General features: G+C 42.2%; 1 long non-coding RNA gene across 1 annotated transcript; it reads left to right on the plus strand.

Moving 5' to 3' along the window:
* Positions 1–34,672: 34,672 nt before the first annotated feature.
* LOC116592376 lies at positions 34,673–74,836 on the plus strand. Its single transcript, XR_004286469.1, has 4 exons — positions 34,673–34,752; positions 56,846–56,930; positions 72,889–72,968; positions 74,566–74,836. It is a non-coding gene; the product is annotated as an uncharacterized LOC116592376 (long non-coding RNA).
* Positions 74,837–144,179: the final 69,343 nt, after the last annotated feature.

Genomic DNA, 144,179 nt, shown 5'->3' on the forward strand with positions numbered 1-144,179 from the left:
GGGCTTTGCTCCTGGAAAGTTGGCTGACCTCTAAACCCTTGGAATTTCCTGAGCGATGGGAGTATCTGAGGAGTGGCCCTCAGACCCCACCTGATACTCTAGGCTAACAAGGTGGGTCGTGGTGGGCCCCTTGGGCTACGTGATATCAGCACCACCCCTGGGGAGGTGGTGAGGCACAGACTGAGTTCGGCTATGTGGGCAGTAATTGAATAATGAAGACCCAACACAGCTCTGGACATTGAGGCCCATGAAAGTCTTCTTGGTTGACAATTCTTTCTGTGTAATGTCACACTTTGCTCGTTCTAATTTGTATCCTTTCCCTATAATAAATGTGGCTGTGAGTGTAATAGTTTTCTGTGAGTTCTGAGTGGTTTGGGGAAGCCCCTGAAGTTGCAGTTGGCATCAGGAGTCTTGGGCAGACCTGGCACGTGGAAGACTATATCCTAAACCCTGCAGTTTGGTGAGCTTCAGGTACTAGACACACAAACTATTATAAAAAAAACCCAATACATGGAAGAGTTACCTTCAGATAGTGACAAGTGTCTGAAGAGAATAAAATATGGTGATGTGTAAAAGAGTGACAGGGTGTGGGTCTGTGCCGACTGGGTGGTTGAGGTCTGGAGCTGAATCTTCAGTGACAGGGAAGAACATTCCAGACAAAGCCAACCAGGGGCACACATGGTTTGTAAGGTGGGAACAAGCTGGGCGTTTTCAGAAAAAGGAAAATCAGTTGAGTGTGGATGGAGCGAGTGAGGCAGAAAGACACAGAGGCGGGTGGGGTGGCATTCCACAAGGCTTTGTGTTTTGTAGCCAAGTATGAATGGAAATTCACCAGAAGATTTAGATAAGTGAGTAGCATGACCCTCTAGTGGTTTTTTTTCTTTTACTTATTTATTCATTTTTAAATTCTGGGATAACTAACATATAGGTGTTATATTAGTGTTAGGTATACAATGTAGTGATTCAAAACTCTATACATTATTCAGTCTTCATTATGTTAAGTGAGTTGTTTAATCCCCATCACCTCTCCATCCACTTTCCCTCTGGTAACCACCGGACTGTCCTCTATATTTAAGAGTCTGGTTTTTTTTTTTTTTGTCTCTCTCTCTCTCTTTTTTTGGTTCATTTGCTTTTTTCTTAAATTCTACACATGAGTAAAATCATATGGTATTTGTTTTTCTCTGACTGACTTATTTCATTTAGCATTATACTCTCTAGATCCACCCATGTTGTTGCAAATGACAAGATTTCGTTCTTTTTTTATGGCTGAATAATATTTTATTATATATAATATAATATATAATTATATATATACATATACATATATATATATATATATATATATATATATATATAAAACTGCTTTATCCATTTATCTGTCAATGGACACTTGGGTTGCTTCCATATTTTGGCTATTGTAAATAATGCTGCAATAAACTTAGGGATGCATATATCTTTTTGAATAAGAGTTTTCATATTCTTTGGGTATAAACTTTTGGGACTACATCAAAATATAAAGCTTTTGCACGTCAAAGGAAGCAATCAACAAAACTAAAAGACAACCTACTGAATGTGAGAAGGTATTTGCAAGTGATACATCCAATAAGGGGTTAATACACAAAATATATAAAGAAATGATTCAACTCAACACAAAAAATGCAAATAGTCTAATTAAAAGTGGGTAGAAGACATGAATAGACATTTCTTTAAAGAAGACATACAGATGGGCAACAGACACATGGAAAAGATGCTCCACATCACACATCATCAGGGAAATGCAAATCAAAACCACAATGAGATACCACCTCACACCTGTCAGAATGGCTAAAATAAAAAACATAAGAAATAAAAAGTCCTGGCGAGGATGTGGAGAAAAAGAAGCATTCATGAACTGTTGGCAGGAAGGCAAACTGGTACAGCCATTGTGGAAAACAGCATGGAGTTTCCTCAAAAAATTAAAAATAGAATTACCATATGACTTACTTATGTTTTCTAAACACGCATACAGAATTTTATATAAAAGGGGTTACACTACTCTATTTGGTAGCTTGCCATGTTTGCTCAGTAGTATGTCATATTCAATCATACTTGTTTTGTGTGAGAAGTGCAATGATGTATATTTGCAGTGGAGCCTATGGGAGCACAGAGAAGGGGCATTTTCAGGCGTAAGGAATCGAAGTTTTCCTGGAAGAGCACTCTTGAGCCAGGTCATAGAAGATGAGAGGTATTCAGCCTAATGGAGGACATAGTGAAGGGAATCTTGGGCAATAGGGAGACCACATATGGGTACACAGGAAAGAAGCACAAGAGGGTAGTATAGGTCTCCTGTACTGAATGCTGCAAGGCATTAGGACCACATCAAAATAAAAAGTTTCTGCACAGCAAAGGAAACAATCAGCTAAACTAAAAGACAACCTGAATGGTTGGTTGGGGCACTGGACAAAGAGGCCAGTGGAGTTGATTTTTTTTTTAAATTGAGATAAAACATTATATTAATTTAAATTGAGATAAAACATTATATTAATTTTAAATTGAGATAAAACATTATATTAATTTTTTGGGTGTATGACACAATGATTTAATATTTATGTATGGGACAAAATGATCATCACAATAAGTCTAGTTAACATTCATCTAAGCATAGTTGCAATTTTTAAAAAAGATTTTATTTATTTATTTGACAGAGAGAGATCACAAGTAGGCAGAGAGAGAAAGAGGAGGAAACAGGTTCCCTGCTGAGGAGAGAGCCTGATGCGGGGCTCCATCTCAGGACCCTGGGATCATGACCTGAGCTGAAGGCAGACGCTTTAACCCACTGAGCCACCCAGGCACCCCATAATTTTTTTTTCTTATGGTGAGAACTTTTAAGATTTACCGGAGTCAATTTTTAAGAGGAGATAACCAGGAGTGTTAAAAGATCAGCTTCAGAGATGTTGTAAAGATGTGATTTAAACAGGCATTATTGGATTACAGACCCAGAAACCACTTGACTAAGGGCAGCTGGTAATTTTAATGATATCACACACAGTCTAGTGGCTATCCAAGAAACACTAGTATTGTAACTGGAAAGTCAGGAACCAAAGCAGCTCCCTCCATTTTTCATGTTGAGAATCGGATTATCTGAGCACAAGACATTACGGGACCTGTCCACTCCAGGTCCAATTAGCGTGGGCAGGTAGCAATCGCAAAGAAAACATGCGTTGGGCAGGCTTCCTAAATGTCTTCTGCAGCTGTCCCAATGACTGAGAGTGCGTAGAGCCAGAGTGCTCCCATCAGCTGTCCCACTTACCAGCCCTGTGATCTTGGGCTCACAGCTTAAATACTCTGTGCTCAGTTTCCTTCACTAAAACATGATAGTGTTTATCGAGCAATATTGTTATTTTAAGGGTTAAATGAGTTAATATATAATACGTAAGCACTGGCGGTTATTGTCAGGGATTGATGAGAGAATGAGAAAAATAAGAAAGAAGATTATACCAGAAGAAGTTCAGCAGTGAAGGAAAGGAGAGAAATATGGTAGTAATTTCATGGGAAATCAGTAGGGATGGGCGCATGTACCTGACAGGAAGTATGAATACCTTTATTGGTTCAAGGAGCTGGGAATGATGCAATTGGTGAGAACAAGGACAGAAAACTAATGGGGCATGATTGTGGAGAATGTGGGAAGGTGTGGCATGAACAGTAGAAGTGGAGAAAGAGTGAAGTGATGGGGACACCGAGGGTCATTGGGAAGGGGAAAATTCACCTCTGCGGGCCCTGCTTACTGCTGTGAAGGAGTTGGAAGAGTCTCTAAGAATAAAGGTCAACAGCATGATTGAGGGCTTAAGGGAATCGAGACAGCTTCAAAATAATTTAGATGCTCCTCTTCTATAAGAAAAAACCCACAGGAACAAAACCACTTCATAAGAATCATCACTTCCTCTCTTTTGTGGTCTCTAATAATATGCTAGACATACCTCTCTGATGGCACCTGTCATATTTTATAATAATGAATTGTCTGTCTGACCCACTTTCTTAAATACTATCTCCATGGGTTGATAAACCTTAGTAGGTCAGCAAATTTTCCTTAGCTCAGGCTGTGAGTGAGAAAGAGGTACCCAGGGACGCCAGGGTGGCTCAGTGGGTTAAAGCCTCTGCCTTTGGCTCAGATCATGATCTCAGGGTCTGGGATCGAGCCCCGCATTGGGCTCTGCTCAGCCGGGAGACTGCTTCCTCCTCTTTCTCTGCCTGTCTCTCTGCCTACTTGTGATCTCTATCAAATAAATAAATAAATAAAAATCTTTAAAGAAAGAGGTACCCTCTATGGACGAAGACAACTCAGAAGAAGGGGTACAGAAGTACTCTCTGTTTGTCAAGCCATCCTTTTGTGAAATAAATTAAAAATCACAGGCAAACACTGGCTTGGGTCAGAGTCAAGGACGGATGAAAATATCAGCCCTTTCAAAGAACACAAATAAATTGTGTTGATGTGGTGAATTTCATATAAATCTATTAGAGATGCGAAAAAAGTAATTGCTGGGAACATTCTAAGCACTTGAAATATGTTTGTCGAACGAATGGATGAGTACATGAGTAACACGGAAGACAGCTGGGATGAGGAAGAAGGTACTCAAGTCTTCTTGGTTTATGATTTTCATGGGCAAGACAGAATCAGCTGGTGTAAAGAGGCCGCAAAACTCAGTAGTTAGATTTATCCAGGATTATGACTTGGTAGAGAAATATGGAGGAGGATCCAGCAAACAGATTTTGTTTTTCTAGTGGTCCTCAGAACCTCTGGAGTTGATCCCAGAAAGATGTCTTAAGGAGGCTTCCTCATAACCATGCAAAGCCTGAAACCAAGCATCTTCTTGTGGATAGCCCATTAGTTCCTGAAGTGCCCTTGGATTATTCTGGGTACAGGGTGTGTGTGGGTGGGGGGGAGTGCCTATGCCTTGTGACCACCATCTTCTGCTGGTTTGCATGAGGGTCACAGAGCACCGATTCTTCCCTGCGCTAGCCCACGCCAATTCTTCCGCAGTCCCAGTCCCAGGACCTGACCATCCTTCAGTGTGTGATGGTTTAGGGCAAAAGTTCTCAAACTTTTAGTGGATCGGAATCACTTGGAGGGCTTCTTAAAATGTAGATTACTGGATTTACCCCTAGAATGTTTGACTGAGTCAGCCTGAGGAGGGGCCAGAGGATTTGCATTTCTAACAATTCCCCAGCGGATGCTAATGCTGTTTCTGGACTACACTTTGTTTAGAGTCCTCTTTCTTCACATTTTCTACCCGCTTTGATTTAACCCAGCAAAGCACACATCCTTTGTTCTCTGTGTCCCAATTCCTCCACTCCTTCTTCAACGGCAGCCCAGCAGCTGTGGACTCTACAGTGGGAGAAAATTTGGAAGTTAGCCACAAAAGGAGATTTAAAGTGTCTTTTCACTTCGCTGGGTCAACTTAGCTCAGGAGACGCAGAGTGCTCTCCCCACTGTGGCTGGTAAAGGCTGAGGTACAACTTTAGTCCTCTTTAAAGAACATTTCTGTGTGGCTTGGGTCACTCTTGGTAGCAGAACTCTTATTTTCAGAAGACCCTGACTCTGACTGAGGAAATGACCTGAACTTCATTCACTCTTGAAATTGCCCCACATGTCTCTTGGCTCAGCTCTGAGGTCTTGCCCTAGCCCTTCTGCCCAGCTGGTCCCACCCTTTACTTTCGTCTTGTGCACCAAGGCAGACCTTGCCACGTTCCTTCTGGAAGGAAGTGCACCTAGAGGACCCGCATTACCTCCTTCTGGAAATTGTTAGTTTCCTAGTTATATATAGACTCCTTCTTTCAGTTGGAATATACCCCAAGGGCAAGGCCCATGGCTTCTTTGACTTTGACTTTGAATGTCCCCCTATACTCCCTCATTATAATAGGTAGTCTAGTGCTATAGGGTACACAGTGGGTGCTCCATAAATACAAGTTTTCCAAATGTAGACACAAAAACCTCAGTCTCATTCCACTTAGATCCAGTTCACCTGATCTCCATCTGTTAATGTCCTTGTCACAGCACATGCTTGTATTTTCAGAGACCACTTAACTTGCAAAATACTTCTGTTCTTGAAGTCATACTAGAAAAGATCCAACTGCAGCTTCCAGTCAGAGGTTTACCCCCAAGGATTACTACCACCAGGGAAATTCTTTTACTCGTGTTTGGAATGAGATGGGCCTGTTTTTTCACTCTAGGTGCTCTGCAGGCACATGGATGTTGAAGACTGTGTGGGAAGAAGGAGGTTTATGATTATTGGCAATGAAGTAAATACTGCTGCGAGCCAGGAAAATTCAGTTCTACATCTTTGTATTTCATCTAATTGAATAATGACATCTGCAGAACACATAACTTTACTTATGCTTTTAAAATATCTAAGACTATGAGAATGCTTTGAAAAGTGTAAGGGGAGAGGTAGATACAAAGTACGTATTCTGTTTCTGCCTGCACACAGATTTGAAGGTTTCAGTTCTGACATGATATGTCTTCATCATTGGCAAATATCTCTGGGCCATTCTGTGTGTGAAATATACAGACTCAGACACACAGACACCCCCCTTCCCCCAAACTGCAGTAGGATTTATTTTAAAGTAAATGTTACAGATACAGTTAAAACCCACTAGATACTCCTCCTCAATCTCGTTTCTCTCTTTCCTTTCTTAGAATTAGCCAACAGCCTGGATTAGGTTTTTGTCCTTCCCACACATTTAAAAAACTTTCTACTATATATATGGTCATAAATAATATATAGAATTGGCTCTCATGTCCTTGTCACATGTCTTAGCCTCATGTATGCCGTACTTACCATTCTGCAACTTTCCTTTGTTTGCTCAGCGTTTATATATGTGTATACTTTTATTGAAGTGTGATTGAGATACAAAAAGTTGTACACATTTAGTGTATACATGTTGATGAGTGTGGACATATGCATACACTTGGCATACCATCACCACGATCAAGATTCTAAACAGATTCATCAACTCATGGATACTTTTAAATAGTCTTGCCTGTCTGTGTCTGCCTATTTTTATACTAGCAAGGATTGCTTTAAAGATCTGTCCATAAGCAAGGGTATGCCAGGGATATCATGATTATATATTTATATGTCCAGGAGGGAGGTGAACCTGAAGCTTGTCTTTGAACATACCCAGGCGAGTTGACACGTTTGTCAAATTTATACTTATAGAGTCAGATATAACATAGGTCATCTTCTGTCCCTTCTGAATATAATAGGGACATATTGCCAAAGTCTGATTTAATAGTTAGCTTCCTAGGGAGGTGTTAATGCTCTGCTCCCATTCCCAACATTTTAGAAGAAATTCTTCTGTGCTTTAGTCTTTGATTTTTGGTTTACTATCCATAAATTGGCACTAACTATTGCAAACCTATTTCTTAGAGAGCTGTTTACATATCCTCTTATTAAAGATAATAACTCACAAGCCTGAGAAAGATCCTGTGCCTTGGTGGGAACTGTCATTCCAGGAAAAGGTCACTGAGACTGGGTCTTCCCAGTAGGAGTAAGACTTTGCATTTCAAACATTCTTGGTAAGCTCGAGCACACTGCTTCTGACTTACAAGCAGTACAGGCTCATGATAAATGAAGATCTTATTTCACATAACTGATTGCATTTGACATGAGAAGGATAGACTAGACCTTGACCCCAATTAATGAAATTGCCAATTGCTATTTACAAGGGTTAGCCCAGTGTCTGTGATATGTTTGCAAAATCTCATTAATTTGGATTTTGGGTTCTTTTAGAGAGGGCTGTCCTTTGCATTAATCTGTAGATTCTGCTCCAGGAATGGTCAATATGGAAAGTTACATTGGGGCTACATTTAACACACATAAGCATCATTTAAGCAAACGGAGCCCTCTCAGTGATGTTCTGCCAGTCTGTATTTGAGTTGTTGCCAGACAAAATGGGTGCAGAGTGGATATAGCAGCATTGCATGAAGACTGTGACTAAGTGCTGTCAGACCCAAGGCTCTTTCTTCTCTCCTACACCAATATATTTCTTCCTTATGGCCCCTCTTCTTTTTTCTGAGATCTGCTCCATTATTTTTACTAACCAGTTTCTCTGTATGCTTGGGGATTGACAACTCTAGTTTGCACCTGGCCATTGTGCTCTTCCTGGGTCCAAACACCAAATGCCCTGTCTTCTAGTGTTGCCTATTCCAAATTCCCTATGTAACAACTTTCTTTAATGCAAAGCTTCAAGGGCCGTAGCTGAGGGCCAGACCACATATTACAGCCCTTGTTCTAAGCAGTGTTCCGCAGTTGGGAAACAGTCAAGTGTTACAAGTCTTGGCCACCTGAGCAGGACAATATCACTTAGATTTGGGCCATTGGCCGTCAAGCATTTGGCAGTAGCCTCCTTCGGTCCACATGTGTCAAGGGAAAGAAACAGGGTCCACAGAAGAGGAGACTTCAGTCCTAGGCACAGTCACACATTCACGTAGATCTTGATCTTCCTCCATTTTTGTTTTGATGTTATATAAAATCAAGAATTTTGACTTGGAGTTCAGTTTAGTAGTGAGGCACAGGACCCCAGAGGCCCATGTTGCCTTCCATTATTCTTATTTATTGCACTGGCCCAGGAATGGGTCTTCACGCTCTTCGCTTCCTCAGACTCTCCCTGAGAAAACTTCTGAGCCTGGGGCTTCAGCCATCCTTATGAGGACTTCAAATCTATGTCTCCCACTCAGCTCCTCTCCAAGTCCCAGACCCTCGTGTCCAGTTTCCTCTTGGGCAACTTATCTGTATCTGAAGTTCACAAGTGTAAGTCAAAACTGATAGTCCCCAATGACCTAAATTTCCCATTTACTGACTATCGGAGCTTTTCCTCACTTGTCCAAGTCTGAAAAGTCCTAACAGTTTTCAATCTTCTCTACCAGTTATACTCATTCAGCATCACCCCTTTGTCATAATACCTATTGCTGCTGCTTTTGTGCACATTCCTTCCATTTCATTAGATTTGTATAATAACCTCCTCACTAGCAGGTCTGACCCATTTTTTCCTCTTCTAATCTTTCTGCCACACTGCGATCAGAATTCTCTTTCTAAAAATGACCTAATGTCAATTTCCTAATTAAAAAACTTCAATAGCTCCTCATTGCCTATAGGACAGATTCTGAACTCCCTAGCTTAGTTTATTATGCCCTTGACAGTCTGCTCCTAACTGCCTATCCCTCCTTACACCCTTCTGTTCCCCATCCATTTCCAGTTCTCAGTCATACCAGCTACCCATTATCGCCACATGTGCCAAGTTCTTCTGCAACTTCATGTGTCTTTATAATGGCTCTCTGCCTGGAATATTATTGCTCTACTGATTCATAAGGGTCAGCTCAAAATCTCATAACTCAAATCCTTTGGTCCACTTGTCTTAAGGCAACTGCTTCCTCCTTCCCACTCCCAAAGTTCTTTATCCATTCTTCCATTAAAATCCTAGAATTGTTTTCTAGTGGTTAGCAGACATGGCCCACTTAGGGTCCAGAGATATAACACTGATGGTTGGTAGGACCGAGTACGTACAACTGATACTGTGGCAACATGGAGAGTACAAGGACTGACCAAGGCCTCTTGAGTGGACACTTTTCCTGCAATCGTCTTTTTCCCTTACCAAATTTGAGTACTTTTCCTATATTTCCATAATTTCCATAAATCATGAGTCTTGCCAAAAACTCTTCTTCCGTGAGGGGTGCAGGTATGAGACCTTGGTTCCACCAACAGGAGTAACTGCATGAAACATGGGTCTGGAAGTGAGCAGTGCGAGGGGCCAGGTGATGCCAGGGCACTGATCTGGCTAGCCTGGTGATGAAGGCATCTGGTTCTGTGGATGGCCGTGCTGAGCTTCAGGAAGCAGGTTCTCAGCAGTAAGGGCAGCAGCACAAGCAAGGGAGGTCTTCGTGATACCACTGGGCTTGTTTCTGGCTGCAAATTTTCAGACTCAACCTCTGCAGCTCTCCTATGGAGTCTACGACCCACCTAATATCTTGTAATGCATTTATTTTATGTTATAACTAGCTAGAGTGGATCGTATTATTCGCCACGAAAAACCCCTTATTGATAGATAAATAGAATATATATATTACTACACTAACAAATAACCACAGATTTAGGGTCTTAAAACAAATTTATTATGTTATAGTTCTATAGGTCCTAAGTCTGATACAGGTGTCACTGAGCTAAAGTCAGGGCAGTAACAGGGCTGTATTCTTTTTTGGAGACTCTAGGAAGAATCTATTTCCTATCTGTTTTTGGTTTCTAGAAGCCACACATACTCCTTGGCTCTTGGAGCTCTCCTTCCATCTTCAAAGCCAGTAACAGTCGGTCAAGTATATTTTATGATTCAAATTTCTCCTGCTTCTTTTTTTGTCCTCTCTCCATCCTGAGGCTGGAAAGGTTCTCTGCTTTTAAGTACTCGTGACTAGATTGGGCCCACCTGCATGGTCCAGGATAGTCTCTCCATCTCAAGGTCCATAAACTTAATCCCATCTGCAAAGCCCCTTTTCCCATTAAGATGATTTATTCACAGGCTGCAGGGATTGGGATGCAGACATTTTTGGAGGGCCAGAATTCTGATTAATATAATAGTCACTCCACCTAATAGTCACTATTATAATACACTCCACCTCAGGGAAGAAATCCCCTCTTACTCATCTTCATGAGCCCAGTATATAGTTCTACTTACCGAATAGATTGTTGACTGTAACCTCAACCAGAGGAACTCAACCAGAGAGCTGCGCCACCTTCCCACTCCTCCCTGCAGGTGTGGCTGAGGCTGTATCAGTGTAGATGAGGCCCTGGCTGGTAGGCAGCCCCTCTGGGCTCTGCTGCGGCCCTGCTGGGTGCTTTTCTGTGGCATTATCTTCTATTTCCATGTGTCAGGTGTTATGTTCAGTACCTAAGAACATCATACTTCATTTCTGTAATTATTTTTCCAGCATCCCAGAGAGGTGAGGCAGACTCAAGTGTGGAGTACAACAAAGGAGATACAGGATCTTGGACTTCACCACAATCCCTGAACCAGAGTCCAGAGAGGTCAGAAGAAGGGCAGACCTATTGACTTGCTGACTTCCCTCCACTGGGCCTCATGGCTTTCCTCCTGCCACTTGCAATCTGTCACATGGTACCTGGGTTCAGTGGCAGAAAGACAGACTGTGAGGGAGAAAGTAAAAAATGTCTTCTAGAAGCCCAAGGGAGCTTTTCAGAAGACAGCACATCTGGCAATATTTCAAACTAACACTGGCCTAGATTCTGTGATGAAATAATAATAATAATAATAATAATAATAATAATAATAATAAAAATACATGGTAGATCCTTTTAACCCATGGAAACCTGGTTAGGAATCTTGAATGACCTCCCACTGCTCTTTGGAAAAGTCCTAAATCCTTAACAAAGGCTCACAGTGCTCTCCATGGCATGGTTCTTGCCTACCTTTCTTGTTTCCTCTTTTACCAGTATTTTCCTGGCTCTCAACAGCCCAGCTAAGCCAGCTGTCTTCCAATTCTTCAAAGTGGTCATGCCCTGTACTTATACTATTTCCCCTCCCTTGATCAATTTCCCATTCCTTTCGCTACTTTGTCACCTAGCTAACTCACTTAATTTTAGATCTCTGCTTAAATTTGCTTATTCATGGAAGGCTTTCCTGATACCTTAGGCTAGTATCAGTCAGTGTTCTTTAGAGAAACCCAATCAGTAGGATATATATATACAAATCAAGGTACTTATTTTAAGGAATTGGCTCACATGATTATGGAGGCTGAGGAATCCCACACTCTGCTGTCTGCAAGCTGCAGGCTCAGGAAAGCTGGTGGTGGAGTTCCACTCTGAGTTTGCAGGCCCAAGAGCCAGGAGCTTTAATGGTCTAAGTCCCCACCCAAGGGTAGAAGACCAATGTCCCAACTCAGCAGTCAGACAGAGAGTGAACACTCCCTTCCTTCTCTGTTTTGTTCTCTTTAGGCTCTCAAGGGATTGGATGATGTCTATCCATGCTGGAGAGGACAATCTACTTTACTCAGTCTAATCTCAAATATTAATCTCATCCAGAATCACTTTTACAGACACACGCAGAAATAATATTTAACCAAATATCTGGGTACCCCGTGACCTAATCAGGTTGACACACGAACCGCCAAAGTCCCCCTGTTATGCATAACAGCATATCACAATTGTAATTAAGTAATTAATTATCTGTAGTGATGTGATTGAGACCTTAAGGTCTGTCTTCCTTTTTTTAGACTATGAACTCCACAAGGAACTTATTTTATTCACCACTTTATCCTCAGAGTATAACACAGTGACAGAATAGAGTTGGCACTTAAGAATTTATTGAATTAATAGCTTTCTAGTAAAGTCCCACCAATTGCTAAGGAAGATATTACTGAAGAGATTGTGAGGTAGAGAGTTTCCAACTCTACTGCAATTTCAGAGGCGAAGCACTTCATACTACATTACTTTATCTCTCAAAAAGGCATCGCCCTTATTCCTAAGTCCCAGCAACTATTGAATAAATACTCAGTGATGGAAGGAAGAGAACTAGTGGCTTGGCATTGGGAGTGGGGGTGGGAGAAACCGCTAAGAGCAGGCCTGAGTCTTGGACTGGTTTGTGAGAAGACTCTGTGCGGGTGCTTAATTTTCCCCTGCTTCACCTCCAAGTTTGTTCTGTGCCTCAGCACTGCTGCTCTCTGGGCCAGGAGCAGAAGGGCCTTTCCATCTCAGCTTAGCAGGGAAGGAATGTCTTCCTGTGAGTCCCCATTAAGAAATGTTAAAATTGCTCCCCAACTTTGTAAAAAAAAGCAAGGAGAAGGGGAGTCTGGGTGGCTCAGTCATTAAGCGTCTGCCTTCGGCTCAGGTCATGATTCCAAGGTCCTGGGATCAAGCCCCGCATCGGGCTCCCTACTTGTCAGGAAGTCTGCTTCTCCTTCTCCCTCTGCCTGCTGCTCTGCTTACTTGTGCTCTCTGTCTCTCTGTCAAATAAATAAATAAAATCTAAAAAAAAAAAGGCAAGGAGAAGTCAGCTAATTAAGGGAGGGTAAACTCAAATGGTCATGGCAAAGTGGAAAGGCAGAATGAGCCCCCTGAAAACCTGGAGCTGGGAGGGACGGTAGAATTTATCTATCCAGATCTATCTTTTATGGGTGAGGCAGCTGAGGACCACATAAGCTCACTGGTTCACCCAAGGTTAGTGACCAAGCCAGACCTCAGATTTATCTCTTTAGACCTCTAACTCAGGGCTCTTTTCCTCTCAACATTTCCCCCGTCCACTGTAATGACTTGTGTACACACCTGAATGCAGATACACATAATCAACCCATATAACCCTGGTGCTAGATGGGGTCTCCTTTCTTTGGAAATGCAAATAATACTAGTTTGAGACCCTCCTTCCATGGGTAATGGAGATCCACCTTTTCTCCAATCTTTCCAGAGATACTTCCAGAAACCTACTCTTCTGCTGGTCACCTCCAGCTCTGGGTTCTGCTTCAGCTGAATTAACTAAATTTACAGATCACGTGGGCAAACTCTGCATGATTTGCCTTTTCCTCTCTAAGTTACCCCTTGCTGGGCATGACTCGTCACCTCTCCCAGGTGACACCATCACCAAGCCGATGGACGCTTGTGTGTAGCAGACTCAGATGAAGGTTTGGGGCCATGGAGGGAGTTTACCTTGCAACATCACAAAAAACTTCACTGGACCATAGACACACTGTTCTCAAACATTCTTGGGCATTCCTCTTGACCACTGTTCTCAGTAAGGGTCCACTTCAAGCCACATTACACAGGCCCCTCTTCCTCCTTTCTCTCTTATCTTACCCCAAGTACTATTATATTTTTGTGCAAAAAAAGTTTTAATTATGTCACAGATTATCTCCTTTCTCATTGACCAAGCTCTTGGGGTCCATCTTCTGTACTTTAGTATGCGTATCAAGGTGTTTCCCTAACAAAAGGCTTTTCTCTTCCTGAGATGAACTTTCTCTGGCGCCATCTCTGTGTGTGTGTGTGTGTGTGTTGTGTGTGTGTGTGTGTATGTGTTGGTGTGAAATATAATGTGGCTCATTTGTTCTTAATTTTCTACTTGTGACATTAGTTTACTATTCCAAGATACCTTTTACAGAAAGATGAGAGCTCAAAGAGAAATCAGGAAGAGAAGAATGTAAATGGCCAGATTAGGCAGATGAATGTGCTACAGAGAGGTGGGAAACCTCTGAGAACCACAGAGCTAGGACAAGGTCAAGGCCCAGGTTCGGCGTAGCCTCTGGAAATGGGTATGTCAATGGAGGGGCACATAAGGTAAGGTTTGTGGGAGGTGGAGTAGTTGAGGCTGCTCAGATGGGCAGGATGTCTGATGGAGATTGGGCAGAGATGAGAGGACTCTTTGAACCAATTGTCCAAAGCTCCAACTCCTGTCAATGCAGCTATTGTTGCAGTCCCAGAGTCTGGCAGTCAGTTATCATGAAAACAGCATCTTGGAGGTACTTCACCGAGGACAGGGAGTCAGGGGCCAAGGCAGAGTCCAGAAAGGGATTTTAGGAGGCCATTCTCATCAGCCAGAGGGAACGGTGCCAGAGGCAGCTGCAGTATTCGTGATTAGGAGGAGGGATCTGGGAGAGCTGGTGGTGGAGGTTTTTAGAGGAGCATAACTTCAGGGTCTTACCGCTTCTTCTTAAAACATGGGTCTAGTCCAAATGAATAGACTCTCATTTGCTTCCAGAAGCTCCTCCTTGCTCTGTTTACAGCTGCCCCAGACCTGGCACGGGATACGGCTTAGATGACCATAGAGCAGGTGCGGCTTTCACGTTAACAATTATAACAATAGCTGATACTTACACATGATTTACCTGAATTTACTCATAACAAGCTCATGAAAGTTGGCATTATCTGTATTTTACAAGGGAGGAAACTGAGCCAGAGAAGTTGAGGACCTTTTCCAAGGTCACACAATCAGCAAGGGGCTGAGAATGTCTCCCAGGCTGTTTAGCATAAGAGACACTCTACCAGCTGCCTTTTCATAGACATTTGAACTGTGTAAAGACACTCCAAATATATGGTCAATCCAAAAATGTGATGTATTTCTCAATCAGAAAAATGACAAAAGAGATAGTTTGACCACTTTGAATATGCAAACTTGTATATAATCACAAATTAATTATTTATATAAAAATTAGGTAGGGTTGTGCTAGGCAGTGTTCTGCATTCCAAGGAGTAGAAACTGATTCTGGCTACCATAAAGGATGTTGGCTGTCACATAATCATCTGAGCCAGTTCCTCCTCCTGAAGGGGAAGGGAGAGAACCAGGAATGAGAACAGAGCCCCTGTCTGGCCAAGCCTGGCTATGAGGACACTGCTCACATGACTTCCTTTGCTGCTGTGGTGGTCCTGACAGCAATGAAGTTACATGTTAAAACATGTATTCAGAAAAGTACATTCTCATAAGCATACAGCTCCAAGAACTGACAGAGACAACATACCCATGTGTGTACCCGGCTCCCACCAATATGCAGAATATTACAGCATCCTATATGAAAAGATTCAGTGTCCATAAATATTTGAAGCAATTTTCTACAGTGGATGCCCATTTGTATTCCTACCAGCAAGGCGTGAGATTTCTAGCTGCTCCACATCCCCCACAATCGGGTCCTGCAGGCTTCATTGTAGCCTTTCTGGAGGATTTGTAATGGTATCTCACTGTGGTTTTAATTTGAATTCTCTGATAATTAGTGAGGCTGGACACCTTTTCACATCATATTGACCATTTGGTATTCCCTTTGGTCCTTTTATCCCCCCCCATTCAGTTGTCTGCCCTTTTCTTATTGATTTGTAGGAGTTCTTTATGTATTCTGGATACAAGTCCTTTATTGATGCCTATTGCAAATGCCTTCTTCTACTCTGTGGCTTGTGTTTTCACTCCTCTTATAATATCTTTGAACAAAAGTTCTCAATTTTAATGTAGTCCAATTTATTGATTTTTCTTCCCTCTATCATTAGAGCTGTTTGTATCCTATTTAGGAACTCTTCGCCTACTCCAAGGTCAAGAAAATATTCCCCTATCTTTCCTTCTAAAGACTTTATCATTTAACCAGGGTATTGCTTTTTTAAAACGACCTTTAAGTGTTTCAATTATGACAATAGACAGTTGCAAGTCCCCTGAGAAGAGCTGCTAAATCTGTGTTAAAATATTTAGTCCTCTCTTTTAAACAGACCATGTCAGATTTATGTCAGATAACCTCTGAAAGCGCCAAATATAAGGAATGATTAAGATCATCATAAGGCTAATGGGTTTCCCCAAACAATTTTTATTGTTCCAAATAAAATAATTAAGCAGGAGTTCTATTGGTAAAGAAGAAACTCTCACTTTATATCTCAGCAAAAGTGGTATATTTCAGGCCTGTTCTGATTGCAAATGACAGGAATTCAAGTACAAGTAGTTAAAAAAAAAAGATAAAAAGGAAGATAGGAAGGAAAGAGAAGGGATTTAACTGGCCCTACGTCCTAATAGCCAAGAAGAACAAGATGGTGCTGACTTCAGGCACAGCTGGATCCAGGCACTAAAACAACATATTAGGGCTCTACCTGTATCTCTCTCTATATATACCTTTACATCTCCTTCTCTATGAATTTTTGCTTCATAATCAAGAGGAAGAAAAGATGGCCATGAATAGCTTTAAGTCTATATTTTTATAATTTATAAACCAGGAAGAGAGACCCTTTCCCCGGAATTTATTCTACCTACATTCTACCTTAGGGAAGGCCCTGACTGGACTTACTTGTGTCATGTGCCCACTCCTCAACATACTGCTGTGGTCAGGGAGTTGGAATACTCCCAATAGTCAGGCTGAGTCACATGTTTACCCTATGACAGGGGAGGAGAGCTGGGTCACCAGGAATGACAGCACACTTGGCACACAGGGTGGGTAGCTGGTTCTCCAGTAGGAAAGTGAGGCAGTATTTTCAAACATTCACCAGCACATATTTCTGTTAAATTAAAGTGGCAAGAAAAGGAAGAATCTTTCGGTGTCAAGGGGTTTCCCTAGCCTTTCTGCTTTTTATAAAATTCTATATGACAAGAGCTGTGCTAGGTGCTGAGGATACAGACATAAAAAAGCCATTTTCTGTGCCTTAAGGCCCACATAATCTTTTAGTGGAATAGAAACCTCAAAAGACAAATACAAGACAGTGTGAGGTTTGCGAAATGGACCTGCAGAAGTTTCAGTGGGGGCCTCTAATGGTGTCTGGAGTACCAGATGGGGAGCCGACTGAGCTAACTCTGGAAGAGGGGAAGTTCTCTGGCAGGTGAAAAGAGGAAGTGCAAGGATGCCTTCCAGGCAAAGACAGCAGGTTGACAAAGGCAGAGAGGTAAGGTGACATAAGAGTGTGTTCAGTGGAAATCCAAAGTAGGTTACCAGCGCAGCCCAGACCTTTTTTGCACTGCTGGCTCCATGCAAATAAGGCAGGGAGAGGGCATTAAAGGGGCAGGGGGGAGACAGTATCTTTGGTAGGCAACCTTAAAACTAGTAGAGGCTTTTGCCTCTAGGGCTGGTTACATTTCCGCCACACCAGAATGGAGTCCTGTCCAAAGAGTCTGTTAAGGGCTTTTGGGAAGTGTGCGTGAAGAGGCTCAACCTTCTGACGCCTTCTTACCAAAACAAAAAGTGTACTGCTGAGCTGTTGCTACTTTTGCTACTTTGAGGCAGGTTTACATTTGAATTAAATTCAGCCAAAAAAAAAAAAAAATTGGAAGGGGAGGTGAACCATGAAAGACTATGGACTCTGAAAAACAATCTGAGGGTTTTGAAGGGGTGGGGGGTGGGAGGTTGGGGGAACCAGGCGGTGGGTATTAGAGAGGGCACGGATTGCATGGAGCACTGGACGTGGTGCAAAAACGATGAATACTGTTACGCTGAAAAAAAATAAATTAATTAAAAAAAAAATTCAGTGCTGCCCTTCCACCAAGTCCTCCTCTCTCCCTCTGTGTGCATGCGTGTGCGTGCATGGCCGAGTGCGCATGCTCCTGCCTGCTGCAGCGTCTCTCACTTTGAAAGACCGCCCGTCCTGTATCATGTTGACAAGGAGAAGATATGCTGGGAAAATGTCACAGCTGAATGGCCCCAAGGGAGACAGCTTTGTCAAATGCCAAGCGTGTGAGAAAGATAAGGCCCACTGGGGTCTGGGGAGGAGGTGACTAAGGGATAGTAGGCTAGGGGTTGGCAACGTCGGTGCCCCCAACATGGTTGTAGTGCCTGTTTCAGAGCAAGCCGGGGGCAAGGGCTTGTCATTAGGGAAGGGGTGAAGTGAAGCTGCGTTTAAAATTCAGGGCCCAGCCCTGCCAGTCTGGGCTCTGGGGATGATGAGGGAGCCTGACAGATGAGTTTGGACGTGGAAGATCTGCAGCCCCTTGTGGGGTTTGGAGGGAGAAACTTCTCAAGCAAGGACACATTTGAATCCTCCAAAGGGCTCTTGAGCGGACTTGGTAGGAGGAGACACGGAAGTCAGTAGGAAGATGTCAGTTAGACATCAGGACTTGTACTTTGGTTCCAATACACATTCCCAGGGCACCTTTTCCGGGACCTTGAAATTTTCCAGTCGCAAATGAAGACGGCAGTGGGAACTGCTGTGAAAGTACCGCATCTGCGGTCTTTGGCCAGGAATTGATTAGGTTCTGGACGTTCCCTGAGCTGTATTAAAACCAAATCCATGTCATCAGCATGCAACAGGTTGGAGTCTGTAAGAAGCAAAGCTCATGCTTTGGGGAAATAGAAAGGCTGTTTTTCTCCCTCCCATGTACTAAAGGGTCATCTCATCAGGAGAGTGTCAAATACTGTTTATTTGACAAAAGCTACATCTGTCCATATCTCTGTACTCCAGCTTGGCACAGGCATATAGAAGGGAAGAGTCAGGGAGAACTCAGGTACCGGTTAGAAAACTGTACCATCATGCTCTAAAACACTGACTTAGGCAGCAATTACTTCCTTTTATTCACAGGTATTCCCCAAATTCATGAAGTGCCTAATCATGGGAATTGTACAATGGATATTTTCTATTCATCCATTCATTTAATGAACATATTGTAAGAACTTATTATCTTCCATGATTGGGGCGTTGGGAGAAACCAGAAAGCACTAATTCATGATCTCTCTCTTTAGGAATCTCATAGAATCATAAGAGAAAGAAGACTTGCGGACAAAAACGGGTAATTCAATTTAAGAAGTAATTAGCCTCATAACAAAGGTCTAAATAAAGCCTTGTGCATGCCACTTCTTATGGGTTACAAGCAAACTAGGACCACCCTAAGCAAAAAGATTTCTTAAGATCCTGAGATAATTCATAAACTAAGCTTCAGAAGGAGAAATGAGGACAACTCCTGGGAATCCCAGACGTGGACTCAGTTTTTAGGAAACTACTCTAGGCTCCAACTACATTTCTTCTTGTTACTTCTTTTCTGTTCCACTCAGGCCAGCTTGTGGCAGTCTCTTGCACTGTCTCATACAGTGTCCAATCAGAGGCTGTCAGAAGTAGCTGGACACAGTAACATCGAAGCCCAGAAGGAAGTGGCTCATATTGCCATCCATCCCTCATCAGCGCAGACTAGCAGATATTTTAGGGAGCTGTCACTTTCATCTTCCTATTTCCAGGTGAGGTGGGGGAGGTTCTGTGCTTGGCTTACCCTGGATCAAGGGCCTAGGGGTTAAGGAGGTATCCTCAGAGGAAGAAAAGATGCTTAGCAGAAAGGGTATCAAGCATCACTTATAAGGGATATATAGATACTCAGAGGAGAGGTTATGTTTAGATGGTGGAATCAGAGAAAATCTTGAGAAAAGCTTGGAATTTGCATTTTTGATGTAGGATTTAGGATTGACGTAGGATTTTTGATGTAGGTCAACTATTAGTGAGTCTGCCTAAGTCACGCCCTGCTTCTATGAGAATGCCCCTCCCAATACAGATCTACCCCCATAGAGGCACAACCAAGTCATAACTGATGACTTTCATTCCTTGGCCATGGCTGAGCAGAATGGGTTGAATAGCTGAGCGTCAGTCCAGTGGGTAAGTTGATCCAATGAAAGCTCCTTCCCCATACACTGGGAATTGGTATACCCTACAGGATGCTAGTCATTTGGTTAGTGGGCTTAGAGTTGAGAAAACATGTAAAAGCCTGAGGTGCCTATGTTTGGTCAGTATATATGGGAAGGTAAGAAAACAGAATGTGAAAGCACCAGATCAGACTCAGAGGGAGGAAGTAGAGATAGAGCGTATTTAACTAGTGAGGAAGTGTGGCCAGAAGTGTGGTCAGAAGAAAGAAAGAGAGGAAAGAGTCATTGCTCCCTATGGTTTTCCAATTTATTCTAATGCCTTATAAGGTCCAGTTGTACTGGTACTTTTGGTTTTCATGAGATATACTTCTATCTTTCCACTTAATTGCTTTAGTGTCAATTTCTGTTTCTTGCTACCCATGAAGGACAGTGGTTATGGACCTGTCATGACAGACCCGAGAGGTGAGGAACAACATGACAGGCAGCTTGAGCAAAGCTTAAAGGTGGGAGAGTTTGGGCGTTAATAGGAATAGTTTGTTTTGTAAACAAAAGCTAGGAAGTGAGATGGGGAACCGGGTAAGCCTAGACTGTGAAGACTAAAGGCTTCAGAAGTTAACAGAAGTGTAGGATTGGGCCACTGAGTTTTTGAGCTGGAAAGAGTTAATCAGATCTGGTCTTTGGGAAGATCACAGTGAGTGGACATCACTTTTGTAAAGAGAATGCAAAACTCCTGCTTTCCAAAGAGAGGGAGAGAAATTTCATCTGTGCCTCTCTTCCCTATCTGGCCTGGGATAGCTTATTTCATACTGGGTGTGCACCCTTTTCCCTCTCTTTAGAATGGGCAGCACGCCAAAGAGAATCTGAGACTCTTCTGCTCTGTTTCCCAGATTAGTCATGTCTAAGCTGGGTGTAGGGAATGGGAATAGAAATTTAAAAAACTCTGAATGGTTAAACTCCTTGAAATATCTATTGTCAGGGCAAATTTCTCACCTACAAGAAGCAGATTGTATAAATCAGTTCATTCTGACATATTCTGCTTTTGAGAACATTATTTGGACAGCTCTAAAAAGGCAGAGAAAAGTTGCCTAATGATGGAGGTTGCTAATGACTTTTTAAATTACCAATGGTACAAAAAAACATCTTCATGCCCACACCCCAGCTCATCCAGCCATGGACAATAAGTAAAGTACGGATCTACAGTCTCAAATTTATAAGTACTTTGCTTGTCACTGTGTGCATTCCCTTTTATGAGCCCTCTGTGACAGGAGGAGAAACATAAGGACTATAGGAACAGTGAGTACCAACTAATTTAGCAGGCAGCCTATTCTCAGCGGTGATAGCTAATAACCAGGTGAGAAAGCAGGGGTGATTTTAAATAAAAATGATTGCCAGCAGTAAGTTGAAAGAGTCCAGGAATGGCTTAGTTAGTCAGGTACATCCTGGGGAAACTCAGGGCCCAGAGGAAACTCCTTTGGTGTGAGGTGGGGGATTCCACATGGACAGGATATGAAGAAATAAGCCAGAGTCATAGTAACCATGCTCAGCCCTATCATGGCTTCCTGCTGACAGCAATTCCAGCCAATTAGCCGGGATTTATTTATTTATTTATTTATTTATTTATTTATGTCACTTCTTATGCTTTCCGGGGCTGCTAATGGTGGTGAGGTCAAGAGTGTATCCTCACTTCAACATCACCTCATCACTGCCTGGCAGTACTTACTAACAGGTAATTATGCAGGCAACAGTTCTTGGTGGTACAGGTTGAGGTGCTAGTGGGAATAATCCCAAGAGGGAAATGGAGAGAGGTCTAAAAAGGGAAATGCTGACAAGAAGCAGAGTTGTCCATGTATTTTTGCCCATGTTGTGTGGAAAAAGGGTGTTGCTGTGGCACAAGGGATGGTATTCCTTTCAGGGTCTCAGTCCCACGTCCTTTAAAATATGGAGCTGGGAACAGAAGACCTTCAGGGCTTGTCCCTTCTAATGCTTACATGGCGGATATGATGCTTCTGTTCAATCCTGTGGATGACCGCCCTCACAGGGGTCTGTCCCCATCACTTGTGGAGGAAGTGGGAGGGACATCATGGCTGCGGGTGAGGTCTGTAGTTGGAAGAGGAAAACAGGCATGATGAAACCTGACTGGTTTCTTGGGGGATTTTGGTGGCATTCTGGATAAACTGACAGAAACCAAAATCTTCCTCTGCCTAACTTTTTCAAGTAGAAGTCAACAGCCAGCACTCTTCCCTGCTATTTGGGTGGGCAGAAGTGGAACTCTGTATAACCGAAGCATGTGGAACAGGAAGAGTGCGCCACCCTCCCTTGACATTTGAAAATTTTTGTGTTTTTTTTCTTTTTTAAAGAGTGGATTCCATATCTCCTTGGTCAATATGATTTAAATGAACAGCACTTCGGTTAATCCAATCATCTTACCAGTCAGAAATCCTGTCTATAATTTATTCCTCCCTTCTTCTGTTCTCCCTTCCAAGAGAGAGTTCTGAAGCATGAGCTCCGGACAAGGCAATAAGAATGGATAAACTTTCAAGGGCTTTGTATGTCCAGTGGGGACAATAGCCATGTAGATGCAGCACAGTGAACTAGCACATGGTGGGTATCTTCAGTACATTTTTGTCTAAAAATAAAAATAAAGGAAGGATCACACCCTCAGTAATTTTGCTCTCTACTTTTTGAGGTAATCCTTTTCCAGTAATTCTCCCCTTCTTGAACTGATTTATGTGTCCCCGTGTCTTTGCTGGCTGGCCCTTGTTCAGTCTTCTTCTTCTCTTCCTTTCAAAATCCCCTTCATCCTGTAGGAACCATCTCAATGATGGTCTTTATTTGCCTTTCCCATCCCATAGTTCTCCTGCATTGTTGGCCAGGGAAGAGAAGGAACCCCCATGAGATGCTTCAGAGAAGGAAAGTTTTGGGTTTGCTTGTCTATCTTTGTGAATCTCCTATACCTGGTTTAATTTTGTGGAGGCAAAGATACAAAGACTGATTGGGCTTCCCGTGCTGTGGCCAGTGCACCCTGGACCTGTAGCCCTGCAGCCCAGCTACCATGTATCTACCTAGACAGCCCTTAACTCTCTCGGTAATACCAGAAATACTAAGCCACCCAGATGCCTTGGTTTCACTCTTTGCTGCGCTGTACCTTTAAGGATTCTGTCATCATTTAGGGGTGGTAAAATGCCACAGCCTATGAGCCCAGCTATGAAATTTTAAGGCTATTTGTCCCAAACTGAAAGGGAAGTGGACACACCTTCTAGTGTATAACAGCAGTAAGGTTTGTGAAGAGGATACTCAGCTGTGATTCCCAGTCTGGCTTGAGCATCTTTCTCTCCCTACCCTTCAATGTGACACAGACTTTTCTTTTCTGAGTCAGTCCCCTTGGTGGCTTATATCACGTTAGTGGACTTTAGGTCCTTCGTCTTCCTTCTGAGCCCAAGCTTCAAGCTTGCTTTAGATCATCTAAATTTGAGTTTTTGCTCCCAGCAGACCTTGTTAGTTTACTAGGTCACAAAGGTTCTTTAAAACGAAATCAGACATTTTTAAATTTATGAGGCTGAAGTTTCTTGGCTATGTAGTGGAAGCAAAAGGGAGTCAGGTTTTAAAACTTGCTTTAAGGTACTGAGCAATTGTATTTGTAGTGATTTTACAATCCCGTGGGCATTTATTTTGAACTTATCATTTGATGCCATAGGTTGGCCACTTCTCTTTTCTCTGTCAGTTTTTCCTCTAAGTTTTGTGCCTCAGCTCAGCACAGGATGTCACTCCTTGAGACAGGACAGTGTTGCTTTATGTATCGGTTTTCTGCACTCTGTTCCATTATAGGATTTTAACAGGTGAAGTTAGAGCCTGCTGCACCCGGACACTGAGGAGGCAACACGTGTTCAGGGTGGGCTACACAGTCATAGAACCCACTATCCTCCCCAGCTCTAGACATGCTGAGGCAGTGTTTTCCTTTTTCTCAATATAATTCCACACTCCCAGTGTATCAGCCCTAACTAATAAGGCTGGGGAAGTCAGAATAGTGCATGTGTCTCACTCACCAGCACACAGAGCACTCAGAGCTTTGGGTTTTGCCCAGCTGACCAGGTGGAAACTCATCAAGGTATAGCAGAGGAGAGGCACCCACATCAGTGCGGAGCCAGGGGAAGAGGGAGCAAAACTGAGCATCATTTTAACTGTTTACCATGTGGCCTGGAGAAGAGTCTGCAGAAATAGGAGTGATTTAGCTCTCAGAGATTCAGTTTTCCATTTTGGTCTCTTCTTCCTTATAAAAGATATCTTAGGTCTTTACTGACATGAGAAAAAAAAACTTAATATCTCCATACAGATATCCACTTGTCTTCATGACATCGCATCGGCTGACTAATGGATACTTCACATTTAATGTGACCAACCCAAGGTGCTGAGATCCTTCTTCCAAACTTTCTTCTTTGACAGTCTTCCCCTCTTAGTAAATGCTAACTCCAGCCTTCTGTTTGCTGAGGACTCATACCTTGGAGTCACCCCCGGAATCTGTCTCTCACTTTCCATATTATTTACAACTGTAATCTCACTGGATTTGCATTCACACCATATCCCAAACCTGATCACTTGCCACTGCCTCCATTTCTCCTGTCCTCATTCAAACCACTGCAATTTCCTCCTTGGGTTGTTGTAATAGTTCCCAACCAATTCCCAGCTTCCATCTGACTCCCTAACACCCTGTTCACAGCACAGGACATGGAATGATCCTTTCCAAATTAAGTCAGACATTGCCACTCCTTTGCTTCAAATCTACCTATGTGACCTATAGGGTCCCACTTCTCCTTGACTTTACCTCCTACTTCTGTGCCTTACACTTACTCCTCCTGGCTACTCTGCCTTTCTTGCTTCTTATGAACTTGCAGGGCACACTCCTGCTTCAAGTGTTCTCCTAGGGAAATCTGAGTGGCTCATTTCTTCATTTCCTTCAGATCTTACTCCCATCTTACCTTCCCAATGAGACCAATTCTGATGGTCCTCGATAAATCGTGTCCCCACTGAATACTTTCTGCTATGGTTCTTTCTTTTGCTTTATGTCTTAGGACTCATCACCACCATGCCAGTGTCTGGCATACTGTTAAGAGTTGGCTAGTACTGAGTAGCAAACCTTTCCCACCCCCAAAACCCAGTGACAAGAATCATTTATTTTTCCTACTAGCACATCTGTGCATTGGCTGAGATTTAGGCGGTCCAGGCTGAGTTTGCCTTCATGGTCCGGTCTGGCTTCCACCTTACCTTGCAGGTAAGACTCAAGTGGCCTCCATGGATTTCATTCAGGGACCCATGTAGGAGGGGCAGAAAGTTCTTCTCTTAGTGATGCAGGGGTATCAGATGAGACCAATCTCCAAAACATTTTGAAGACATTTCTAGCTGACTTTGGTAATGATAGCATATTGAGGGTCAGTTTTTATGTGTGTGATGTGTTCATTATCTCTGTTTCATTTTGAGATGCAATGTTTCTGTTTGTCAGATACAACCCCAACACATGGCTCACTGTCATTTCTTTTGTTCAAATATAACCTTTTCAGAGTGACTCTTCCAGACAACTCTTTCAGAGATAACACTCCTTATTCTACTTCCTTGCTCTGCTATATTTTAAAATGGCATTTATCTCTATATAACGTTATAGCAAACATATGTTTGCATGTTTCTTTTGTCTCTCCTATAGCATTATAAGCTTCATGAGGGTAGACTGTCTTGTGCACTGAGGAATTCTCAACACCTGGAACAGTGCTTGGAGCCTCAAAGCCTTTCAATAAATATTGCTGAATGAATGATGAGAAACCATTACCAAAAGGGTCTAAGACTGTGTTAGAAGAGAGGGCTTTGTCCCTGAATTATGTGGTGTTACTCTGCAATAGTCATTTATTCCGGGAAAAGCTCTTTTTGACACAACATCAATATTTTTGGCATTTGTGTGTTTTTTTTAATTTGCTCATAAAACACTGCACCCCTGCGAGAGCATCTCTAAATTGTTCTCGATACTGCATGTGATGCTTTGATTATTTCTGAAGACATTCTCTGAGTCTGTAATGTATCTGTACCTCTTGTCTGCAGATACTTTGAAAATGGAAGAGCTGAGCTAAAAATATTCAGATGTAGCTCAGCAGTCAGCATTGCTTCAACCTTGCACACTGACTGCTTCTGTGTCTTATCCTTGCATCTGGTATCAAAACAAAAATCTTTAACACAGGAAGATATTCTAGTCCTAAAGCAATCTATTATTGTCACAGATAATGAACAAGGCAGCTTCTGAAAACACCCAAACAATGTTCCCTAACCTGTCTCTCTAGGCACCCACCTTGCTCCTACAGTGAGAATGTTACAGTCAGATTGGGTCTAAATAGCTTAACTTTTATATAATTTAGGACTATAATGATTTTAAAATCTCACATATTTGTATAGCACTTTTCCTTTTTTGGAGCAGTTTCAGATCACATGTATTCCCCTCCCCCTGACCCGCCCTTTACATCAAAATAGCCCCATTTGACACAGGACAAATGAGGTCCAGAAAACTTCATTGACATCTTTAAGGTCACTTGGCTAACTAGTGACCAAGTCAAAATCTCCAGCCTTCTGTGCTGTATAGATTGTGAATACTGAAATATTAAAGTAACCCCTTCTGATACCCAGTATTGACTTTATTTTTTCTAGATTTGAAAATATATCAGTACGGTTAAAAAGTAAACTTAAATAAAAGTGTGTTTTGGCAAAGTCATAGGGCCAGGTGATCAGTTATGATCTCTCTCCCTATAGCCCCATCACCATATTTATGAGGACAAAACCAGGGTGGTTTTAATGGAGTGGGATGAGCACAACAAGGTAATATGAAATGTCAAAGAAATGTGTTTAAGGGGAGGGGGGTTTTGCCCAAATCATATATAAAATGAGAACATGTGTATTAATGTACTAGAGATTTCCTTGCCAACCATATCTCTCTCAAACCCTCTCATATGGAGGCTTAGTCCTGGTCAGTACTTGAACCATTCCTGACCAGGGGATCAAACCTCCATATGATGTGATCTAGGGTTTTCTGTCATGGAGCAACTGTCTGGTATGTGCTATCGGCACCCATATCCCCATCAAGTCCATATCTCCTTTTGGCTGCTGCAGGGGTCAGTTCCAATGATGGGGTTTCTGTTTGGAACCCTGTCCTGATTATTGGACCATTTTTCTGGGGCCTCAATGCACTACCTAGCTCCTACTAACTAACTCATATCCTAAGGGGGTGTCTGGGTTTTGGTTTCTGTGGATTCAGGTACTGTTTGGGAATATGAATAGATTAATTGTTGGTAATGCTGCTACAACTGCCTACCTGAGTTTAGGTATAATTTGTAGTATTCATTGCTAAAACCGCAATGCCTGACATCCTACCTGGAATGTGGTAGATAGTCAATGAACACGTGTGTGAAAAAACAAACACACTCCCTGGCTTCCTATGCCCACTCACAGGAGGGATAGGACAGCTCTCTGGACAAAACCTGAATTACATCATCCTTTTGGACTTTATGAGTCTTGGGCTTTCCATCTGCACTCATGGGGCTGTTTACAGCTAATTCAACACTCCCACTTCCAGTATCAAGAGCAAATACGTGCCTTGCAAAGGTCTATGATTCACTCACCCTTTTATCCAAGATGGCTGCCCCAGCCCCTTACCACCACTGCTTGAAAGTGAGTGGAAAGAGCCCTCCTTTCACTTTTGGGGACTGTGAAAGCCATTTCTGAAACCAGCAAGTGTGCCCTTACTAAATGAATTCTAAAAATGCTTTTTGAGGAGAAGGAAGGAGAAATCTCTGGCTCATGCTCAGGATTTTGAAGGCAGAATTAGATCTGGCAGTAGGAAAAATTCAATTCCATTTAACAGAGATTTATTTATTTTAAAAGAACTTTTATATGCCTGAAACCACAAAGTTGAAAAAAAAGGAGTTGGTCATGGACTCTGCTCTCTAGGGATTAACAATCTAGTGACTGAGGAAGACCTAGTAGTAATTGAAGTGGGTGCAGTAATTCTAGCACCAGGCAGATTTAACTAATGCTATGGTCGGGCAAGGGTGGAATGCCTGTAAGGCTTAGTGGTTATCAAATATTTTTGGAGGACTGCGGAAGGAAGAAGTCTGAGAGTGCTTGGTGTCTTGGTGTCTAAAGTCCTTGGTGTCTTCCATTTGTGGTGTCCTTGGTGTCTTCCTATTTCCTTTCTAGAGTCTTCTCTTTAAATTAAATTACATTAAATTAAAATTTTGATTAGTTAATACATTCCAATTTTCAAAAACCAGAACAATTTCAGTAGATGTACATTAAGAAGTCTTGCTCCCACGATGTCCCAGAAATTTTGTTTTCACCAGGTCCCATTTAGATCATTCCCTCCATTCCTGTTTCCTGTCAGTAAGCTTTCATATTGGTTTCTTTAGTATTCTTCTAGGGCTGTTTTATGTAAACAAAGTGGATAAGAATATTCATTTTTCTTACTTCCTTTTCTTCCACAAAATTACATTATATACAGTGTCCATCTTGCTTTTCTCCCTTCACAATTGCCCCAGAGATGATTCTATTTCAAAAAATAAAGAGCTTCTTGATTTTTGCTTTAAGAATCTTGCTTTAAATCTCTTGTTTTATAAATGCATAGAAATCCTTGCAGTTGGCTAACAACTCCCGATAGAGGGACACTTGGAGTGCTTCCAACTCTTTGCTGTTAAAAAAATTGCTGCACAAGCCATGTACATATATCATTTCACATGTGAGCACGTGTATCTACAGGGCAAACACCCAGAAGTAGAATTGCTCAGAGATCCACTCTCTTTTCTTTTTTAATTTTTTAAAAAATCAAGTTCATCATTATTCTACAGTCTCCGGGATAATTTACTTTGCCATATAGACTCTCAAAGACCAAAGGAATGGATCTCATAGGGTTGAATTCTAGTTCTATGGGAAAATATTAAGTGGGATCCTAAGACACTTTCTACATCTTAAGATACGTCGGAAGCCACGTATTTCTACATAATCCTCTTATGTGATCGACACTATTATCAGCTCCTGATTTCCAATTCCATCAATATTTGTTGTGGCCTGGTTAGTGGCTTGTTCTGTCTTCATTCACCTGTTCAACCAACAAATGGTTTTGGGGCACTTACTAGACCTTAAGGTCTAGTAGACATGGGAGTTAAAGTGGACTCTTATCTTACTTGGTCCCGTTTCCTAGATCATAGTCTAGATAGAGATATAAATATCTAAGTACACATTTAGTACAGTAGTTGTTACAGTACACACACATGTATGGATGGAGCTTTGCTCCCAGTAGCCCCACCTTCTCTGTGTATGTTCTTGGCAACCTATCAATAGGCAGCTCTCATAGCCACTGGCCATATGCTTTTCCTAATGTCCAGCAATGGGGGTCAGAAAACTTGGATTTTGGCTTAATCTATGTTACTAATAAATATTGTAACATAAGTACATCAGTAATATTATAAGCTTGTAGTTTTTAGAATATCAAAATTCTTCAACTAAGATGTATTAAATGATATCAAAGCTTAAAAGCACTGTGCAAATTATTGTTTACATCCTTCTTCCCCTAGGAAACAGAACTGTGAGTGAGAACAACCAGAGATTTGGGTAATAATTGCAGTGGTAATGATAATATTTGTTTCTGGACTGACAGAGCCTCTCAAATTCCTTCCGTTTCCCAGCTAGATTTGTCCAGGTCACATGCAGCGAGAGGCAGACTTTAAAGTTCTCTTGCAACAAAGTCATTAATGAGATTTCTCTGTTCCACCAGGTGGGCTTGATGTGTCACTTATGGAAGGCACCAACATTGGCCCACATGTCCTTGTCACTGTCAGTGTTGACTTTATCACCACTGAGCCACTTGAACGGACCATCTTGCTCTTACTAAGGTGGGGAGAGCTTTTTGAGACAATGTCCTTGGAACTGCAGTATTAGAGTTGTACCCAAAGTATCCCTACACACGGGCAGTACACCAATGCACACGGTCAGAATCAAGTATCTGCACTAGGGTGAGGATGAGAAAGCCAGGTCAATCAATCCAACAGAAGAACTGTAATATGGGGGAGCACCTATCAAAAGTGCTAGAAGAACTGAAAGTCAATGTGGAAAGAGTGAGACAACTCAAGAGGTTAGCAACATTAGCAACCTGCAACCATTCCTAGGGGAGTAAGTAGCACTGGTAAAGCCCAAGAGTCAGACCCGCCATGGGAGCGTGGATCACTGAACAGTCCCAGTCCTTGATGAGGCTGTGCCCCAACCCAGAAGTAGACAGGGGAGAAATCCCCTGTCTTCTTTCTTCCTCCTATTCTCCACTCTCCTCTTGGTGTCTTCCATGAGCTGAGCCTGGTAAGAAGACACGTGGCAAGGGAGCCTGGGAAATCCATTTCGCTGGAGAAAGTCAGGGGATGGATCTGAGAGCTAAATAGGCAAATAACCACCCTAGGAGCTCAACTGATTCTTAGAAAGTGTTCCCACTATGAGGGGAAGGTTGGCTCTAACTTTCCTCTTGTTTCTGAGGCTGGATATTGTGTCAGTGTTTGTTTATTATTTATTTATTTTTGGGATTTAAAAAAAAAAATTCCTTTCAGTGTTCCAGAATTCATTGTTTATGCAACACATTCTTTGTTATTCTCTTTTTCCAGCAGGCCCACTGTGTCCTGTGCAAAGAGTGCTCCTGGGAGTCTCCACCTGGGGCCACTGATACGTGCTATTCTACCTGTTCTCTTTGATGCCTACAATTGTCTAGCTAGCTCTTTCTTCAGTGTCTTGATTGGATTCCAAGGCAGGAAAGGGGAAAGCCAGAATGAACAGGTCACCTACAAGCCCAAGTGCATTAACTCCTTGAATCATAGAGAAGCCAGAAAATTCTGAGAAGGAGCAAGACAATCGCTGAGGTTTCATTTTGATAATTACCTATCACTCCTCAAGTGGGTTATAGGGAAAACCTCTCTAAATAGCTTTAGCTTTAGCCACAATCTTCCAGTCTTGATTAGAATGGTCAATTTTTGATCTATAAGTGTTAGAAATCAGCAATCTCAACATTTTCTTCTTTATTTTTATAAATAGTGAAAATGAGGTCCAGCAGTGTTAAGTGACAAGGTCCAGATCACGTTAACAAGTTAGTAGTGTGAACCGATTTCCAAACATTCCTTTTCCATCTGCATGTATCAATTTCACTTATGTTCCAGACTGATTCCCATCTTTTTTTTCCCTTTACCTTATTTTTTTTTCAATTAACATAAAATGTATTATGTGTTTCAGGGGTACAGGTCTGTGATTCATCAGTCTTACATAATTCACAGCACTCACCATAACACAAACCCTCCCCAATGTCCATCACCCAGCCAGCCCATCCCTCCCACCCTCTCCCCTCTGGCAACCCTCAGTTTGTTTCCTGAGATTAAGTTGACTCCCATCTTAATACATTGTTTAAGGGGTCTAAACAGTTCCTCTCCTCCCACTTGGGAGTTTCTCCTGTCGAAGACCACTTCAGGGGGTCTCCTGGGTTTTGAAGAACACGTTCAGCAGACTTTTATTTTCCTTTCTGCCTCTACCTCACCCAATACAAATTATTCTGAGCCTAGGAATATCTAGAATGAGCTCAGGTTCAAACTGGTCTGTGGTTTCTGTTGTTCCAGGGAAGGGTATGGCTTTCCTTTCTCCAATGTTGTTTGTGGCCCGAGCATGCCAGGGCTCTTTCTGTGAGAAGAAGGTCTGTGATCTTATTACCAGTGAAGTAAAACAGAAAACCAATACTATCATTTTCACTGTAAGTTTTATTTCCCTGGTGACATATGAAGAAATTGGTTCAGTGAGGAGGCCAGCTATAAGGGTGGAAATCTACAGATGGCCGGTCCAATGGAGCCTTGAAAGAGTGTGGAGTCAAGTGAAGGAGGAAAATCTGATCCTTTGTGGGAGAGCTGATCTCACTAGCTTCAGACAGTGGCTTTCTGTAGTTTAGTTTTTCTCTGAATAGCGAAGGAGAAAAAGGCAGAGACTCCAAAAGAATAAAGAAGGAAAGAAAGAAGGAGAGAGGATACAAAAGAGACGGAGACCACATGAAAGGACATCGAAGAAAATACTCCTGTAGGAATGAAGAAGCCATGAGAGAAAAAGAATCGAAGGAAAGAAGGCCATGTGTCACTCAGTAGTGTATTTAGTGTAAATATGACTTTTAAAAAAGATTAATTATCTTTTTTTTTTTTCTATGAGTGTGAGGTAATTAGACTCAGGCCATATTTCTTTGCAGAGGAATCAGAATGATCAGAAGACTAGGTCAGACCAGTGTTTGTCTACAGGGACTAACATGCTAAGATCCTACCTGGGATGAAAGGTGAGAGTGAGGAGGTTAGGGAGGAGGGTCAAAGGGGAAATACCTTAGTCCAGTGAGAATAGAGGCTCCCATATCCTGGGTGCTCAGCATATACTTGCTAAACTTACTTCCTCCCTTGGCCACTTCCTCTGATGCAGTCATGGTGACGCTAACTCAGAAAGAGTACAAAGATCGATTCATATATTTTTTAAAATTGTTGTGGCCAATACTTGGTTAGAAATTGGGCCTCATCCAGTTTGGAAGGTAGAGGAGTGGATGGAAGGAAAGACTTCATGGGTTAACAGAGGTAGAAAAGAACCTCTTCTGGGTGGTAGTATAGAAGGAATCTTCTACAGTGGACTGTGGCCCTAGGGCTGCATAAAATGGAAAACTACTGGAGGTTAATTACCTGGAAGGATAAGGGGATAGCTGTTTGGATATTCTCCAAGTGCTTCTGCATTACGTTTGTTGGTGGGACTATCAGTCATGATACTTCAACTGGTCTCTCTCCTGAAACTTGGAATCATTGGTAGATGGAAAAAACAGTTGGAGCTAAATTATCCTGACAAGACCATCAGTTGGCTCCTCTTACCTGGATTCCCAGGGCTGCCCTGGCCCCTACCCTTCTTGATTCTGTTTGGCCTCATTATGCATTTCTTCAGTTTTGAGAGCTACCACCCATTCTTCCAGAACCTTTTCTTTTTTAACTTGAAGCAGGAGGAATCTGTTTCTCTTGCTTGAAGTCAAAGGACCCTAACACAACTAATAGATGTTCTACTCTACTGCCAAACCATTGACTCCCCCGACTGGACCTTTTAAAGCTCTAGCTTTTCTAGTAATCAATACTCCCTATACACGAAATAGACTGATGTCTCCTCAATTGAATGGTAAATCTAATAATCCCTGGCTTCTCTCTCAAATGCCTGAATGAGCCATTTAACCCTTAGAGGCTCCAACAGAAGGTTTATAAACATCCACAGATAAGCATATGGATCAGACTAAGAAAGACAGCACATTTTGGAAGGTGAATTCTAATTCTGAAACTAGTAAGTCTCTTACTCTCTCAGGGCACAATGATTTTCTTTTTCTATGACATGGACTTCACAGGATTGATAAGAAAAAGGATTGAATTCACTTATGTAAGGAGTCACATGGCACCTGACACATAAGGGAATGAGTCTCCACTGTCCCCTATTGGAATAGAAGGGCCAAACACTTGGTGCCTGGGGGAGTGCATTTAGCAATGTCCATAATGAATCCAAACTAGGGGCTTCATAATCCTTGGAAATGTGGGCACTTGACCAGAGTCACTGATCTCAAACCTTCTGACCAAAGGACACAGAAAAACACTCAGGAACTTAAAGACAGGAGGAGGGCCAAGCGATAGTGCTGCAGGGATTAAAACAACAAAAGGATGGCCTCACAGAGAGGGAGGTGGATGGGTCAAGAGAAAGCACGCTCAAAGCAGAGCACGGGACAGAGGTACAGAAACTTATAGCCAGAGATCAAATGCGTCTTGAATTTTTTCTGGTCTTGAGCTTCCAGGTCGTTTTGTAACCCGATGCCTATAGGACCAGAGCACTAGAGCACTAGGCTCGAAAGACTGAAGATGGCAAGAAGCTGCCTGAGCTACAATTTCTGCAAACGACCCAGGCTTTCATTAAGCAAACTTTAATTTGTGTGTGTTCTCTCCACTGTACCTTAAAATAAATGTATTCTTTATGATCTGGAGAGATGCCTACTCTTCTAATTTGGAAGAAATATAAATGCTGGTAGGATCGTCTCCGGGGAATGTTACTACCTATCGTCATTAAGGGAGAAAGTAATGAGAGAGCAGGAGATTAACTAGTTAGTTGGGGAATCTACTAGCAGAAAGGAATTGACACCTCAGGGCCTAATCTTGAAAATTGCTCTGGTACAGACAGCAACATGCTGAGCAGAGGAGGAATGGGATAGGGAATGTGGAAAAAAAGAAAAGAAAAGGAAAAAAGTAATTATTAGAAATGGTAATCAAAATATAATGAATATAAAGTGCTAAACTATTTTAAATCACAACAGTTTTGTTATGATATCCTTATCTATTCAGTCATATATTACATTTATTAAAAATGCTTCCATTTCTCAAGCTGTTTCAGCACCTGGGCCAGGTAGAGAAAGCCCAGAATTAAGTTGGCCAAGGCTACAGCTGAGCTCCTCCTGTCTCTGTCGGTGTTGTGTGGGATTCTATGCTTGATGACAGCAACAATCGCTAAACACATCTCTGAATTGTAACTGTCATAAGGCTCTTTCCTGGGCTCATCTACCTTGCTTTGCATTTTAAGTCTCTCCTGCCTAATGAAATGTCATCTTTTCAGAGCTGGTGACCAAATAATTGTTTAAAGTGAGTCAGAATGTGAAAGGTGGAGGTTTTTATAACTTGGAGTTTAATTCACTGTGATACTTAGACTCCTATCTCAAGCTAACTAAAGGATGTCATACTGCCGGCCATGTGACCTTTTGTCACTCCACGTTTCACCAATTTCAGCAGATTTCCCTTTGGCCAGAGTTGCTGAGATGGGTGGATTCCATTTCCAGGATTCTGATTAACTGGGCATTGCCATATAATCCAATCATCATGGAATGAAAATTTGTCTTCTGTGGATGATGGGCTCAGACTTTTTTTTTAATCCTTCTGTTCCTTCTAGTCTCTCTTTAAGTTCTCATGAAGAGTAACTCGTTTCTCCCCAGTTCAAAACCTTCAGTGACTCTCATAACCGATGGGATAAAGCTGTCATTCAAGGTTGTTCATGGTCATTCCCACATAGCTATTTTCACCCCTGTTTCTCTGCCCTTTGTGCCGCTCACATTCTTCTTCATAAACACTTTGACTTTGCCATTCTTGATGTTCCCTCCATAGAGGATACCCTTCTAGCCTGTTTCTGCATATTCACATCCTGCCCATTCTTAAAAGACTCAGGTCAATTCCCTCTTCTTAGGAAAGTCTTCCTTCTCCACCTCCTTTTTTTACTTACATATTTTTCTCTTCTGAAATTGTGTATCCTTGATCTCTGCCTCTCTTGGGAAATGACTTTCTCCTTTCAATCATTGTCATATACATCTACTTAATCTTAAAAATTAATCACAAGTTTCTTGAATATATTATCTATGACAGACACATCTCTGTCACCCCCCAAGATGCTACCACATGCCTTGCACACAGTAGGCATTCATTAAATGAATGAGCCATCAGGACCATAATTTCATCACTAAAATGGGTCAGAAAGTGCTTTTATCTTTCTTAGATGATTCATAGAACACCTCAGGATCTCAAAGTTCTTTTGATTTATTATGATTAACATCAACCATCATTAGAGAGGCTGCAAATAAGTCTGGGTATTTGAATTTTCTGGTTTGGATTTCTGAACAAAACTGGAAGCAGGTGCATTTGGCAACCAGGGGACTGACAGAACTTAAAGGAAAAATGTAAGTGTTCATTGACCTCACATAAGACGTGGTAAATGGCACAGGGAATTAGGAGAAAATTAAGTATCTAGACATGGAGTGATTCTGTCTGAGAGAATCTAATTAGTCATGTCAGAATGTGATCTGAATCTCAGTGTTGATATTGCTCACCCATACTCACTCCCTGAGAACAATGACTTTAGGAAGGATAGCCATACCAAGAGACAGTACCAAGCAGTAGGCAGAAGCTAGGCAGATTCCTTCACGATTACCAGAGACACAACTGGGAATTGAAAATTCATGGCAAGTTTCCTGCTCCAAGGGCTGCAGGGGATGGCAGTTAATTTCAGAATGGGCACAGTTACTGTCCATGATGCCACTTGCAGATAAAAACAGAAAACAGTGGATGAAGGACCTCAATGTGCGAAAGGAATCCATCAAAATCCTTGAGGAGAACACAGGCAGCAACCTCTTCGACCTCAGCCGCAGCAACATCTTCCTAGGAACAACGCCAAAGGCAAGGGAAGCAAGGGCAAAAATGAACTATTGGGATTTCATCAAGATCAAAAGCTTTTGCACAGCAAAGGAAACAGTTAACAAAATCAAAAGACAACTGGCAGAATGGGAGAAGATATTTGCAAACGACATATCAGATAAAGGACTAGTGTCCAGAATCTATAAAGAACTTAGCAAACTCAACACCCAAAGAACAAATAATCCAATCAAGAAATGGGCAGAGGACATGAACAGACATTTCTGCAAAGAAGACATCCAGATGGCCACAGACACTTGAAAAAGTGCTCCATATCACTCGGCATCAGGGAAATACAAATCAAAACCACAATGAGATATCACCTCACACCAGTCAGAATGGCTAAAATCAACAAGTCAGGAAATGACAGATGCTGGCGAGGATGCGGAGAAAGGGGAACCCTCCTACACTGTTGGTGGGAATGCAAGCTGGTGCAGCCACTCTGGAAAACAGCATGGAGGTTCCTCAAAATGTTGAAAATAGAACTGCCCTATGACCCAGCAATTGCACTATTGGGCATTTACCCTAAAGATACAAACGTAGTGATCCAAAGGGGCACGTGCACCCGAATGTTTATAGCAGCAATGTCCACAATAGCCAAACTATGGAAAGCACCTAGATGTCCATCAACAGATGAATGGATCAAGAAGATGTGGTATATATACACAATGGAATACTATGCAGCCATCAAAAGAAATGAAATCTTGCCATTTGCGACAACATGGATGGAACTAGAGCGTATCATGCTTAGCGAAATAAGTCAAGCGGAGAAAGACAACTATCATATGATCTCCCTGATATGAGGAAGTGGTGATGCAACATGGGGGCTTAAGTGTGTAGGAGAAGAATTAATGAAACAAGATGGGATTGGGAGGGAGACAAACCATAAGTGACTCTTAATCTCACAAAACAAACTGAGGGTTGCTGGGGGAAGGGGGTTTGGGAGAAGGGGGTGGGATTATGGACATTGGGGAGGGTATGTGCTTTGGTGAGTGCTGTGAAGTGTGTAAACCAGGTGATTCACAGACCTGTACCCCTGGGGATAAAAATATATGTTTATAAAGAACAAAAAATTAAAAAAAAAAACAAAAAAAACACCAAACTTCTCTCAAAATAAAAAGGACATTTTAAAATAAAAAAAAAAATCTTAAAAAAAAAAAAAGATGTACTGGTATGGTGAGTAACATAATAAAAAAAAAAAAGAGGAAAGATAAGAAAAAAAAAAAACAAAAAAAAAAACAAAAACAGAAAACAGGGTGGTCACCAAGCATGGGTCAGAGGGCACTATTCTTGATGTCAGGTCATGCCGGGAGCAGGGCTCAGGTCAAGGGATGTGAGACAGGGAAAGCAGGAGCTCATGAAAGGATATGGTCAGCGTAGCAATGGGATTACTGCTAAATAAGCTAATAGAAATCAATCAAAGAGACGTAGATTTCAGGAAAAGAATAGGAGACCAGCCCAGGCAAATAGTCGTCTCTGAAATCGACAGAATTGAAGGAACAAAGAAAGATGGGTCATCAGTATGGAGCACCCTGCAACATTCTGGAGTGTCCTCTCCAGAAATCAGCTCTCTGGTCCCGGCATCGAGGAAAGAAACCAGATGCTAGGGGAACTTGCTATTCAAGCCCAAGCTGTGCTGACATGCTCTCTCACTCCAGTGAAACCCATTCTGAGGTCTTCTGCTTTTGAATTGAGAGCAGGGGCTCACTGAGAGCTGGTGACAGGAAGTTGAAGGGGTGATCTCTGGAGATGATTCCCTAGACAGATGATTTTCCCAGCACAGGGACACCCAGTTGTTTGGAAATGGACCCCGTCTGGAGTGTTAAGCTTATCGGGATAGCTAGTAGGGGTTCTCTTTCTTAGACTTTTGTATGATCTTTTTTCAGAGGCTGTGGGAACCCAGAGTTCACTTAGAATCCTCTCCAAGCTCTCTGTTTTGGCTTTTGACACTGGCCAGTGCTAACTGCGTTTCTTCCCACAACTTGTTATGTGTTTTGACAACAATAGGTGGCAATGGGAGCCATGTCCGCATGCCCTTCCAGAGCAGCCCCCGCCCGTTCCGGACTAATATCCAGGTGGACAACCAAGTGTAGTTTGTTACATAATGGAATCTGCTAAATTATAGATTCTGTAATGTTAAAGCTTGGATTCCTGTCTATTAAATCATATTCACGTGGCCTTCAGGGATCACACCAATTTGAAGTCAGGCTTTTATGTTCCCATCCAAAGGGAAGAGGAAATTCTGTTCCATCTTCCACGAGGAGGGAACTGATTCTTGGAAATGATTACTGTGAGTGTAGGTAAAGATGGGTGAAGACGTGACCTTGAGAAATTTAACAAGCCACTCCAAACCCCAGTTTTCTTTGGAAAATGGAGACCCATCACTCCATTCAAAGGATTATTGTGTGGATTAAATGTGTAGAAATGTAGACAGAACACTGGGTACATGATGGGCCCCTACATTATCAACAGAAAGATTCAAGAATGTTCCATTTTGGTGCCATGTTTCCTTGTATTAGGATTCTTGGAGCTCAGTTTACTTCTACAGGTTTCTCTCTCTCTCTCTCTCTCTCTCTCTTTTCTTTTTTAATGTTCCATTGACCAGAAAGAAGCACAGTGTATGAGAGGACTATGTATTTACTAACTAGACCAAGAATCAAGACATCTAGGTTCTGATTCTTGCTCTGTTACCTGCTAGTTGGGTAATCCTGTGTAAACTATATAGAGTCTGCGAACACCAATTTCCTTCCTTCTAAAATTCAATAATAGACATGGCTTCCACGTCTGTCTCATAGGACTACTGTGAAGATCAAATAAAGTAATAAATGAGCTATTGTTTTCACCATTAACACGGGCCGTGTATTGACTGAATGTTTCCACTGGTCCTTTAATCTCCACTGTGACCCCATACAGCAGATATAGCTTGTCCCATCTGAAAACCTGAGCTCAGAGAGACATTCCATGACTTGCTAAAGCCTAGAAGTCACAGAGCAGGAGGGTCAGTGTTCAGAACCAAACCTCTTGGTGCCAAGTCTTTTCTTTTTTCTTTTCTTTTTTTTTTTTTTTTGGTGCCAAGTCTTTTCTCACTATTATTTTGGGTCATGTAAAATGGCTATTTTTGTAGGTTAGTAAAAATCAAATGTCAGCCATTTCATATGTTTTAACCTGATATGACACCTCTGTATAAAGAACTAATATTTATTTATTTAATTTATTTTTAAATAACATTAATTCAATTTTTATCTTATTTTTTATTTTTTAAAAATTTATTTTATTTTTTCAGAGATCCAAGATTCATTGTTTATGCACCACACTCACTGCTCCATGCAATCCGTGCTAATATTTATTTTTTTATTTTTTATTTTTTAAAAATATTTTATTTTATTTTATTTTATTGACAGACAGAGATCACAATTAGGCAGAGAGTCCGGCAGAGAGAGAGGAGGAAGCAGGCTCCCGGTGGAGCAGAGAGCCCGATGCGGGGCTGGATCCCAGGACCCTGAGATCACAACCTGAGCCAAAAGCAGACGCTTAACCAACTGAGCCACCTGGGTGTCCCAAGATTAGTTTTTTAAATGTGGACTTAAAGTGGTCTGTTTATGAAAATTTCTATATTTTGGGGGAAAATCCTCAAGTACTTGCTCACAGGAGCCTTGGAATCCCATGAAGAATGCTGATTTGAGTTTCTCTGAACTTGTGTTTAAAAAAGAACTGTGAACTGGTTCTGGAATGGGCTTGGCCTAGGGTTATGTGGACTGGAGGTCCTTGCTATACCCCAAATGATATAATACAAGATTGGACAGCTGAACTCTAGGGAAATGTATAAAGAACATCATGAATACCTTGTCCGAATCACTAAGGCCAGATTATACTGTACGGATAAAATTGGGGGATTTTTCCCTAAAAATAATAAATATTCCTACTCTTGGTCATCCTGAAGCAGGGCAAGAGGTCAAACTGGAGCAGGGCTTTGGACCAGGGAAAAGGCAATTTTCTCACTGTGAGTTTAAGGGCAACTGGGGTCCAGGATTTTAAGGTAGGGAGAAATCTGGATATTCCTGTAGGGTTTAATTCATCTGTCTACTACCAGATAGTGGCCCTGCATTATAGAATGAATTTCTGAGGTGTTCAAGATTGTGCTTTTCAGAATAGATACTCAGGCTGTTGTTATGCAAAGATTAAGAAGGGAACCCATGAAGGGTTGAAAACGTGTACATCTGAGTTACATGCCTATGCAACGAATATCACCTGACATCTAATTACATTATGAATTTACACAACATATTACATACCATGCTGCCTTACAATGTACCATATGGCCCATCTAAAATGATTGTGTATATTCTGTATACAAATATGTGTGATCTTTTGTATGCAAATCCTCATTTTCCTGCTAACAGTGCATCTAGGCCACTCAGCCCTGCGTAGATATTGATAAATTTCCTCATCGATAAACAGGAGCTTTGGATTGTTCATTAATTAGTACTCAAGGAAGAGTGTGTCTATTTTATGTAAATGTTATTTAAATCACAATCAACTCTTCTACTTCAGCATGGAGTTATTTATGCCGTAATGCTAAAATGCTACAGGGCAGGGGTCCGTCCTGGGGATGCCGGGCCAATCTACTTAGCCTGGGAAAAGTGTGAGTTATATATCCTTGGAAATAAAGCCCCAGGGGTTCGTTGCCTGATGGGATTGTAGCCAGGCTTCAACCTTCACCAGTACTTCATTGGAGAGTAAGGCAGAAACCTGTTTGGTGGGTGAGTTAAAAAGCAGCACTCCCACCCCCCACCAATCCGTAGTTCTAACAAGAACAAGAAAATCAAACACCACGAAAATACAGAGCAATGCATCAAAGTACTATTTCTTTAATGCACTTATTTTCATACCCATGACATCATTGATTCTCAGATTCCTTTTACTAACAGCACTGGAACTCCAGACTGGGCTTTAGGAGACTAGATTTTGTTTCCAGTTCTGTCATTAGCTTGCTGAGTCAGAGAACAATAAGCTGGAAGGTATCTGTGAAATTCCGTGAGCTCTGCTGATTATCTCATTTAAATCTCACCAATTTTACTTAGAAGTTAAAAGACTTGCTCAGGATCACACAGTTAAGAGATGAGAGATAGAGTGGCAGAGCAGATGCAACAGCCAAGGGTTTCTGATGACAGAACTCTTCTCATGGCACCAATAACCTACAGAGAAGGAAAGGTAATCCAAAGACACACTGCCTGTGTTCTCTATCTCCTTATGCCTTACTCAAGGACTCACTGTAATCCATATAAAAGACATAGTGTGCAAGGGTGGGAGGAGAGGACTTCATTCATTCATTCATTCATTCATTCATTCAAAATGTATTCATTGAAAAGGTAGATATTGGCTACCTATTACAATTTGGATATCATAGCAGGCCTATACCTGGGCTTACATAGTCTGGGCTTACATAGTCTAGACAAACTATGTAACAATGACTATGATAGAAGGAGGCACAGGCCGCTGGAAGCACTAGATTTCTGGACATCTCCCTTAGGGGATGCCTTAAGATGGAAAGTTAACTGCTCAAAGACAACTTTGCTGGGGAAACCCATAAGTGGTGAGCACAAAAGAGGAGAGATGCAAATCTCCTTTTGTGACCCATCACTATTATAGGGGATATCATCTGATCTAGCTCAAGAGGTTTTCCAGGTGTTTCTCAAATAATAGATTGGTCGTATCTTGAAAAAGGTTCTTAGTTCACAGAAGACTGGAAAAATTTCATTCTCCAGGGCTGGTATGTATCAGTCATGATAGGCTAGATTATGCTATAGTATTAAATAACCCTCAAATCTCAGTAGTCTAACACAACAGAAGTTTATCTTTTTGTGTGTTCGCCGGAAGCTATGCTCACTAGTCACTCAAAAATTGGGACTGGTAGGGGTGCCTGGGTGGTTCAGTGGGTTAAAGCCTCTGCCTTCGGCTCAGGTCATGATCCCAGAGTCCTGGCATCGAGCCCCACATCGGGCTCTCTGCTCAGCGGGGAGCCTGCTTCCCTTCCTCTCTCTCTGTCTGCCTCTCTGCCTACTTGTGATCTCTGTCAAATAAATAAATAAAATCTTGAAAAAAAAATTGGGACTGGTAAATACTCTATCTTTACATATTTTTCCACATTCCCAAAGTAGGGAAAATAGGATATAGAAACATAAGTTGTCTCTTAAAAACTTTCACCTGTAAATGATACATTGCACTTCTGCTTACAGATCATTGACCAAAGCAAGTCATATGGTCATGTCTAACTTCTCAGGAAGCAAGGAAATGCAACACTCCCTTATTTTGGGAAAGTGAGGAGAACTGGAATATTTCTGACCTAAAACTAGCAGTGTTTTAAGAGCCTGCAGCAGAGTCCTAACCTTTCAGAATTCCCCATCAGCCTGTGAGCTCCTAAACCCTGTTAGTCTCTGTATTCCAAGGACCTAACACAATGCCAGGGCATGGGATAGGCTCTCAATAGATACTTGCTGAATGATTAATGAGTGAATAGAAAAAGTCTCTTTCCTAAAAGAAAAATCCTTCCCATGGGTGGCCAGGAAAATCTACATCACCTTTCATATTTTAAAATTAAGCTTCAGGGACTGAGTTTCATCCTTGTTTGTGCTCTTCTAACACATCTAGAAGGACACCTTGAGGGCCTATGCAGCCCTGCCAGGAGGACCAAGCTTGGGTAACTGTATTTTGAGCCTCATTGATGACATTAGGGAATTACAGCCACAGCAGTCTCTTGTATGCAAGTCTAAAGGAGATGTTTAGGAGAAAGGTGGGCAAGCAACCGAGCAACTTCCAAATGTGAGAAATGATGATCAAAGCATGGCCCTTGGGGAACAGCAAAGGATGTGGATTATCTTCCCTAAACAATGAAGGTGGTAACAGTCTGCTGAGACCAGAGCTCTGGATCTTCTTGAATAGACACGCTTAGCAAGGCTCCCAGGACAGATTCTCTGTTTTCCAAAGTAACAATGCCAGTGCCAAGTTTCTGGGATTGGAGTAAAGGCCACAAAACCAAATAACGTGGCTACATTCAGAGGACAGTTAAGGTGCTGGATGATGGCTAGAGCCTGTGTATGGAGGCCACAGAAGTCGACAGACAAGGATGGGTAACAGTCAGGACATAATCTGATACACTCCTCATCCATCACTCCCTTTCACGTACCACAGTGTTGAAGCTCAGGCAGTGATCTCTGTCTTTGTTGGCGTTGCTATAAACAAAAAGCACGACCATGCTCGTGTATGCGATGGAACTGACAAGAGGCTTGGGAGAAAGAACCGCATTGGCCCAGTGCTGTACGCAGAGTATGAACCTGAAAACAAGGCCCCAAAGCCCCAGTGGAATGTCTTCCCTTGGGGCTGTGAAACTGGGTAGCGAGGACAAACAAAGCAGACCTTTTCTTGAAGAGGAATTTGGTGCCATTCCAGTCCTTGAAGGGTGGCATAGTTTATGGTCATCTTTTACTGGTCTCAAGATCTTCAAGCTTCCCCAGTGTAGACTGCCCTGGTACTACTCACCTTGCCGAGCTTCCGTGTTTGAACACAGACCTGTTGTGCCCTCCTGAGGGGCTGACCAATTGTGCATGTGTATCTGAAGTGTTCTGGAATTACATTGAAGTGGAAAGAGGATTAAGGTGGTCCACCCAGATGTATGTAATGACTGGACCTTTTCTGTTTCTTCCAACCATTCTTCTTAAGCTGGAAGCGAGGGTGCTGTGATTCTCTGTAACCTGAAGCTGGTGAGACATCTTCTCCCATCCTTCTTCCAATAAGCTTAGCTGGAGTTGCCTGGACAGATGTCTGGATGGCTGGCCTTCCCTCTGCCTGGCACTCAGGGGGTGAAGGCATGAATTTGACACTGGATTACTGAAGAACATCACTGTGACTGAGGGGTTACCTACAAAACTCTACCTGATGCTACAAAGGCAAGAGTACCTCCTTAACTTTATGATCCATCAGAGTCTTAGAAAATAAGGTGAGTCTCAACTTCATCTGGAGAAGGATAATCTGGTTAAACTGACCTGATCTGAGTGAGCCTTTCGAGATAATAGAGACTCTCATTCCAAATTATCTTATGATCTTGGTATAAGAGTTTCTTGCTTACATTTTCTGAAAAGGGTTAAATAGTAAATATTTTAGACTTTGCTGGCCACATATGGTCTCTGTATTCCTCTTCCCCTCCCCTTACCTCTTTCTCCTCTCCCTCCTCCTCCTCTCCTTAAAAAACCTGAGAACCATTCCTAGCTCAAGGACCATATAGAAATTGGCCTTGGTCTAGATTTAGCCCACAGGCCTAAGGTTCCTGATTCATGTTCTAGAGTATAAATGGAAAAAAAAAATCTAGTCTCACACAAGACGTGACGGTACTCACCAAGGACAAACTTGAGTTGGACCACAACTCTAAGTTTGTGGTTCTTGACTGGATCAGTCACACATGTACATAGGTCAAGATTTGAGCGGACCTGGGAATCAAAAGTACTTCTCCATCAATCTAATAAATCGTACCAGTGAAATGTTCTTATAGCTCAAGGTTCACACGTCAAGGGTGTCCAGTTAAAAGATAAATAGCCTGAGGGGTAGGGCAACTGGGATTCATTTCTCTGGTGGTTTCATAGATTAAGAAGTAAATTAAAAGGGAATGAAATGCAAGACCGGTAGGTTGTGATACTTTCTTGACAAGAGTAAATATTGCTAATCTCTGTGGTTTAAATAGGAAGAGCTAGGAAAATAAGTCAATCACAATTTTCTGTCCCTGCCACCCCTCGGCTGAATCTTGGATTAAGTATGTGGTAAAAACACAGAGATAGGATTGGGAAAATCTGAGACTTTTGTGGATGGAACTTCCCCAGAAGTAGCCTACTGAGGCTGAATGCCGGCCAGAGAAGCCCCATAGTAAGCCACGCACAGCAGGAGGAATGGAGAACACCGGTGGCCTGTATGGGCCTGGCCAGGTACTCCTTTGGTTCATATGACTTGTGTGTGACATATAGGGGACCCAGGAGTTCTTAGGATCCCCAACTGGGAGATAGAAAGTCTTGGAACTAGGTGAAGAGCTTGAGGGAGGTATGTATTAGTTTCCTAGGGAGGTTGTCATGAAGTACTAAAAACTGGGTGGCTTTAAACAAAAGAAGTTTATTTTCTCACAGTTCTGGAGGATGTAGGTTCAAAATCAAGGTGCCAGCCAGGCCATGCTCTCCGTTCCTTACCTTGCCCCAGCTTCTGGTGGTGGCACTAGATCTTGATGCTCCTTGGCTTATGGCTATATCACTCTAGTCTCTGCCTCTGTGGTCATGTGGCATTCTCCCTGTGTGTCTCCATCTTTATATGCTGGTTTCCTCTTCTTACAAGGACACCAGGCATATTGGGTTAGTGTTCATCCTAATGACCTCATCTTAACCTGATTACTTCTGCTAAAACCTTATTTCCAAATGTGGTCACATTCACAGGTACCGGGGGTAAGGACTTCAGCATATCTTTTGGGGAAACACAGTTCAACAGGTAACAGAATGTGATGGTAGTCAGGTGCAAAGAGTTTCTTAACTGTTGTTACCCAAGCAAGGGACACAGCTGGGTCTCAAAAGATCTGCATGTTCAGCAGGAGCCAAAGAGAATGACCAGCCAGCAAACAGATTGCAGCAGCTTCCGCTGAGCTAAGAGACGAGGACATGAGCATATCACAGTGAACTCTAGCAATGCAACCAGCAAGAGATAGAAGGAGGTGTAGGGGTGGATGTGTCCGCTTTTCCCTGACCACTGGCACCACAAAGCTTCTTAACACCTGGGGCCTTAGATCCCTCCTTGGGTAAAAAGAAGGAGAAGAGAAGAGGGGGGAAATAGTGACTGTCAGATGACCCTCACTTTAAAGTGATTAAGCTTGGGGCGCCTGGGTGGCTCAGTGGGTTAAGCCTCTGCCTTCAGCTCAGGTCATGATCTCAGGGTCCTGGGATCGAGCCCTGCATCGGGCTCTCTGCTCAGCGGGGAGTCTGCTTCTCCCTCTCTCTCTGCTGCCTCTCTGCCTACTTGTGATCTCTCTCTCTCTGTCAAATAAATAAAACCTTAAAAAAAAAAAGTGATCAAGCTCAACCTGAGAAAGACTTTCAAGACAGAGGACACTGAATTACTGTTAGTTGGTAAGCTTAAAGTTCTCCCCTTACCTCCGTTATGAAGAAGAGAGTATACTTATCATGATTAGCTCTGAGTAATGTGTGGAATTATTGAGTGCTTATATTGTACACCTGAAGCTAATATAACACTGCATGTTAATGATACCTCAAAAAAATAAAATAAGTAAAATAAAACTCCAAAAGAATAAAAGAATAGAGGCTTTGAAGTGGAAAATAAAGCTCTGTCCATATATTTCTACCCCAATCTGAATCACACTTTGATGTCCCTCTAAATATTGAACCAGTTATCGCCAACCATGTGTAAGACCCTGCTACTGCACAGACAAAGATGAATATGACCTTCACCCTCACAGAGCCGATGCTTCTCTCTCATTGCAAATGCACTGGCCACCCCCTTTCCCCTGTAAGTGGGCCTTGGGGTGACGCACATTCTCCCCCGGCTGCTACCATGCAGCTCCAGCTGTCAGAGGCAAGCTCTTAATTTTCTTTCTCACTCTTGGCTCAGCTGAGTTTCAGTAATAAACGCAGATGTCACAAGCTTAGATCATTTGAACCATCGCCTGTTGGCCACTGAGTGGCCGCTTGATTTTTCTCTCATCTCTTCAGTATTCAGTATGGCTCTCAGAAGACAGTTTCCTCCTGTCAGTCTAAACACCCTCCCTCTAGAAAAGTCACCAATCTAGTACTACCTACTCAAACCAGATTTTTGAGTGCTTCCATAACTACTCTAGATTACACCAATGGGTCATCCCTGATTCTGGCTTCAAAACCTCCTCTCCATGTCCTTCCATCATCCCCAGTGACACTGCCCTCAAAGCCTCCCACTGCTCCTGTGCCAGCATTTTCTCTGCTGAAACCCATTGTCCTTTTATGCTTTTAGATACTGTTTCTAAAAACTGCAAATCTAATCTTATTCCTCTTTTGCAAAGCATTTAATATATATAATACATAAGCATTAGTAATTATGCCATATCCCTGAAACTAATATAATATTGCATGTCAATGATATCTCAATAATTTTTTAAAAAATAACATAGTATTGAGAAATAGCAAAAAGAGACTATGACAAAAAAGGGTTAGTGTATGTTATATAACTGACAATTTGCGGGGTAGTTTCATTTACCAAATTTTAAAAGTGAGATGTAAGAATAATAAAAGTAAATAAAGGTGCAAAAATAGAAGTTGTTATCACTTTTTAAAAGGGCAGAGTTAATAAGAGTTAAGAGAGTAAAAAAAAAAAAAAAGCCTGATATTGATGTGACCCTCAGTTATACAGAGGAGCAAGATACTGATTAGCTGATCTCTGCAATTAATCTACAAGAGAACATGGGCTTAAATATGAAAACAAGATGCATTTTCCCAGGAAGTAACAGCGCATCACCCAACACATACTTTTTACAAGAAGGAAGAGGAGGAGGAGGAAGGAGAGGGTGAAGAAGGAACATTTAATGGTCCTTTTTTGCCTACAGCGTATAATCCTAACTTCTCATGTGTAGACCATCTCCACACTAATCCCACCCTAAACATATGGAATTCTCAAAATTCCCCAAACAGATCAAGCTTCTTTGAGTCCTTAGAGTTCTGTTCTTGGTTCACTGTGTCCTGCTGTGTCCTGGAAACTTCTATTCATTCTTCAAGCCTCACTTTAGGTCAATCTGCTTGAGCTTTGCTAAGAATGCCCTTTTGTCAACCTCCCACAACACCTTGTGTTACCAGAGCACTTACCCTGCTGAAGGGGCATTGTTTATTTGTTTATGTCCCCCATTTGATATCCCTTCCTTGACTTGTTCATTCAGTTAATACTTGCTGAGGACCTCCTATGTGCTAGATATTGAGAAAGCATGGTCCTAGCCTTTAAAGAGCTAATATTTTTGGGAAAGGGACACTGGATAAGTTTGGAATGCACAATAGACAGTGAGCATTGTGGGGTCAAGAGTAGGAACTTATTCATCTTTATGTCCCTGGTGATTAGCGCATGATTGGCATGTACGTGTCCCTCAGTAATGCTTGTGAATGAATGAGTGAGTGAGAAAAAGGGACAGAATGTTATAGTATTGGCTGCATAAGTATCCTGAGAAATGGTGTTTGGATATTATTCTGGGTCCTCTGAAATTCTCCCCTTTCCTTGAAATGTTCTTCTGTCTTCCCCACTAGAACTCTCACTTATATTCTCTAGAAGGCTTTTTACTAGATTCCCCTGATTTCCCCTTCCTTTTCATCTCTTTCTGTTATCATTGTCATTCCTTCGCAACATTCACTGCTGGGCAGATTTCTCATTCTTCTCCAGACAAAGTGAACCGTCAGCCTTTCTGGGAAAAAGAGAAGCACCTCCTGATGTTCTTTCCCTTCCTATTTCATGAGACGGAATATTCTCATTATCATACATGATAGTGTACTCACAACAAAGAATGATGGAGCAGAGTCAACCTACACTTATATAACTGAATCTCACTAATTTCTATTTCTCCAAAGGCTTGGAGAAGGCAAACATGCTACACACAGAAATGCATGTGTCTCCCCAGGTGGGGAAATTCGTAGGTACCCAAGCATGACAGCACATAGCTATGCCCAGTCACCTAACGTGGCACCTCCAGCTCCTGAGATGTTTGTCTGAGACCCTTTCTACATTCCTACAGACTTCTCTTCAACTGCTGGTGGTTCCTAGTCCTCCTCCACTTCAGAACTGTTTCAAGCCCTGTCCTTGTTTTTTTTTTTTTTCCCTATTCTCTTGGGTCAATAACCCCTCTTCTTCTGCAACACCCATACAGTGATAAAATTCACATTTACTGATACTTCTAACTGTGCTGTCACTCCCAATTTATTGAAAGTTAACTATACACACCACTCATTGACACAGTGCTTTTCCATGGGGCCTTTTTTTTTTTTTTTTTTTTTTGCCATAGTCACCATGCTGCAAAGATCCCACACTGATAACAGGATAAATTGTACAGCCTGGTCCTCTTAGGGAGGCCCACAGTATGAACTGATGACACTAAAGTGAGCTTAAGACATAGCCTAATAAATAGTGATCCTAGAAGCTTCCAAATAGGGCTAGACAAAGATGGTTAGTCTTTTCAAATGGCCTCTAATTAAACCTCATGTAAATACAACGCCCCCTCAGGCATCTTGAACCAGTCAAGATGAGCTAGATTATGCTATGTTAATGAACACTCTTCAAATCTAAGTAATCACAATAGTAAGGGTTTCTTTCTCACTCATTCTACTTGCCCACAACTTGTTGATCACTCTCTCTGCTCCATAAAATGGAGACTCTAGGGGCCAGGGCAGCAGGGCAGACTCTAAGTGGAACACAAATCTTATGGCAGAGGAAAATGAGATCAAAGAAAAGGTGCTTCTCAAAACATCCATCACACACTCGCTCACATTTCATCAGCCAAAACAAAGTCACATGACCAAGACTGATGGGCATCCTGGGTGATGGCCAACAAATAATTTGGTTGGCCGGTAATACAATCTATCACATGTTGGAAGCTTAAACTATCCTCTGAATAACTCCTCCTCTTTCTCATCCTAGCTACGTCTTCCTTCATTCAAATTTGGGTGAGTGTACTGACATACACTCTCCATGTCGCTGTCAGATTTATTGCTTCAGTTCATAACATGAATCATATCACATCTCTGTCTAAAATCCCTCAGTGTGTGTCCATTCATTGCTCATGGGATAAAGTCCCAGCTCCTCAGGGTGGTGATGAAGAACTTCACAATATGGCTCCTGCAAACTTTGTAATCTTTAGCTATGCCTTCCTCTTAACATCCTGCTCTGCATCGAATTCTCAATAACCTAAGGTTACTTTAAAAAAAAAAAATCCCATTTGCATGACATGTCCATTTTTATGGTCCTCCTTCCCCCAAATCTGGTATACTCTTTCTGTCATTGGCCTAGAGAAGTCCTAACTATTTTTCAGTAATCAACACACATTTTACCTTCACTATAAAGTTTGGACACCCAAAACTACCCAGGTAAAACTAGCAACTGTTTGCTTTATACATCCACTACACCTTATAGAATTGAAGCTTTTACATTTTTTTGGTTGTACCTCTCTAAGAAATATATTTGATATCACAATGCAGAACACACATACCTATACAGATAGGTAATACACATATATATGAGTGTGTGTATGTATACACACACACATACACATTAAAGTGAAACAAGACTCTTAGGAAACAGTATCTGCCTTTAAAACTTGTGATAAATTTTTTTTAATTTATTTTTTATTTTCAGCATAACAGTATTCATTATTTTTGCACCACACCCAGTGCTCCATGCAATCCATGCCCTCTATAATACCCACCACCTGGTACCCACCCCCCGCCCCTTCAAAACCCTCAGATTGTTTTTCAGAGTCCGTAGTCTCTCATGGTTTACCTCCCCTTCCAATTTCCCCCAAAACTTGTGATAAATTTTTAAATTTTCTGTTCTTCCTATTTCATTTAACCAAACACATCTAGGTCCCACTGGAATTGGCTCTGTGACTCACTAATGGGTCACTGCCCACACTTTGAAAAATACTGCTGTATAACATAGATAGATCTTCAGAACATAGTGCTTGGCCAAAAAGAACTTAGAAATAGATGGTGAAGTGTGATTCAGCACCATTTATTTGAATTAACAATACATGCACACAGAGAAACAATATGCATTTTGCAAGAACATATACAAAGAAAAAGGATATACTTTGAAAAGGTTGTTGGTGAGGCAGGGAGGAAAATGAGAGTGTGGTACAGATATATTAAAGATAAATAAGTGAATAAATGAATTGATCAATAACTGGAGAGGCCTTGTGAGGACAATGATAATAATAGGTATTGACTTTGCCTCTAAGGTCCAGAAGAAACTAAAACAAGGATTCACTATAATGGAAACTTTTATAATAATATCTAAGATCTTTTCCTTTATCTTTGGTGTTCTGCAGTTTTATTATGATTAATGAAGAGTGTGTATTTATTTTTATTTATCATGTTTAGGGTGCATTGTACTTTATGAATCTGTAGATTCATGCCTTTTCTGAGGAAAATCCTCAGAAATTAGCTCATCAAATATTGTTCTCTTTCGTTCTCTACATTCTTTCCCTTTGGAACTCTGAGTAAACATAGATTAAATGTTCTCTTTTCTCTTCCATATCACTGAACCTCTCATAGTTTCCATCTCCTCATCTGTCCATGTATTTTATGGCTATTTTTTTCAACTTCAGTTTACGGTTTACTGATTCTGTGTTTAGATGTGTATCAGTTGCTGTATAACTAAGGTTCTATTTGATTCTTCTTTCTCGATAGTTTCTTATAGCATACTCAACTTTGTGATTCCATCCTTTATTTCTACAAACATTTCATACCTAGCTATTCTACACTCAGTTACTGACAATTTTATATCAGAAGCCCTTAAGGTCTAAATTTATTATCTGTCATTTCAGCTAAAAGTAAATGACAAACAGGAGTGCCTTTGGATGATCCTGAATTTTCTGAGCTCTCTAACAATGTCCTATGGTGTACGAGGGACCAATGACTCATATTCTCATAGCCAGAAGGGCTATAGAAGCCTAGGGAATCAGGCGTTATTTTATTCCTTACCCAAAATAAAGATGGTTCAGTAGAACCCAACTTCTATAGAATGGCGGGCCCCAGGATTTGCAGTACCAGATAGCTGCTGGCATTTCCATGCACTGCCTTAAACAGATGGCCCCTTACATAGGCCCTTTGGCAGTCAAATCCAAAATTCTGATGAAGTGCGGTTTTCTGTTTGTTTTGTTTTTTAAGTACTCCTCATCTACAAAAGAAAAGAGGGTAGCAAGTGGCATTGTCTAGCCCCACAGTGAATCCAGCTTTGCCCTTGCACAAGCACATCTCCCTCTGGAATGTTAAGAGTCTGGAGGACTCATTTGCTTACTCATCTTCTGCTGATAGTTTCTGCCTGCATGGATATCAGCAAAAGGGTATGCTGGACCCTTATTCTATAAGGGTCCGTTTGTTGTGGTGGCTTTTGGTTGTGAGCTCATTTTTGCTTGCTTTTAATCTGTGGGAATACAGAGGGCCTAAAATCAGGGCTATTTTCCTCCAGAAAGGATCTGCATACTTTTGCTAACAGGTGGCATCTTCTACTGATGTGTGACTATGTGAGCTCCCTTCAAAAACCTGCAAGTATTATAGGTTTAATTTCCCCATTTGACTGCTGGCCCAGTGCTAATATCCTGATAGTACTACTATTGGGATTTTCCCTTAAGGCGATTCTGTCTTTCCCATTTGCTTATAGCTTTTCCCTCCCATCAGCTCATTTTGGGGGGGGGCAATAGGGAGGGTTGGTGTGAATAATTCATGGAGATTTCTTGTGAGTCCAATAAGGAATTACAAAGTGTGCTGTATCTGGGATCTAGTTGTTTGGTAATTAAAGAGTCCTTCCATTGCCCAAAGGAGAAGGGTTTTAAAACACATATTTGTCTCCCTCTATTGGACTATGAGCTTTCTTAGAAAAGAAAATATGCTTATATACAGCACCTAGCACAGTGCCTGGGTTATGATAGCCCTCAAAAATCTTTTGTTCAAAGAATTTAAGACATAACAACACTTTTTTTTTCTCAAAACATTACCAAACACAACTGTTGTTTACGAATACCCCCACCCAAACATATAGTATATACTCCTTAGTCAGAATGTTTTTTTTTTTTTAAATTTGTTTTCTGAATTTCTGCTTTTCTGGGGGAGAGAGAAGGAAGAAGTTTGTATTAGGTCTAAACTGCCACTCCTATCCTGTCACCCAACTTCTCACCCCTCTCTTAGGAATAATAGATGGTGATTATTACTGCAAATTTAAGAGGCGGCAGAGAACTTTATAATAAATTTCAGTCAGCGCAGCTGCTTGGGAATCCTTAGGAATGCCATTAGTGTATGCATTTTAAATACTTCTAATATTCACATTTATCACTATTGGTATCCAGAGTCCCCTGCAGCATCCTAGTTCAGACATTCTGATTTGTCCTGCATTTCCTGATCCCCAGCAAAGTAAGGATTATTCCCTGTAACTAACTCAAAGTGATTGGCAGAATTCCAATGTGGGTATTATTGCCAGGCTAATAGTGCTTAATAATCAATTAGCCTTATTCATTAGTATTAACCCTCTCTCCCCAGCACCACCTGCAGTCAGTTCCATGATGGTAGACAGATGCTTTCCAGATGTTCACTAGGCCACTTCTGTGGATTTTCTTCACTCTAATCAGGCAGTCTGTGAAGATGCCTGAGGTGGAGGAAGGACTGGGGTTGGGGATGGAGAGATGGTTAGAGCAATGAATAAGCAGACATTTTCAAAAGTTAAGTCACGTAAGCCACGTCTGCTGTTAATTAACGTTGGGCTTTTGAGAACATGGTGTCCAGGCTGTGGCAGACAGAATGTGCACCCCATCTGTGATAGGTCTGGCCAGGGAAGGGCTGATGACAGAAAGCCACTGTTCCCTCCCTGGGGCCCCCCTCCCACTTCCTGGTGAGCATACTCTACCTCCATGTCATGGAATGGTGGTGTGTTTCATGGCGCCTCCAAACACCGCTCAGTTGTCTGAGAACTGGGGATTGTGAGCATCTGAGTGAGTCACCATTGCAACCGTAGTTTATAGACCTAGGGACAGCTTTTCTAGAATGCGAAAACTGAAGACTTTTGCCGTAGCAGCTTGGATGATTAAAACTGCTCTGTAGCAGTGAAGGGATCTGGTCTGGTGAGGCCGATTCTGCAGGATGGATTTGTGCCCTGCTCGTGCCTTTGCGCTGGTGGAGACTATGCGTCATCAGGGGCAGACGGGGCAGAGTTGCACCCTTACCATGCCCTACTCGGAAGTCAGAGCCTGCAGGCTGCCTTTCTGGAAGCTCCCCTTCCTGCTTCCGGCAGCAGATGGAGAGAGGGAGTGAACAAACAGTTCAAGCAGCCACTGAGCCCAGGTGTTGGACGGTTGTAGTAATTATAATAATAAAAATAAAATTGTCACTAGTTAGTGAAGGTTTGCCAGGCATGTGCTTAACCCTCACAACTATCCAGTTAGTGTTGTGGTATCATTGTTCCCATTTTTTGGAAGCAAAACCATTCCATGCGCATCATTGTAAGTGATAAGTGTTGTAAGTCCACAGCCATATATATTGCTAAAGATTTCATGGTCAGAATTCAAATGAATATTGTCTGATTTCTAAATGTGCTTTTTAAAAAATAAGATTTATTTTTCAGAGAGAGAGAGAACACAAAGAGGGGGAACAACAGGCAGAGGGAGAAGCTAGCTTCCCACTGAGCAAGAAGCCCAGTTCCGGGCTCGATCCCAGGACCCTGAGATCATGACATGAGCCAAAGGCAGATGCTTAACTGACTGACTTAGCCAGGCACCCCATCCTAGTTGTGCTTTTCTATAAAAACCATTCTTGACCCTAGGATTGTTTATTAGTTTGAAGTTGGCAGGAGGTTTAATGCAATCTTATTTTTGGTAGGGATGTTTAGAATGAAAATATTGTGCAGCCAATGGACAAAATACGTTTAAGCTAAGAACATGCGACTCTATGCAGTGTCAAAAGAAAATTCAGAGAGCCTTACTTACTATGAATATTTTATTGAGCAAGGAACAAATGGTTTGTGAACAGGGAGACTTCAAACTTGAACCTGGTATGAAGCTCCGAGGTATGGTGTAACAGGATGGCTTATAAAGTGAAATGAGAAAGTTGTTTAACCTTTATAATGATTGGCTATCCCAGTGGGGGTTTCCAGATGGCAGGGGGTTGGTTAAAAGTGATTATCTTACATCATTTTAGGAAGATGACTTAAGTTTTTATGATTATCGAGGCATTTACAAGAATAACCTGTTAAGTTTTGCTTAATTTTGCTTATGTTCATGAAGTAAGCTAGATTGTTTTGCTTGTATTGCTTAACTGGTTTCTCTGCTTGGAGGATTTTCAAGATAAGTCTCCATTTTATTTTATTTTAGCAGAAGGTAGATTTAGGTAAAAAAAAATTGGGGGAAATATGTAGATGGCACATATATACATATCTTTTTTAGGATTTAGATGAGAGAAAACACACACACACACACACACACACACACACACACACACTCCTTTGTAACTGAATAACCAATCTGGCTTCCTGTATTGTTTGCCTTGGCTGCTTGGGAATAAGATGGCCTTGGGGACAGAGAACAAGCACAAGAAAAGCAACAGTCATGGAGAAGCACAGCCAGTTGTACGGTTTGGAGGCAAAGCCTCTGCTTCCACGGCTGCCCCTCAGACTTTTCAACCTGGGGGTTTACCCATCAGTTTTCTGGATGAGGTCCACTGCGCCTCCGGGCTGTTTTCCTACTGGAAAATCCCTTAGATCTGTAACAAAGACTCTTCAGTGTCCGTGGGAAGTACCAGGGCCACAAGGGATGTGAATTCATACACATGGAATTGCTTGATGCACTTACACACATGGAAGGGTCTGAACACTGAACACTGAACTCCTAGCACACCTCCAGCCTCCTGGCCAGAGGTACTCCTGAAGACTGAGATGTTTGCTGGGAACGCTTGGCTTGCTCATTTCTCTATCATGACATATAATGGGGCTAACACATACCAGGCACGGATAAATGTTGCTAGAATGAATTAATAAATAGCTAACTCATTCCCTGAACAAGAAGACAGAGATCAAATGATGGGAAAACATTTCACATCATATTTAATAACATTATTCTTTATCCATTGAGCTCCTTTTAACATAGATCTTTGTAAAACATCGTGAGAGATATAAAAATAAAACATATGGTTCCTGTCTCTAAGAAGTGGAAACTGTAGTTGAAGATGAATGATAATTATATATTCTTCCCTTTACCTGGATTCTTTTCCCTTAATCTGATGCCTACATTCTTCTCATCCTTCAAGACCCCATTCCCCTGCTCACGTGATGCTTTCTCTATGGCACTTCTGCCTCCTCTGCATTCCCGGGGTATAATTGTTTCTATATATGCATAATCTATTATTTTAGACTGTAAGTTTCTACAGAATATCATTAGCATTTGAACCATTGCTTTATTTTCATACTAGAGCCTAGTGTAAACATAGAACATAGCAAAATCTCAATGGTTTTTAAGTGAATAAACTATTGAACCAATGAAAATACACAAACAGAGAACGTAAATTTTGAGGATGATACAGGAATGGGATAGGTGAAGAGGAAAGGAGGACATTCAGAATGCTAGAAAAGGATTCTCCACTCCACGGGAAAAGAACCATGAAGTCTACCTAACGTGGTGTTGGAGCAGGTCATGGAAAGGATGTGACTGTTTGTTGCCACGCTTGACCCTGGCAATCAGAGGTTTCCCGTTCCCTCTCATCTTTAGAATGTGCATTCTGCTGGCCTTCCCGGATTCCAGAAGCTGCCCCAAGGACATAGTCTTGAGGTAATGATGTGGTGTATGGATCCAGGTAAGACCCCTATTTCCACTTTTAAGACTCTGGTGGTGGGAATGGGGATGTACCCGTCTTGCAGTCACCAAAGACAAGGTTGATATGTAAGTTCCCCTGCTTATTAAATCTGTCAGCTGCCAATATGGAGTGGTCTGACTCTTTCTTCAGTCTCTCTCTGCCCTGCAAGTATGGAGGCTACCTTGAAATTTTATCTAGGAAGCTCCTGAAGTTGTGAACCATCAGGTGGGGATGAAACAGAGAGTCAAGGATGAAACAGAGCTTTTTCTGTGATGTTAATCGAGAAGGAGAACCTTAAAGTCAAGATTCTAAAAGAGCTTCAACACGAATTTTCAGGCCATCAGGAATGTAGAACAGATTAGAGAAGAAAAAAATCTCAGATGCTGTAGTGACGTAGGAAGGCGTGACTATGCCATGGTAGAGCTGGGAATTAGGATGGGAAAGGAATACCGAAAGAGCAATGGTTTCACAAGTGGAACGACTTATTTCATGTGTAGGACTACTGTAAAGTGAGGAGAGGCTAGAATCTTCCTGGTCTGGAAGGAATAGTGGGAAATGTTAGCTGTTCCCCTGGGCCCACAGAATCCAGAAGAGTGGAAAAATATCCAGGTATTCAGAAAGAAATAAATGGGAGGGTTTAACATACACTGAAAGACTAATTATATTTTATTTTGGACAATAAGATCCAAGGCAAAGTTGATAGGTAGGTTTAGGCTATAAAAGAGTTCAAGAAATTTCTGGGTAAGATGTCATGGGAAGGCCACTCTTTGAAGTTTTTCAATGACTTTCTACATATGGAATTTTTTTTAAAGGGAGACTATTTCAAAGTCAAAAGTATATTCAAACACAAACATCTCTGTGCAACATAAGAATAATCTACAGTTTCCACCTCACAAATGAGGGGAAGCAGTACTATAGACAACTTTATTAATTTAACATGAGGCAGGCAAAGAGAGGCAATGAAAGAAAAAAACACAGAAAAGAAAACACAAAATAAGGTTGAAATAAGTTTAAAAAATATATTAGTAGATGAAAAAATGAAAAGGATTTTCCTTACTTATGATGGACCTCAAAAGCACAATATTAGGTTGAAAAACCAAGTTGTATAATGATATATAAAGGAGGGTGGTACTATTTGCGTAAAGTTTATATTTTTAAATGAATAGATGAATGCTTGCGGAGTAAATATTTAAAAACATGAATGGAAAAGATACATACTACCTTCACGCCAGTGGTTTGTTTTGGGGTGGGAAAGGGAGCAATAAGACTGGAAGAAGAGAATGTGGAAACGTTAGCCTCTTCTGAAATATTTTATTTCCAAAAAAAGAGGAAAAATTTGAAGTAAATATGGTGAAAATGTTAACATTTGGGTAGTGGGTATGAAAATGTTCATTATATTAGCCTTCATACTTCTCTGAATAGTTAAAATATTTAAAAAAAATCATTGGAAATGAATTGAAAATAGAACAAAGCAGTCCCAAGAGGAGATGATAAAAGATGGCATTTTGATAGAACTTTTAGAAGTAAACCTGCATTTTTAATGATGATGTTTCTTTGAAAATTTAGTTTCATTACTTGTTAAAGATGTCTAGTAATTATTGTAGACCGCTGTATTTAATTGTATATTATTCCATTTCTATCAGATAGTCGTATAACAAATAGTATAATAATTTATATAAAATCAACCAACACATCGACAAATAAATACATTCATAAATCAGTAAATACGTAAATAAAACATCTCAAATTATCTCATAAGAGAATGCAGTGTCTGCAGGACATAGTGGAAGGAAGTCATAGACATGACATGTATAAAGAGGAGATTGCTGTCCCAGATTGGCCATGTGGAACTGTGGCTAAGTCGTGTAAACACCAGAACAGATTCCTTGTAAAAAATAAAAGACGTTAATACTTGCCTGGTATATGGTTGAAATGATGAGGAGGAAAGCACTATGTAGATTTTAACAAGTAGATTTAAATATCTGAAATAGGAGAACTGAGCTGAAATGAGTTGTCTGTGAAAATTCAGGTAGGGGAAAGGAGAGTAGAATGTGAAAGCCCTAAATGGTGGCGTACAGGGAGGGGAGATGCTTGCAACATAGGGGAACATTTCTACTCCCTGTTGAACGTGTACCTTAAGCTAAAGCAGACTAAAACTAATTGCAAGCATTCTATCCCAGAAGGCATTTCCTTACCTGCTGTGAGAATTGGGTAAAAGGCAGTGATGCATGATGGGTCAGTAGGAAATCGACACTCATTGGAGCAGTTGGCTGATGAATACAAAGAGGCCATGTGTTTTATATATATATACTATATTTATAATATTGTATATTAATTATATACACACACGTGTGTGTGTGTGTGTGCGTGTGTGTGTGTGTGTGTACTGACAAATATATCAGTGGAAAGTATACTGAGAAGGGTAATTGTTTTAGAGGCTACATCTCCAAATACTGACCCAATCCAGAAGTGTTAGTCTCCTAAGTGTATTGTCTCCTGATCCCTGAGGAGGTGGAAGGCATGCTTGCCATAGGCTAAATGAGTTCCCTCCCAAATTCTCTGGTCACCATCATTCTAGCAGTTACTGCCATGCTGGTCCCTCTGGCAGTTGGGCAGCAAGTTATATTGGTTTAATATAGTTCGGAAATCTATAACACTTCATTTTCCTATGCATCCCAAAGCATTTAGTGCTGAAAGAAATGAAGTCAGAATTTTCTCCGGACTATAATTGGAGCAGCAGAGAAGAAAAAGAACTCTGATAGCTGCAGTGCATATGGAAAGAGGACTCACAGAAGTCCCTAGTGGTCCATAAAAAAGATGTCGAGTTAAAAGCTTCTGTCATTCCCCAAAACAACGACCTCAGCAATAACAACAGCAAATAGCATTTTTGAGTGATTACTATGTGATCTGCACTTTGCTTAGTGCTTGAGATGGATTATCTCATTTATACTTCACAAAAGGGAGAAGCAGACTTCCCCTCTGAGCAGGGAACCTGAGGTGGGACTCCATCCCAGGACCCTGAGATCATGACCTGAAGTGAAGGAGACACTTAGCCAACTGAGCCACCCAGGCGCCCTTTAATCTCTTTTTAAAAGTGTCTTCCCTATGACTCTGCAATTGCACTCCTGGGTATTTACCCCAAAGATACAGATGTCATGAAAAGAAGGGCCATCTGTACCCCAATGTTTATAGCAGCAATGGCCACGGTCGCCAAACTATGGAAAGAACCAAGATGCCCTTCAGCAGACGAATGGATAAGGAAGATGTGGTCCATATACACTATGGAGTATTATGCCTCCATCAAAAAGGATGAATACCCAACTTTTGTAGCAACATGGACGGGACTGGAAGAGATTATGCTGAGTGAAATAAGTCAAGCAGAGAGAGTCAATTATCATATGGTTTCACTTATTTGTGGAGCATAACAAATATCATGGAGGACAAGGGGTGTTAGAGAGGAGAAGGGAGTTGGGGTAAATTGGAAGGGGAAGTGAATCATGAGAGACTATGGACTCTGAAAAACAATCTGAGGGGTTTGAAGTGGCGGGGGGTGGAAGGTTGGGGTACCAGGTGGTGGGTATTATAGAGGGCACGGATTGCATGGAGCACTGGGTGTGGTGCAAAAATAATGAATACTGTTTTTCTGAAATAAATCAATTTAATAAAAAAGTGTCTTTTAAAAAAATTTATTTAAAGATTTTTATTTATTTTATTTATTTGACAGAGAGAGATCACAAGTAGGCAGAGAGGTAGGCAGAGAGGCAGGCAGAGAGAGAGAGGGGAGAAGCAGGCTCCCTGCTGAGCAGAGAGCCCGATGCGGGGCTTGATCCCAGAACCCTGGGATCATGACCCTAGTCGAAGGTAGAGGCTTTAACCCACTGAGCCACCCAAGTGCCCTAAAAGTGTCTTTTTAGTCTTGAAATCGTAGATTACAGTTTTGATCTCTCTGAGGGCAATTATTTTTTCTTGGAAGGGATGTTATTCTGCTCCACATCCTTTTTCCCCCCCTACATTAAACATTTCTCTTTTTTTAGTGAAATACAGTTGATACACAATGTTACATTAGTTTCAGGTGTACAACAGAATAATTTGATGACTTGTTACTTACATCATGCTGTGATCACCCCAAGTGTAGCCACCATACATTCATTATATTCTGTATGTTGTATGTTCCATCCCTGGGACTTACTCATCCCATAACCGGAAGCCTTTATCTTCCACTCCCCTTCACCCATTTTGCCCATCACTCCCCCACCATGGGTCTGTTTCTGCTTTTTGTTTCTTTGCTTGTTCATCTGTCTTGTTCAGATTTCCTATATACATTCCTTATTCTAACTTATTCTAGTTTTTAAAAATTACAGTTATTTTGTTTGGGATTTAACCTCAATGTTTTTCTCATGCTCCTATTTACATAAAATTGTTTTCCTGAAATTTTAGAAAAAAAAAATCTGTGTTCAGGTCAAGATAGACTTTCTAACTTTACAGCACTCTTTCTTCTGTGGTTTTGTGTAGTGTTAAAAAAAAAACCAAACAAACCCAAAAACAATTTGTTGCCTGAGGTCTCCTGGCCATGTTATTCTTCCCTAATTTCATCTATTTTTAAAATTCTTTATCTTATTTTCCTCATCCTGTTCAATTTTTATTCCATTCCATCCGTTTCCAGCACTTTCTTGGAGGAGATCGTTAACTAGTCAATTTTCAGAGTTTACAGAAGGCTGATTTCTCCATTCTCTTTGAAGTGTGCTGCAGCTCACTTGTACTCACCCACAATGAAGGGCAAAATATCCTGTTCCAGCTACATTTGTCAAATTGGCCTTCCAAGCTTTCCAGTCAACGCCTGTTACTTATTTTGGGCTTCTCCTCATGTTGTCTATGAGCTTTTGGTTTTGCTCTCTAGTTACATTCTTTGTTTTAGTGTGAATATTCAAGAAGACTAAAAAACTGGGTTCTTGTTGCCTTCTGATTTTACCAGGATCTTCTACTAACTTTTTTATTTTGAGTTCTGTTTTTTTAAAAAATTAGATTTATTGAGGTGCAACTTACAAGTAAAAATTCACCATTTTATGTTTCTTGAGTTCTTGGAAATGTTGTTTCACTGTTGAGTTGCTTTGTATATTTTTTTTGAGAAGCTGGAGCCTGGCATGGTATGTATTCATTCATTACAAATGACTTGGTCTTTATGTCCAGAGTCCTAGAAACGTTTTTTCATTAAATTTATTATTTGGGGGGTACCTGGGTGACTCAGTCGTTAAGCATCTGCCTTTGGTTCAGGTCATGATCCTGGGGTCCTGGGATCAAGCCCTGCATCTGGCTCCCTGCTCAACGAGAAGCCTGTTTTTCCCTCTCCCACTCCCCCTGTTTGTGTTCCCTCTCTCACTCTCTCTCTCACTATCAAATAAATAGGTAAAATCTTTAAAAACGTTCATTATTTGAATAATTTTACTAGGCCATATTCTGGTGTTAACCATTTAGAATCAAGTTTTTTGAAGTATACTGTAGACTCTTCTGATATGTAGATTCAGTTCTTTTTTATTTTTAAAAAGTTTTCTTGCATTATTCAGAAATCTTTATTTTGTCCTTCTGTCTTACTTTTTTTTGTTTTGGGATCTCCAATTATATATGTTGGATATCCCTTGCTTGTTTTCATATATATCACTTTGTCTCTAGTACTTTGTACATACTTCTTTCTTTTTTTCTTTCTTTCTTTTCTCTTTCTTTTCCTTCTTTGGGCTGTTTTCATTTCTCCTATCAATTGTATTTAATATATTTTCAATCAAATCTATTTTCGCCCAAGTACTTCATAATCTAGTGTTCCCTTCTGAGATTGTCTTTTTCCTCAGTTTTTTTTCTGAGTTCAGCCAATTCTCATTTTATGTCCTTTTTTGTCCCCCCCCATTTCTGTAATGAGTTTTAATCCCTAGTTGAAATAAATCTTTCTTTAGCAAATGCTCTTTAAATTAATTCCTGTTGGACTACTGTGTTACAGTTTTCCTCTACTTCATGATTAACTGGGGGCAGGGAGGGAATTTTTCATCAGTCGAAGAGTTGATTCACAGTTTCCATTTTCTTCTTAGAGTAGCTTTGCTTGATGCTTTCTGATATTTACTTTAAAATATGTTGAAAATTTCCAGATTAAAAATATGGAGGACGTTTGTATGGAGAAGTGAGAAGAGTTGCTTGGCTTGCTAAGTCTCTTTACATTTCTTTTGTATAGTGAAGTCCACTCTCTTTAACTAATGGTGTCTATTCGGGGAGAAAATTGCTCTGGTTTTCTGAGGCGTTTCTTCCATTATTTCTGCGGAGCTCTGATTTCAACTGCTTGGTTCCTCCTTTCCCTTTACCACCAAGCCAAGCCAAGGAACACTGTATCAGTCCGGGTCCAGGCAGGAGTTAAAAAAGCATCAATAATTGGAAGTTGAAAACGTTAGCTTAATGTAAAGAAATGTTAACTAGTAATAGGTAATTGACTACTAAAAGAGATAAAAAAGAGGATCCTAAGTGTTCTGGAAGGGCAAGTTAAAGAAACCAACTGCTACTTCTAGGCTGAAAGAGAATGGCAATAATGAAACTAAGGACTTAGAAGAACACATCATACCCATGAATATGAGATTCAGATTTGTTTAAAGGGGGACGGACAGCCTGACTCTAATGACGAAATTGCCAGATGACATGGGTCCAGTGGAAGTACAATTGCCTGATAGTGTAGCTGAAGCTGTTGCGGACATGGTCCCCTGGAAGCCTCCAGGGTTAGCCGCTGGGTGCGGAGAGCATGGCTTAGGGATGCAATGGGAGTGACCAAGGAGTAGCTCCCTGGAGTGGGTGAGAGGTGGTTGCTAGATAGAGACAGAGTGGCCAAATATCCAGAATGGGTCCAAGAAGGCCACTAAGGCTGTAAATGCTGAATTTAAAAGATGGTGAATTAGAATCTAGGAGAGAAGTATCTTCATGTGGCTCTCACCTTGAAGTGTTACTCCAGCACTTGCTGTTGATAAAGCTTTACGTTGTGCCAGCTGGCAAAGGAAACGTGTTTACAGGGCTTGGCTTCAGTGTTACGAAGCAGGGCAAGGAGTTGAGAGACAATAAATTGAAAACTGGCACAGAGACCTTCTTTTCCAAGTTGTCCTCTCTCCCAGAGCTTCACTTTCCCCATATTGCCACATCAGAAACCATACCTTTTCAAGCCCCTTTTAATTGTCAGTTGCCAATATTCTTATCTACCATTTCAGGGCTTTTCTCGGTATTTGTCATCTTAGGATGGGATTCTCTCTTTCTGGAGGTAAATATATATATATATATATATATATATATATATATATACACACACACACACACACATATATACATGTATATACATATATATTTTGCAAATTGCCTTGCACTTTTCTTTTCTTTATAGTCTCCCCCTGAATCTCTGTATATATCTGTATAATTCTGTGGCTCTGCTAGTTTTGGATGTTTATTTCCCTTTTGTTTGTAGTTTGTAGTTTGTAAAGTTTGTAGTTTTCTCCTGGTTCCAGATGTTTAGTTTTATATTTCTTTGTAAAATAAAATTTGTAGCTTTCTTTTAATATCAGTAAGCTATTACTGTATCAGGAATCACTTAAATGGTATATAACCACAAGCTTTCATGTTGTTGTTTCTCCATCTTTGGGTCTGTTGAGATAGGGCTGATCGAAGCTGGGTTTGGCTGGGCTTAGTTGCAACTGCAGATTGGGTTCTGGTCTATTCTACATGGTTTTTATTCTCCTTGAACTAGTAGCTATGCACGTCATGCTATCTATCATGACAAAAGGCAGGAGTGCAAGAAACCAAGGTCCTCTATGAGAATACATTTCAGTTCTCTATTTGCAATGTATCCCATTGACCAATGAAGGCACTTGAATGGGGCCAAAAAATTCGTTTTCTCCAAAAAGCTAAGAGAGATGGGAAGTGAATAGTTGTTGAACAATAATCTAATTTGCCATAAGCCTTCCCACAAATAAATATCTATATCCTTCCTATACTCAAAATACACTCAGTCTTATTCCAAGGGCCCCAAACTTTTGTCAAATTGTGGCCTAAGGTGTGCAGACCAGGATTTCATGATCTGTGTCAAAGCTGCTGTGGCTTCTCTTGATCCACTGTTATACACCACTGTTCCTCACATATCCAACAGACAGTTGTGGACCAGAAGAGATTCTGATGGACCAGAAACATATCCAACAGACAGTTGTGGACCAGAAGAGATTCTGATGGACCTAATTAATTAACTTCATTCTAAATACTCTAACATGAAACTGGCAAGAATAGTAGTCACAGAGCACATAATCACATGTCCACAGAAATGCTAAATCCTGCAGGGCAAATGTCAGATTCTACTACAGTGAGGATAAAAATATTCTTCCAACAGGCTCTAGAGATCCCCTGTAGGAGTAGTTCTCTGTCCAGTCTTCCTCATTACTGTTGGCTCCAACTTTTGGGAGTTCCTTCTTGTTTTATTATTTGATGTCTATTAACACAAGTTCCCAGAGTCACACACTTTTTTTTTTTTCCTTTTTTTCTTTCTGATACACATCTCTCTCTCTTTCTGGGCTTAAATTGCAGTAAAGGTTTGAACACAACATGCTTCTTTGGGATCATGTTATCAGGCTTCCTAGTTATCTTTTGTTTAGTTGTTTCAAACTAAACTGAGGTCTACTAGACTACCTTCACCTCTTCAGTGATATAAGCAAGCATTGTAGCCACACCCTTGATTTGATTTCATGTTTTACTGAAAAACCTTTGGTTTGGCCTTTCCTCTGAGGTTCCGTCATAATGGCAATGCCTGTGGTTTACTAATAAACACTGCAATTTTCCTCTAAATACTGTTTGCTCACTGGTTAGTATTTTTCTGACCTAATCACATTCATGGAGTACCTTATCAAATGCAACTAGTAGTAATCAGCTCACACATTTTCTGCCCTCTAAGATACAACAGCTGATATTTTACCAAATTATTTGCCACTGTATAATACAGATCACTATTTTCCATCTTCCTGTGATTTTCTTCCTTGCCTACTTCTTAGTCCCCAAATCAATACCAAATATTTCAAATTTTTGTTAAAGCAGTATTTTACTTCTAATTTCTGTCTAATTTCGGTACTAATTTCGGTCTGTCTCATATTGCTGCAAAACAAACAGCCCTAAATCTCAAGAGCATAAAACAACAAACATTCATTTTTCACTTACGTTTTTGTAAGGTGATAGATTCAGCTGATCTAGGCTGGATTCAGCCAAGCTCTGTTGCAAGCTACACGCCGTAACCAGGTCTCCTTTAAGTGTCTCTCATCTTTCTTGGACTAGCTGTTATATAAGGCATAGTCTTTTCATGGCAAAAGACAGGCATGCAAAAGACCAAACCCCACCATGTAAGCACGTATCAGCTCTCTGCCTACACATGTCCCTGCCATGTAATTGGTCAAAGCAGATCCTGCCACCAAGCTCAATGTCAGGGGATGGTGGTAGTGATTCTTAGGTGGGAAATAGAGAGTAAGTATTTTCTGAACAATAACTAAGTCACCTAATCTACTGTATTCCCGGTGCTGTCTCCTAACGATGTTATCAGAGGCACAAGTTCAACTATATTTGCTCTATTTGTTTTTTTTTTTTTTTTTGAGGATATGTAAGAAGTTTAAATTTAAGTAGCTGCTATTATTCTATGGGAACCTAGAAGTCCTCTGTTTAGATCAACCTAAGTATTTCTTTTTTATTTATTCCTAAGCAATAATATGCATAAAATAAAAAATTTAATGTGTTAGTTACATTTTTCTTAATACATGAATTTACATATACTTTAAAATCTTAAGAAAATTCTTTTTCCTTATACTACACACATCCCTCTGGCTTACCAATTGGGGTACAACTGGGATGAACACTGTTTTACACTACAGAGCTTTCCTAAACCTCTGATGTATGTGTCCCTTGTCCTTTCTATCCAAATGAGAAACCCAATCCATTCAGTGTCTCTTCATCCCATAGGTCTTAATAGCTTGAGTGAAAGCTTTGGCTCCTGCACATGGTATGCAATACTAAACCTTCCACGTGTCACAGAGATGTTTCAAGTGCTTTATGTATTCGCTAATTTAATCCGCGCGCAACCTTCCAAAATTGGCACTATTATCATCCCCATTTTACAGATAAGGTAACTGAGGCACAGAGAACTTAAGCAATTTGCCACAATAAACACATGTAATAAGTGGCTAAACCAGGATTCAGACCAGGCAATATGGTTCCAGGGCCTGGGTTCTTAATTATTCTGATGTTTTACCTCTCATGACAGGCACTCATTAAGGATTTATTGAGTAAATGGATACACAAAATCTACTGCAGAGTTAAGCAGAAAAAGCCAATCAAAGTTTAGGGTCCTTACATGGTGTTTTAGGAATACTGGGCACCTTCTCACACAGCCTACCTCTCTCGAGTGTTAGGATCTGTTGTTTGTTTCATAAATGGATATCAAACAGCCTCATCTTCCAACCAGCTATTAAAGCAGTACTCTATTTAGAAAGAAGTAAATGTAATGCGCTATTTTTTGGGTGCTTTGCCTGCAGACAGGCATTAACTCACTACTAGACAGAAATGAACGTCCTTCTCACTGCTCCCCTCCACTCCTTGCTAAAACAATATCAAATGCTCCCTTGAGAGATTTATATGGATCTTGAATGGGTTAAGAGCTTCGGGCACAATCCTAAGGCACCCTCAGGAACAGATGATCTCCTTTCTTTTTCCTTTCTCCCCTGAGGCAAGTGTTAACTCAGCTGGCCCCAAGAATTTATTTGTGCTTAAGATAAATTAACTAGAACCAAAGAGCCTTCCTTAGGTATTGGTACAAGGCTCGTGTGCCCTGAAGACAGTAATCCATTTCAATTCCTATATCTCTGCCGGTTGGGCCCCATGATGGGAGCCCACAGTGTCTGCCATCCTCAGCCCAAGCACCTTGCTGGCTTCTGGAGCCGGAAGCCCCTCATGCTTTGAGGCTTCAGTATGGATTTCTTGTCTGCTCCCCTGTACATAATTGTGAGGGGCACTAGAGCAAGAAAGAATAATGTGACCTTCCGACGCTGGAAAAACAATTGTGTCCTCTGTGAATGTGTAGGTTGAGTAATGATGCAAATTAGGACTTCAGCTTATTCTTCAGGGTGAAGTACGTGAGACCTTGAGTTACCTTGAGAATATTCATCATTATTTCTTCATACCCGGTAAGAGTTCTGCCCTGCCCTCTTCTTAATTAAAGAATTCCTACACCCTGGTAATAAAATTGCTCCCTGTGCTCTCATGGCCTATCCCACATCTCAACTCCATCCCCTTCTCACCTCAGTAAAGATAAGGATCAAAGGCACATCCAAGGATGACCAAAAGCCAAACGGGAAGCTTTATTTCACATCCATTAAATGAGTCTTTATTGAGCATCTTCTAGATATTAGGGAAATTTGAGCAGAGCCTTGCTGCTCCGTGTAGGTCCTGGGACAGTAGACAAAGAAGGGAAACCTGGATTTCACTTCTGGTCTAACTCTGTGAGCTGGGGACATTAATTTCTCAGTTGCATTGCTGGCAGATTTGGGATTATAATGATTGTATTTTTTTTAAAAAAAGAGATTGTACTTAAAAGCAATACTTTATGTAGATATATGGCACGAGGTTGTACTTAACAGAGCTCAACAAATGTTGGTGGTACCCCCATCCCTTTCCTCCTCTTCTTTCCTCTGTTTTTCCCCAGCGCAGAGGAAACAAAATAATGAGGAGACAGTCCTTGTTCTTGAGGGGCTCACAGTCCAGTGGGGAAATGTTTGTAAAGAGACAAATTCTAATAACATGTCTACAGAGAAGAATGAACAATGTGCCATGGGAGCTCAGAGGAGGAAGCAACTTATTTCTGATAAAATTAAAGCTGGAGAGACTGTCATGGTATTCTACCTTTGTTTCCTTATTTTGTAAGTGAGAAAACGCAGGCCCAGAGAGATCACATGACTTATCCAAGGTCTTGGCACATTCATGGCAGATCTGGGAGTAAAACTCAGGACTCTAGATTCCCAGCTTGGTGTTTATGCCATACAGAGTATGAGATAGTCACTGACCCAGGGAAGAATAAATATCTCTCATTAAACAGGAAGGCACAAGCTGGAATGAGAGCAGATGGGTCCAGGGGCTCGGAAAGGGCTCTAGAGCTGAGGGAACCAGGGAATTATCTTTTGGGCTGGACAGAGCTCATGCCTGCTCTGTAACTGGAAACTTGGGTACTCTTCCTGCTCTGATGATCCTCACATCTTCTTAGAAAGTAGGTTTATTGTCCCAGAAGCCAGACCTAAGAGTAAATTCTATAGGACAGCTCATTCTAAGGGGTGGTGTGGTGAAGGGAGAGCATTAGGAGAAGGAGGTGGCAGAGGTATGTCCTTGACATTGAAGATCACCAGGAGGGACGTCAAGAACTTTCGCAGTGTTTATTCCCAGGTATCTTATGGTTCTTGGTGTCATAGTAAATGGAATCGATTCTCTAATTTCCCTTTCTGTATTTTCATTGTTAGTGTATAAGAAAACCAATGATTTCTGCACATTGACTTTGTATCCTGCCACGTTACTGAATTGCTTTATGAGTTCTAGTAGTTTGGGGGTGGAGTCTTTTGGGTTTTCCACATAAAGAATCATGTCATCTACGAAGAGAGAGAGCTTGACTTCTTCATTGTCAATTTGGATACCTTTTATTTCTCTTTGTTGTTTGATTGCTGTTGCTAGGACTTCTAATACTATGCCGAACAAGAGTGGTGAGAGTGGGCATCCTTGTCGTGTTCCTGATCTCAACAGGAAGGCTGCAAGCTTTTTCCCATTGAGGATGATATTTGCTGTGGGTCTTGCATCATCACTAGCCATCAGGGAGATTAAAATTAAAACCACATTGAGATACCACCTTATACCAGTTACAAGGGCCAAAATTAGCAAGACAGGAAACAACATGTGTTGGAGAGGATGTGGAGAAAGGGGAACCCTCTTACACTGTTGGTGGGAATGCAAGTTGGTGCAGTCTCTTAGGAGAACAGTGTGGAGATTCCTCAAGAAATTAAAAATAGAGCTTCCCTATGACCCTGCCATTGCACTACTGGGTATTTACCCCAAAGATACAGATGTCATGAAAAGAAGGGCCATCTGTACCCCAATGTTTATAGCAGCAATGGCCACGGTCGCCAAACTGTGGAAAGAACCAAGATGCCCTTCAACGGATGAATGGATAGGGAAGATGTGGTCCATATACACTATGGAGTATTATGCCTCCATCAGAAAGGATGAATACCCAACTTTTGTAGCAACATGGACGGGACTGGAAGAGATTATGCTGAGTGAAATAAGTCAAGCAGAGAGAGTCAATTATCATATGGTTTCACTTATTTGTGGAGCATAACAAATAGCATGAAGGACATGGGGAGTTAGAGAGGAGAAGGGAGTTGGGGGAAATTGGAAGGGGAGGTGAACCATGAGAGACTATGGGCTCTGAAAAACAATCTGAGGGGTTTGAAGTGGCGGGAGGTGGGAGGTTGGGGGAACCAAGTGGTGGATATTAGTGGTGGGCACAGATTGCATGGAGCACTGGGTGTGGTGCAAAAATAATGAATACTGTTATGCTGAAAATAAATAAAAGAAAAAAAAAAAGAACTTTCACAGTGACAGGAACCTATAGTCTGAAACTAAACAATGTTTGAATCTGGAGTCTGAGCTTTGTTTCATCTGGATCCAAACTAAGGCTTTGGGTTATGCTGGTTTTTAACAATGTCTAAGCATTTTTCATGCCTAAAGAATGGTCTTCAGAGACCCTGACTGGGGACCTAAAATTGCTCTTCCACTGTACCCCTGTCCCTCATGGGGATTGCTGAGGAATTCTAAGGTCAGTCTGTAGGAGGGGAGGGAGAAGATAAGGGGTCTGTCTTCATTTGGTTACAAGTGGCTTCAGGATTAGCCACTTTCCTTTTAAAGACCAGTTTCCTTAAATCTTTTCTAGCCTGCCAATGTTTCATTGCATTGCATGTTTTAAACTCCAGACCAAAGGAAGAGAATCAGCCTAATTATTTGGGTGTTGGAAAAGGCAGGAAGAAACAGCAATAATCACCCACCTTGCTCCTAAACTCCTACCACTGGTTCTGATATTGGAGCACACTGATCTTTCGGGTGTTCTAAGGAGATGTAGTTTCCATTCTTTGTGTTGTAGAGAAAATTATCAGAATTGAGTTGAGTGTTAAAACAGCAACTAAATGAAGATATATTCCATGACATCCTAAGTCCATGATGGGAGTGCCATGATTTCACGGTCACTTCCTCTCCCACGGTGTCCTTTTTCCCTTCTGCCCTCCCTACCCCCAACCAATCAGGAGAGGGCATCATCAGAATGGGGGAATACTGTAAGTCTAGTTTCTTCTTAAAACGAGGTCAGAGTCTAATCATTATTATTGGCCAAGCTATTTATCTTATTTTAGAAGTCAATGTTTAACTAATAGCAGAAATAAAAATACTTCTCTGGCTAGGTTTTGCTGACCCCTACAATATTGTCTCTTATTTTTGGTATATTTTAAGTTAAAACAGGCTCATTTTCTTAGTCCTGACTACAGTATTAATATGATTTCTGTTTCTTTTTTTCTGAGGGGAGAAAGAAACAAAACAATTATCTTTTTGGGAAAATGTCCAATGTTTAGGCCAACATCTACTTTATAATTCCTCATCTCCTAAGGCTATATAATTACAGTAAGAACTTTAAGGAATCTCCAATGTATCCATTTATTCTTTTGGCTTAAATTCCCTTCCTCAGCAAGAAGGCAAAGAGAGCAGGGCTGTCTGCCTTCAGCACCATCCTTCTCTTGGTGTGGCCTCCAGACTGCACTTTGGATGGACTGTTTATGGCTTTTAAAATTCTTTTCTCCTCCCAGGCTGCTCCTATATTCCTAGCATCCTGACTGTTGTACAGAAAAATGTGGAAGGGTCCCATGCTTTTGCTATTCCAAAGCTCTTAGGAGACCCACAGGGCAAAGGCCGTGGAAATCCCCCGTATTCTGCTTTCCTTGGGCTTTATCAAACATGACAGCTAAAGGGAGAGCCTTTTGGCCTTTCTTCAAACTCCCAGGAGGCTGGCAGCCTGTGCTGTCCATGGAGATTGTAAATGAACCCAAGGAGTTGGCACACCCCTAATTTGTCATCATCTTGGAAAAATCAGAACAGGTAGGTGATGCGAGCACAGCATGTGCAAAAGCAGATTCTAGAATTCAGGCAACCGCCCTCTGTCTCTGAGGACTTCTGCAGGCATCGACCCCTCCTAGCAGAGCTCTTCAACTACACAACAAGGTTGAGAATCCTCCCCTGATTTTCCCATTCTGAGAATGGAAGCTAGATAGGTAAGAGTGTTTTAAGAGGTCAAGAAAGTCTGTGTTTTAAAGCTGGCTGATGCTAAATTACGGAGGAAATCTGTGGAAATTCTTTTTGATTTATATAAATGACAGAAGTGTCGTGTGATCCATGTAAGGAACACCAGTCACAGGTCACCTGCTGACACTAACTTCCCTTAGTTTCTGCACCCCCCCCCACCCCCCCATTTACAGCCTTCTCGGCAGTCGCAGACCCTTGTGCCCTTCTAGTGTTTCTCCCTTCTAGCCTTGGTGGATTTTATGGGTGAGGAGCTTATGATATGAACTGGAATGCCTCTGAGATCACGTACACGGTCTCAGGGAAGACTCTTAATTTTCGTGCCGACTGCCAGTGATAACCAGGAAGTGGTACTTCCCCGAGGTCTGAACATTACTTGAACATGCAGGGGAAAGCCGAGGGCAGCAGCTGCACATTATATCTGCGTCAGGCAAGAGGGGAGAGCACTGAGAAAATGCTGCCCTTCCATTCCGTGGAGAAAGACGCACAATCAATACGAGAATGGCACTAGGAGGCAGAGGCTTTTCACGTTGTCTTCTTGTTTTAGTTGCTACAAAGAAGATCGAAGGCACTCGGATATTTGGAGGTGGCCCCTCTCAGATGAGAAGAGGATCCCAGGTGGCAGAGGTAATGCGTAGTCTCTGCTGACCGGATGAGCTCCCCAGTGAGGGGGCTTTCAACATCGTAGCTCCTCTGTTTCCTCATCTGGAATGAGATGGGAGCATTTCAACTCCATTCCCACTGGGAGCGGAGAGCTTCTCCAAACCCAAACACTTCCCTTCCACCCCTCGACTTGTATGTTTTCACTGGTTACTTTTTGTCTTTGTCACTTTGTCTCCTCAACACTCCCTGCCACCCTAAGATGATTTATTCCAACCTGCCCGTCCCATGGAAGGAGCCCTGAGATTAGATAAAGCAGATGACCACCTCAACTTTGGGCTTGCAGGGTGTGTGTGTTGGGAGACACTGAAACAGTTTCCTTCCCCAAATGTCCCACCAACACTAAAATTTTGCCATTAGCTTTTCATTCTTTCCTCTTCAAAATAATTTGTTAAAATATCAGAAACCTTGAGAACAATCAGCCACTGACACTTTAAAGATATGAATCTTTCCTGATAGCAGGTTTGAGACGGTTAGGGAGAGATGGGCTAAGGAAGGGAAACATCCTTTCATATTTTAGTTCAAAGCTGGTGTTTGTTGGCTGTTTGCCTAGTGGTCTGGGGGCTTACACTGTGACACGCCCCTGCACCCAGTGCTAAGGCTCTGTTGCATCCATGTGGAAACTGTAAGCCTGTTGTTATCCCAGAATTGGTCACATCCAGTGCTCCATGAGTAAAATCTCAACCCAGAGTAGCAGAACTCAGCTCACAGCGCTGTTTTTTGGGCTTGGGATTCAAAGAATGTTAATGTAAGTGTGTGCTACAAGTACTTGCTTGATGCAAAGGGGAAAAAAATCCCAGAAAATTTTCTTTAATGATCCCGAGGGCAGCTCTGATCTAATGAAAGTGGGAGCCTCTAAAAGCTCAAGAGGATAGGTAATAGGGTCTGCCTTTCCTTATCTGTGAGTGTGTGAGAAGAACATCATTTTCATTGGCCCATGTCCCTGTCGTTGCTCTTGTATTTGAATCCCCAGTAGCATGATAAGGAGCAAAGGAACTAATTTTCAAATATTAACAAAGATATTCAAGGGAGCTGCATTTTCTGTTGCTGCAGTTGGCACTTCTTTTCCAGAAAGCTTGCCTTTAACTGACAACCTGCTTGGCACACTCCCGCTGAAGTCCTTTGGTGTCGGAGAACAGGGCTGATGAGATTCAAATGGCCAGATTGTAGACAGTCCAGTGAGGGCAAGTCCTCAAACCAAGGGAGACTGAAGCCTTAGAGGGGGGCATCAGCTGACTGCTATATCCAATCAAGGAAAAGGGAGATGTAGAAAAGAGAATTATTTAGGGGAAATAGACTGAAAGCAGCTATGGAAAATTCTAATATGAGCATAAGGAATGATACTGCTCACCTCCATATACCCCACATAGAAACTGACTTAATTGGAAGATGTGGGCCCGTGGGGAGATGCTGAGCACTAGCCCCCTAGATATTAGGTACTTTTCTGTGTATAATATGATGGAAATCATGGCTAATTTTCCAGCAAACCAAGGATAATAGAATTTAAGCTGAGAAGCAATAATTATCCAGCCAAAGACTAATTTCTGGCTCCTTTTGGAACTAGGTATGTCCACACGACTAAGTTCTCACCGACAGAAGGCTGGTGGAAGTGATGTGACCTACTTCCAGATCTGACCATGAAACCTTGTCCGTGAACTCCTGCATGGACCACAACCCACTCCTCCCCACCCCAAATGGCTGGAATGGCAATCCTGAGTACTCCTGGGAGTCATGAGTTGAGGGTAATAGAATCACCATCTGCCTGGATTTCTGGATCCTGAAAGAATGCTTAGAACAGACAGCCCACCAACTGGCCTGCTCTAGATTATTAACATGAAAACAAAACAAAAAACTATTATTCTTGAGACTTTGCATTTTGGGGCCTAGCCACTGTAGCAATTTAGACCATACTCTCTAATCCATTTGGGCTGCTATACCAAAATACTATATGTGGGACGGTTTGGAAACAACAGAATCTTAACTTCTCATAGCTCTGGAAGCTGGGAAGTCCAAGGTCAAGGTGCCAGATGACTCAGTGTCTGGTGAGAGCCCTCTTCCTGATCCAAGGATGGCCATGTTCTTGTGTTTTCACACAGCAGAAAGGGCTGGGGAGCTACATGGTGCCTTCTTAGGAACACTAATCCCTATTGACCTAAGCACCATCTAAAGCCTCACATCTTAATGCCATCACCTTGCGGGGTAAGATTGCACCGTGAGTTTTAGGGGAACACAAATATTCCATCTATAACACTGATTACTCTGAACAATACCCAAGCGAAGTTCGTGATGTCACCCACTTTATAGTTAAGGAATTTGCAGTTCTGAGAATTTCAGAAATGTATTTACCCAATGTCAGGATTTGAACTGAAATCTGTCTGGGTTAAGCCTCTAGGTCCCAGGCCTCCAGAGAAAAAGAAGTGGAAGGAGGTGTTTCTAGGAAAGGGAACATCTGATTCAGCTAGTTTGTCCTCTAGCTTAAGCCCAAGTTCACACCACCTTCCCACAGCCCCAGCTGGGACTGCCCCCCGAACTTTATTTTCAAGAACATGAATGCTGGAAGAGGTCCTAGTCATCACCCAGCTCAGTGGTTTTCAAATTTCACCTTGGCAAGAGATACCCTTCTTCTAATGAAATCTGACTTGGAAGACCTGTGCATGGAATAGTTCAAAGCAGAGCTTGTCTCTTTGTTGTGGGGTCTGGGGCCTGGCTGGCAGAGCCCCTGAGGGCTGTGAGCACTGATGGGGACAGCACCATGCGTCTTCTTCAGGGTCACAAGCATCACAGGGACAGCAACCCAGGCTCCCGACTTTCAAATTTGGAGAGCTTTCCATTGCACTGCTCTTCTTTGAGATAGGAGCTCTCGAAACAGCCCCAGACCCAAGATGCCCAGTCTCTTTATTCAGCAAGGGTGGAAGGACATAGGGTCAGAGTTAATTATTGAGGTTGTTTTATTTTTGTGTAACAAATGACCACAAACCTCACGGTTTAAATAACACCCTTTATCATTTCAGGGCTCTGTGGTTCCCGTGGGCTCACCTGGGTTCTCTGCTAGGGTCTCACAGGGCTGAAATCGAGGTGTTGGCTGATGCCTGGAAGCTCTGGAGAAGAATCCACTTTAAAGCTCAGTTAGGTTGTTGGTGAAATTCACTTCCTTGCCATTGTGGGACTTAAATGTCTGTCTTCATGACTGCTATTGGCCACTCACAGCTTTTAGAGAAGACGCTCCTCAGCATTCTCTGTGGCCTCCTCGCACTTCCTATCTCCAACTTTCTGCTTTCACAGAGGCTATGTTACTAGGTTTCATTAACTTGGGTAACCTCCAGATTTCATAGTCAACGAATCAGTAACCTTGATTACATCTGCAATCCCCTTTGTCATGTAATGTAGCCTAATCTTGAGGGGGACGCCCCCGGGGGGGGGGGGGGGTGAAGGTCATGGGGCCAACTTAGAACTCTGCTTAACCCCGTAGATCACATCGCCCTCTCTTGGGACATCTGGAAACAATGGTAACAGTTCATTCCCGTGACCTCCTGGCAACTTTTTGCCAAATCCTCTCTGCCAGCTTCCTACAGAGATGATAAACACCAGTCTTTCCTTAACATGGTATGTAGGGTCAGGGCAGGTGTTCAGATCTGCAGAGTGTGTTCCCAGCACAGGCAGCTCGGACAGGTGAGCCTGGGCCTGAACTTTCTCTACATAGAATGCCATAGGATCATGAGCACAACAATCCCTTCCTTTTATAAATGACTCCACAGGGGAGACGGGCTTAGCCAAAGCTTACAGGATGAGTTAGAGCCCCTAGTGCAATGTTTCTGCTACTCTAGGTCAATACTAGGGTTAGCTGTTGTCTTTGCTGGTTCTCTGGCCTGGCCTAGTAGCGATCTCAGAAAAGCCTTCCATGGTATGATCAGTGTATTTCCTGTCCTATGGTCCAGCAGGAAGGATTGCACTAGCGAGCCCTAAGAAGCATGGGAAATTGTCTATTCTTTTTTTTTTTTTTTTTTTTTTTTAAGATTTTTACTGATTTATTTGACACAGAGAGAGAGAGTAAACACAAGCAGGAGGCATGGCAGACAGGGGAGAAGCAGGCTCCCCTCTCAGCATGGAGCCTGATGAGGGGCTCGATCCCAGGACTCTGGGATCATGACCTGAGCTGAAGGCAGACGCTTAACCGACTGAGCCACCCAGACGCCCTGGAAGCTGCTTATTCTAAGCATCATGGTGGCGGACTCTGACAGAGCGTCCCAGAGAAGCTGTCTCCCGCCAGCTGTAGAAGAAAACTGAGATGAAAAAGACAGGCAGGGCTAGGGAAAAAGATGCCAAGAACAGTACACAGCACAGTGAAGCCCCTTGGTTTCTAATTTTTCTGCAATAATAGATTTGTGCTGTGAACCCTGAGGGCCAGCCCAAGGACTGGAGATAAGCCTGGAAGCTCCAAGACTCCTGGGGGGGGAGGAGAGGGCTGGGTGTAGGAACTGAAAAGTCTGGTGGGTATGAGTGAGGATAGTTCATGCTTTAGGAAACATCTACATATATGTTACCTGATTCTTTTTTTTTTTTTTTTTTTTTTTTTTCAGAATTGAGTGTTAAAGGAATGAAAGAGGAAATGAAGTGAAAAATCAAACAGTTAGAGGTGGTGATCTTGAAGTCTGAGCCTGAACCAGTTTTTTGAGAAAATTGCATCTGCCTGCATTGCCAACCAAAGGGCTGATGCAAAAAGTCGGGGACTACTTCTCTTCCAGTCACCCATGTAAAATACACACACCAAACCACCTCTAGTAAGGGACACCTGCTACCAGTGATATTCAAGGTTTGTTGCTGAGACATTTGGCCCTAATACGTCAGATCATAAGGAATTCACACCCAGGCTTTCCTCTGGGCCTCTTGAACTGTGTGAGGCCCCAGGGTTGGCAACATCCTTACCCCCACCAAACATCTCTGCATATTTCAAATCTCAAACTGTGTCTTGTCTGGAACAAAAGTCTTGAAGGAAAAAGATGGCAGAGAAATGGAGCTGGACCAGGAGCAGGACTCCAGAGGGGATCGTAATCTTCCAATCCTCCCAGGTTCTGTGAATATGCCTTTGAGTTGGGGCTGCAGGGTGGGGTTGGGTAAAGACATAATTCGTAGTTACTGCCTTGGAAGAGGGCAAGCCACAACCAAAGTTCAGAGATGGATCTTTAGACTTGGAAGGACCCTCTTTTTGTAGCAGAGAAAGTCTCCAGATTCCTGGCGGGAAGCCCTGGTAGGCTCGCTTCCGTCCCTCTGCAATACAGTGTCCTAGAAGCAGATGGGCCTTCTGGAGAGCCCTAATCCTGACCACCCCCCCCCCAAGAGCCCCAGTCAGGGACAGTGGGGCAGGGCTCCGATGCTGTCAGGGACCTTTGCTGCTGGCTGCAGTCATCTCTCATGGCTCCTCTCTTCTCTTTGAAGGGATGCGGTTACAATTGGCCTATTAGAGTCCTAATTGAATCGTTAACACACCAGCCATTAGCAACTGCTAATGAGGGAATCCAGGGGATTACAGCATCAATTACCAAGTTTGACTTCTGAATGTGGCTCTGCCAACTAGGGGCTCTTGTGAGAGTCCTTAGAAGATGTGACAGAATAAGAGAGGAGAGCCACGTGCCCGTTGTGTGGCTGTGGGCTGTCTATACCCAAGAGAAGCTCTCACGGGGGATCTGCTCTCATGGGGCTGCGCAATCTAGGTCCTGGGGCAGCCCCTACATCTGAAGACAGAAAGAGCATTCCAGGCCAGCTGTTTTCTCCATCTCCACTCATTTGCCCCCTGTAAATCTTCCGCCATCTTATCTGCGGTCTTCTCTAATCCCTTGGGCCAAAACGGTCTCCAAGTTTCCCATTATCCACATCTTATCAGTCACCAAATCCTTGGAATTTCAACTTTTAAGTATGTTCTGTCTTCATCCCTTCCTTTCTTCACCTCTATTATTTCATTAGTTCAAAAGCTTATCCTCCCCTTGGAAATGGTCCCAGACCAGTAAAGAAATGGCTCTTTCCACCTCTAGTTCATCTCCTCTCCTGTGTCCAAATCAATCTCGCTCTAAAAGGTAAATTTGATGGTCACTCCTTAAGACCCCTCATGGATCATTATTGCTTATAAAATAAAGCATATTTTCCCGGCAGGACATGTTAGGACCTCCAAGAGCTTGGTGTTCCCCATGTCTTCACCTCATATGTCACCATTCTCTGCTTTTCCAGTCTAGCTGGAGCCGTAGTGAACTGCCTGCCCTTGCCCCAAAGTGCCAAAACTTTGGCATCATCCCCTTACTTTGCACGTGGAGATATATCTACCCGGCATCTTGGCCTCTAGGCAACCTGAGGAACTTGTAACTGACTTTTAAGCCTCACATATGAAGTCATCCTCACTCACTCACACCCTCTTGCTTGAGATCCCTGTACATTTCTCTTTCCTAGTGCCTACTTATGCTAAAATTAGCATAGTTTCCTTGTCTCCCCTGATGGACTATGAGACAAGTGCATCAGTTCCGATATTTATTTCTTTTCTTTTTAAAAGATTTTATTTAGGGACACCTGGGTGACTCAGTGGGTTAAAGCCTCTGCCTTCAGCTCAGGTCATGGTCTCAGGGTCCTGGGATTGAGCCCCACATCAGGCTCTCTGCTCAGACAGGAGCCTGCTTCTTCCTCTCTCTCTCTCTCTGCCTGCCTCTCTGCCTACTTGTGATCTCTGTCTGTCAAATAAATAAAATCTTTAAAAAAAAAGATTTTTACTTATTTAGTTGAGAGAGACAGAAACAGCAAGAGGGAGAGCAGGAGCAGGGAGGAGCGGGAGAAGCAGGCTCCCTGCTGAGCTCAGAGCCTGATGTGGGACTCGATCCCAGGACCCTGGGATCATGACCTGAGCAGAAGGAAGATGCTTAACCTTCTGAGCCACCCAGGTGCCCCCAATATTTATTTCTGGAAGCCTAGGGTTCAGTACATAGTATCTGGTAAGTCACAGACTACAACAGTGTGTGCTTAATGAATGAATTAAAAAGTTGGTAACGTTTTCCACAGTTCATTTCATGGATTTATATTGTCATGCATTTTATTTATATTCTATGTGGGGCTCTTCGTTGTTCACAGTTTAATTCTTTCGAGCACAAAGAGAAATGCCTTAGTCACCAGGGTTAGCCACCCTCTACCCCAACAGCTCAGTTCTCAGCCTTGGGATCCATGAATATTTATTGACATGAATTAAAATCTGCAAGTGTTTATTGAGCCTCTTGTTCTCTTTAGGCCCTAGAAGGAGGTGCTTGAGAGAAATATCAAAGACTTGAGAGTCGTACTTGCTTTCAAAGCCTTTCCAATTATGACACTAACAGACTGTCTGTGCATAATCACTGGCAGATTACACAGTCTCTGTCCCCAAATTGCGCCAGGATATCATTTGTGAAAAAGGTGTTTTGCAACCTTGTAGGGTGTCAGTGTCTCTTGAAAGCAGGTCTGGTTCTTTCGCTGCCTACCACGTGGCCAGCACTATACTGAAGGCTGTGGTCTATGATTCACCCCTCCACGGTACTCAACGCTCACAGCCGTCTCGGATGGTGTGTAGCCTTGTGAATCCCATGGAAATGAGGAAGAAGCAGAGCCAGGGCTCACACCAAAGTTGCCCACTGCCAAGGCTCCAGGCTCCCACCCACGGTGACTACGGCCCCTACAGCCGTGTGGGGTTTAATATGAATCAATCACTCAGCCTGCAAGGGAGGCTCTTTCTGCCTCCTTCCTCTCCCTCCATCTGTTAACACTTTGCAATGCCGTTGATAGTCAGCACATCAAAACCTGTCAAATAGGACAAAACGAGATAACAACACAGAGATTAAACAGTTGCCCCAAGTCAGTCGCCTTCTTTCAGCTTAGAATTTGCTTTGAGTGGGAACTTCTCAAATTGGATCATAGGGTCTCAAAATGAGGAAATCTAAGCTCCAAGAGGGAAGAGACGGGTGCTCAGAGCAGTCTTCTGAATCTAGAAAAATGCCTGCCTCCTAGCAGGCACTTTATAAATGCTTACAGGGATGGCTGGGTGGCTCAGTCTGTTAAGCATCTGCTTTGGCTCAGGTCATGATCACAGGGTCCTTGGATCGAGCCCCGCATTGGGCTCTCTGCTTAGTGGGAAGCCCGCTTCTCCCTCTCCCACTGCCCCCTGCTTGTGTTCCCTCTCTCACTGTGTCTCTCTCTGTCAAATAAATAAATAGGAGCCTAAAAAAATTTTACAAAAAATACCACAAATGGTAGAAATAATATCTCAGTGGCGTTTGAAAGGCCATAGCCATTTTTCTCTCTGAGTAAGCCTACACCAAGAACACCTGAAACCACGCTGATTCGCGTAGACTCAGCTCTGTTTCTCCTCTCTCAGCTCCACAAAGGCAGTAAGAAAACCCAGAGCAGAGCCCACAGGCCCTATAGGAGGCCCACTTCCTTGAGCGATCTCTTCACCCAAAAGGGAAATTTCAGAACAGACAGGACTATGATGCCGCAAGAGAGGCAGAGAGGGACAAGGCGCACTGGAGGCGTTCACTCTCAGGGCCCATAGGTGCCTTGCTCACCTTACTGGCTCACCTTACTGTGGGCCTTGCTCCCAGGGAATCCTTTCTGTCAGCCGCAGACAAATGGGAATCTAATTGCCTGTACAAATGCAAACCTTCCCAAGGAAACGTAAGATGCTAAATCCTTTGTTTTTACCTCCCTGCGGGTGAGTTTATCCAATTCTTTCCTGAATTGAAGGAATGACATCCATACAATGATATTTAAACCATGCCCTGTTGGTCCAAATGTGTATTTTTTTTTCTAAAGATTTTATTTATTTATTTGACAGAGATCACAGTAGGCAGAGAGGCAGGCAGAGCAAGAGGAGGAAGCAGGCTTCCCGCTGAGCAAAGAGCCCAATATAGGGTCGAGCCCAGGACCCTGGGATCATGACCTGAGCTGAAGGCAGAGGCTTTAACCCACTGAGCCACACAGGTGCCCCCAAATGTGTATTTTAAGCGAAATTTTTATCGAGCTAACTATAGACATATACATAGTTTTATAATGTGTAATGTGGGGGACCTTATTGTCTGGATCCAGCTTCCCTCAATGGTAACACCTTTCAGAGCTACACCACAGCCGGAACACGGACGTTAACGCAATCCATCGATTTTGTTCAGATCGTCATAGTTTTACTTGTACGCATTTGTGTCTATTTAGTTCAATACGATGTTGTCAGGAGTGGGCTCACATCCGCCACCACGGTCAGATGGTGAGCCCTTCTGTACGTTTCCTTTTACAACCACACCCTCCATCCTCCCCACAACTTCCCTCCACGACCTCCATGGCCTCATGGGATCTTTCACAATTTGAGGGCGACAACTGTTCCTTTACATGAATTGACAATATACTATTCCGGAAATCCACTTCACTTCAACTTTTCACACATCCAGGATTATTTTTGTAGGATAAATTCCTAGAGCTCACATCTCATTTTTTGAATTCTTGATTGGATCACTCAGAGCCTATCTCATTTAGCAGCTTAACTCCAAAGGAAATCAAGGCCTTCTTCAAAACACTAAATCCGTGAACAGTGGACAAAGACTGGCCAGGGCTAGGATATTCAAAGGAGGCCCTGCAATTCTTGAAGGCAACTTAAAAAAGGAAAGATGCAGTTACATTTGGGGCAATGGGAATATTACTGAAATTAAGTGTGGGTCGCTAGTTTGAAGACAGCAGTTATCTGGAAGTGTGAGCTCTGCTTTTGTTTATCAGACACCCTGCCTGGCAGCCTCTGCTCTTATGATGGAGTAAAAGTAAGGAGAGGAGGTCAAGGGAGGGCATATGAGGCCAGGATGCCAGCCAGAGGTGATAGAACCTTGAGGCACATAGCTCCCTTTGAGATGCAAAAAGCACTTTCAGTCAGGAAGAGGTCTGCCTCAGGACACAACCAAGGGCGGCAGGGTTGGGGGTGGGTGGTGGTGGGGTGGGTGGGGGTGGTGGTGTGTTGGGGGAGTGGGGGTGCGGGGGCAGGTGGGCAATTTCCAGAGGAAACCAGGTGAGGCATGACCGTAGTCTGGATCAGGGACACAGGAGGGGTATGGAAGCTTCCAGAAGATATTGTCAAAAGAATTAGAGGAGGAAAACCCATTTAGAGTGAGAAAACTTGATTGTCTCAGAAGAAGTAGAGGTGTACGAATGGGCAGGGAGAGGATGACGAGGAAGTGGGTCTCACACGGACCTCCCGCAGAGAATGAGGTCTACCAGGAAGAAGGTGGAATATGTGCTGGAGGTTTTGCCCACTCTGGGAGAATAGATTGAGTCATTGGGCACAAAGAATTCCCTTTTTTGTGTGCATGGGCGGTGCTACATTGAGACCTGGGCAAGGGGCCCCTGTCCTGGGCCCTGGGATTCTGAAGGTCCTCTCTACAAGTTCTGTCTTTCCCTATGGAGCCATGAGTCAGCTGGGCCAAAAGATGTACCCATTCAGAGCCTACATCCACTGCCATGCTCTAGACCATCGTGCTCTGTCATGTCGTAGACCAGAAGCCCAGAATTCCCTGTCCAAAAGGTCTCAGACCCAATCAAGAGCTCTTGTGAGCCTCCCAGCAGGGGAGAGGGGGCCTGTCCTACCAAGGGTGAACCATGCTGCTGGGTGTGCATCTGGGCCTGAGGCATGACTGTTTAGGGCTATGGATGAAATTCCATTCTGGGGCCTGGGGTGCCCACAGGCAGGTACATGGGGCCCTGCACGGTGAAGGTTGGGGCCTGTGGTAGGAAAAGAGATGGTGCAGGCTGTGGGCCTTGAGCCTTCACTCATACTTTCCCCCCAGCCTGCAATAGTTAGGGGCAACCTCTGGGTGAGACCTGAAATGGCTCTAACTGTGCTGCTTGCTGCCTTGTCCTGTTGCCTGGAAATGCCTCTGATCTCATCTGGATTTTCTGTTGGAAATGGAAATTGCTTCATTTGTCAATTTGTCAGGCTCCCGAGTAATTACCGTCCAGAGTTCCCGAGGTCTGCCCTGCACCACAGTCTTCGCCGGCCGTCCCAGCGTGCTGAGTGAGGCACTCCTCCCTGCCCACCTCTAATTCCTGACAAATGAAGCACGGTTTAAAGTAGGAGTGTTAGGGACTGCTTTCAAAGGACAAAAGGTCTCAACAGGGCAGCATTGCCCAGCTTATTATAATGCAATGGCTAATGTGTAGCCGAAGTCCAGAAACGCCCCTCACAACTCTGTTTATAACGCAGGCCCCAAAGGACTCCTCTGACCAGGAAAGGGTAGATATTCTGCAGGTGGTCCTGTGAAGGAAGTTGGGGAGGGGAAGAAGAGTGACAAATTTTCCTACCGCCAGGCGGCCCTATTTTGATTTTTGATTTTCTTTTTTGTTTTTCTCAGAAGTAGCTGGCAAGCTCTTCTGTCTTCTGCCCCTTTCTCTCCAAGCGGTTTCCCAAAAACAATAAGATAATTGTCCCATGGCTTGAAATTTCTAACAGCGATCCTCCCCCATTCTCCCTCTCTTTTGGCCACTCCCCACTGATCCACTAATAACGCTCACTTTTTAGTGTCTCCTTTCCTTAGGAGGCAGGTGGAACAGGCGTCTTTGCGAACTATCTCCAAGTCCTGATGTAAATTTCAAATGCTGTTTTTCTTTGGGGTGTGTGGTTCCCTTCATCCTTTTCCCCTTAATTTCATGGGCTTTGCCCCATCTCAGTTCTTCTTTAAGGACTCACATTCCCAGCACGTGACCTGGATAAGCAAGGGTCTCGCTGAAGACCTTGACTCAAGGCCTCAGGGGATGGACTGAGTTAGCCTTGGCTCAAGACAGGAAAGAGGGCACAGCATCTGATAAGGAATGGCAACTGCTAGACTCTGGGCTTCTTCTGGGATTTCACGTGGCCCTATACTCATCCATTGCACCAGGGAAACCAAAATCCAGTGGTCAGCCCCAGGACTCACCAGGACGACTCGGAGACATAGCATCACATGCTCCTTAGTTCCTTACTGCATGCCTCCCTGCTGTCTGTTGGGGTCCATGTAAGAGGCTGAAGGCTAGCATACGACTAGGTCAGAAAACGCAGCAGGCCTAAAAGTGAAGAGAAGTCAAGACAAATGATGCTCTGTTTGCCATATGTCTGCCACGGTGGCTGATTAACCACAGGGCAGGCTGCAGTTTTCAGAGCTGTAACACATACCAGGCTTTTTAATTATGTCCATTAGGACAGGACTCTGATTTCCCAAGCTCCCAAAAGACAGTTTCTATGAACTATAGACCTAGGAGCTCAATGTTAAAACACAGCCAAAATTCTACCAGGTTATTGAGGCACTTGTTCCAAAGCATCTAGGAAAAGATGCTAGGGTCACTTGGATCCAGCTCTGGTCTGCTTAGGACAAACCGGAGCAGGTTAATAACATCTTTCTTTGACAGGGTCCTGTTGGGCTGGTCAAGAAAGACCATGCGGACTTTCTTGACCAGACTGTCATGGTCTGGTTGTGGACAGGAGAGAACCACATGATTGTATATACGTATACATGGGCACATTGGTACCTAGCTGAACATCTGGGCACCAAAGGCACTGTTTAATGAATGCAGAAAAGAAACATGTGCAGGTGTCTGATTGAGAATCCCCCTTCCCTGTGTTGCATTTGACTTTATTAGCTGTGACTTAGATGGAAATATAGATCTTCAGAGGACAGGAAGCTGAGAAAATCTCTACCTCAGCTGATAGATACATAGATACTATGTATCTGGATTCTACAGTGGAATCAGGCTGGATTCTACAGTGGAATCAGGCAAGATGATATTTACCAAAAGCACCTAAGAGCATAAGAGAGGACATGGCTTAGCAGTGGCTCATGGGAAAAGGTTTGGCAGTTTGTGCCAATAGAATCTGCAGTTGTGGGGGCGCCTGGGTGGCTCAGTGGGTTAAAGCCTCTGCCTTCGGCTCAGGTCATGATCCCAGAGTTCTGAGCCCCATGTTGGTCTCTCTGCTTGGCAGGGAGCCTGCTTCCTCCTCTCTCTCTGCCTGTCTCTCTGCCTACTTGTGACCTCTCTCTCTCTCTCTCTCCGTCAAATAAATAAAGAATATCTTTAAAAAAAAAAAAAAGAATCTGCAGTTGTGGTGTGACGTCGCCTGTAATGCTGTTTGGATCCTGGGCTATAATATTAAAGTAGAGGGCGGCTGCCTGTGTGGTACCTTAGCTAAGCAGGTAACTCTTGGTTTTGGCTCAGGTCATGATCTCAGGGGTGGGTAATGAAATCAAGTGCCCCATTGGGCTTTGCGCTCAGCATGGAATCTGCTTGAGGTTCTCTCTCCCTCTCCCTTTGCCCATCCTGCTTGTGCTCTCTCTCTCTCTCTCAAATGAATAAATACATCTTAAAAAAAAAAAAAAAGAATCAGAGAGTCTGAAATTGAGGACAAGATCTTCCATTCTGCAATGTCCTGGTCAAACATCATAAGAATTTTGCCTCCAATTCTGGACGTCATGCTAAGAAGCTGGAATGAAGAGAGAATCTAAGTTAAGTAAAATGTCCTGAAACACTCAATCAAGGAAGGTTACAAGAAATGTAGATGAGAAATTTCAGAAGTCGGAAGAGAGAGAGATTTACTGTGTGAAGTCTACCTAGACTTCTGTGATGCCCTCAATGTGCATATGTGATTTTGAAAGCTCTGGAGGACCAGGTTACAGTCTATATAAGGAAAGCTCTCCAGAGACGGAATGCTGGGTTAATCCCAACACACAATGCAACAGATGAGTCAAGACAACACGTAGCTAATGAAAGGCCCTCATGTAGAGTGGGAATAGGAAACTGGATACTCAGCCTGGTTTTAGAAATGCCCCAAAGCCCTTAATGGTCAGAAACATCATCTTTCTGCCCATTGCTTGAAACTCTGCCATTAGCACCCTGTCCCTATAGCTTAAGGCTTTGATTCCTGTTCTATGCAAACACCCATGAATGTTCTATTAGTAAACTATATATAAATGTAAAAGAAAAAGAGAAGTGAAAAGTTTTAAGGTGGAGAGGGTAAAAGGAAGACAGAGGGATAGGGTAAATTGGGGGATTTTAAGCATAGGAAACCTGTATTCATTTCTATTTGCATGCACCAAATCCTGGAAGGGGGTGCGGAAGAGTCCTACCGCTAATGAACTGAGATGATCCCACATTCGCCAACCCCAGGAAAGAGCCCAGGGCTCCATCTGGCCTCGCTTCCAGCCCAGGACCCGGCTTCAGTGTTTCCAGGCACAGGTGGGAGTTTCTGCTGCTGACTCAGAGCTGGGCACAGACCGAGTGCTGCATCTCCTGGGTCCTACCCAAAGATTTCCCCCAGTCAGCAAAACCCTGCATGAAGCCCCACGCCAGTGACAGCAGAGGGAGCAGGTGCCTGGCCTTCCGCACCACCCATCCTGGCAAGCTGGAAGTCTGGCTGGCATCACACCCAGCTCATTTCTGAGAGCTCGCTAGCTAGCTATTTACTGGGAGGGAGCCTTGGCGAGAGGCAGTTCAGCAGAAATGTTGCCCAGGCCCATTCACCCACTCTGCTGTGGCAACAGAGGTTTATTGCCCTGGTGGAGTTTGCTTTATGATACAACATTAGCAAGCTTATTTTTCAGGCTGTTCCTAGCCCGAATGGCCAGGGAACAGGCGAGGCAACTCCTCCATCACCAGAGGCAGGAGAGAATGCTTATTGTATTTCCCTAACTCTGTAACAACGGAAATTTGATTTATTTTAGAGTTAATCCATCACCCTCTGGCATCCTTTCAAGACAGGGCTTGAGCATAATTGCAGGATCTGGAGAAAATGGGGAAGTCAAGTTCAATTTATTCTATTAACATTTAAAAAACATTTAATTACGATAAAAACTGAAAAGCATTTAATGTGAATAGGACCATGGCTTTATCTTCTCCATGTGTTCATCCCACTAATCACTCTCTCTCTGCTGTTACTGGCCTGTTAGAGCTTTGTTCCCTGGCTTTGAGGGTTTCCATAAGCCTTGGCTGCATGGTCACCATGGCTGGCCACCACAGGGGGCAAGGATTTGGAATGTCCACTCAGCACATTTCCAGGCGTAAATCTGCGCATTCCTTTCTGGATGGCCCTTGCACTAACTTCTCCTGATTTCTACTTTTCATATCTTCTCCAGGTCCCTCTTCCCATCTAGGGCCAGGGGAACAGGTGGGGCAGCTGTGGGTGTGGGGAGAGATGGCATGCAGGCGTCCCGCCTCCCCTTAGCTGTCCCCTCAAGAGGACCTCAGTCAGGGCTGGACTGTCCAGCAGCCAGAGGGGGCGTTGTAAAACAGAGGCATCCAGGGACGTGATTTTGAAAAAAAAAAAAAAAATTATATTTCATGTCTTTCAAAGTCACCAAGGTAGTAATTATGGGAATGACTAGCCTCTTGTTAGATTTCTTTATATTTATTTTATGATGAGGTATTGCTTTTACTTTTAATTCATATAATAAGACTTCGGTAGGCAGACAAGGGGATCCCCCAGAGATCTAGATTCCTAATCTTGGAAGCTTTGAATATGTTGTGTGATATGGTAAAACCAAATAAATTAGGTTGCAAATAAATTGGGTTGTTAAATGTTGATTTTAAAATAGGGAGATTACCCTGGATTATCGAGGTGGGCCCAGTGTAATGATAAGGGCTGTTAAAAGTCAAAGAGGGAGCAGAACACACCACCAGAGTGAGGTGGTGTGGGAAGGACACCAGCTGCTGTTGCTGCCTTAAAGATGGGGGAGGGAGTCATGGGCCAAGGAGGGTGAGCAGCCTCCAGAAGCTGGAAGAGGCCAGGAAATGGATTCTCCCTGAGTGCCCAGAAAGGAAAAGAGCCCTGGTAACATGGAGACCTATTGGACTTCAAATCTACAGAACTGTAAGATAGTCACTCTGTATTGTTTTACCTCACCAGATTTGTGGTAATTTGTTACACACGGGGTTGGAAGCTAATCTAGGCCCTGCCTACATCAAGGAGAGGAGAGAGGGGCTTGCAGTCCCATCCTCAATGCCAGCAGAAACATTCATTGCTAAGCATCTACCAGGTGAAAGGTGAGGCACTGGGGCCTGGTCCTCGCCCAGCAGGAGCCTGGGAGGCAAGGATATGAGTGAGGCGCTCAGTGAGGGTCTGGAGAGGAAGTTTCTGGAGTTCACTTCCTAGCTGGATAAACTTGGAAAAAGGTATTTAATGTCTTTGCACTCCACCTGCTCTCATTAGAATGGATATAATAATATTGTTGAGGATGACGAGAAGAACAAACACGTTAGGATCTGTAGAGGAGACAGAACCGCGCTCGGTATGCAAGAAAGGCCAGGAGAGTGTCGGCAACCATCATCGTTACTGGTATTGTCATCACCGGACTCCAGGGAACTTAAAGAGTGGCTTAAAAAGTGACTAACAGAACATACTAATAAAAAAAAAACTTGCAGGATACAAAGTAAAAAGAAAAAAATGGGTTTCAAGAAAGGAAAGTCACAGAGATAATAAAAATCATGAATATTTACCAACCACTTCCCGTGGATCAGCACTGTGATAAGCCCGTATCTTTATGACACTAGGAGGAAGTACCAGGGCAGGTGTAGTAACTGAGGTTTAGCAAACCAACCCGCCCAAAAATTAAGAGGCAAAGCAGGTATGCAAACCCATGCTTTTGTACTTTTAACCATGATGGTTACCTCTTCACAGGCAGGGAGGAACACACGTTGGAAGAAAATCAAGAAGGGCAGGCAGGTTAGGAGAAGCAGGAGGCTGGTATGAGGGAGTAACTGGGGCTCAGGCTGGGAAGCCAGCGGGGACCAGACAGTGATGGCCTCGAACAGCAGGATTTCATTCTTTAGGGGAGAGCGAGCCATAGAAGGTAAACAAATGGTATTCTAGGAGAATGAGTCCTTGCAGGTGTGCTGTTCATGGAATCAAAACCGGGGATCCCGGATGTAGATGAAGCACTTGGGTCATTCTCCCACATGCTGAGGTCCTGAGGGTCTATGCTGGGGGGCACCGGACATGAGGAGTAGGTGAGGGAGCAAGGTCCTGTAAGGGAAGCATCAAGCAGGACCTGGCTGGGACTGGCTGGCAGGAGGGGGAAGCAGAAAAGGAGGAGAAAATCATAGATTTCAAGCTAAAGGGGCTGGTATTTAGTCCTCAGAAAAAGTAGGAGCTGAGGCAGGTGGGATTTGGAAGGCTGTGATTCTGATTCTGATTACTCCAAACTGTGGGGGGTCTGTGTGCGCGTGTGCACCCCTGTGTGCACAAGATTACTGTCTTTTTGAGTCTCAGGTTTTGTTTTTGTTTTTGTTTTTAATGTGTAAAATGGGGATGACTGTGCCTGCCTTCCCATCTCACATTTCCAAGGAGGTTCACCAGAGACCATCGGTGTGGAGATGCTTTACAGATAAGGTTGTAAAAATAGAATGTACTGATTAGTATTAGCCGCCCCCGCAAGACAACCAGACCAACGAGCCACTCCAGGATAGAGCCTCAGCTCATTGATACTCATCTGGATGATGAGCTCAGGTTCAAGTTTTAGAAAACCAGTATGTCCACATGCAATTGAGAATCTTCTTTCAGAAACCACACGGAGCACTAACCACTAGCTTTCCCCGAGGCTTGGCCGCCAACCTCCCAAATGAGGCTTGGATGCCTCATTCCTAGCAACGGTGAAGCTGCTGGTTTTTTCCCCCAGAAAACAGACCCATTAAAAAAAGCTCAGCGGCCCCAAAGGGAGCTCTGAGCCTTGCACAAAGGGAAGAGTCGGTATTGTCACACTGAAAACATAATTAAAAACAACGCTGCCTCCTTTATCTGAGACACGGAAGAAAAATGAGAGGGAAGACGACAGAAAGAAAAAGCCCTTATCTCTCATTTTTGTAAATGATTTTTTTTTTTTTTCCTTTATAGGACAGGGTCACTGCCAAATCGTATCCATTGCAAGCTGATGCCTGAGTGTGCTGAGTGGAACCTGGCACACGGCTGGGACGGTTCTCCGAGTCTGGAGGAGTATAGGAAAGCCACCCACCACGGCGAGGGGAGGCAACAACAGGTGCAAAGCTGTCCCAGCGCACGTCCTGGGGCAGGTTTGCTGCCGTGGCACTCACGGCCAGCTGCCTTGCCCAAATCTGCCACAGTGAGTTGGAAGATCGCCTCTCCGTGTCTCCCTTCTCTGCCCTGCCTTCCTACAGTGTGTCCCCGTTCCCTGCCACCCGGCCTTGTTCTTTTCGGAGCATGCCACCTCAATGTTGAACCATTCCCCCGATCCATTCTCCACACAGCTGCTCAGGTCAGTTTTAAGTAGAAAGGAAGCAAAAACAGGAAAAAATGAGAAAAGCTGCTGACAAACAAGAGGCAGTGGACAAGCATCTCCCACCCTCTACGTGCCACCACCTCTGTGATCTGAGACTTAAGTCCTCTTGCAGTTTCCTTCTCCCCTCTGGGCGGATGCCAGTCCTGAGCCCGAGCTCACCCTGCGGGGCAGGCTCCCAGCGGAGCAAAGCCACAGGCTGCCCAGGTTCCCTCTGTCCCACCACCATGGGAGGCAGATGGAGAGCTGAGCGGGTTAACAACACAGATGGTGGATGGTAAGTGGGAAATTTAAGGAAAACAATCCCACAAAGGGTTTTATGGTGATTTAATTAAAGCATTCAGTCACAGAGTCAATAAAAGAAGCAACCGGGAATGAGGAGGCATGGGCACGGGTGAGAAGAATCTCTTGGGAGAAGGTTGGACAGTGCGGGAGTTGACAAGGCCCAGAGCCCAGGAAGAGAGGCTGTCCCATGGGGGCAGAGTCAGGAGACATGTACCCCCTGACTGGAGGCTGGGAGCAGGGGAGGAACAGCACCTGTACACCCTTCCCTCCACGAAGCCCCAGGCACCTCATGACCTCTTGACCATGGTCCCCCCAGAGACTTGACCTTGAAGATGAGGGAAGGCCCATGGAAGAGCGGGAACATTGGTCTGCAAGGTAGAATGACAGCACTTACCCTCCAGCTGGTCTGGGAGAGCAGAAACGTGGTTAGACTGGGGTTACTATGGTGGGGAACTTGTTCCAACCAGCTAACAGGAAATAGGTCAGAAAGTTAAAGAACATGTTTCAGCACATTTAGACTTGCGGCAGAGTACCGTGAAGTCTCTTGCTTCCTACAGGTTCTTATTTTAATGAACCCAGTAGATCAAGACTTTTCCTTGAGGGGCACTCAGCGTGAGCTTGTGGACCTCTGAGAGCTGCCTGCTCATTTACTAGGACCTGTCGATTCTAACACCTTTATGCTCCCCTGTTTCCCACTGTTTTTCCTGGCTGTGGTTCAGACTCTAATCTTTTCTTCTTCTGCATTATTGAAACAGCCCCCTTAAACGGTCCCCCACCTGTGGTCTCATCACCTTCGCCTTCCAACCCACCTCCTCCCACCTTCCAGACTGATGCCTGGAAATCACGTCACTGATCAGCTCATACAGCTTCCTTATATCCTCCCTGGCTTCCTGTTGCCCGCAGTCGCATTCCTTGATGGTAAGACTCCCTTGGGATGGTTGGTGGAACAGATTCACAGGTCTCTCCCTTTGAGATTCTAATGTACAGGTCAAGGGTGAAACTCCAGAATTATGTTATAAATAAACATCCTCATTGATCTTGTGATCAGGGCCATGGGGGAGAAACACTGTTGATAGTGTATCGCTGACCACTTGTGACGAGGGTCTATGCTGGGCTGCTGTGCACCTCTCCGTTCTAGCAATCTTTGTACCTTGAGAACTGAGCTGCATCTCTGGGCATCAGTTGCTGGAGGCCAGCCAGTGTGGCTTCTGAAACTGGGATCCCAAGCAAGAGGCCTGTTCAGAATACCAACCGCCGGACAGTTCAAGTTCATCCGCAAACCGATCGCCCAACTCTGGGCTGGTAGAAGGCAGGATTGGGGGTGCACTTGTTGTGGGGAAAGAGAGGTTTATTTTCCTCTTTTCTTTCTTACAACAAAGATGAGAGAATAACATACTGTAGGTAGAAGGGGGAAAGCAATAAAAAAAAAATTATATAAATAACTTGTGGTGTTCGCTGCCTCCTGTTGTTCTGAGACAAATAGCTTAGTAAGTAAACCAAAGCAAGGCAGACATTATGGTCCCAGCACTAAAACTAGCTTTGCCGTGATTCTCTGAATTGCACGCACCTGAAGTTTCAGAACTCCAGATGGCAGAACAGTGAAGTCGGCAGAATTTGCTTGGACATCCTCAAACCGCCCCCTCTGGCTTCTCCTCTCATCCCGTGTTGCCTTGCTCTGATGTTTGGTGTTTTCATTTGGGGTCCAGATACTTGGAGCCTCTGCCACAGAGCCTTTCTTGGCAGCCCACCTGCCCACTCACCCCTCTGCCTACCCCATTCTCATCCTACCCCCCACCCTCATTTCACGCCTTCATCACTTGCTCTCAAGATGGGGAATGATCTGATAAGCCAATCCCTACTAAGGTTTCAACGCTTGATAGTGCTCCCTTTTGGAAGTGTATGTTTTACTGGGGAATGTCTAGGAGACAAAACTCTACCCAAGGTTTAACTAATGGGCAAATTTTCGGAGAGAAAAAAAAAAAATTTAGGAGAGTATTAAAATTAAGAAAAGATGGTTATCCTTTCCCATCGATGGCTTTAACCATTATATTCTAGCTGCTATCAGTGTACTGACCCCGAGTATGTACTTGACAGGCTGGACTAGTGTGTTGGACTACAGAAAGGTTGGTCTCTGACAGCTGGAGCCTCCCTGGATTTTCTTGGCCCACTAAATGTTAATATAACTATTGTCTGACAAAGGGGATTAAATATATATTTAATGAAAATGATATAAATTGTTTTTGCTATCTCTGAAGAATTTTTCATTCAAATAATTTCCAAATTTAAAAAAAATTGGTATCAGACCATATCTTTATGATTGGAGGTTTATTGATTTATGGTTTAATAAAATACTATGACTCCTACTCTGCCTCCAATGATCAGTGTCTTAGCATAAGAGTTTCCCTCATCCCTCGTGATTCTCCTGGTCTCCCATTCAGTGTTCTCAGCCACAAGCCCCAGTTTCCAGTTTGGGTCCTCTTCCCATGACCTGCTGACATGCCAAGATGGAAGGTTCTTTGCTGTCTTTTGTCTAAACAGTATTTAATATGGACAGAAGTATCACTCCCTGTATTAGTTTCCTAGGGTTGTCATAACAAGGAACCAAAAATTGAGAGCCTCAAAACAACAGAAATTTACCCTCGAGCAGTTTTGGAGGCTAGAAGTCTAAAATCAAGATCTGGCCAGACTCATGCTCTCTCTGAAGGCTCCAGGGAGAACACTGTCTTGTCTCTCCCTAGTTTCTGGGGGATGCCAGCAATCCTTGGCATTGCTAGACTTGTAGACACATCACTCCAAATTCTGCATCTTATCTCCACAAGGCCCTCTCTCTGTGCGTTTGAGTTTTTGTTTTCTTGTAAGGATAGAAGTCACTGAATTAGGACCTACTGCTATTTAGTATGACTTATCTTAACTGATGATATCTGCAAAGACCCTATTTCCAAACAAGGTGATATTCTGAGGTTCTAGGTGGACATGAATTTTGGGAGGATACAAGTCAACCTCATATATTCCCCTTGCCATTTCCACCCCTGGTTTCCAAGTTCTGTGTGCAGTGAGCCCATCTAAATGCCCATCAATTTCTTCTTTTTCTTCCTGACTCCACTCTCTTTGCTAATGGCCTTAAGCTCTTTCTGGAGAGTTAAATGTTCTCACTCTGATTTTCCTATTGTGGGGGTTGAAAACTTTTTGCTAAAGAGGGCTGGGGCCAAGAGTGGTTGGTGCTTCAGTAAACTGATCCCTCATCTCCCTGCACACAAAACTTGACTTTGTTTCTCAGCCTGTGTTCTAGTCAGGTGTGGCCTTGAGACCTGGTTCTAATCAATCGAATCCAAAGGGAAATCACGTGCTCCATTCCAAGAATGGACCCTGACCACGTCCCATCCAGGATCCTGAAAGCTCTTTCCTTGTCTGCTGGCTTGAGTCAAATGGGCAGAGTAGTCCTGAAAGCTGGGTGCTAACAGTGGCAGAGCCAGGAATAGAAAGGAGCTGGAGTTCTATATCACTTCCTAAAAGAGGGTGACCTGCAGTAAGGAGCGCCATTTTGGATTTTATGCAAGCAAGAAACAAACCTGGATTTTATTAAATTTGGGGGGTTGTTTGCTATAGGTGTAGGGGTCCAGTCCAATGTCACGTATATATTAGCGGCAGAGGCATCGGCTTCAAAGACCCTTTTCTTTTGATTCTCATTCCAGTATTCTTGTCACTTAACTGTTGCACACCAGTTGAGCTTTAGTTATTCCTATGACACAGTATTTCTTTCTTTCTTTTTTTTTTTTTTTAAGATTTTATTTATTTATTTGAGAGAGAGACAGTGAGAGAGAGCATGAGCAAGGAGAAGGTCAGAGGGAGAAGCAGATTCCCCGTGGAGCTGGGAGTCTGATGCGGGGCTTGATCCCGGAACTCCGGAATCATGACCTGAGCCGAAGGCAGTCGTCCAACCAACTGAGCCACCCAGGCATCCCAACACGGTATTTCTTTGTGACAAATTTTAAGACCACTTGTTCTTTGGCCTGAGTCCATGCATAGAAACATAGACATGTAAGGTCATGAGAATCAATGAGGACACTGATAAGTCCATTTCTTCTGGGTATCATTGGGTACCCCACCCATGATGATTTTTACTCTGTATCTTAGTCTGTTTCAGTTGCTCTAACAGAATACCACAGACTGAGTGACCTCTAAACAGAAATTTGTTTCTCACAGTTCTGGAGGCTAGAGGCTGACTCCATGTTTGGTGGAAAACCACTTTCTGGTTCATAAATAGTTGTCTTCTTACTATAACCTCACAAAGCAGAAGAGATGAGGGAGCTCTCTGGGGTCTCTTTTATAAGGGTGCTAATCCCTTTCATGAGGGCTCCACCCTTGTGATCTAATCACCTCCCCAAAAGCTCCATCTCTTAAAACCCTCACAGTGGGCATGAGGTTTCAACAAACGAATTTGCAAGGGACATGAATATTCAGTTGACAGCATTCTGTGTTAGTTTTATGATTTTATCCAACTATGACCACTGAATTTCATTTAAAGTCCTCTTGTGTTTTCCCTCTGACACCGGTGTGCCCTTTGGTTCTCTCTATGGAGAACTGTTTTACTTCAGAATGAAACTTCCTTCAACCATGCCTGGCTGCCCATCTAGTTCTGTTTCCTCACTAGGTCTGAGACACTTTGGCTCCATCCAGAGTGTCCTCCTTGACTACAACCAGGGGTTGACCTCTTAATTCTTAACCTTTTTTCCAAGGACCCTTCCCTTAAGTTGGGGGTGTCAGGAACCCAAATGCCAGCTACAGAGCTAGCACATTGAAGTATCAATATCCTTCCAGATTTTCTTTCCTGTGGGGGGGGGGAGGATTCAGGACTCCCAGGGGAAGTATGTGAGACTGGTAGGGCCAGCATTGGTGTTTTGGGGAGTGGGCTGACTTTGATCTATTCCCACCCACACTTTGTGGATTCCTTTGACCTCTGGCTGGTTGACACTTCAAAGAGCTGCACATTTCTTATTCTACCTGAGTATTTCTAGTTTTGTTATATCTGTTAAGTATTTTCCTTTCAACCAACCCTGCTTTCCTTTATCCCCTGATTTAAAAAAAAAAAAAATCTCAAAGCTTATTTTTCTAAGCTGAATGTCATGGGGCTATTTTCTACTTTGTTTAGTCTATTTGTATCATTATTCTACTGTTCTCTTGCTTGTACAAGCTCCCAGCTGAGCATGAACATATCATTCCAAGCTACTTCCAGATCATTAATAAAGCTGTGAATGAAGACAGGTTCTTACCCCAAACCCTGTGGCACCAATTAGACACTTAGCCCCACATGGGCTCCTTGGCAATTTATCATTACCCTATCATCTTTCAGCCAGAGCTTAATCAATGAGGCTGGATTCTTATCCAAGCCAATTTTAAGCTAAGTTTCTGAGGAAACTTTCTTGAGACCAATTGTCTTTCTGAACGCATCTACTGTCTTCCAGCTGCTCAGTTTGGAACACAAAAACCTGCCACACCATTTATTGGGCTTAAGAATTGTTGAGAGTGGTAGCATTCAACTCTTTTTACTTCCAACAACCTTCCCTGTCTTGAGGAAAAGAGGTGGAAAGAGAACTAATTCACTGGCACTCGTCCCTCCTGTTATTACCAGACACTGAATCATTACTGGATGGGGTTGAAAGGGGGAGCACATCTTTCATTCTGGGTAAGACCTTGATCAACCAGTCCTGCCTCCCAGACATACCCGGGTGCGGAATCTAGCTAAGGATCTAGCCAAAGGAGGTCAATGACACAGGCGGGTGCCTACCCACCCATGCTTAAGGAATCTGAGGATCAAATCACAGTTATTGAGCATGGATTATGTTTTGAGAATTGTGCCAGGGTACAATTGTGCCTGTACAAGGCTAAAGAAGCTACCTACAGCCTACACCCTCAGATGGTTCCATGTCTGGAGGTGGTAAAGAGTAACCAGATTATCTGTCTCTCGCCACTTTCCCCAGAACTGTCAGTCCCTACTAGGGCTTGAGATATTAGAGGGTCCTGACAAATAAAAATATATTCAAAATTATATTACCCGGCACAACAGTACATTAACATCTATGAATCGTTACCCTTCTCTGTTGGCCTAGGTTATTAGAGAATGGGATGTGAATGGGTACTTTTCTTGGATGATTTATTTAAATGAGAAACTGTCATGGAGGCAGCCTGGGTATCTGAGTCAGCTCCAGCACTAGGAATGTGTGGAGGACACCAGAACTGGGTGGAAAGCTCTCCGGGGCTGTTCTTCTAGAACACCTTCTCAAAAAATGCTGCTGGAGTCCCTGCACCAGGATCACGGAGGTGATCATGTAGCAGATTCCTACATCCTATCTTAGAAACTGAAGTTTCTGAGTATGAATCTGTATTTTGAACCAGCACACCTGGGTGGTTCTAAATCAGGAATTTTAAACCTGAGGTTCACAGACATGCTAGAGCAAGGTTCTCAACCTTTAGCACACAAGAACTCACCTGGAGAAGGGGATCAAAGACAATGGGATCTAAGCCTTACAGATTCTCCTCCAGCAGGTGTGGGATGGGGCAGGGAGCCTACCTGCAGTCTTCCTTAGCATTCCAGGTGTCTAATGCATGTGGTCTGAGGACCTCTCCATGAGTAACCCTGCCTAGGGTTGTCTCAGGAATTCTAGGGTCTGCCAGCCCATCCCTCCAGCCCATTCCCCGACAACTTACATGCAAAACTTCCACATACGTGTCTCCGTGCCACTATATAAGGAAAGTCTTTTACTTTTTTCCAATCCCCAAAAACATTTAAGTCCAGAAAAAAAAGCTAAGACACATTGAGGTAGGTGCAGGCCCTTCTTACCGGTTCTGATACTTAATTCACCTCTGTGCAAGCAGTGCAGAAGGAAAAAAAATACATCTATCAGCCAGCAGCTGCAAAAACTGCTCCCTCAGGTAAGATGTTTGCTGCTCAAATGATGCAGAAACAGAAGCTGGAGGACAGGAGCTCGTGGAGAAGCATTCAAGCTCTAGGCTCCGATTCATCTCTCTCACTGCCCAGCCTTCAGGCATTGTGTTAGGAAAGACAATTTTAAGATTTAATAATACGACTAATAATTTGTTTGTGTCCCTCTTCTTGACCTGTCGGGAAGCCGAGGGCCCTGTCTTTTCATTTCTCTGTGGTTTTCACCTGCATTTGCCCTACTGAGCTCTGATTATAGCCTCGTCAGGTTTTGTTGTTGTCGTTTATCTCCTGTTTTCAACTTATTTTGTGTTCCAACAGAAAAAAAAAAAAAAGGATGTGCAGATGTTGCTTTTATCTAGCAGTCAAGCTGGTGGAGAGAAACACAAAACACTTCAAGGCCAGGATTTTTGGAGTAAGCGCCAAGCCACCAACCAAAGCGGTCCAAGAACATTGCACAATGGAGGGGGAAAACTTGAGCTTTGGAGGCAGCAAGATCTCGGCAGCTGCCTCCTCTGTGACTCCAGGAAGGAAGTGGACACTCTCTCAGCCTCAGTTTCCCTCTCTGCCCATAGACAGATGTCCTTGATCCACTCCTGTGGTGTGGGGCCTGACATCTTCTCATCCTAGCCCAGAGGATGCCGTGCGTTCTTCTCCCTTCCAGTGGATGTCCCCCCACCCCCACTTAGGGAGCCGGCTTCTGGTTACTGCAGATTGTGTGTAGAAGTGGAGCAAGGATAGATACCCCCACTTCCACAGTAAAGCCCTATAAGCCTCCATGGCAGGTCTTCTCCCCCAAGTCTGTCCAATTCCCTGCCGATGGATAGCACCGCTCTTCTCGGCTTCACACGGTGCCCAGAATCACTGGCTGAGCTATCTTGGTCTCCCCACATCCCTGTCCCTCCCTAGTCCTGCAGGTCTCTAGAACCACGGTTCACTTTCTCAGTGCCTAGACTCTGTGCCTCCAAATGCCTACCATCTGGTGCTCAGAAAATGAGGACATCTCTCACCCTTACTAGGCCCTTCCCTTGGCAAACCAAGCAGTTCAGCGGTTTGACACTCTTTCTACTAAGTACATCCTTCCTTCCCTTTTATAGGGCCTTTGAATGGCTTCAGCCTTTTTCATGTCACACCTGAACAGTGCTCAATGGAAGAGGTCCTTGCGGCGAGGGCTACTGCGAGGACCTTCAGCCTCCCCAGCGGCCAAGGGTGTGGTATGTCACTAACTCAGTCAAGGCATGCCCACTGCACACAGAGCAGGGAGCCTGGCCTTTGCAGACAGAAGGCAAGAAGAGCCAGCACACTTCTAATCTGTCAGAGGGGGAAATCATGCCTATTGATGGGGCTGTGCTAGTGTCTAAGTGAAATAACACCTATAAAACCACCCAGCCTGAGTGTCTTGGTATCAGGAGCTGTTTAAGGAGGGAACCTTGGTTAGACCTACCTTTAGTCTTCTCATTGATTCATTTCCTTGGCAAGAATTCTTTTTGCTGGGAATTCCTTTGCTTCTCTTCATTTCTGTTTCATTTTTAAAAGATACTCAGAAAGTCTCTAAACTTATTCCACCGAACCACATGGCTGAAGTTAACTATCCTCATTGTTTGCAAGGAGATGTAATTCACTGGGCCTTGAATGTGGTTGGCCCTGGAATGCACTACATTTGGTCTGTGATTGGCATCTTCTAAATCCACCTGCCCCCGGGTCCTCGCCCTCACCCTCAGCATCTCACATTCTCCCTCTAGAGCCTCTTGCTTGCCGATGGCCTGTGTTCCACACGGTCTCATCTCATTCTGTTGTCTGTTACCACGCATTCCTGGATTAGATCGAGAGTTCCCTCCAACCAAGAAAGCCTATAACTCTCACATTGTCATACATTTTGCCCCAATATGTCAATTTCAATTACTCTTCTGTGGAGAATCTCCTTTGCACATTATCACAGAACCACTAAATTCCATAGGGAAAGATAATTTTTAGATTGGTTATGATTAGACTTATTATTTTCTTCCTCACTCTGCTTTAGCCACACCAGCCTCCTTTCTGGAACAATTTCCGCAGATACCCCCTTGGCCTCCACACTTACCTCTTTCAAGTCTTAACTCAGATGTATTCTTCTTCAAGAGACTTTCCCCACTAGGCTCCAGTGCCACCTGACCTCTTCCCACTTTTTTTGACTTCTAATATTGTGTGTGTGTGTGTGTGAGAGAGAGAGAGAGAGAGAGAGAGAGGGAGAAAGTTGTATATTTATAGTTGCCTGTTCCTACTAGAATATAAGCTCTAGGAGTGCAAGGATTTGTTCTTTCTGTTCCTCACTAGGTATCCTCTATATTGATATATATCCCCTTCTATGTATTCTGTATCTAGAATACACCCTGGCACATAACTACTTATATATAGTTGCTGAATGAGTGAATGAATGAATGAATGAATCACTTTGTCAGATAATATATGGGCTCAGAGAGGTGAAATGAAATAGCCAAGGTCACACAGCTACTTGGAGATAGAATTAGGAAGGTACCTCAGATCTGTCACAAAGTTTATTGTCTTTCCTCTGCCTTCAGCAGCCTCAATTACCCAGCACAACCCATAGCGCTCTGCCCTGAGGGTCACAGCTCCTCGGACAAAGCGAGGGGATACTCCAAGTCTGGCCATCAGCAATGCCCTTAATGTCTCCATTATCTGCTTCTTTCACTATGTTTCGGCTTTACTGCTCCTTTTTCAGCTCTTCAAATCTACCTCAGGACCTTTGCACATACAGTTCCATAGAATGATATTTGTCCAGCTTCTCCATTGTCTCCTTTTTCATCCTTCAAGTTTCAGCTCCAGTGTGCTTTTTTGAGAATTTGTCTCTTATTACCACATCAAATAAGTTTCCGTTTTTTCTCTTCATATTTTTCTTCATCATATTTGTCACTCTCGATTCCTGCTATTTGTTAAGTCATTCTCCTCCTGTAGAGCAAGGGCCACTTCTACTTTGCTCACCTTAGTGCAACCAGCGGCAACAGTGTCTGTAATGAATGAGACAGTAAATAAATCTGTTATCGATTAAAATGCAGAGGATGTAGGGATTATTACACATTATTTCATATTGGCCATCACAGCCACATTTTGAACACATAACATCTGAAGAAGCAATTACCAGTGGGTAAAAGGCCTTATAAGCTAACCACAGGTTGTCCAAGGAGACTTCACAACATATGCTATTATTGTTTATGTTTGCTTGGGTCTGTTTCTAATTTGCCAAGTAGATCCCAGGCAAGTGACTTGATATATCTTCATCATGGCGGAAACCCAAGACCCAGAAAATATATGTCCTATTGCATATGTATATATATAACTTTGTTGATCCCTACTTATAAATTAAGTGATATCAAACTGTAATAACACTTAAATTCATGTCCAATTTAAGCATTTGGGGGGTGTCTTGTCTAATGTCTGTCTTGTTAGGCTATACCTAATTGGAATTTGAAACTATTTTAATAGATCACTGAATACATATTCACTGAGAACTCATCTAGTGCCTCCCCCTGAGAAGAATCTAGGAGAGCTCTAAGATAATAGCCCTGTTCTCAAGAAACAGACTATTTAGTAGGATGAGTACACTTAATACACAAGATGCCTACAAATAGGATTATACTCCATAACGGGTGCATTTAGCAGGACTGACAGTAAGTACAATGGAATTCAGAGGGAGTAAAACAAATGTGTGCTGGAGTCTTAAGGGAAAGGTTTATGAATGAGGTGGCATTTAACTGGACTTTGAAGGATGGGGGAGTATAAATCAAAATATTTATTGAGTGCCTACTGTGCATAGATACTGTACTAAGTCCTAAGGCCGCTACGAAGAGTTATAAGACAGGGTTTCTGCTCTTGGCAAGTTTTTGATCTAGTTGTAGAGATCAGACATAAATTAGTGAAAAGTTAAATAACATCATGAGAGATAAATAGCAGCTTAAGACAACAGCAGCACAGGAGATGTCAAAAGGCATTGTGGGATTAATTACTCAAGGAACGGGGCTCCTGGGTGGCTCAGTTGGTTACGCGTCTGCCTTTGGCTCAGTCATGATCTCGGGGTCCTGGGATTAAGTCCTGCTTCAGGCTCCCTGCTCAGTGGGGAGCCGGCTTCTCTCTCTCCCTCTGCATCTCCCCCTGCTCTCTCTTTCTCTCTCTCAAAAAATAAATAAAATCTTGAAAAAAATTACTCAAGGCAGGATGTAGGTATTCAAAGCTCTAGGAGCTCAAAGAAGATGGGCTACGAAGGCTTTTTAAGACATAGGACTTAGATTTATGCTGGAAGGATGGGCATGACTGGCTAAGATGATGGGAAATGAGGAAAGACATCTTCATGGAGGAAGAGTAGAGAATGACATCAGCGAAAATATAGAGGCAGGGAAGGAAAACCAGATGTCAGAGGAAAACTGAATGAACTAGATTGGCTACAGCAGATGAAAAATTGTGGCACAGAGTAGCAGTTAGAAGTAAAAAGGGGAGAGAGTTGAAGACCAGATCTTGAAGGCAATGGAAACTATAGTCTTTTGTTTACAGATCACCTTCCCCACAATGAAGAGGCACTAAAGAATTTGCACAAGGGCATGGCATTTCTGAATGATTGTCTGGCAGTGTAAAAAATGGAAGGACTGGGGTGCCTGGGTGGCTCAGTGGGTTAAAACCTCTGCCTTCGGCTCAGGTTATGATCCCAGGGTCCTGGAATTGAGCTCTGCATCGGGCTGTCTGCTCAGCAGTGAGCCTGCTTCCCCCTCTCTACTTGTGATCTCTGTTTGTCAAATAAATAAATAAAATCTTAAAAAAAAAAAAAAAACATATGGAAGGACCTGGCAAGGCCAGTGGTTGCCATTCACTGTGGGAAGTGGGTAGACATAAGAGAGAGAAACTGTGGAAGAAAAATCAACAAGTTTTCATGGTTGGATGAAAATGGAGTTGAAGAGGCAGCTGGGCCACATGTGGGTCTTGAATGTTTCATACCTGGATTTCAGGAGGAAATAGGTAACACCCACTCACCTACACACACACACATTTATTTACAAGTGTGAGCTATTTGCCAGATGTCAGGCGTAGATGTTAAAAATACCAAGATGAGTCAGGCAGGACTCTGACTTCAAATTTCTTGCAGCTTAAAGTGAGATGCCAATAGTCTACAGGCAATTTCAGGGTGCCCCATATCTTCCAGAAACACTCATGGCATTGTCATATAGAGAAGTGTAGGAACCAGGAGGAGGAACTTTTAGATTTCATTCATATGGAAGGGGATGTAGAACGTCATGTTAGATGCATAGAACTCCAAGTAAGAGAGGGAAGTGTCCAGAGGCAAAGGCAAATGTAGGCTTTAAGCTCAGTGCGAAGACGGGGAGAGAAATGTAGATCTGGGAGGGCTTTATTTAGAGTAGCTGTCTCCAAAAGAAAAAGTATTGAATGAGAGATGGAAGCCAGAGTCTGAATCTTAGATTACAGTTATATTTAGAATGGACAATTTAGATATCAACTATGATGGGATAAGTACAATCAGAACAGAGTTGAGCAGTGCATATCACTTGAAGTAGAGGGGTTTAACAACAGTGGGGGGCTGCACTGCAGAGGTCAAGATGGGGGGATTAAGGAAAGGTTATGGAAAGGAACATTTGGTCAGAACATTTAGGACCAGAGAGTTCCTTTCCTAACTAACTTAGTGGGAAAACTGGGTTACATTAATGCTTTTTTTAATCATGGCTTTTCAAGAGTGTTGTTACTAATGGTAGTAAAGTGTCCAAGTTTATAAATGATTTGCTTTTTTATAATAATAAATCAAAGCACCTTAATTTATCCAAATAATAATTTTGTATTCACTGACTTGCATTTAGATACGGTTTCTTGGGTGGGAAAGAAAGGTAACTGACCTGGGAATTGGGCATAACTCTCAGCTTATGGCAGGCCCGCCGACATTAGTGGTTCATACAAATATCAATGGCACTGGTGCGTATGGTTGAAAAATGCAGAGTGGGTTAGACAAACTATAGGTTCTCTTGGAACTCCGTATTTCTATCACACAGTGACTTGCCAGTTTAAGGTCATTGGTTGCAAGCTTCCAAAGGATGGGGAACATGTTTTGTACTCCTGCCAGATCTGACATACTGGTAAGCTCTTGCTCATTTTGTATAGGAATGAAGTCATGGAGGCCATCAGGAGTGCAGTACAGTTTCAACGGAGCCGAAAGAATTTTTTAGTCTTTGGCCGGGAAGATGATTAGAGATTGGAAAATGGAAGTAAAATAAAAGGGGGTAGCTTTTGTAAGAGCTTCCTATCTGTGAATGGTCATGCTTCTCATTAGGACATACATCTGTGCTTGGATCAGAGTGACTTAGGTTGGGTATAAGAAAGCCCTTCCTAGCAATAAAGGCTGATAGGTACTAAATTGAGATTATCAAAAATAATGTGAATTGTAGACCTCTCAAAGTGTTTGAAAAATGAAAGCAATCTGTGCCCGAGGTTTTAGCTCTCTTTCTTTCCCCTCAATGATATAACCATCCTGGCCTCCATTTCTGATTTCTCTCCTTGAAACATGCCTTGGAGTGAATTTTCTATTTATGAGAGTTTTGATAGTAACCACCTCTGGACCACTCTCGGGGACCTAACTCAGTCTATTCTATTTCCTAGAAAATGAAAATGACTTAGTGCATCTGCATTGAACACTAGGCTGTGAATGTCACAGAGTAAGGTGCCACTGGCAATGAGCAGTGAGTGCGAGACGAGATGGTGTGTGTGTTCTATGTGACTGGTTCAGCCCTTCTTCCATTCGGAGAGCTAATGTGCTCGCTCTCTCTTCCTCAGAGGAAGATCCAGCATCACTGCTTGTTGTGAACTAAAAGTTTTATTTTTTCAGCCAAATACATCAGGACTGGAAATCATGGATGTGAGTCCGTGATACTTCACTTTCCCCAGCTCTTTCCTGCCTTACCCTCTGTTTACCTTCATCCTTTGATATATTGTCTTGCACCGTGACCCAGCATTCACTACAGGCATTGCTGGAGTCTTTAACAATGTTGTCTTCCCCTGACAGGTGGCCTTCAGCTGGGGAAAGGGTCAGAGAAACTTGAACACAAATTTTTGTCCTCTGCCACTTGGCCTCAATCTGGATACTCTCTCTTCTTCTCCCCTGTCAGCTTTCTGCTCCCTTTTCCACAGGGTTGCCTCTGCCAAGTTCATATTCAAAGATGCTTTGAACAGAACGCAAAGGCTGCCAGAGCTGATTATAATTGCACATGGATTTTGTTATAGGACATAGATGTTCTTCTAGCCTGAACATTTCAAATTGACCTATGAGAGGTAAAAAGAATGAGCATGTGATTATTTTTCCCAACCTTCTCTTCTTTCTCTTTGCTTTCTGTTTAGGGGAATACATTTTTTTTCCCTTCCCCGTGTGTGTCTATTTTTATTCTCTGTCCCCTGCACCCTTACTTAAATCTAACATATTGATGACTTCCACTCCTTACTCAGTACTCATTAGCAGAAACTACTGTTCAGTTCAGTACAGGTGGGTATAAATTCATAGGACTCCCTAGAGGCCAGAGGAGGAGAGATTCAGAGGAAAAAATGTCATTAAGCACTGATTTAAATGCTCTGTGCACTTGGGGCTTAGTTGTGTCAAGTGGGAGAAAGGGAGGATCTTGGGATCTGATCCAGGGGAGTTCCCTAGGTCAGCGGGACTCAGTGGCGTATGCATATGGCATGGATTCCAAGGACCATAGGGAGTTATGAAGGAAAGAATGTAAACTTGCAAGCAGGCTCTCTGTGTTCAACTTCTGGCTGCACATCTCACCAGCTGCTTGATCTCAAGCATGATCCTTACTGATCTGAGCAGTGTCCTTTGAAATGGGGTAGTAACAGTTCCTTTCTTAAAAGGCTTAGGGAAGAAACTAGAGAATGCTTATAAAAACATTCAGAACAATGCCTAGAATATAGAAAGCAATCAATAAGTAGTAGCTATCATTATGTGTTGTTCCTTTTACTATTGTCTCCTGTAATCAGCAATTTATGACTATTATTTCTTCAGCTATCTCTGGGACAAGTTCTCAGTTCAGGAAAATGATGTTCAAAACCAATCATTAGCCTTAGAAGAAAGGAGCAAAGACAAGGACAATTTGTCCCTTAGACAATTCTAATAATTCTAGATTGATAACAATTTATTATGTTTTCTGTATTACCCAAGGCATTAATCTGCTATTGATTTATCTCAGTTATATCTTAGTTGTGACACACACACACACACACACACACACGTGAGTGTGTGTGTGTGTGTACAGAGCATACTTAACAGGATGATGAGTGAAATGTTTCCTGTTGTGTCAGGATCTCTGCAGCGGGAGACTGGGGAGGTGGGGGCAGCTCACAGGTCTGAGAGCTGGAACACCAAGGGGTAGAGGAGGTCAGGCCTGAGCTGAGTCTTTATCAGAAGGTTGTGCTGTGGGTAAGCTCCAATGGCCCTCTGAAGAACTCACACACATGTCTGAGGAGAGACAGCCCACCACTGGGCGCCCACTGCATGGAGAGCTTCCATGGCCAATCTGGGTGAGTTAGAGAAACAGCCATGAGCAGTGGGAAAAGGACCACAACGGTGACCCGCTGTGTAAGCAGACATCTGCCTTCCTCTGTCTATTTTCTCTCCACCCCAACATTATTGGAAGGGTCAGGATTTTTCAGGATTAGGGCATAGAAGGTCTCAGAGTCATATCACAGCCCCGAGTCCCAACTTATTCTGGGCTAAATTGTGTCCCCCCAAAATATGTATCCCCTAGCCCCCAGCACCTCAGCACATGCTCTTCTTTGGAAATGAGGTCATTACGGTGGACTCTAATGATAAGAAAAGGGGAAATTTAGACACAGGCATACACAGAATTAGGGTGCTCTGAAGAGACACAGAAGAATGCCATGTGAAGACTGGAGTCATGGTACCCAAGTCCATGAACATCTGGACTGCTGCCACCAGCAGCTGGAAGATCCAAAAAGTCCTCCCCGAGCACTTTCAGGCAGAGCACGCCCCTGCCAGCACCTTGAGTTTGGACTTCTAGCCTCCAGAACTGTGAGACATACATTGCTATTATTCTAAGCTACCCAGTATGTGACACTTTGTTACAACAGCCCTAGGAAACTAATATGCGGCTCAGTGCTGTGGTGAAGGGAGGGAAGGAGACATGATTTAAGTCCACTGAAACTTGAAACTGGGCTGCATTTTAAGAGCCAAAAGTGATGGGAAAATTATGGAACCTGCCTAAGATCTTATTAAAGGGTGTGCTATGTATTAGGAAAAGGAGGTTCTACAGAGCAAGATGGAAGCAGTGAGTGGAAAAAATACAATTATTTTATGTATACACCCCACCGAGTTCTGACGGCTCAATAAACCAGTTACACACAGATTCGAACGTTCTCTGCCCACCAGATGCTTGGGAACTTTGCCAGAATTATTCTCAGGCTGCATGCTTGTTGCCATGACAATGTAGGTAAGAAACAATCGTAAAACTTCTCCAGCTTATAGACTAGAACCAGTGGTACGTCTAAATGCTCTAATCACTAATGCTTTGTGATTAAATCTAATGTTTAATGATGAACCCTTGGGACTGAATTCTGAATTCCAATAATGGAACTTCCTCAATGTAAGAACTCTTTCTTAGAGGAAAGACTCCCTTTCATATCTTGCCTTTGCCTCTAGATTAGGACAAAGAAGCTCCACACCCAAGAGAATCTGTATCATAGTCTAATTCCCGGAGGTCTTCATCAAGCTCTTCCTGGATAATGGGCTTTGTCCCTCCTCCCCAGTACATCCCACCGAGCTGCTCCATTAAGTTAACGCACAGCCCCAAGAAGGTGTGGGCTGCTAGCTGTGTTTCTGGGGGTGGATGGCCATGCAGGATTTCTTCCCTGCTCCCTCCTGGAGGCTGAAAGCAGGCAGGAAAGCATTTTGGCAGGCTGGGGAGTCAGTTATGTTCTTCCCACCGGACCTCAGTGGGGGCTTATTGCTGGAATTAGCACTTCCTCTCTTTCAGGACTGCAAGGGCAACTCAGCTATGCCTTCCTTGCTACAAACTTTCATTTTCTGTGCTTTAGAGGAGATGGAATTAATTAGTTATTTTCCAACTTCCTTGATAAACTAGATGGCCCTTGTTGGTATGCCTGGGCATGACATTTGTTTTCGGAAATGGTGGCAATCTTAGAAGAGGAGGTGTTGAAGGAGCCGATAAGGGATAGAGGGATGACTAGGGAAGGCAGGGGAAGATGTCGGTCTGGGCCTATCAGGGTGCTGTGGTGCCCAGAAAAGAAAAGAGAGGACACTCTGAGGGGTCTGAGCAGGGAAAAGGGAACTCTGCTACTTAGAAGCCTGATTCCTTTTAATATTTATCTCCTAGCCTCCTAGGTACTCTTGGTGGGAAACCAGATTTCTTCCTCTTAATAACTAATCCTTCTCCCTGTTGAAGTTGGGCCCTGGATGTTGATCCCAGGACATTATTCCTGCTCCTTGCAGTTGCCTCTGCTGGGGAGAGAGGAAAGGAAAAATGGAAGCCAGGATGAAAGAGATCTATTTCCTTTCTGTAAAACACGTTGTGAGGAGCAGGGGGTATTAGTAGATACTTCTGTCTCTAGCATTGTTAAGAAAATCCTGTTTCTTTTTATAAATCAGGCTTTCCTGACCAATTTCCCTTTCCTAAAATCCATGTTTCTTGACCTCTGGGATTCCACACTTGTTTGGCTTCATTTTCCTCTTACGGGCCGGTTCTTTTCCATTTCCTTCTCTGGTGCCTCTTCCTCTACCGGTCCCTTAGGCACTGCTGTTTCTCCAAGCTCACTCTTAGCCCTCTGCCAGTCTTTCTTTCCAAGTTATTTCACTGGTCTCATCATGAGTTCATTATTTCACGGATGACTTTCAAACCTATATTTCCAGCCCAGGCAGTTTTCCGGGCTCCTGGCTCAGCAATCTCACTTCTTTCTAGAGACTTCTCTTGATCTGTACGACATTCAGACACTTACATCTGAAGTACTCTGTTCATTTCCACTCTCCAAACAGCTTCCTCTCTTCTACTGTCCCACAGTCCATTTGTTGGCAAAACCAGAAATTCCGAAGTCTTTCCTAACTCCATCTTCTGCCTCATTGCACAGCCAGCCAATCACCAAGTCCTAATAATGCCTCCATCTACACAGACCTTGGCTACACCCCTTCTCCTCTTCTGCGCCGCCACAATCCAGATCACTGCCATCTGTCCTTCAAGGATGCATGCAAGATGTGTGAATTCTCTCGCAGGCTTGTTTTTTGGCATACCTTCAAAACAACATTGTTTAAATGTAAATTCGCTGTTTATTTAGAGGGAAAGCACAGAGAAGGAAGACCCGTGGAAGGAGCACTGAAATTACCTTCTATGGGAAGGGTTGGCAAACTAAAGCTAGTAGGCTGGCTACCGATTTTGTAAAGTTTTACTGGAACACCGCCATGCCCTTCATTTCTGCGTTGTTTCTAGCTGCTTTCATGAACAACAGCGGAGTTCGGAAGTTGAGACAAACTGGCCAGCAAAGCCTACATATTTACTCTCTGGTTCTTTACATAAAATATTCACTGACCTCTGTTTTATTGTTTTCAATGATTCAGCTGTGACCCCACACTTGGGTACCTCCTGACAAAATGATTCAGAAATCATCGGCCGTATGTCTACCATTATCCCTGGTAGCATTGGGAGGGGATGGCTGAGGCAGCACAACCACAGTGGGTGTCTTCAGCAATGAGAGCACTTATCTAAGCCTTCCTTACATACAGTGTTTCTACTTGTCAGGTCATCTGAAATATACAATTGTATCTATCTTGATATATTTCCATTGATGTTTTAGAAACATAGTGAGGTATTCATTTCCCCTCACAGATTGACACCCCAGGCACTATCAAGCTGGCTCCCTTTTACTTGGCTCTGATCTCATCAGAATGTTGCATCCACCTCCTATCTGGTGTTCCTGCCCCAAGTCCTGCTTTCAAAATCATTCTCTACCATGTAGATAGAATCATCTTTTCCAAATGCGTATCTGATGATGTTACACACCTGACAAGCCACGTTGCCGCGTTTACAGACTTTACAGTATATTCCGCACTCTGCAAAATTGTTTACCAGCCCTTTAGAATCTGGTCTGAACACTGCAATTGTTCACCACGAATTTACTTTCTGGATCCAGCCTTGTTTTTGGCAGCATATCCTGTTCCTCACCCTCTCTTTTTATACTCCAGTCATATTTCTCTTCTTTCAATTACTAGATGTTACCAAGTTTTTCTCTCCTGGGTCTTAACTAATTATTTTTCTCTGTGCAGAACACTTTTCCTTCACCCTTGTCCCAACCTGGCCAACTTAAACTCCACCTTCAAGGGTCAGTATAAACATTAGTTTCTCAGATAGGTTTTTTCTCTCTCCTGGATAAGATTAATCATGCCTAGGGCCACTTGAGTGGCTCAGTTGGTTAAATGTCTGCCTTCAGTTCGGGTCATGATCCCGGGGTCCTGGGATCAAGTCCTGAATCAGGCTCCTTGTTCAGCAGGGAGCCTGCTTTCCCCTCTCGCTCTGCCTGCCTCGTCCCTGCTTGCGTGCTAGCTCTCTCTCTCTGTCAAATAAATAAATAAATTCTTTAAAAAAATCAATAAATCATGCCTAATCTCCCTATACTTCCCTTTTCATGACATTAGTCATTCTTAGTGTTCAATTACTGGTAAGTTTCATAAAGACAGAGATCATGACGAGTTTGTGTCCCTCAAGCCTAAGTAACCATTAGCAAGCACTCAAATATTTATTGAGTAGATAAATAAATGCTTGAATGAATGTATGAGTACAAGAAAGAATGATTTGGTAGCTTTCCTATACTACTCCTTATCCCCCAGTTTCTCATCTAACTGGTAACTAAACCTGGGGCATTCTCATTTTCACCATCTCTCATATGTTTGCGCTTTTCCATCTTATACCTGGACCGTGGCTATAATGTCCTATTTGCCTACAGTATGGTGTCTTATGCAATCTCCACAGAGACATTTGAGATAAATACCTATGTCTTTTCCTTTCTGGTCCACAGTACAAACTCAAAATCTTTTTGCTTGCTTGATCAATTTCTGCAGCTCCATTTCTTCCCCATCCCTCCTCATGACCTATGCCCTAGCAACACTGAATTACTCAGAGTTCTTCAGATTATGCTAGGATATTTCATGCCTTGCAGCTTTTCCTCATCTTCCCTCCATATTTAGCACATCCTGTCTCATTTTGTCCACCGGGAAAAACATGGTGTACTTTTCAAGACTCAGTTCGAGGGTACATCTTCCATGCAGGTCTGTGTCCCAGATGAATAAATGTCTATCACAGCACCAATACTACTTTTTTGTATGCATTTGTTTTTCCTGACCTTTCCCACTCTTGGGGATAGAGGTCAGATCTGATTCATGTTTATATTCCTAGCAACCAGCCCAAGGTTGGCAATTTTTGCTGAAAAGCGGGCTGAATGAAGATGATCTCTAATGTCTCTGCTAGCTACAACAGTCCATGCATTGGGGAACCAGTCCAAGATTTTCAGCACATTGAACCAGTATCCTGGGGAACTTTTCTAGAATTGCTATGAACTCCCTTTCCCTCATTTGAAAGCCTGGGCAGCCTAGGTCTGAGCTCAGCATGACCTATATTGCTATAGTGAATACCACAACCTATTTGATGGGGCCTCCCTTCCTGTTGACTCTTCCTAGAGCCTTACCTGGAGAGTACAGTCTAGAGTCCTTTTCTACTTTTTAGTGATACATATCTTCTCCTGTTTTTTCCTGTCATCCTCCTGGAAGGAGGAAGCTAAGTAGTGGAGGATTTCAAAAGGAGCCACACTTGGTCAAGGAAGAGACACCCATGGGTTGGAGGTATCACATCAGGTCAGCTGCAGCAAAGCTGCAGGGTGCAGTGCAATGGTGGGCTGGAGGAGGATGGAAGTAAACAAGGGTCATGAGGGCAATTCTAGAGAGACTGACTTGGCTGTAGAACTGGCCTTGCAAACAGTTGAATTATGTCATAAGCATTGGTCCAGTCTGAGATGTGGAAATAGCATTTTAAGAGGCCAGGTGTATAAGGAGAGGCTGAAGTAGCAGTTCTCAGGGCATGGCAGTCCAGAACCTTGGGAGAAGAGCGACTCTTCCCTGTTTCAACAGAATAAAGCATGTGACTGAAATATGGTGAATCCACCCTTCCTATCTGGAGGCAAAGATCAGAGTTCCAATCCCAATGGGACCGTAGAGGGCAAGCTAGGAACTGGGACTGGAAAGGGGAGAACTGTCTTCCTAGAAGCATAGCAGATGATATGGGCACCTAGAACTCACTAAAGGAACATTAGAGACTAGAGACTAAATCTAGACACCACTCTGTGGTAGAATCAGCACCCAGATATTAGCAGTCTTCATGACTCTCTGGTTAGGGATGTGGTAGGTCAGCCTGAAGCTTGGAGTTCCTTAGAATATTTATAAACAAAATTTTAACTTTCAAGGTTTTGAAATCTTAAATGACCATAGGCAGATAGTAAACAATGAAACATAAATTTACCTAGGGATGTAATAGTTTTTTGGGTCCATCAAATTGGAATTAACTAGCTTTAAAATGTTTTAAAATAAAAGAATCCATCCTGGTGAAGTATGGTTAGACTGTCTAATGCACTGCTAATTTTACATTGGTACAATCCTTATGGAAAATTATTTGAAAATTCATGTCAAGCCCCTTTAAAAGTATCTCTTGCTGCTAATTCAGCCCTCATTTTTGCCTTTCTCTTCTTCCTAACACTATCCAGTTTTTTATTTGGTTATTCATTTTACTCCAAGGGACCATGTGTCTTGGGGAAATTGACCACCTCCTTACCATCATGGATAGGCTCTGATCTACTCAAGCCAATCAGAGCATCCAAACACTTGGTCCATAGTCATTGGTTTGTGGACAGGCTTAGGATCTATATTCCAACCAGGATGAGTCTCAAAACTCTGGCTTGAGATGCAGGGACAGAAAGATATTCTGTCTCCCTTTAGGTGTAAGTGAGAACACCCTTAGCCTTGACTGTGGCTGGTAGCCATCCTACCATGAGGGGATTCTGCCAAGGATAGAGTTGACTGTGTGGTTGACAGATGACAGAGAAAGAGAATGCATCTCTGATTACATCACTGAATCACCAGATCAGTCAACTGCTTCTGGAATTCTAATCCACATGTGACAACAAAATTGCTCTGTTTTTAAGTCAGTTTGAGTTTTGTTTTCTGCTATTTGCCACTGAAATCCTGCTAACTTTGACTCAGTAATTTCACTTCTAGGAATCTATTCTAATGAAATAATCATAAATTCATATAAAATACTTAAGTATAGCATTATTTATAAGAGAGAAAAATAGGAAACAGCATGCATAAATGTCCCCATATGGGTGAAGGTTAAATAAATTATATTGTACTCATAGGAAGGAATTTTATGAAACTATTACAAATCATGTTTCTGAAGCATATTTAATGACCCTGGAAAATGCTCACAGTATAAAATATAAAAAGTAAGATGTAAAATTGGATTCACATAATGCTATCCTATTATCTTATTTACATATAGAGAGATTGAAACCAAAATATTGACCATTGTTTATGGGTAATTTTTATCACCTTCTTTATGGGTTCCGAACATTTAATTTTTTTTGAAATGTGCACATATCACTTTTATAATCAGAAAAAAGATTTAATAAACATTACCAATATTTTTACAGTTTTGATTCTTTGTCAGAGACCCCAAAGGGTATTAACAGATGGTAATTTTTTATTTTGCTGAGACATATATTCGAATCATGCTCTGGGAGGCTAGTGTGAGGGAATGTATTTCTAAACTCTGCTACCCTTCCAAAGGCCAGACCTTTTATAGAGCTCAGCCCTGGAGAAAAATTAAGTTTAGATGGAGCTGGGGCAGAATCGGTCACCTAACAGAAGCAAGCCTACTTCCCAACCAAACAAAAGAAGCAGTGTCTTACTTGCTTCTTCTCGAAGCCAAGCTGAATCTGAAGTTACTTTTACTCCTTCTAGACTCTTCCTACTCCCTCCTCTCCCCTTGCCCAGATTTAGGACAACCAGTGCATTTTGCAGAGGGGAAACCAAAATACTCTGGAAAATGACTCACCCACAACCAGACTGTGATACAGCCACAAAGAAATAGGGCCATCCGCCCCTTCAGTTAGGGGTCTAATCCCCAAGGTAGCTTATTATCACTTGGAACTCTTTTCCCCCAGACTGGTACTGGGGGCACTGTACTGTGCCTCGATGGTCCTGCTACCATGTTCTTCCAGCGCAGCCCCAGTGGGAAAAGTTCTAGTACCTGAAGTCTAGGAACAACCAACCGTATTTCTCCACTCTCATCCAGAAATGGTCATATGAACAGGTAATATCTCCTCCTTCAAAGATTCCGATCTTGGGGCTTATGTGTGAGACGCAGGATCCCCTCCTTCCCTCCCCTCCCCTCCTTCTCCCCTCCCCCTTATTTTCCCTCGCTTCTCTTCCTAGTTCTTTCTTCAGTATCTTTAATGGCTCAGGTTTTCAAGAAGAGCATGCCATTGTGGAGTAAGATGTCTGCCTTTTCCATTCTTCCCAACCACATAGGCATCTGACTGACCCAGTACTTCCTCACTGTTGGACTTCTGGCTTTGACACTGACCTATCTTTTTTTTTTTTAATTAATTAATTAATTAATTAATTTTCAGCATAACAGTATTCATTGTTTTTGCACCACACCCCGAGCTCCATGCAATCCGTGCCTCTCTAATACCCACCACCTGGTTCCCCCAACCTCCCACCCCCCGCCCCTTCAAACCCCTCAGATTGTTTTTCAGGCACTGACCCATCTTCTCGGTATCAACCCCTCATTGAGGCCGAGGTCTTTGGAGCCTTCTTTCTAGTTTTGACTCCTCCTAGATGAGAAGATTTTTCCAGGTGAGGCTACCTTCAGCTAAAAGCCATTGTGAGATTAGGCTGGCTATGCTGTTTCATGCTGGGCCTTCTCAGACACCTTTGTGCCTCCACAGCTTCTTTCTCCTTCAAAACTGCGATGTAATATCCCCTGCTTACTCTCTAGCTTGGTCATGGCTGGGGCTCAACTACATGCTAGAGTTGTGCCAGGAGATCACCTCACCTCACCTCCCTCGCTCACCCGAAGTTCTCAGGTTCAGCGGCTTTCCTCACTGAGGAGACACCTTCCAGCCAGGTAATGAGTCATTTATCTCACTGGCTCAGAGGGCTTCATTCCTGAGATGAATCTCTTCCAGGAGGGAGAGGAGCCCTAAAGGAATGGAAAGCTGGGGGACACCACTGGGGGGTGGCACCATGGGTGGCATTGGACACAGCAAGACCTGGCCTCCCTGGGAGCCAGGGTCAGGTCTTGCTTACCTTGCTTTTTGATGTGGCACTGAGCACAGAGATGGATGCCCAGAAGTTAGCCTAATTCAGCCCCTCTCCAGGCCCCCTTTTAAGGAGAGGTAGTTTGTAGACTAAACAAACTTGTCTGTGTGTATTTGTGAATCGCATCTCTGAGCAGTCACCTAAGGAAAGTGAACTCTGACTGCCCTATGGACATGCCCTATGGACATGGTTAGCATAGCTCCATCCTCAGCTGAAGTAAATGTCGGTGCTCTTATCTTTGGGCCCTTACTATCCTTCAGTCTCTCCCCCTAAGATCAGGCACAACCACACACATTGCCTTCCTCTGTGTATGTGAGGATCGGATCTCTGCAGGCTGCGGTGATGGGACCATAGATGGGGGCTTACAGCAGGCAGTATTCTGCTTCCTTGCTCAGAGTTCCCGTGGTCATGTGTGCCATGTGACACATCACACACCCCCACCCCCACCAGACCTGCTGACAGTGCTGGGACCATGTCCACTGTGAATGGATCACTGCACCCTTGAGGCCTAGCTTCTCCAGATCTCAAAGACCAAAGAGAACTTCTGAGGCTTTGAAACCTCCCCATCCCAGGGATTCAATTTGCCATGTAGGTACTGCCTCTCCTATGCCAGGCTTAGTGCAAGATGTTTTCATTTATCTCACCTTGCAGATTGTTTGGTAGTTATTATCATTATTCCATTTTATATTATTATATGTAATATTATATTATTATTCCATTTTATAGATGAACAAACAGAGGATTTGAAAAGTTAATGGACTTGCTCAGAAATCACTTGGCTGGTGGTGGATATGATTCAAATGAAGATTGGCTTTACCCTAGAACAGTACTCTTCTCAGGGCATGATGTGAGTCTTTAGTCCTATTAAAAACAATGATCTCATCTTTGAACTTTTCCTATATGATAAGATTTTGTGCCTCATATTCCAGTATATGGAGATCCAAGGATGTCTGGATGAGAAGAGAAGTAGTGGCGATGATGAGGTCTGGGGGCACACATCTAAGTTTCATTCTTACTCTGTCTCTCTGTCCCCTTCAGCATTCTACCTCATTTTCACTGGGGAAAAGGGAGAGAGTGTTGTGTAGTGATTAAGAGCAAATTTTTTGGATTCAGGCTGATGGATTTGAATCCTGGTCCTGTCACTATGTGACTTTAGGAAAGATACCTATCCTCTCTGAGCCTCAGTTTTCTCATCAATAAAGTAGGTATAATAATGATACCTATTTCATAAGTTTGTGATAATCAAATATAATAGTATCTGTACAGAGATTATTACTTGCTGCATAAAAATGCACAGTAAATTGGCCGTTTATATTACTAATAACTAAAAGCTATAAGGAGTGTGCGAATCGTTCCAACTACTTTGGAGAATAATTTGGTGATGTTTAGTTAAGTCAAAGATGTACCTCCCCAATGACCCAGCAACTGTTCTCCTAGGTGTATGTTTGCATACACACATAACAATGCTCACAGCAGCAGCATCTATAATCACAAAGATTTGAAAACAGTCTACATATTTGTTAGTAGAAGAATGAGTAAGTCATGATGTAGTCATACAACGAAATACTATACCTCAGTGAAAATAAATGAGCTAATGTTCTGCAAATCAATATGGATACATTTCATGAATGTAATGCTGAGGGGGAAACAGTAGAACAAAGAATCATGGGAGAATGTTTTGAGTTTAAAAAATCCAAAAAATGACTCTATATTGTCTAGAGATACACATACGCGTAAAAAGAGGCACAGAGGGATGGAAAACACTGTATTTAGTATGGGGGGGGGAAGGAAGAGTTCATAGGGGCATCAGTTCATTGGAATATTTTTTTTCTTGAACTGAATGGTGGATTCATGATGTGGTAGGCAGAATCCTAAGAAGGTTCTCACCAACTGGTATACAAACACCCTTTCCCAGTTATCAAACCCTAATTGAGGTTCTCCTGTGAAGGGATTTTGCAAATACAATTAAGGTCCCAAATCAGTTGACTTTAAGATAGCCTTAAAATAAGATTATTCTAAAATGGGCCTGAGGTAATCAGCTGAACTCATCCTGGCAAGAAAGATTTGAAGGACAGGAGGGTACAGATCCTTTACCTCTTTGGTTAGGTTTATTCCCAGGTATCTTACGGTTCTTATGGTAAATGGAATCAGTTCTCTTATTTCCCTTTCTGTATTTTCATTTTTAGTGTATAAGAAAGCAGCTGATTTCTGTACGTTAATTTTTTTTTAATTTTTTATTTTTTATAAACATATGTTTTTATCCCCAGGGGTACAGGTCTGTGAATCACCAGGTTTACACACTTCACAGCACTCACCAAAGCACATACCCTCCCCAATGTCCATAATCCCACCCCCTTCTCCCAAACCCCCTCACCTCAGCAACCCTCAGTTTGTTTTGTGAGATTAAGAGTCACTTATGGTTTGTCTCCCTCCCAATCCCATCTTGTTTCATTTATTCTTCTCCTACCCACTTAAGCCCCCATGTTGCATCACCACTTCCTCATATCAGGGAGATCATATGATAGTTGTCTTTCTCTGCTTGACTTATTTCGCTAAGCATGATACGCTCTAGTTCCATCCATGTTGTTGCAAATGGCAAGATTTCATTTCTTTTGATGGCTGCATAGTATTCCATTGCGTATATATACCACATCTTCTTGATCCATTCATCTGTTGATGGACATCTAGGTTCTTTCCATAGTTTGGCTATTGTGGACATTGCTGCTATAAACATTCGGGTGCACATGCCCCTTTGGATCACTACGTTTGTATCTTTAGGGTAAATACCCAATAGTGCAATTGCTGGGTCTTTTGGGTTTTCCATATAAAGTCATGTCATCTGCAAAGAGGGAGAGTTTGACTTCTTCACTGCCAATTTGAATACCTTTTATTTCTCTTTTTGTCTGATTGCTGTTGCTAGGACTTCTAATACTATGTTAAACCAGAGGTGAGAGTGGGCATCCTTGTCATGTTCCTGATCTCAACGGGAAGGCTGTTACCTTTTTTTCATTGAGGATGATATTCGCTGTGGGTTTTTCATAGATAGATTTTATGAAGTTGAGGAATGTTCCCTCTATCCCTGTATTTTGAAGCATTTTCATCAGAAATGGATGCTGGATTTTGTCAAATGCTTTTTCTGCATCAATTGAGAGGACCATGTGGTTCTTCTCTCTTCCCTTATTGATTTGTTCTATCACACTGATTGATTTGCAAATGTTGAACCACCCTTACAAACCAGGGATAAATCCCACCTGGTCATGGTGGATAATCTTTTTAATGTACTGTTGGATCCTCTCACCTAGGATCTTGTTGAGACTCTTGACATCCATATTCATCAGGGATACTGGTCTGAAATTCTCCTTTTTGGTGGGGGCTTGCCTGGCTTGGGGATCAGGGTAATGTTGGCTTCATAAAAAGAGTCTGGAAGTTTTCCTTCTGCTTTAGAGATCTGATATGAGGGGAAGTCTTTGCTGTTGGATTGAAGATGGAGGAGGACCATGTGCCAACAAGCTGAGAATGGCCTCTGTTTGCTGAGGGTAGTCCCAGCTGACAGCCATCAAGGAATGGGATCTCTGTCCTACCACTGCAAGAACTGAACTCTGTTACCAATCTGAATGAGCTTGGAGAAGGACCCTGAGCTGCACATGAGATGAATAGTAAGTAGTGCACCAAAGCCTTGATTTCAGTGTGAGATCCTGAGCAGAGAACCCAGCCGTGATATGCCTGTTGTCCCATAAAACTGTGAGCTCACAAATGAGTGTCATCTTTAACTGCTAAGTTTATCAGGCAGTAACATGAAACTAACACGATTTTGTCTAATTTTTATGCATCTGAAATACTTCATAACATTTTTTGTATAATTTTTGTGCATCTGAAATAATTCATAATATTTTTAAAAGCAGCTAGAATGAATTTGGAGCTGGGTAGTATTGTAGAGTTCTGGACCTGACTAGAAAGTAGCTTGTGTGTTTGACATACAGTAAAAACCCGAAAAGTGTTGAACTGGAATCAATTCATGTCACCTTGACCCTGCTGAGGTGAATTCCATAACCAAGAAGGATTCACCATGATGGAACTGGGCATAGACAGTAAGAATTGAAGTCTTTATTAAACCAGTTGAGTTGAATTCTGTGAGATGTTTTTAAGAAGTTCATGCAATCCAAGCAAATGTTCTATTATACTGTTCAGAATCTATTTGTCTATCTGAAGGACCTTGGGCTCTTAGGTCCAGTTTTTCCCCCTGACTTGAGGTTGGGAAGGGGGTTGGATGAGAGGATGAGTCATTAGAGGGGTTAGAGAGGGGAGGTCTCCCAGGAGTAGCTGTGTTGGGAGAGCCCATATTAGTCCACCTTGGGGAAATGTGCTCCATGCTGTATCTGCTGTACCAACAAGCACCCGCTCTTGTTGCATCATCAAGTCCTTGTCTTACTCAAACACCTCCTGATTTCAAAAGGTTATCACTGGACCTATAGTCTAGGTTTGTACCCTGGAATGACCAAGTCAAGCTGCAGCAAATGGAATAAATTGACCATGTGATTTTGAGTTTCTTGTTTCTTCCCACCTTGAGGGATTTTTGAGCCACATAGCCTCATTGCATGAAGGTGCTCCAGACTAGTCTAGCCATCTGCCTGCTACATAGTTCAATCCAGATGTTTTACTTGCAACCAAACTCAACACTGCCCCAAAGAATCTCATTCCCCACCCTCACCCTTCCCATCTCCCATGGGTGGACTCTTTCCTTTATAACATCACTATCACCTAATTTCTCCATCAGAAACCTACAAGTGACCCCATCATTTCAAGTATTTTCCATAGTCTATTCCATCAACCCATTACACCTCTCTAGAAGTTGTCACTTTTTTCCTTCCCAGGCTTGTTTTGACTTATTTTATTTACATATAATTTCAAACTTTCCAGAAAAGTTGTAACAATTGTATAATTCCCATATGGCCTATACACGAGCTAGCTATTTATATTTTGCCTCTATCTCTCTCATGCCTAATGTGTGTGTGGTTTCCATCTGTAAACCATTTCAGAGTAAGCTGAGGAATCATGACCTTCTACAACTAAATGCTTCATTATGTATTTCCGTATTTCCTTAGAAAAAGAACATTTTCTTATATAACTACAGTAGAATATTCAAACTTTCAAAATTTAACATTAGTATGATAGATTATATTTAATCTATAGTCCATATTCAAGTTTTATTAATCCTCCCAATAACTTTCTTTTTAAAATTAATTTATTTTTTTAAGTTTCTTTTCAGTGTAACAGAATTCATTGTTTATGCACCACACCCAGTGCTCCATGCAATACGTGCCCTCCATACTACCCACCACCTGGCTCCCCCAACCTCCCACACCCCGCCCCTTCAAAACCCTCAGATTGTTTTTCAGAGTCCATATCAGAAGAGGCCCCGAATTGCTAAGGAAATGTTGAAAAACAAAAATAAAACTGGAGTCATCATGTTACCTGATTTCAAGCTTTACTACAAAGCTGTGATCACCAAGACAGCATGGTACTGGCACAAAAACAGACACATAGACCAGTGGAACAGAGTAGAGAACCCAGATATGGACCCTCAACTCTATGGTCAAATAATCTTCGACAAAACAGGAAAAAATATACAGTGGAAAAAAGACAGTCTCTTCAATAAATGGTGCTGGGAAAACTGGGCAGCTATATGCAGAAGAATGAAACTCGACCATTCTCTTAAACCGTACACAAAGATAAACTCAAAATGGATAAAAGACCTCAACGTGAGACAGAAATCCATCAGAATCCTAGAGGAGAACATAGGCATTAACCTCTTCGATATCAGCCACAGCAACTTCTTTCAAAATCTCTCTCCAAAGGCAAAGGAAACAAACGCAAAAATGAACTTTGGGGACTTCATCAAGATCAATAACTTTCTTCATAAGATTTGTTTCCCATGGTCCAAAGTGTAGCCCAAGATTACAAATCGCATTCATTGTCATGCCTCTTTAGCTTCTTTTAATCTGAAACAGTTTCTCTGCTTTCCTTTGTCTCGCTTGACCTTGACATTTTTTCAGAGTACGGTCTAGTTATTTTGTAGAATGGAACACAGTCTGAGTTTGTCTGATGTTTCTTTGTGAGTAAATTCAGGCTTGGCAGTTCGGGCTGGAATATCATTTTGGCAGGTCTGTGATGTCAGTTTGTCCCAATCCTGGTGATATTAACTTTATTTGGTTAAGATGGTATTTGCCAGTTTTTGTTTCCATTAAGTCATTGTTTCTTCTGTTGCAAATAATAAGTAATTTATGGGGAAATAGTTTGAGGATAGTTCCCATAGTCTCTATCCTGTCTTTCATCAAATTTTCACACAGTGGTTTTAATATCCACTGATGGTTTTCTAAACACTTCATCCTCTCTGTGTTTACTCACTGGGGCTCTTTAATAAATATTTATTTATATCTGTAAAAACTTATGGATTCCTATTTTACTCAATGTGTTATAATCAACTACAGTCATTATTTATTTTGATGTTCAAATTTCCCTGATTTGGCCTGTGGGAGCCCCTTTCAGCTGACTCTTGTGTCCTTTTGATATCTCCCCTTCTTTGACATTTCTTACATTCTTATGCAAAAAGATATTTCAGGTTCATCTCCTCTTTTCCCTGCCACAAATGAGTCTTTTCTCCAACAAACGCTTATTCCTTTTAATGGAGAATAGTATTTACAAACCAGGATCTGGGTTCTACATACACTTAGTGGTCCCATCATTGTTTCCAGGCTTTCTCAAGAGACAGAACTAGAATATATGCATGTATATAATAGAAAGTTAGGATTAATATATACATACATAGTAAAATCATGTGTGCTATAGGACACATTTCTTCTCCTCTTTTTGTATGTATGATTCTTTTTTTAAAAAAGATTTTATTTGTTTATTTGACAGAGAGAGAGGTCACAAGTAGGCAGAGAGGCAGGCAGAGAGGGGTGAGCAGGATCCCTAACGGGCAGAGAGCCCAATGTGGGGCTCAATCCCAGGACCCTGAGATCATGACCTGAGCCCAGGGCAGAGGCTTAACCCTCTGTGCCACCCAGGCACCCTGTATGCATGATTCTTTTCTCCAGTAGTAAGAGACTGACTCTCATGATCTTCAATTATATTTACTCATTTTTTTTCAAGTCTAGAATAAACAAAAAATAGTTCTAGAATTCCTAATCTGTGCAACTATTAAAACTAAACTTACTAACTAGAGTTCAACATTTGATTTTTTAGGTAAAATATGTAAACAGTGTAAATGTGCAGATTTTTTAAAAAAGATTTTATTTATTTATTTGAGAGAGAGGATGAGAGAGGTGAAGGTCAGAGGGAGAAGCAGACTCCCTGAAGAGCGGGGAGCCCAATGCGGGACTCAATCCCAGGACTCCGGGATCATGACCTGAGTGGAAGGCAATGGCCTAACCAACTGAGCCACCCAGGCGCCCAAATATGCAAGTCTTAAGTGTACAATTCATTAAGTGTTGGCAAATGAATATATCTATATCTATAAATATCCTATACTCATCAAGATATAGAGTCATTATTTCAGAATTCCCTCACACTCTTTCTTAGTCAGTACTGTCATCTCCCATAGGCCATCATTTTTTCTTATTTTTTTAATAAAAGATTAGTTTTGCCTTTTCTAGAACTTAATATAAATGGAATAATACAGATACACTCTTTCATTTTTTTGCTTAGAATAATGTCTATGAAACTCATTCAGATGATCATTTGTCGTTAATCCATTCCTTTTTCTTGCTGTGCTGTATTCCATTATATGCATATACCTTAATTTGTTTATCCATTTTCCTGCTGAGGGACATTTGGATTGAATGCAAATACTATGAACATGCTGCTATGAATATTCAGGTACAAGTATTTTCATGGACATGTATTTTTATTTCTCTTGGGTAAATAAATATCTTGGAGTGGGATTGCTGGATCACAGGGTAGGTGTGACACACTGCCTTTCTCAAATGTGGCCACAAGGGTGTCTTTGGTCCCCCATGCTCTTCCCTCTTCTGGGTTTAGAGTTAGAGCCTATGGCTTCCCTACTTGAACCTGGACAGACCTGTGTGACGGAAAAGCCAAAAGACACCATTTGACTTCTAATGCTAGATCATAAGATACCATGCTCTGCCCTATGTGTTTTTATTTCCCTTTTCTCAACGGTCACAGTCTCATACTTCCTATTTTTCAAGGCCTAATAAAAAAAGTAACTTTATGTATTTTCCAGTTTCATGGCTTTTTACGATGGAAGAGAAAGTCTAGGAAGATTTACACTGTCAAGAATGGAAATTAAGTTTAGTGGCTTAAAAAAAGTAATTCTCTGTATCATAATACCTGGAGGTAAGAAGTACAGGTTGACAGGGTGGCTGTGCTCCATGGGGTCACTTCGGGAGCCAAAGTTCCTTCTACACTGCTGCTTTGCTTTCTCTAGGATATTATTTCCATTTGCATGATTGAAGATGGATACAGTCTCATCTGAGTACCAGATAAACTCCTTGTCTTTGAACCTGGGAATGACCTACAAGAACTTTTGTTCACATCCATCTCATTGGCCTAACTAAGCTGCAAAACCCCACATCACTGAAAGTGAAATGTACTAGATAGATGGTTGTGTGATGAGAGTAAAGCTTATTACTTTGATGAAGAGAAGACCAGAGTTTTGTGGATAACTAGTAGTCTGCTACACCATCTTTGGCCCATACCTCCAGAAAGAGCATTCTAAAATATTTAATGACTATGTAACTACTCTACCCAAAATGCTTCAATGGCTTCCTACCTCAAAATCTTTAGCTGGGCATGTAAGTCCCAACATGATCTGGGCAAAACCCATTTTTTTCAGGCTCAGGACTTCCCTTATCCCTTCACACTTCACTACTTTATGTCTTTTCTACAGCTGAGGCTTTCTCCACCTCTATATTTGCACCAGCTATTTCTTCCAGTTACAAATCTTCCCCTCTCTCCTTGCCTTTGAATTTCTACCCACTTATCAAGACCCTTCCCTTCCCCCAGGAAGTGGGTTCCCCCTGTATTGTTCTGCCATTTTGCATACTTTTGATATGTCCAGTGATCTGATGATAAATGTTCAACAACCATCTCTGTAGGAGAGAGAAATAATGATTTGCTTTTGCTAATTTCCATTATGTAAATACTTCCACCATTGCTGATTTAAAGCCACCAACTTAATGTCACTGGATGCAGAGTAGGGAATGACCTGGTATGAGCCAGCTCCAAGTCACTACTTGCACTATACATACACACACACACACACACACATGAATATATAGCATATATATTCACATATATAATTCATGAATTCATATATATATGTATTCATATGAATTCACATATATGCATTATATATTCATATATAATATATATTATTATATGAGTATATATCTCATATATATATAATTTATCCCATTGTATTACAATTGTTTGTTTATAATCTTTCCTCCACTAGTCTGCTGTTTCGTCAGGATAAAGGCTGTATCTTATTTATTATACTTTCCCCAATAGTATCTGATATATAGCAGGAAGTAAAGAATAAATGCATGTGGTATATGTTTTAGGAGAGGTGCACTATATTGGAAGGACTCAAAAGGAGGGAATACATACCATTGAGTAAATTGTAGTGGACTTTTCAGGGTTGAGAGAGCACTAGCCATGCTGTAGTACCTGTAGTAAATGAAGAATCCCACCTTTATCTCTGCAGCTGTCTTTCCTTCCCTTCCTATCCTAACAATTTAGGGAATAAATTGTTTAGGAAATTTAGGTTAGGAAAACGTCACTGCATTCTCTGTAGGTTGACTATTCCCAGATTCTGTCCTTGAAGATTTTCTCTTCTCACTCTCCATCTTTTGCCGAATAATTTTATGAATTCCATGGCTTTAATTCCATGTTTAATGTTTAGCTCTCAACTTGTCCCCATGTGTCACACATAGTATATCTAGCTGTACCTGGATGGCTCCAAAGATATTTAATTCAATATACCCAAATCTGAAGTCAAAATCTTTTTGCCCCAAAATGTTTCTGCTCATGTATTTTTCTTTTAATAGGTCAGATCATCATCTGGCAATCTAAGATATATCCTAAATCTTCTCTCTTTCTTTAATCAACAAATACAATTGATTTTTTTTTACAATCTCAAAATATTTATTTCAAGTATACAATTAAATTATTTTTTTATTTACTTTTTATTTATTTTCAGTATAACAGTATTCATTATTTTTGCACCACACCCAGTGCTCCATGCAATCCATGCCCTCCTCTCTAATACTCACCACCTGGTTCCCCCAACCTCCCACCCCCTGTCCCTTCAAAAGCCTCAGGTTGTTTTTCAGAGTCCATAGTGTCTCATGGTTCACCTCTCCTTCCAATTTCCCTCAACTCCCTTCTCCTCTTCATCTCCCCATGTCCTCCATGTTATTTATTTGTTATGCTCCACAGATAAGTGAAACCATTTGATAATTGACTCTCTCTGCTTGACTTATTTCACTCAGCATAATTTCTTCCAGTCCCGTCCATGTTGCTATAAAAGTTAGGTATTCATCCTTTCTGATGGAGGCATAATACTCCATAGTGTATATGGACCACATCTTCCTTATCCATTCGTCCGTTGAAGGGCATCTTGGTTCTTTCCACAGTTTGGCGACTGTGGCCATTGCTGCTATGAACATTGGGGTACAGATGGCCCTTCTTTTCACTACATCTGTATCTTTGGAGTAAATACCTAGGAGTGCAATTGCAGGGTCCTAGGGAAGTTCTATTTTTAATTTCTTGAGGACTCTCCACACTGTTCTCCAAAGAGGCTGCACCAACTTGCATTCCCACCAACAGTGTAAGAGGGTTCCCCTTTCTCCACATCCCGTCCAACACATGTTGTTTCCTGTCTTGCTAATTTTGGCCATTCTAACTGGTGTAAGGTGATATCTCAATGTGGTTTTAATTTGAATCTCCCTGATGGCTAGTGATGATGAACATTTTTTCATGTGTCTGATAGCCATTTGTATGTCTTCATTGGCGAAGTGTCTGTTCATATCTTCTGCCCATTTTTTGATATGATTATCTGTTTTGTGTGTGTTGAGTTTGAGGAGTTCTTTATAGATCCTGGATATCAAACGTTTGTCTGTACTCTCATTTGCAAATATCTTCTCCCTTCCGTGGGTTGCCTCTTTGTTTTCTTGACTGTCTCCTTTGCTGTGCAGAAGCTTTTGATTTTCTTTCCTAAAACCATCCACTATGTTTTAATCTTGCCTCTGTACCTCCTTTGACTTTTATCATCTATCACCTTAATTGTGACAAGACCTCCCAACTTCTGTCCTTTCCCCATCTCACATCCCTTAAAGATGTTCTCCATGGTGTTTCCACAGTGACCCATCTTGAGTGCTGATCTAACCACCTGATCAAAAAGGTCTATGTCCCTCACCATTTGACATATGTAATGGACATATGTCCATTTTCGGTCTGGTCCTTAATTCTTGTTCTTATCTCCTTCTTCCAACTCAACCTCTACAAACAGTTGTCTTCATTCTTCATCTTCTATCTTTATATAGAATGACCACCTATCACTGTTCCACAATAGTCTTCCAAATCCGTTGTCAAGTGTCACTTTCTCTATGAAGTCTTCCCTAATTCCTTCTCTGAAGATAGAATAAATAACTCTCAAATTTCTTGCCAAATTTCTTTCTAGGCTGGCACATACTATGCTGTATGTGCTCATTGTTTTTACTTGTTTATCTCTTCCGCTAGACCATGGCTCCTGTGATGGTGGGAGCCTTTTCTTTTCCTCTTTCCAACCTATCTTTAGAGATTCTGATATGGTACCAGTCGATAGTGAGTGCTTATTCAATACTTCTTTTGTTGTTGAAATAGAGTGTTAAAACCACAGTCAAATACTGCTCTTATGCAATATTTAAAAACTGGAAATTCTAGCTTTATAAAATGAAAGTGACTGACTAGTGAAGAAGATGGGAAGGAAGCTTATGAGCCTTTTATGTGGTTTTTTATTAGGTCTGAGTATCTCCTAATTCATTAGTAATGAAGGAAAGGAAGAATGCTGGCAGGCTTTTTATCTCAAATCATTATTAAAACAGAATATTTTTTTCCAAAAACTTCTCCGTGTAAAGCACCATTAGATTCTGCCTGTGAAATCAACATTCAGGAAGTGACTTGGGTCCTGACCCAGTCCATAAATATGGCACGATGTGGCTGCTTGCCTGGGGAGCCCATTCACCACTCTCATGTATTTTCCCAGTAAAGAGTTGATTCATGTTGCAGGTAGAACAGAAAGCATCTCCACATCTCAGTGTGTGCAGAACAGAGCTCGCCATCTGCCCTCTCAACCCGCACTCCCCCTTGTGTTGCCTATTTTCGCTAATGCATCACTGTCCTCCCACCACCCAGGCTCAAAACCTCCCTGTTATCTTTCCTTCTCTCTCTCCCTCCCCAGTCCCCCAACAGCCTGTCTGTTGTCAATTCTGCTTCCTGTTACCTCTCACACCTGTGCCTGCCTCTGTTCCCATTGCTGCTGCCCTAATTCAGAGGCTTGTTACCTCTTGCCTGGACTACAGTGATAACCCCTGAATGGTCTCTCTGCCTCACTCAGATCAGTCTCACATATCAGGTTAATCTGCCTGAAACAGAGCTTTTATCACGTTCCAACCCTGCTAAAAATGGTCGGTCGTTGCTCTATTCCAGGCAGAATGAAGTCCACATTCATTCAAGGTGTGGCCTTTGCAAAATGATTTCTCATTACTCCTTTTATGCTCCCTATGCTTTAACTAAGTCAAACGACTTTCTCTTTATTCACTCACTCATTCATTTATTTAATAGCTTTTTATGGAGCTACTGAACAAGGCACTGAGGATACAGAAATGAAGGGCAACATTTCTGATCTCAAGCAGCTTACAAGTTCTGCCCCTTTCCACCTCTAGGATGTTAACATTTCTGTCTCCATCACCTGGAATGCCCCCCCCCAGCCCCCATCTACAACTGCGCAGATTCGGCCCATGCCTCAATGCCTCCCCTTTCCCCTGATTCAAATATCACCTTCTTCCTGAGGCCTCCTTCTGTCCCATGTCTCACTCTCCAGGCTGGAAGAAGTCAATTCCTCCTCTCAAAGGTTATAGAATATCACCTGCATTCTCTGAAGGCTATGTCTCATTTTCTAATAAAAACTATATGTTCTTGAGAGAAGGATCTGTGTCAGTTTCACCTCTGCATCCAAAAGAACATTCAATACAATTTTGTGCAAATATTAATTACTCAGTTAAATTTAGTTGAGTAAACCGGTATCTCAGAGATGCACCATTTAAATGGGGCCTCTCTAAGTCTTAGATTTAAGAACTAGAAAATAGCCCTTTTCTGTTCTTTGCTCCTAATTGTCAAAAAGACTCCAGCTTTTTCACTCCCCATGCTCTTTTTGTCCTGGGCATAATGCCTAATGCCACGTGGATTGGAGAGTCAATGCAGAGGGCCTGCTGGATTCCTCAAGAGGCCTCCTGACTTTGCATTTCTGGGGCTGTGCTGTTTCAGAGCCACAGGGAAGCTCCATTCCTTGGTGCCCTAGATTATTCAGAGTTTACTCCTCCCCTTTCTGGAGACAGGGTAGACTCAGTCATCTGGGGGGTCTGTGTACCACTCCTAGGTGGCAAAGGCAAGTCTGGCTTAGAGCCAGAATCTTGGGTGCACAAGAGAGCTTGGACAGCTTCTTCAGCCTTGTGCAGGAGGTAAGAGGGCAATGGCTGTGTGGCCAGAGCCAGAGGCTGCAGTCACTCCAGGACATTCCAGATCCTAGGTGGGGTGGTCCCAGTAAGAATCACAGCCTGGGAGCAAATTCGTGGGTAATGGGTGAGATGCTGGAAGTGAGTCTCCTCTACATCCAGGACTCCCAAGGGGTAGGAGACTTCATTGGCCCCTTCAGTAGCCGTCCATGGATGGAAGGGTCAGTTCACACCCCTTGGCATTGATTGATCCTCCCCAATCCGGCCCCACCCACTTTTCTTAATTTAGCCTCCACAGCATCTCTGGGAATAGCTTCTAGTCCCCTCACAACAGACTGCTCTTAGCTACTCAAGCATAGCCTGCTTGTTCGTGCCCCAGGGTCTTTGCCTCAACCTGATGCCCCGCTACCCACCATCTGCTCCATTCTCTGTCCGTTCAAATCCTCTGCCTCCAAGGCCTTACCCAAATGCCACATCTGCTCAACCCCTTCGCTCAACCACCCCACTCAAAGGCAACACTCCAGTTTTACCACTTATTTTCTTGTGTTCTGTCTTGTAGATAGATCGTTGTTGCTAACTCTGTCTCCTTAAATGCTTTATGAAATTCTTCAAGATAGCTACATTTTATTCGGATATGCACCCAAAAGTCCAGTGTAGCTCCCAGAACATAGAAGCCCTGTGGATACCCAAGAAAGGTTTGTTAAATGGATATTCAAGTGAAACATTATCACATTGGTCAATAGCATTAATGTGCTTCCAGGCACGTTTTCTACCTTGTAGAATGGGGAGGCAAATACCAACGCCTGTTTCCCCTAGAGAATCTCGCCCATGTCTTGGCCCGGAGGGCGTTTTCTGTTCTCTTTAGTGCAGTTCTAGGTCTGTGATCCAGTTCTGTGAGTTGTTGCTCTCCCCTGGCTCTTCTAGTTCATCCCTCACCCTGACATTTGGGGCTCACCTATTTCCCATCACTAATTTCTTTGGACTGGGTACGTATTTGGCAGGTAAGTGAAGCATAGCCTTGCTCTGAGACAGGGTGAGGGCAGGCACCCAGGCCCCGGGGGAGGCAAGTACGCTGCCCTCCATCCTCTCTGTCTACCTTCCGATCACCTCCCTTGACTTGCACATTTTCAGAGTGCTCAGAGCCCTTGGGCCGTGTCTGGGAAGTGTGAGGATATTTTGCTGTACCTTCTATAGCTTCCATGACCTCATGGGCATTTATCCCATTTCCAGCAAATCTGTGAATTTCTGAGAGAGTTGTGTCTTACAATATTCTAGTATCCATAGCACAGTATAAAATGTAAGTCCCTATACAATGATCATTGTTGAATTTTACAAATCCAGCTTCTGATCTGGGCATCCTCATGAGTCATGGGCATCAAAGCGAAATGCTATGGTCTGTAATTAAAATACCTTCACTGCAATTTTATCTATTATAAAAAATAGCTGGAAAAAACTTAATGCCTAACAACGAGGTTCAAGATTCAGTAAATGATGGTGTATCACTGTGGTGGGATGTTATGCGGTTATTAAAATGGTAGTTACAATGTCAGTGGAATGCTATGAAAAATATGATAGACTGGTAATTGATGAAAGAAGAGGAAAAAATCATCTGAAACTATAATTGTCACTATCACTGTGTCCTATAACACCCCTGGGGAGCTGATATGCAAAGATGAAGCTGGTATTAATGTTGTAGGAGTTTAAGTGATTTTTTTCTGTGTCTTTAAGGTTGTGGCTATATTATTTTTGAATAAAAATTAGGCATAAATATAATTAATATAAAAAATATATAAACCATTTCACTTGAAGTTTAGGTCATTAATAGTGCTTAAGTCCATCTGGACAAAGAATGGAAATGCAGAAAGGTGATTTTTGATTAATGCCAAGGCCTATACCTATATAATTTATACTCTTACCAAATGAATTTTGATAATTATGGAGATAACACTGATAATCTTTGACTATTATCTTGAAACCTGAAAATCAGTATGGAAACCACAAAATATCTTGAGGGCCCTATGGAAAATACGCTAACTCTAGTAAAGTCAAGAATCTCAGGGCAGAGGACTAGTGCCACCTGGGGACTGGCTGGTCCCTAATTATGTAGTACATGGTGACAGAGTGGACAGGGACATTGTTAAAGAGCCATAACATTTTGGGAAAGTCAATCAACCTAAATAGGTAATTTCCTTCATCCAGCTGGTCAGTCAACCCCATTCAACAAAACCCAGTGAGTGAATTTCTATTGGGTGGCAGCATTGAGCTCAGCCCTGGGCCACCCGTGCTTACTGCCAAAGTGAGTTCACAGAGATAGTGGGAGGGTAAAATGAAATAATGTATGTAGAGGCTGTGTGGGAAAGCTGAACAAAATAAATGTGAGCTATTATTAAGAAGAACGTAGAGCATCGCCGGTCTGGTTAGTTCCACAATGCTAACAGCTGATTCGGATCCCAACAAAATTGAGACAATCAGCTACTAACAAAGCTGGGAAAAACAAAGCCCTGATTAAAATGGGCTGCAGCTGACTTTTCCAAGCATCCCAGCTGGCCTCATTCGGGTTCTCACAGCAAACCGTTGTACCTCCAGCAGGGCACGGATCACCCTGCCTAGGGCACCGCTCTATCTTGGGCACTTGTCTCTTCTCCTCAATTGTCACCTCACCCTCAGGAGCCACTTCAAAAAGGTTTGTTTAATCTGAAGGCTGTGTGTGTGTATGTGTGTGTGTGTGTGTGAAAGAGAGAGAGAGAGACAGAGACAGAGACAGAGGTAGAGGTAGAGGATTTTCAATCTTGATGAGTAACTTATGACTTAACACCAAGGCTGGGCAGTGTTTCTCCTCTGAGCTAGCGACTTACCACTCTCTTGAAATATACAAAATGCCTTTAGAAGGAATTATAAATGGACTTTGGCTATTTCCTGAATATGGTTCCTCTTCTCATTTGGGAATAAATGAGATGAGGTAGTCTAACACCTTACTGAAGGACTGGGGGGGAAAATACAGAGGAACAATCAGCGAAAAAGAAAAAGAAATTGACAAACGGTGGAAAGGCAATCCAAGCTAATAGAGAATCTCATTTGTAGATGAGGCACCGTCCTGTCTCTTTACCTTTGTGTCCTCCCTCTCTGAAAAGTACTACAATAGGGAGGGGAAGGTGGTGTCTAAGGCCAGGTGCTTAGTGCTTCCTTCCTGAAGGCAGAGGGCTTAGAAACATTAGTCACTGCTAATGAGGTTTGATTTAATGAATCAATACCAACAATTCCAGTCCTTTTTTTTTTTTTTTTTGCTGAGTCATCACTTATTGGCATGTCGGTCATTTACAAACTTTCCATCTTCATTGCAGCCCCCGAGTTAGCATTGTGTAGGGGCAGAAACAGATGGGTGTGGACAGCAGAATGTCAGTGCCCTCACAGTTCACCCATTGCGTGCTGGAGTTTAAAGTGTGCAAAGAGGTTCTCAGGGTCCATGACTAGCCAACAGAGACTTCGTTATTTTTAAAAACTAAATTCCAAATTAAGATAATAATACTATGTATGGAGCTCATACATTGGCAGCTTACTCTGTTCAGATAGAGTTTTGTCAAAATTTGTCCCTGTAAATGCTGCAGGGTCACAGAGCTATTAAGTTGCAGAGTGAGGATTCGCTTCCTAAGCATGGAACTGAGAGCTCAATAGGAAATGATCATATCGATTATTTATCCTGTTATCAGATATTGACTTAGCACCTACAGTAGGAAAGGCACTGGGACAGGATTTAGAAGGAATATAAAACTTTCTACAGCCTGATTCCACTTCTTACCAGACTTCAGGGTCATGAGGGTCATTAAAGCAATAAATTAAGGTACTACCTTTCCCACCATCACTGTCACCAGCACTGTGACCATCCCCACCATAGTTTACCGGCATCACTAGCACCTCCACCATCACCCTGGCCATCATCACCACCACCACCACCACTGATGCCAAAAACATTTATGGAACATCCAGTGTTTGTGGCACTTCTCAAAAGTGGCAGCTGGGTCATAGCCGGGGCACGCTGAGGGATGATGTGGGGCCTGAGTGAAGGTGATATGTGACAAACCCTCTTTTTAGCTTTGAGCAGACTATAGATGCTGGTCTCCCAGGAGCTGTCAATCCTAGGAGAATGGTTACAGATCATGCTTTCAGAATGGAAAATGAGCATGATTTGTGTAATGTTTTAGGAGGAGTTGATGGCCAAGGTTTCAATCTCTCTTTCTGGGAGCCCGTCTGTGCTGACTTCTTTCTTCTTGATCAAGGCCGCACCAACCTGTGGCAAAGGGAACCCTATCACATCAGGCAGCACCTCGCCTCTATAAAACTAGTGGAGATCCTGAACACACGAAGGCAGCATTTTCATGCCAACTATAACCACTAAAAACACACACAAAAGATGGCAAATGCAGAACCAGAGAAATAAAACGAGCCAGGGTCTACACTGGGCATTTATATATAAATAAATTTCATGTACACAGCTACACTATTCAGAGCATTTCTATTCATTACATTAACTTAATCATGAAGCCAGATGAAAACATAAATGGAAAGCCATCTCTAAACCAAGGAATGTCTGGGACTACCAGAAGCTAGCACAGAGACGTGGGACAGATTCTGCCACACAACCTCAGAAAGAACCAACACTGCCAACACCTTGATTTGGACTTCCACCCTCCAGAACAATGAGATAACACATTTCTCTTTTAAGTCGCCCAGTTTATCGTACTTTGCTTTGCTATGGTGGCTATAGGCACCTAGTTCGTTAGCCAAATCTTAGGCCCAATCTACTTCCCACAGACCATCTCTGAGTGTAGCACAGTCCTGGCATTTAACACTCAACCATAACTACTTGTTAACTGACCTACTGTTTGACTAGTACTTGATAAATGGTACTATGCTAGACTCTGTGATGTTACAAATGTAACATGACTTCACCCTCAAGAGACTTCTAGTTTTTGTGTGGGACAACACATAAAGTCTAGGTAACTAGAAGGCAGAACAGAAAAGTGTGAAACAAGATTTTCAAAAAAAAGTGAAAAGAAAGGAGCTATCACAGGAAAGGTCGCATGGAGGAGGAGGGAGGTTGTGAAGTGACACAGGTAAAGGTTTTCTCCTACTGCTCGAGAGCTAGGGGACACCACTAGTAATCTGATGGCTCCTGACTGTGCTGCTGGGTTTAAGGGACCTTGGGGGTCAGAGCAGGTGTTCAGTCTGGGATCCTGGGATACTGTTGATAGGCAGGAAGACGTAAGTGAGAGAGTCCAGGCAGCCTCTATGTGTTGCTTCTCCTTCCAGAGACTCCTCTGGTGCTAACATGAGGTTATGAGAAAGCTGAGTGTTAGAGAAGACCTGGCACCTTCTTGCATACAGGGTGTGGAAGCTACACAGAGTGCTTTCACTTGCTTTCTCTGCTGTCATGAAAACTCCATTAGGATCTGGAAGAAGGTATTAGGAGTGGAAGAAGGTATAGTCCACCACTGGCTCTCCATCCAGTGCTGAATAGATGGGATGCTTTTCATCACGGGCTTTGCACAGCCTCAAGAATCTGCCTTGGTCCATTTCCTAGTCTCAGAACCTCAGAATGCTCCAGGATGTGTATCTCTGGGACACGAGGTAGAATGTGACAAGCATCACAAGATGGGAAGGAAACTCATAAGAAGCAGAGACAACAGTTCTCCAAGTCAGCTGGTGGGGGAAGAGAGGGGAGGGTTGGAGGAGGAGTCTCTCTTCCTTGTTTGCCAGACTTAACCCTCAGGGCTCAGAGCAAGTCCTGCCCTGACCTTCAGGGCTAATAACTCAGGAAGCACAGGTTCAGAATATTAGTGAGGCCCCTGGGACTGTCATTGTCATAAAGATGCCCCCTTGTTGATCCTCCAAAGAAGCCTGCCACCTCCTGTCTAAAACCTTCGCTGATAATCTCATGTAGAGCTCATGGCTCCACACTGGCATTTAAAGTTCTGCTGAGCATGATGTCATCCTGCTTTACATTTTAGTTAAATGTTGACTTCAACACCTAAATATAAGTACCCTGAGATTAGGAAACAGGTACAATTCATGTTTTTATCATTCTAAAGACTGGCATGGTCCCATTTATTTAATAAGCGTTAGTAAATAAGTCAGCAGAAATTTATTGAATGCCTGTTAAGTGCTGGGCAATATGCTATGATCTGGAAATCAGTACTTCGAATAGGAAGTGTTAATAGATGGGATAAGATCTGCTCTTATTGCTGACCTCTATTTCTCTTCAGTCTCCAGCTCTCTGACCTTATTTACCACATCCGTGGGCTCATGCCCCAATCAGCAAATGGTAAGTAAGACACTCCCAGATTGTGCTGGGAGACATTTCAATTTGTAGGTTTTCTGATTGTGATGTCTTATATTTATGGTCAGAACAACTTGCTAGGTCCTACCTGTCCCTTCCTTGCCCCAGTCATCTGTTCCCAACTGCTCACCTAGAATTTTGCTCCTCTTATTAGCTGGATTTACTGGCTTCTGTCTTTTCACTTAACTCTGACCAGAGCTCTACCTTGACCATTGGCTCATAGATGTCCCCTTAAATCTGGCTCTATCAGTCAGGCCAAGCAACTATGAGTCTTTTCTCACCGTCTGTTCTGGGTTTCCAGTCTTTATGACACATATCTGTCCTTAGGTAGGTTTTCTTCTCAACAGAAGAAAGGAGGGACCAGATTATAAATATGTATTCCATTATAAGTGTACTCGATTGTTGAAACAATAATAATTTATTTATGCCATATCAAATTAAAAAAAAGAAAAAAAAGAATGAAAGCATCCACCAAATTAACATATAAGGTGGTGAGAGAAAATAGAGTTAAGTGTTCTAAGGTCTTTACACTATCTGTAATAAACATGATTATTCATTAATTTAAAAAATTGTATACATTATGTATGTTATATTTTTTAGTATAAATCCTAAAGGAATAGAAAGAGTATACAACTCCCTAACTAATAAAAGGAAAATATAAGTAATAAAAATAAATAAATCCATGGGACACCTGGGTGGCTCAGTTGGTTGGACGACTGCCTTCGGCTCAGGTCATGATCCCAGAGTCCCAGGGTTGAGTCCTGCATCAAGCTCCCAGCTCCACAGGGAGTCTGCTTCTCCCTCTGACCTTCTCCTAGCTCATGCTCTCTCTCACTGTCTCTCTCTCAAATAAATAAATAAAATCTTTAAAAAAATCCAAAATAAGGCAATAATAGAAAGAAAAAGAAACATATTAATAGAGCAAATATAAGCACAAAATATGATGGCAGACTTTTAGCTCCAAAATATTAGATCTTACACAAATTTCAGTGAATTAAAGTCTCCAGTAACAACAATAACACATCAAAGCTCAAAGATTTTCTGCCTAGATTATATATGATACATATTCCTGTATATAGTATTTGGAAGATATGTCTAAAACAGAAGGATACGAAACAGTGGGAGCACCTGGGTGGCTCAGTTGTTCAACATCTGCCTTTGGCTCAGGTCATGATCCCAGGGTCCTGGGATCGAGCCCCACATTAGGCTCCCTGCTTGGTGGGAAGCCTGCTTCTCCCTCTCCCACTACCCCTGCTTGTTGTGTTCCCTTTCTCATTGTGTGTCTCTCTGTCAAATAAATAAATAAAATATTTTTTAAAAAAGGATGCAAACTGGTGAAAGATAAAAAGATGAAAAAATATAGCAGGTAAATACTAATCAACAGATATCTTAGAAGGATTAATTAGTTATGAAGCAAAATTGACAAACATCTTTAGAGATAAAGATATAATTTTACAATGACATGCTTTAAGTAATAAAAACTATTACAATTTAAAATAGGTAAAAAGCCTAAAAAAGAAGAAAGCTTCAGAATGTATATGCTAAAAATTGATGGAAGCACAAGAGGAAAAAAATTATAATCAGGATGGGAGATTTTAATGTACTTCTCTCAGTCATGGATACATCTTACAGAAAAACTCACAACAAATTTAAACCAGATAAAAAGTTGGCCTAATGGATATAGGACATTGCATCATACTATTGCAGAAAATGTATTCCTTATAGGCACATATATCTTTATCAACTACTTCTGGACTTTGACGCATCTCAAGAAATTTTATTGAACTGAAATCATTTTGAGCATGATCTCTAATAACAATGCAGTGAACATTTTTTGATATGATTATCTGTTGAGTTTGAGGAGTTCTTTATAGATCCTGGATATCAACCTTTTGTCTGTACTGTCATTTGCAAATATCTTCTCCCATCCTGTGGGTTGTCCTTTGTTTCCTTTGCTGTGCAGAAGCTTTTGACTTTGATGAAGTCCCAAAAGTTTATTTTTGCTTTTGTTTCCTTTGTCTTTGGAGACATATCTTGAAAGAAGTTGCTGTGGCTGATATCGAAGAGATTACTGCCTATGTTCTCCTCAAACTCAACCCATACAAAACAGATAATCATATCAAAAAATGGGCAGAAGATATGAACAGACACTTCTCCAATGAAGACGTACAAATGGCTATCAGACACATGAAAAAATGTTCATCATCACTAGCCATCAGGGAGATTCAAATTAAAACCACATTGAGATATCCTTAGCATGGAGGACATAGAGAGTTAGAGAGGAGAACGGAGTTGGGGGAAATTGGAAGGGGAGGTGAACCATGAGAGACTATGGACTCTGAAAAACAATCTGAGGAGTTTGAAGTGGCGGGGGGTGGGAGGTTGGGGGAACCAGGTGGTGGTTATTAGAGAGGGCACGGATTGCATGGAGCACTGGGAGTGGTGCAAAAATAATGAATACTGTTATGCTGAAAATAAATAAAAAATAAATTTTAAAAAATGCAGTGAACAGACACTTCTCAAAAGAAGACATACAAATTGATAACAGACACTTGAAATAATGTTCATCATCACTAGCCATCAGGGAAATTCAAATCAAAACCACATTGAGATATTACCTTATACCAGTTAGAATGGCAAAAATTGACAAGGCAAGAAACAAGTGTTGGAGAGGTTGTGGAGAAACGAGAACTCTCTTACACTGTTGGTCGGAATGCAAGTTGGTGCAGCCACTTTGGAAAACAGTGTGGAAGTTCCTCAAAAAATTAAAAATAGAGCTACCCTATGACCCAGCAATTGCACTACTGGGTATTTACCCCAAAGTTACAGATGTAGTGAAAAGAGGGCCATATGCACCTCAGTATTCCTAGCAGCAATGTCCACAATCGCTAAACTGTGGAAAGAGCCAAGATGCCCTTCAACAGACAAATGGATAAAGAAAGTGTGGTCCATATGTACAATGAAATACTACTCAGCCATCAGAAAGGATGAATACCCAACTTTTGCAACAACATGGATGGGACTAGAGATTATGATAAGTGAAATAAGTCAAGCAGACAAAGTCAATTATCATATGGTTTCACTTATTTGTGGAACATAAGGAATAACATGAAGGAGATTAGGAAAATGAAGGGGAAAATGAAGGGAGGGAAATCGGAGGGGGAGATAAACCATGAGAGACTATGGACTCGAGGAAACAAACAGGGTTTTAGAGGGATGCATGATGGGGGATGGATGAGCCTGGTGATGGGTATTAAGAAGGGCATGGATTGCAGGGAGCACTGGGTATTATATGAAAACAATGAATCATGGAACATTATATCAAAAACTAATGTTGTAGTGTATGGTGAATAACATAGCATAGTAAAAAAATAAAAGGTGCAATAGCTGAAAAAATGCAATTAAGCTAGAAATTTAAAAAAAAGAACAAAAATTAACAAGAATATTTTCATACGATTGGAAATTTAGATACACACACTTCTAAATAATCAAAGAAGTATAGCCAAAAAGAAAGTTTAGTGTTAATCAGAACATATTTTGAACTAAACAACTGAGAGAATGCTATTTAAAATTCAGGACATACAGCCAGTAGCATGCTGGAGTTGGCTTGAAAGAGCTTATAAGAGCCAACAGTTAAATATTCAGGAAATTTTCCAGCTGATTGTTAACCCACTAGCAGCTTGAAATCAGTCATGGTTGGGTGCTTTCAACACAGATATATGGAATTGACATGCTACAAATTAGGACTTTATCTTTTTTCTTTTTTCCTTTCCTCCTTTCCTTTCCTTTCCATTCTTTTCCTTTTCTCTCCCTCCCTCCCTTCCTCCTTTCCTTCCTTTTCTTCCTTTCCTTCTTTCTTTCTCTTTTGCTTTCTTGCTTGCTTGCTTTGTTTCTTTATCACGTTAGTTACCAGAACAGCAAGAGATGCAGTTAAAACATTATATTGAGGGAAATTTATAGCCTCAAAAGTATGAATTAGAAAAAAACATAGGCTAGAAATTCAATTTTGGGAACTAGAAAATACAAAGCAATATAAAAACAAAGAAAGTAGAAGAAAGAAAACAATTAAGAAATAGAAAAATATTATGCAAAATAGAAATATATTGAAAAAAACAAACAAAACCAAATGTTGGTTCTTCAAAACTATGAATGAAATTGAAAAACTTCTGGTGAGATTGATTAAAAAAAAAAAAGAAATTGACAAATAATACCTGGAGTGAAAAAGTAGATATTACTACTGACACTGCACACACTGAGAAGATAATAATAGGATATATGCCAATGTATGAAAATAAATATTAAATGTATACCTTCTTGGAAAAATATAACACACAATAACCTTCTCATGAAGAAATAGCAACCTTGAATTTTTCTTTAGCTAGTAAAACAAAACCTTCTTATCCAGAACTCTCTAGGTCCAGATGGTTTTTACCAGAAAGTTCTATAAATTTTCGAGAGAGAAATATTTCCAACTTATACACATTCCTTTAGACAATAGAACAAAAGGACAAATCTTTCATTATGCTTTATGACACTACCCCTAATCTTGATTCTAACACTCCACTAAGGCAAAATGAGAAAGGAAGATTAAAGCCCAATCTCACTCATGAATGTAAATGCAAAACATAAACTGCAATTAGTAAACTAGATCCAGCAATATGCATAAAAAAATACACCATGACTAATTTGGGCTTATCTGTGGAATGCAAGATTAGTGTAACTTTGGAAAAGCAATTCATGTAATTCATCACATTAAAAGAAAAAAATGAGAAAAATGGTGTGACTAGCAGAGATGCAGAAAAAGTATTTGGTAAAAGTCAACATCCATTTATAATGAAACTCTTATCAAAACAAGAATAGAATGAAATGTCCTTAATTTTACAAAGGGTATCTATACAATTTTATGGCAAACATCACCATAAATGTTGAAACTTTGAGAGTTCTCATTTGGAAATTTGGAACAAAAAAAGAATACCCACTTACACTTCTATTTAACCTTTGTCCTGGAGTTGCTTACCAGCTCATTAATATAATAAAAAGAAATAAAAGCTATAAGAATTGAAAAGTGGGGGAAAATAACTGTCACTATTCACAGATGATATGATTATGCATGGAAAATCCAAAGGAACCCACGAAGAGATTATTATAATTATTGTGAGGGTTTGACATGGTTATAGTATTCACATTCAATACTTAAACAATAAATCTAATTCATATAATCGAGTGACAAATTGCAAATGAAATAAAAGAGCTACCATTATAATCACATAAAACAAGATGATATCCTTGGGAATAAGGCTAAGAAAATATTTTTGTCCAAATGTCTACAAGAAAATTACAAAGTATTATTGAGAGACATTAAAAAAGAAAATGAGATAAGTAGAGAGATACATGAAATTTATGAATCAGAATAGTCAGTTTTTTGAAAGATATCACTTGTTCTCAAATTGTTATAATGTGATGCAAACCTACAAAGCTTCATGAATTTGTGTCTTTTTTTTTTTTTTTTAACTTGGCAGGCTGATTTTAAAATTTAGATGGATAGGGGCACCTGGGTGGCTCAGTGGGTTAAAGCCTCTGCCTTTGGCTCAGGTCATGATCTCAGGGTCCTGGGATTGAGCTCTGAATCGGGCTCTCTGCTCAGTGGGGAGCCTGCTTCTTCCTTTCTCTCTGCCTACTTGTGATCTCTGTCTCTCAAATAAATAAATAAAATCTTTAAAAAAAATAAAATAAAATTCAGATGGATATACAAAGAGTTGATAAGAATATCCAAGACACTCTTGAAGAATAGGGAATCCACTGGCTCTCCTAGATACCAAGATCAGTGGGGGAAGCAAGGATTTTTTCAGCAAATTGTTGGGACAATTAGGTATACACGTGGAAAAAAGTTGGATTTTTACCTCATATTTTACTATAAAAGTTGATTTCAGTGGGTTGAGATGATAGCTGGAGGGAAAATCTGTAAGGAAAGATATTGTTATGATCTTGGGGTGAGGATTTCCTACATAAGCCACCAAAAAACCCTACTAAGTACAAAGGAAAACATTTGTAAGTTTTTCCTACATTGATATCAAGACATTCTCTTCAACAAATGGCAACATTAAAAAAGATATAAATATTAACCACAACACAACACATACAACAAACAACAGACTGGTATTGAAAATATTTAAAGAATCTCCCCAAATCTCGAAGAAAAGGCAGAGAACCCATTGGAAGAATGGGTAAAAGTCTTAGACACTTCCACAAAAGGAAATATGATTACCACTAGATACATGATTAAGAACCAGTGAAATCAAATATGATCACAATGGGATTCTTTCCACAAATACCCATTAGATGGACAAAAGTTCATCAATGAAGAGACGACAGAACATTGGGAACTTTTCTTGACCAAGAGTGTTGATTGGTGAACCCATCTGGAAATAAGTTATGCATTATTTAACATATTACCCAGAAATGTAAATACCCAGAAATATAACCCCTAGGCATATACTCTACTAAATTTTGGTCATATATACCAAGTAGCACAAGAATATTCATAATAGCAATGTTTGTGATAACTATCACTTTGATAAACCCAAATATCCATCAACAAAAGAACAGATGAATTACACTGTACATTATTCACAGAACGCAATACTATTCAGCAATGACAGTGCTCTAACACATGCGGGTACATGGGTGAATCCCACAAACCCGATGCCTAATGAAAGAATACAGACAGAATAATTCCACTCATATAAACCTCAAATATGGGAAGCAAAATTTATTGTTTAGAGTTGCATACACAAGTGCTAAAACCATAGACAAAGTCAAGGAAATATGATCACAAGAGCCGGCATGGTGGTCACCTCCAGGAACAAAGAGCAAAGCTGTCATCAGGAAGAAGCCCATGGAATCTTCTGTGAGGCTGGCAGTGTTCCTTTTCTTGTCCTGGCTGGTGGATATGTGGGTGTCCTTTTGATTTTTCTTCTTCTTCTTTTTTTCTTTTGTTAAACATATGTATGTGGCTTACATGCTTTTTTATGTGTACCCATACTGCATGACTTTTTAAAAATTGCATGGGTTTGGGAGAGATGATATCCCTACTGGATGGTGGTTTCCCTTTGTTGATAGACGTGGAAGATACTTGACCCACCAAAGCTGGCAAATGGCCAGGCTAAACTTCTGGTAAGTACTGCATGGAAGTACTCCTGGATTATCCACCTGGGAGCTGAGGACACCCAGAGTCTAAGTCAGACCTTCCAACAGAGCAACTTGTATAGGCATTTCCATTCTTCATTCCAGCTTCTCTTGGGACAGCTCTTGGCACCAAACAGTCATTTAACGTAAACTGAGCACCACGAATGGGCCAGGCACTGTGTTAGGTACTGTAGATATGAAACTTACTAAGTCATGAACTTCAAGGAGTTTACCACCCTTAGAGGAGAGGAACGAGGTCACTGATCACAGCAGGCTGCTGGCTTGTCTAAAAGTGGAGATGAAGTAAGGAGTTAGACGGGTCTTCGATAGGACAGCCTTCCCAGAAGAGATGACACCTGAGCTCTGTTTCAAGGATAATTGCCAGGCAAATGTGGAGTAGTGAAGGATAGTTCAGGAGAGGGGAGCAGCATGTCGGTAAGTAAGAAACAGCAGCTGCATTCTAGAAACAGCAAATGGCTCTGGCTATCCGGAATGCTCTTGAGTGCTTATGTAAGGTCGAACTTAAAAGGAGGTTAACCACTACATGAACCCCATCCTTTCCTAACCTGCTGAAATTATGAGTTAAATAAATCTTTTCAGCTTTAAGAAAGTATTCCTAGAAGGGATATCCTAAGGTCTAAAAATCAATAGTAACATCAATACATTTTTACTAAGAGCCTACTATATGCAAAATAGGTGCTGGGCTGGCAAATATGGACGGCAGGGTTAGGGGAGTAAGACAAAGAGTATTCCTAGGAGGCTCACGAATATGAAAGTGACAATAATGCTTGATGTTTATGTAACATTTGGCCATTTGAAAATTTTTTCACAAATATCTCATTTGGTTTGGGGTAGTGAGAGGAGCTCTGACAAGGGGTTTTGCCTATGACTGACACCATGTCCTACAGGGCTTCTCTGGTCATGGGCTGCTAACCCCTCTTCCGAGATTTATTAGAGGATGAGTGAAGGTGAGACACTCTGCTCTCCAC

Source organism: Mustela erminea, chromosome 6, assembly GCF_009829155.1.
Source record: "Mustela erminea isolate mMusErm1 chromosome 6, mMusErm1.Pri, whole genome shotgun sequence".
NCBI lineage: Eukaryota > Metazoa > Chordata > Mammalia > Carnivora > Mustelidae > Mustela > Mustela erminea.